This window comes from Plectropomus leopardus, chromosome 6, assembly GCF_008729295.1.
Source record: "Plectropomus leopardus isolate mb chromosome 6, YSFRI_Pleo_2.0, whole genome shotgun sequence".
Lineage (NCBI taxonomy): Eukaryota > Metazoa > Chordata > Actinopteri > Perciformes > Serranidae > Plectropomus > Plectropomus leopardus.
In genome coordinates, this window is record NC_056468.1 from 427,734 (window position 1) to 554,403 (window position 126,670).

Genomic DNA, 126,670 nt, shown 5'->3' on the forward strand with positions numbered 1-126,670 from the left:
TATATAAGGCCAAACATGACAAAAAAAAACAAACAAAAGGTTTATTGATGTGATTACCAGAGAAGAAACTTGAGTGTGGGAAAGAAGCCTGTTTTCTGTCAGGGGAAGGGCCTGATTCCTTGATGCAGAGCCCTTTCTGAGCCCTCCACGGACTCGGGCTGGGTGACCACCGCCCCAGCCCCCCGCTACATCCTGCCCCTTTATGGGGCGATGTTACAGGGCACTACCTTTTATTATATTTTTGTGGACACAACACTTTTCTGTTAATTTAGTTTGTCCGGTCGTGATTACGATATGATTACCTGATAAGTTGTATGTATATTTGTGTGTGTGTGTGTGTGTGTGTATGTATGTATGTATGTGTGTATAGAGAGGTAGATATACCATTATCTAATTATCACATAAATATTAAAACCGACAGCACCGCTGTCGTTATATACCGTCGATTAGCTGCTGTTGCTAATAAGCTAAGCTACTACGAGAGGTAGCTTGTGAACAAGCGCTGTTCACTTCGAACATTCGGGTTATTTGTGTGAGCAAGCCAGTGAGTCGGAGTTGGTGGTCAGGTACATTTGGTGGCGTTAGGCTGTCGTTAATCACTACTATGCATGCTCTGTGGGCCAGTAGTTCCGAAGTATTTTACATTGATCTATTATAAATTTGGATACAGCCATGGGGGCGGGGCCTGGTTCATTCCTGTGAGAGCTGCTCAGTGGCACATGAAGCATGGATCTATTATAAATCTGGATACAGCCATGGGGGAGGGGCCTGATTAATTCCTATGAGAGCTGCTCAATAGCACACGAAGCAAAGAAAACTCTTTTTCCGGGTTTAGAAAAGTGTAAAATACCCGGATCTACAAGCCCATAGAGCATGCGTAGAAGTGATTGATTGGTCCTTGTGGCCCCTTTAGGTGGACAGGGCCCTTAATTGGCCCCTGTGGCCAATGAAAGTTGCCAGTTAGAAATTAATGGTCCACTTGGGGGGCCACAAGTAGGCCACTGAACACTGATTATTTTAATCTTTTCAGTTGACATCAACTTCTTCCTATGACACACTTGCAGTTCAACTTGTAGCTTCTTCACTTTAAAGCAGTTCGGGTTTCATGTCTGCCAGTTTTTCAGATATTTCCGTCAATTTGTAATACATCGCTTCATTTTCAGCAATAAATGTATGCATTTTAAGCAATAAATTTATGCATTTTCAAACATGCTCTCAAACTAATTTCAGCTATTAGCATACACACGCATGTTCCGCAGGAAATGCATTTTCTAGTTGCAGTCAGTAAGTCAGTATAAATACAAAGATAAATAAAATACACATTTGTATATATAAGCAATAAACAGCAACCTGCTCCTTTACCATGGTGAGTCTAAAATATGTCAGCATAACTATATATGTCATATCCACATCACTCATATTTATACTATGTAATTATACATTTTACATACAAAAGTACTATACACATACAGTATATATATGTGTGTGTGTGTGTGTGTGTGTATAGATTTTATATATTTTGCATTTTAAAATATATTTTATTTTTTGTATTTGAATCATATTTAACCCTTATTTAGCACTCAGTCGCTTTTTTCTATTGCCTCTGACTCTTGAGCTGCTGAAATGTGTGAATCTCCTGAGTGTGAGATTAATCAATCTAATCTAACCCTGGCTGATTAATCCAACATTAATCTTGCATGTTTTACTTTGAAAAACAATATAATAATGAAACTACATACGATATGCTCCGTGTATATTGTAAATCAATGCAGTTATTGACTACTATTTAGCAAAAATTGGAGTTTTGTCTCTCCATATAATGTATTCAAATGGCCCGCTGGACAATTCCTGGAACAATTCAAAGCCACCATGAGTCACATGAAGCCTGAGCATTTTGAACTTCCGTTGTCATTACTCTGACTTCCGTTGTCATTACTTTGATCATTACTTGCCACTTTAAATATAAACTGAATGTTATGACCACTGAATGTACTGTGTCAAAGCTGTTGATAAAAAGTTCTGAAAGTGTGTGGCGTCTAAAGTGAGGATGGCACTCGAAACAGTGTGTGATGCGGTTTGATGCCGCGGCCGGAGGGTGGCAGCAATGCAACTTTTCGGATGGTGGCTGCCGTCAAACTCCACAGAAGAAGAGAAAAGGATGCTGCGTATGTCTTCCTTTCTCTACTTCCTGTAAAACATCAGTGGTCTCCATGTGAGAAATACTCACTCCAAGATAACTCCGTTTTACCAGCTGAAGAACATCATGGTAAGTCTGACAATGATTTAGAAAGAATCGCGAGCGTGAGGTCTTTCAGCAGCTCGCCGTGAAAATGTCCGCCTGCGCACTGACGTTACTAAGCGTCATTAGCAGCCGAGCTAACGATGAATGTAGCCAAACCCATGTGGGTCATTCCATACCAACCCACGCCAAATCCACAATTTTTCCCACTTCATGTCACGGATTATCTTGAAAAAATGTTGAAACTTCTTTTAAAATTCACGAGACTTTGCAAAATCATATAGCAGTACTCTAAATACTACTTAAGTTATGAATTTGTCAAGTTTGGCCAACTGAGCTAAATTTCTGCATTTCTGTGATAATTTGTATATGTATTCTAAAGTGAAAACCTCGCTCTTTTTTCACTGCATTGGGTTGAAATTAGTTGTGAACATCCAAGAGACCCTAAAGAAAAAGGAGGTCGGGTTTTTGCTGATTTTTTTTTTTTTTTTTTTTGTACCAGAACAAAAAATATCCCCACTAGTTTTCACTTTCTTGCAACCAAATGTCTATGTGTAGTAGACACATATTTCTGTTACATATAGAAATTATGTCATCCAGCATTAAAAAACTGAGTGCTACAGATTTTGCTAAATATAGCCACAGAGCCAAACCCCCACTTTTTATGATACTTTAACTTTAGATTTTCACAGGAAGGATTATTCCTGTTTCTTCGAAACATGCTCAGGGTAAAGAATTGTTAATCATTGCAGATATATATTTATAAAAAAATCTAGGATGTAATCTTATTCCTTCATCGTTAATTGATTTTTTGAAAACAGCAAATTTTGCATTCCATTCAGTGGTGTGTAATATCACATTCAGTGGTTTATTCAATCTGTGGGTATTTGTATTGTGTTGACTGTAAGGTTTTCTATCTGTCTGATACCTAGTGAAGAAGCCCATGTATTGTGTCGTGTGATACACCAACTGCTAACTCTATCAGCCAGCCGTAAGTGGCTTTCTTTAAAGAGACAGGCAGAAGTGCATTTATGAGTCAGGCACATACCTTCCAATTAATCATTGTTTTTAATCCTTTTTTAACAAAAGTGATTAATCAGGATGTTTCATCCATCACCAAAAGCCTGCCTTAGGCATTGATCTCAATTTGCCAAGCTGCACTTAGTTAAAAGAGGAGTCATCCTGTCAAAACTTGCCTTTTATTAATCTGAGCAAATAGAAGTTTAACAAAAAAAAAAGAAGAAAAGGAAAAAATATAAAAAATACAGAAATGACCTGGAGAAAGTAAAGTAAGAGTAAAAATCATAATAAATGTCTAGCATAATTTTAGATATGTAATTATGATAATTACAGTTTCCCCCAGTTATTTCTTTTTTTTCCCAAGACATTTTTCCTTGACTTAAAAAAATGTTCTAAATCAACAAATTTTTCACAGTTTGTGAAACATTTTTTACAGAGTTGCTTATTGGCAACAGGCCCACACAAATGTTAGTTTGCCAGTCCTTATGGCTGGCTGTCCTCAGTCCACCTGTTTAATTCAAGTAAATCAGGGGCTAGAAATACTCATTTTCTGCAAACCCAAAACTCAGCAAGAAGAAAATGTCTGATTGTCTTATTGCTTCTTCTCTCTGGGAATGTCCAACCCAATCCGGGTCCCGATTTTAATAGTTTTAACTGTTTGAAAAACCCCTGTTGATTTTAAAGGTAGGTCTGGTCTTGGTTTTATTCACCTTAATGTCAGAAGTCTGCTTCCCATATTGGATTTATTGAAAATCTGGGTAAAATCTTCTGATGCTGATATTCTTGTTCTGTTTGAAACATGGCTGAACAAATCTATCACAAATAAAGACATTGCAATACAGGTTTACAATATCTTTCATTGTGACCATCCCAGAGAAGGCGGGGGCATTGCTATTTACAGTTGCACTCAAAATTATTCAATCCCCATTGCAAATCAGGTATATTGGCAAAATTTACAAACTTTCAGCTGTTTGCAAAAAAAAAAATCAAACAAGAACAATTCAAATAGCTCAACACAACTAATATTATGAGGGGTTTCTCCAGATTCCACACAAAATTCCACTTTTAATGACTACTGCAGTCTCAAAATTATTCAACCGCTTTATGGCAAGTGTACTTTGCATCCTTTTGCTGTTATGACCTGCTGCAAATGTGATGCATAGCCAGACACCAGCTTCTGGCAGCGTTCCTGAGAAATCTTAGCCCATTCCTGTTGGGCAAGGGCCTCCAGTTCACTAATATTCTGGGATTTGCGTGCTGCAACTGCCTTCTTCAAATCCCACCATATATTTTCTATGGGATTCAAATCAAGTGCCTTTGACGGCCACTTTAGAATTTTCCAGGACTATTTCTGAGACCAAGCCTTGGTGGACTTTAAGGAATGCTCGGGATCACTGTCCTTTTGGGATGTCCAATGCCGCCAAAGCTTCAACCTTCTCACAAACAGCAGGACATTTTTCCTGAAACTTGATTGAATCCGTCTTCTTCCATCCACACACTGCAGATCTCTAGTGCCAGAGTAAGCAAAGCAGCCCCTGAGCATCACCAAGCCACTGCCATGCTTCACTGTAGGCAGGGTGTTCTTTTCAGTGTATGCTTCATTCTTCCTGCTCCAGAGATACCGCTGATCCATAGGCCCAAAAAAGTTTCCCTTTTGTTTTATCACTTATGAGGCTTATTTATATGGTTTTGAGCATAATGGAGCTGACTTTTCTTGTGCTTCTGGGTCAACCATAGTGTACGTCTTGGTGTTTGGGCATTGAGACCTTCATTGTTTAGTATGTACCTTACTATGCATACTGAAATGTCAGTGCCTGCTACCACCAAGTCTTGCTGCAGGTCTTTTGCATTCACTGGAGGGTTTTTGACCACCTGCCCCCTCAAGAATCTGGTGGCTATGGTTTATAACCTCCGCTTTCTGCCTTGTGCCGGTAGTGTAGCCAGTGTTCCTTTAACTTTAAACTTCCAAACTATGCCTCCAACAGTATCTGTATGAACATTCAGTGCCTTTGCTATTTTTTGTACCCTTTTCCTTGTTTGTGCAAGGCAGTAATCTCGACTTTTTGGACAATTCTCTTGACATAGCCATATTTCTGACATGCAATCAAATGTCACCATCAACAAACCCTAGCCTGTCAAGGTATTTGATGTATTCTAACTCAAGCACACCTAATGCAACTATTGAAGCCCTTCATTAGTTGCATCGAGTGTGCTTGAGACAACACCTGATTTGCAAATGTGTGCTCTTATGAGAGACTATTCAGGGGGTTGAATCATTTTGAGACTGCAGTAGTCATTAAAAGTGGCTTTTTGTTTGGAATTTGAAGAAACCACTTAAAATATTAATTGTGTTGAGCTATTTAAATTGTTCTTGTTTAATCTGAATATTGCAAACTGCTGAAAGTTTGTAAGTTTTGCCAATAAACCTAATTTGCAATGAGGGGTGAATAATGTTTAGAGCAACTATATATAAAAAATAAAATTTCATGCTTCCACCCTTTTATCAGTGTCTCTCAGCAGGCAATTTGAACTTCTTTTCCTTAAACTAGTACTTAATAAAGACCATTTTATTACAGTCATAGGGTGTTATAGACCCCCCTCAGCAAGCAGTGCGGCCCTATCATCTTTAAGTAATCATTTATTAACTTCAGACTTTAATGCGATTCTCCTTGCTGGAGATTTTAACTTGGATTGGTTGTCCCCTGTCTCTGACAAATTTAAATCTCTCTGTGACTCTTTTAATCTCACACAATTAATTAATAGCACCACTCGTCCAAATATTAAATATCCAGAGAAGTCCTCTCTTCTTGATTTATTTCTGACAAATGCTGCCCACAAATTCTCAGACATTGAATTTTAATGATTTGAGTGATCACTGTGGTATAGCTACGGTCAGATGAAGTATGCTCCCAAAAAACAAAATCACAAATAATTTTTAAACTAAATTTTAAGCATTTCTAGCAAGAAAGCAAGCGTTCTTCTGTGATTTGTGGAACTTCGACTGGAACAAAATCTGTCTTATTAATGAAGTGGAATTAGCCTAGAAATACTTTCATAATGCCCTTACTGGTATTATAAATAAACATGCCCCATTTTGAAAATTTACAGTTAAAGGTCGGGACAATACCTGGTTTTCCACTGAGCTGTCCAATTTGTCCAAGAAAGGGATGTTGCATGTGCTAAGGCCAGGCAATCAAAAACTCAGGCTGACTGGATGATCTTTAGAGAGCTACGTAATTGTTAAAAAGGCGAACTCAGAGTTTTATCTCTCTAAAACTACCACAAATTTAAATTATGGAAAACAATAAAAACCTCTTTTGGAAATGTGGTTACTAATGAGTTGCCAGCCTGCACTGTAAAAGACTTGCATGCTATAATTGATAAATCTGCTATTCTTAATTGTTTTAATGAACATTTTGTTTCGTCTGGCTCCCTGTTTGAGTCCTCCCATAGGGATGTAACTCTAATTGAGCAGAGGCCTCCTTCTCCACCACCCCATACTACTACCATGGTTCAAGGGTTTAATTTTACTCCGTTTCATGTATCGGAGGTTTATAGAGTTCTGAAACAACTGGACTCAAACAAATCTGCAGGTCCTGATGGGCTTGATCCCTGCTATTTAAAGTTGGCTGTTGACTTTATTGCAGAACCTCTGACTCATATTTATAATCTTTCCATTTCTCAAAACATGATTCCTGAAGTGTGAAAATCTGCATATGTTCTACCTTTGTTGAAGGTAGGGGATCCCACCGTCATTAATAACTACAGGCCAATCTCTGAGTTGTGTGTTTTAGTAAAAGTACTTGAGAAGCTTGTTAATGAACAACTGAAAGATTTTAAAGACACAAATAATATTCTGTCACTGTGGTGTCACTCTAATATCCAACGTTTTTGCGGGTCCGTGAATGCAGCACAGCAGGCGGAGTTCTTTTTATCTCCTTTGCAGCTGAATGGCACTCCTGAGGTGGATAATTGATCTGTTGATACATTCACAGCTGATCAGATCGATAGATGAGAGGATGTATTTGCAGATTTTTGTAAGTGAAAGACAGTTTTAGGCCTGGCAGAATGTTCAGAAACAGTTCAGTTTCACTTTTAATGCATCTGACATTCTGCTGCGCGTCTCTGCCGCTACTGCGCTACAAATAAATCAACAGTGTTTTAATACGGCTCTTAATTAACAGTCCAGCTCCATTGAGACTATGGTGGGACAAATTAGACTATGGCAGCCCGCCATAGTCTTTGTAATTAATGGGAAACACTGGTGGGGCTGTATTGTGGACGGTCTGTGTGTGCTGTAAAATTACATAGATGGTTGGAAAAAACAGTGGAATTGGAATTTTATCTTCCTGTGCTACTCTTTTGCTTGACCTGTCAAAATCTTTTGGCTCAGTCGATTATGTCATCCTGGTGGATCAGCTCTGTAATATCAGGCTATCTGGTCATGCTGTAAGTTGGTTCACAAATTATTGATAGAGCACAGTGTGTCCAGTTTGCTGGGTCTTCCTCTGGTTTCCCTGTATCAAAAGGTGTGCCCCAGGGCTCCTTATTAGGTCCAGTGTTGTTCACCATATATATGGATAATCTTTGAGTAAATTTATCAAATGCTGGTTTCATTTTATGCAGATGACACCGTTGTCTCCCTCAGCAGCCCAAAGTTTAACATTTCTGCAGTCTGCCTTTGATGTTCAGTTCTATCTGACTCAACTCAAGCTTGTTTAAAATTCAGACAAATCTGAAGTCATGTTCTTTTCAAGTGGGGAAAAAAGCTCCATCTTCTCTTCCCAAGATCCTAACTAAATAAGGAATTGAAATTGAAATGGTAAACACCTATAAGTATCTTGGTATTATTATTGACCAAACTTTGTCATTCAAACCTCACATTGATAACCTTGTTTCTAAGCTGAAGCTCAAATAAGTTTCTTTTTTAGGAATAATTCCTGTTTCTTGCTTCAGTCAAGGAAACACTTGATTTTGGCAACATTTTTACCTTTATTGGATTATGCTGATCTGCTTTTTATGAACGCACCTGATCATTGCCTAAAGAAATTGGACACTGTTGACAACTGTGCTTTACATTTCATTACTGGCTGTGGATACCGCGTACACCACTGTACATTGTACGCTGCTGCTAATTGGCCTTCTCTGTCTGTCCGCAGACCCTCACACTGGTCGATTTTTATATATAAGAGACTACTTGGGCTTGTTCTCTCTTATTTATGTACATATATGTGTAAAAAACAGAACAATACGGCCTGCGCTATCACAGTTTTCTCTTGATGTCGGTCCCGAGGTTCTCACAAAACTTGGCAAAAAACTTTTGCCGCCTCTTCAACTTACAGAATACTTACCTGAAACTGTCTGAGCTGATCACTATGGGGGAATTTAAGTCACTTTTAAAAGGTAGAGAAAATAACACTATTGGTCAATGTGACTGCTACTCCAATGAAAACTGAAATTTGATGATTAAACTTTTCGCATTTTTAATTTCTAAAGAAATCACATCAATTTGCTCAGGGTTCTAAGGTTGAAATACTTGTGAAAGGCATCTGAGAATAACAGAGGGAAAGTGATTTCACTCCAGGTTCCAAAGGTCATATAAAGTGTGACCTGTGAGAATGCTCACTGCCACTAACTAATGTTCTTTTTTTAACATTGTAAAATGAATAAAAACATCAAAACATTTGTTTTGAATGTTTCCTGGCTGGTTTTGAACAGAGCTGACATTTTCCTGTAGAAATGACTTTAGTGTGTTAAGAGCCTGCAAGTCTTTGCTGGAGATCAGCTGCTGTAATGTGGTTCTAGCTCCGTCGAGAGGTGAGGCTGAGGCGAGAGTACCTGTACAGGAAGGCCCAAGAGGACCGGCTCCAAACTATTGAAGAGACCAAAAAAAAGCTGAGGGGCGCACTTGATGGTAGGAAGGCATGATTGTTAACTTCCATTTTTCCTTCTGCATTCTTAATGACGATGATCAGTGGTGTAAATGATGCTAACACAAATCCTCTGCAGAAAATCGTCTTCTTCCAACTGAGGTACGCAAAGAAGCCTTGCAGCTACAGAAACTCCTCGAGTATGACGACGAAGGGGCAGAAGGCGAGTGTTGTTTTCATTCTGATCAACTTCATCCATCAGACTGCACCAATTTATCATTGTTTGGTCATCAGTATTTTCATATCAATAGATTTATTTGGGTGTTGTCTGTGCAGGTGTCGGCTCACACATGGATGATGAGTATAAGTGGGCCGGAGTTGAAGATCCTAAAGTCATGGTCACTACATCCAGAGACCCTAGCTCCAGACTCAAAATGTTTTCTAAGGTCAGCTCACTTTCTCTGAATGACGGCAGATGGGACCTGTAGGTCGGACTGTAACACATTGGCCCCTTTTACACTGTCTGTTTAAAGCAAGAATGTCGTGCTGTTATGCTGTCCCCTTGCTTTGTGTATAACATGCAATCACCGAATGGGGGGTCAGAGCAGTCTCACCATTAAACCATCACAGGAGGTAGTAGCATCGCAGAAATAGTCTTTGTATAAATACGACAGCTGGGAAGGTGGGACCATGGGCAGGACAGGTGTGGTATTTTGACAGCGTGTTATGTTGTCAATGACCACGAAAGATTTAAAAGCAGCTGTTAGCAGTTAGCGGCTAATTCAAAGAGGATGAACAGCAGTCACAAATGTTGGCCAACTGAAGACAGTAAGATGCAGCAGCTCCTTACCCTTCGAGTAGAGGACCAATCAGCTGTCACATAACTGGGACACTAAATGATTATTATTGACATGTGATGTCTTTGTTATTGTTCAGAAAGAATGTCACATAGAAGCCAGCACCTGTGTGGTAAACATCAAGAGGCCCATCAGTGTGTTGTCCAGGGCCAAAGTTGGTCCGTGTGATGCAGCGTCCCGGCCAGTCCACCTGGGGGCCACGTTCCACAGAGTTGCAAACGCTGTGTGAACATTATTAGACATCGCTGTAAATGTACGCAGAAATTTCCTGCCTCTTAAGTTCTAGATTTGAGGGCATCAAGAAGTTATGTATAATACCCACAATCCCGTACTGAAATTTAGGCCCTGGACCAACTGAGAAAGTTGGTGGTGCCAGTACTACTAGTGGAAATGTATCACTCTCTTATCCCATTATCTAATCTCATATCCCTGTTTCCCTCACTCAAGTCTCTTCCTTGCGTCTTAGCTCCTTTGTAAGACATGAGGGACAGATGTGAGGATGAGAAGAAAGGAGGAAATATGTCTCTAGACCTCCTTCTCTCTGGAGCGTTGCGTAAAGCGATGTGTGTCTCTGATGCAGCAACTGATCGCAGCTGGATAAGCTGTCAGTGTGTTTTATTCACAACTATATTGTCTGCACACACATAATGTAATGCAGACTATATATGATAAAGACAATTATAAGTGGCAGAGCAGAAGAGTTTTCTCTGTTTAACAAACATCTGCACATCAACAACCTGTGTGTTCTGTAGTTTTATTGTACTGTGACATGTTCAGAGTCACAGTGGATTTCTCTGATTTATTCATTATCTTCATTTGTCTCTTTTGATATTCTGATTGTAAACTCTATTAATAGTTATTAAAGAACCCAGAAGATGATCAAGGTGTCTTATAAACACTGGACATTATTTATTAGGCTAAATATTTCAGGGAAAAAAATTAATTTTGTTAGTCATCAAAGCTGACACTGTGATCAGCCTCACATGTGACTGAATGAAAATGATGATCAGTGATGTAAAAAGTGTTACTTGCTGACAAACAGACTCTCTCTGGCTCTACCTGTCTCCATAATAAAAGTTAATGAGGGAAATGACAGATCATGAGAAGAAAATCTTTCTAATAAATGAAGTTGTTGCTTCTACTCAGCCTAGATGGGGACAACAAATAACATGAGTGATACAGTTTAATCTCTGATGTGTTTTCCCTCTGGAATGAAACTCCACTAATGCTGTGATGGATCAGATCAGCCTGATCAGCTGCAGGACTGGGCTTTCCGATCAATAAACGATAACCATTCGCAAGGGTGTGCCCCTCCTCTCTCCTCTTGAGTGCATTGAAGCAGTTGGAACATCCTTCAGTCCTTCAGTCTCAATCGATTTCCAGGTCAAGTGATTAAGGATTGAGGATAGAGGAATCGAGGAGGGATATTGGGATGAACCCCATGACAGCACTGACAGATAATCCTACATTCACATTCAGGGCCAGTTTAAGACTGCTTGTAGCTGCGCAGCTACAGTGCAGCTCCAGGGCTTAGCCACAAGAAGCTACTTCTGCTTATTAAATGCAGATTTTAAAAAAGAACATACTAAACAACAGACATCTGGGTTACATGTCAGAGAAAAAAACCTTCTTGGTTAGCTGTCATTTTTTTTATTACCAAACTGACAGTGGGAGGAATGGGGGCAAGCGCTACACTTTTTTCATTTCCCTGAGTTACTCTGACTGTTAAGACTACACCAACCAGATTTTTATTTTTTTTATTTTACTTCTGTCGGCTAATTACCCATACCATTTAAACATAATTATGTATGACATATTTATTTGAATGGAAGAAGTTTGATTTTTTTAACTGAGCCAACCCTTTCAACTGGAGGGGGGTCTAACTGAGCATGTGTAGTATGAGTGTCATCACTCTAGCATGTTTCTGATTGAAGGAATAATGATAAGAACTGTTGCAACTGTCCCCAGTCTCCCCCAAGAAAAAAAACAGAGAATAAACTGCCATATATGTAATTTGTTCCAGGAGATGAAGCTAATGTTCCCTGGAGCCCAGCGCATGAACAGAGGAGGCCATGAGATCAGCGCACTGGTGAGAGCCTGCAAAGCCAACAATGTTACTGACCTCGTCATCGTGCACGAAACAAGAGGACAGCCAGGTACACCCGTTCACCTTAGTCTTTTTCTTTATTTTTCATATTTGTGACATGCGAATCATCGTTATAGCTGAGAGCAGGTAGTCTACAGAAGGGGTGTCCAGACTTTTTTTAATGGGGGCCAGATAAGGTCATATGAAAATAAAAAATCCGTCTGTTGGCCACAATTGGCCCCTGGGCCAGACTTTGGAGATTACTGTCCTACAGGAACCACATGAAACTCTAAAACTCTAAAAACTCTAAAAACTAATATAAAAGCAGGTTTGGGTTATGTAGTGTGTTCATGTTGGGAAAAGTATATTCAGAAGTATATTGAAAAAGGAAAAGCTGCTTACATCTGCAAATCATTGCAGCTGTAGCAGTGAATAGTGAATGATAAAGTAAACAGCTTCATCTTGGAAAAACATTCAGCATAAAGAAGTATTTCACTGCTGGAAAAATGGTCTTCATAAAACTAGTCTGTCTCTGCTGTAGAAAGACACATACTTTTGAAAATGGTGCAACATAACCAGAGTAAACAGAAAAAAGGTCAGTTTTACTCAAAGCCTACAACTACCAGAATGCACTGCACTGGACCAAAAAACACTCCCACTGGTGGATGACATAACAGTAACTCATCCTTTTGATACGATGGTGGCTGACTGGTAACAATCGACTGATTACAGTTAAACAGTGACCTAGAATATGTTTCTGAAAACATTTTTGTTGAGGAAGTAGGCAATGCAATAACAGAGACCCGTTTTACACAGCCTGTTGAAGGCGGGAATGTTGTGCCCTTATGCCGCCTTGCCATTCTGTATAAAAAGTACAAGGATAATGGGGATAAAGAATTGTCTGGCCTTTTAAGTCCCCCTTCAGCCAGTTGCACTTCCTGGTTAACATTCTGTCTTGGGCTGTACCCAACTCAGAATTATGTCAGTTGAATCAGATTTGGCTGTTCAATACGAATATTCAACGATTTGTTTTGTTTTTCATTCAGTATTAAAGTTTGAATGTGGTCAGTGTGACAGCTGCATTCACATAATATAGTAAACAAGCTAACAGTGCTTAGAACGGATCGCAAATGTGAAACATTTTTTGCAGACACTTGGTATCAAACTCTGATCCTGTCTTCTCTGTGCTGCTTCCTGCAGCTCTGTGTATCAAAGAGTAGTATTTAAGTCAAGAGCACTCACTCCACAGCAAAGTCCGGGGACCAAAACGCTCTCAGAAGCACACTACACAGCACACTGACTGGCAAAAAAGGCTTAACAAAAAACAAAGGGGAAAAAAAAACGGGTGCTTGACTTGAAGCTGCCTCAGTTGATTGAGGGATCTCTGACAAATTTTTTGAATCTCCGACTTTCAACGGGCAGCCCTACACAGAATGGAGGTGTGTTTAGTAATCGAATGTAACTTTTACCCCTCCCCTTTTTCGGGGATGGTCCCTGTTTTTGTTGGCCTGTCTCTCTGGCTGGAGTTGTCCCCAGAAATGTCCCTGTTTTTAACTGCAATCCAGCCAACTCTCGCTCATTGACTGTGAGACTCATTCAACTTTTCACAATGCTTTCCACATGTTGCACTCCACATGTCCATCCTCTTGTGCACAGGAAAACAAATATGTGCTGGTGCTGGTGTGATAGCGTATCAAACAGCTGATCAGCACCATAGGCACACAGCACCAAAGTGTCTGAATTAACAAACATTCAATGGTAGAAAGTGACTTCCTTAGACTTCTACAGACTACCTTGTTTTAGTTTAAGGAATTATTTATGAACACCAGAGCACACAGCAAAAGTTTAAGTCAGAGTTGTGCAGTGAAAGAGGTTTGACTTTTATCAGCACAATGTACTTACATTTACCTGAAGTTTGTTAAGACAGAGCTTTCAATCCCTAAATAAAGCTGGATAGTTTGATATATAATATATCATATTTTAATTGTTAAATTCTGTGAGTAAAGATCTTAATCTGCATCATAACCATTAACATTTATCTGTCAGCTAAATAAAGGGGCATACTTGTTTTCCTCTGAAGTAGAGTATTTAGTAGCTTTTTTTTTTTTAAAGGGAACTTTTGGGGCCTTTTTGATGTTGTTTTGGGGTACAATGAGTTAGTATTGTAATTTGTCAAACAACATATTTTCATGTCTTGCTAACTAATAAAGACTGGTGAAAGTTGTGTATAAATGCAGAAAAAATGTTTAAATTACATTATTTCTATACTTTATTGTACTAAGACTGGTTAAACCTGGGTTACATGAACTTGTAGAGTCTAAAGATTGTTTAAAATTATATTGAGATTTTTGTAAAAATTTGTCTTATTCAGACAGCAGATAAAAGACTTTTTTTCCTTTTTCCGCTATAGAGAGCAGCAAAGACCTTGTCTAAATAGAAAACTACTGCACATAGACACACCAGTGTGACTGACTGTGATTTGTTGGCAATCAATCCAACAATTATTCCCATGTAAAAGTAAAAGTAGTAGTTGTAAGAAGACAATTGGAAAATAGGATTAATTGTGAACTTAGTAATAGTTGTTACAAGTCCTCAGAAAGCTCTCCAGAAAGACTTGATGAACTGTTGCTTAAATTACACTTTGGCAGGATTTTTAATGGACTGAATCAAGAGGGAGAGAGGGGGGAGAGAGAGGGAAAGTGACGGAACAATGGAGCTTGTGGAGAACTGGAAGAGAGAGAGCGCACTTGAGAGAGGGACGAAAAGGAGAGAAAGGAGGGCTGCAAAGTGGTAGTGTTTGCTTCTACCTCCCAGCAGTGGGACAGATGTGCATAACATGCAGCAGAGGGCTGTAATCATCAGCTTCCCGCTGCGTCGCTATGGATCACCGTGAGTACTAGATTCACCAAGGAGCACAGCCCGTTCTGCTGAACCTGTCATGCACGAGATGGCAGACTGACAGAAGAACCATAAGAAGTGATGTGAGGATACATGCCAGCCCTTAGCTTGTAATACATGTTTTAATATTATAACTATGTATCTCCTATATAAAATGTAATATAATATAGGCCTATTTTTACAGTACAAATTTAGGTTTTTTATCAGGCTTGGGCCCAAAACTTGAACATAACAGAACACAATATGAATTAAAATTGTAATTTCTATTGACAAGCAATATGTATGCACATTCATTATTTACAAGCAATACGAGCAGTAAGAGGCAGCTGTAGATTTTGTTAGTACATACAACAGGATTGGAGCTACTAACATACTGATGAGTGCTGGAATACACTTAAATTTCCTTTTGTGAACAGTTTACACACAAACTCGTTCTGCTCATATTTCATGAATGGGACCCGCTGAGTGGACAGTAAAACTACTCTGCTCTGAATATCACCTGATGTTGGCTTCTCTAGAACTAGAACTAGAATCAGTTCAGACAGAGACCCTGTACATGGACTATCTTATGTATGTTTTATACCTGTATATTCACAGATGGCCTGGTGGTGTGCCACTTGCCATTTGGACCCACTGCATATTTCACACTGTACAATGTGGTAATGAGGCACGATGTTCCAGACATCGGCACCATGTCTGAGGCCTACCCCCACCTCATTTTTCACAACTTCAACTCACGACTTGGCAATAGGGTGAGTGAAGCTGGACCATGCATTGTATACATGCTGTTGATATTTGCTTTGACCACTTGCTTTTGGGTACCACTAAATAATTCTGCTCATGCAGGTATCAAATATCCTCAAGTATCTGTTTCCTGTGCCAAAAGAGGACAGCAGGCGTGTAATCACATTTGCCAACCAAGACGACTTCATCTCTTTCAGGTCAGTGCGAAGGGACTCCCTGAGAGTAAATGCCATACAAACATTGCCTTATGTGACAGAAAGAGTATTAAGAGAATGTTTTGTTGTTACAGGCATCACACCTACAAGAAAACAGACCACAAGAACATTGAGCTGACAGAAGTTGGACCCAGGTTTGAAATGAAATGTAAGTACAGATGATCAAACTTTTTTATACCTTTTTTTTTTATAACTTTCCAAACTTTCACCGGGGTATATGGTATATGACGGGTTGGTGTGATGCATTTTCAGTCCTGTAACATTATAACCGTCACTCGCAGTCACCATGTCTTTCACCTCAGCTACCTGTTCCACCAGTAGAGACTGGCCTCCTGTGGTGCTTGGTGTCCACCACACATCCATCCAGCCTTTCTGTCTGAGTTCAATAGATAGATGAGTGTTGTTATTTTTGACAGTATTGAAAATCATATCATCTGGATTTCTAAGTACCCTGGCATACAAGTCCATTCTCATTCCAAACTTTTAAAATATCACAACTTTGGCAGTCCTTTTCGCAACACTAAAAGGCACATTGAGCCTTTGCATGAAACGCAGCAGCACGGCATCAGGTGAGAACATGGCCGGTAACGATGTAATACATGGAGCACGAGGGCGTCTAAAGGGCAGGTGGGTCCAACAAACCCTGGACTTTCAAGCAGGAGTGTGGTGTCCACTTCCTGTCTAAATGTGATGTTTTTTTTCCCACACCTTACCTTGTGCCTCCTTCCTCTAATCCTAACCATCAGTGCCTACAAGTTTGTTTGTTGACATCCCAGAGTTGGTTACCATGTGTTTGTGTTGTCTAAACATAACCATGTGCTGTGTAATCCCACCATGTTGACATCAAAGTAGCGGCATCCAGCAATGTAAACAGCAGACACAGAAGGAAATCTAAAATGTAATAAACATATAAGGAAATGGGATGAGCATGTGTTGGACATACCATAACACCATGATACTGTGCAAGCCTAATGGACTGATAAAAACAATAAATAAAATCACCTTCCAGTTTCATGCAGTCCGGAAGTAGGTCCAGGAGCTGGTCACCTTGCCTAGCACTAAGAGTGAAAGTAGAAATTGTAACTAACCAAAATGCAACATGTAAATATCACAGCACTGAGTGGTTACAAGCAGTATTTTTGCCACTGTAGCTTGAACCAGGGAAGATCACTCTGGGCTCTCAGTCTGTGAGACTAGCACCAGGAAGGGGGAGATAAGAGAATGACTGCATGTTTGTTACAACCTGACCAATTAAATTAGCAAGGCCGATATATATGATATGAGTGTATGTGAATTGCAGTACAGAAATGACAAAGATATGCTATTTAGAAACAGTTAGAATATTACACAGTATGGTTTTCCTATCATAGAGCACTGCAAAGTGTCAAATATCCCACCAAGTGCCAAATATTCAAATGATCTCTCTACAGTTTAATGAAGTCTTTGTGTTGTGTTCATGTAAAAAAATAATTTTGGCACAAATATCATATTAGACTTTATCCAGTATACGCCAGGGTATTATTTTTTTGTAGTGCTAATGTCAGTCTGAACACAGCCTTGGTTTAAAGCCAGACTAGACGGTCCATCCTTTTAACTTTCATGAAAGCCCTGTGAATGTTTTTTGTAAAACATTTCAGTATTAACATCTCTTCAACAAGAGCAGAAAATAAAATTATAATAGTGATTGGGTAATATTTTGGGAGTAAGTGGGACATGCAAGGGAATTTCTGAAGAAATTGCTGGATGTTGAAAGCAAAGTGGATTGCTGTTTTAACTTTGTTTGAAAAAGCAGCTAAGGGTGTGTAGAGAGTGGGAAAAGCATGGAACTTTAACGGGGCTTTGTCTCACTACACAAATTAGCTCATCTCTGCACTTATGGTAAGTCACTCTGGATGCCTGGCCCAGAGAGGTAATTTAATAGAGATTAAGCAAAGGTGCATCTCTCATACTCCTGTTTACAGCTTGAACTCTTAACACCTAAATTTTATATGCTGAGAAAGAAGAGCACACTTAACGCACTGGTAAATTTGTGTGTGTAATGTCACAATTAGAGCAGGAAGCAGGAAACTCTTTTCCTGCTTCCCTTCTGAATATTCTGGCCTCAGTAGATTGACCAATGTCTTCCAGCATTGGCACCAATGAACAAGTGTTGAAAAAGGGTTTCTGTATTCAGGAAATGTGGGATCATTTTTCTATAAAACTTTGACATGAAATCCTCTGTGCCACTTTTCTTTTGTGATATTTAAAACATGTACATCTGTTCTTTTGTTTAGTGTACATGATCAAACTGGGCACCCTGGAGAATGAGAGTACTGCGGATGTTGAGTGGCGCCACCATGCATATACACACACTGCCAAGAAAAGGAGGTTCCTCAGTGTGCAATAGGAACTACTAAATCCTTGCCAAGTTATCGTCTTTTGGACTGTGTTTTAAAAATTCTAAAAATGTGTAGTTTATATAATGAAACATGAGTTGTTTTTGTTATAAATTTTGTATTGAATATCTAAAGTGCCACAATGTTTTTTTTTGCCACTTGCCACATGCAGCAACATTCTCTTAAATTTCTCTTATTTTTTCCCTCACCAGAAAATTAAGAGAAAATATAAAAGAAGTCAACTCCAGATGCATCAAACACTCTTAACAATTCAAATCTGCTCTGGCCAGGAGTGCTCAATGTGTATCCTTTTAGCATAGATAATGCCTCCTATAAGGGCAGGTTTTGTGCTGGGTGCAAAGACTCTGACCTGTGAACAAGATTAGAGACATGACACCAAAAAAAGGATGTAAGAAGAAAAATAACTTCTGCAGTATTGATACTGACGTTCTGTTAAACCTAAACAGAGTAAATGTGATCTCAGGAAAATGCATATAAGTATTAAAAATATAGGGACACATGCAAAAAGGTTAAAATAAATGTAACAAATCAAAAGAATTAAAAGGAAAAAGTAGCAATTCTTCATACATACAGTATAGCGTAAACCTTCTTTTTGCATGAAAAATTACTTATGCAAAAGAAATAGTTAGCAATTAATTTTCTAATTAATTAAATTGTTTCAGCTGTGCTTGTCATATTTTTGGTTTGTGTGCTAATCTTAATATTTAAAGTAGTTCTCTAATAATAGTAGTGGAGTAAAAATTACAATATTTCCCTGTGAAATGTAGTGGAGTAGAAATAGAAGATGGCATGAGATTAATGCAAGTAATCTAAAAGTAACTTCAGATTTGTACTTGATCACAATACTTGTGATTATTACAGTTCAGCTCTGGTCAGCAGAGGGACACAGTAACTGAAATTACAGTAATCAGGATCAATGGGTCAAGTATAGCAGTATTTCTCTAGCCCTTAAGTCCAGTCAATATAACTACTCTGAAATGTCATCTGAATTTGATTAAATGATATTCATGCATTTTTTAAAATCTCCCTCAAATATAAAACCTTTTTTCCTTGTGTTGGACAACAATTTGTGGACTGTGGGTTGTTTTTCTCTTATCTTGGTACGAGTGCTCAGGACCACTTGTAAAATTTTCTTTTACTCAAGAGAAGAGCAAAGATTAGAAACATTGATGGATCCCAAAAAGCAATGGTTACTAACAAAATAAGAACAAATCCTGGATATTAGCAAAAAGAGGAGAAAATTTGTCTGATCCTATTCTGGCTTATAAGATAATTAATTCACAGTCAGAATATTAATACAGACAGATGCAAATAATTTAGAAATCATAAATGCGTGACTCCGAACAGGACCTTCAGGAACGTTCTCTGGAGGTCCTCTCGAGGTTTTTTACAAACCTGTAGGGAACCTTTACAGAACATTCAGAGAATGACGGTGACGGAAGAACATTTCCAAAGAAGAACCAGACGTGTGTTGTTCATTACATAGGTATGCTGCAGAATGGGAAGAAGTTCGTGGCTAAACAGCTTTCCTCTAATCTGTTCTCTCATACCCTTTAAGTTGAACTAATAGAATGGCAAAGTTGAATGGTCGAACAGTAAATTAACTCAAGTTCTGAGCAGTAGAACCAGTGTGCAAAATGATTTTCCTCATGTTTAAATTACTAACAATTAAGAACAAACAGACTTACATTTATTCACCTCTGACTCTAAGAATGCATTTACCTTACATCTTGTTTATTTATTTATTTTTTTATATTTTCCCATTATCCCTCCTTGACTCCTCTGTCCTCTGTCCTCGTTCATTCTTGACCCGGAAATGGATCGAGACCAGTAATCTTAAAGGACGTTCAGAAGTGCGCTCTTTGGCCCCATGGAAGCTTATGGTATGACACTTGCAATGAAGCTGCAGCAGCGATGTTGGAGGGTTACAGTAATAAAGGGACGGTGTCCGCTCAGGTGCTCTTTGGGTGTGCTATTTTAGCCTTCTTAGTTGTGCTCGCCTGGGCAAATCTTTTAGGAACGTAGGGAGAAAGTATTTGTCTTTTATTACAGACCTTTTTGTTCTATATGTGATGCTATGACTTCTCTTTGAAATGAGCTCCAAGGAATCGAGGAAATTGGAGACTTGTTTTTTTTTGTTTTGTTTGTTTTTAAGTTATTCCATAGCTTATCCTATTCTGGCTCATTAAATAATGAATTCACACACATATTAATACAGACATGCAAATAATGAAGAAATCATAAACACATTCTGTAACTCTGAACAGCACCCTCAGGAACGTTTTCTAAAGGTCCTCCAGGGTTTTTCTTTTTTTCAAAACTTCTACAATACCATTTTCTCAAAAGAAATTACCCCCAGGGAACCCCCAGGGAACATTCCCTGAAGGTTGCATGTTTGCTGGGTACATGACTCGGAGACAAAGTGGTGACACCCAGGGAGGTAGCTACAGTGGAGAGGTGCAAAGGAGCAGATGTGTCTAATTATTTTGTGTCGTTTGGCAAATTTTCGCGACGAATTGAACGATAAAATGCATCGGACGTACAAACGGACGTATCTATTCTCTTACGCAAAGGCAGTATAACTAAGCCTAACAGGTTTAGCTTAGGTGGTGGGGGTGACACACATCGACAGGAAAACAGTTTTCTACACAACACAGGACACTATTCCAGTGCGCAGGCTCCAGGGCGGGATTTCCGGGTACGACATGTCATATAAATAGGCTGGTCTCCTGCTCGGCCGTCTGCAGAAATTATACAAAACCAATGATTCCCATATGTCCAGTAGTGTCCTTCACCTATGGTGAGTATCGTAAAAGACGTGGATATTATAATACAAGCTTAAGATATTTGGGTAACTTCATAAGCATAGAGGTAATGTTAAGACAGTGCCGTTAATGTATAGACCTTGGAGCGCTCGTTCTTGTCTGCTGCTAGCTGTTAGCTTAGCCTTCTCCTGTATGTCTGTCCTCCGCAGTGCCCAGCCGGCTTGGTGAAGATGCCAAAATGGCTACCGGCAATTACTTTGGATTTACCCATGGCGCTGCCGCCCAGTACAGGTAACGTCAAGGAGATCCTAAAGAATTTGCGTTTCGGTCGCCACATGCCGCATAATGTTATTTTTAGCTCCAAAGTTTGTGAGTGTGTAGTGCAGACATGTTCAAGCTGTGTGTTCACTGCCATTGTTGAGGCTGGGGGAGGGGGCGCTTATCCTGCTGCAGTTGGATGCAAACTGAACATTGCACTGCCTTACCAAACGCAAGAGACACCATGATGCCCATCGCGAGGATAGCATATTTTGCAGGAAGCGCTGTGTCAGTTTAAAGGGCTAAATGACGCCAGACATACAACAAAGCGCTTCAACAGTTTCAGAGGAATTTACAACTCTGGTAACCTGTGGAAGTTTGGCCATTATAAAGTAATCCACCACCAGGAATGTGACCACTGATATTTGCTTGGCCAACGGGTTGTGTTGTCACATAACATTGTGTCAAAAGGTGAGCCAAGTAAAAGGTGAATGCCAGAAGAGCCCAGTTTTCTGAAATTGAACAAGGTGGCTGCATCTTTAGAGTTACTGCAGGTTTGAGCCCTGGCCTCACACTGTTGGCTAACATTATCTGTGTGTTCTGACTGAAAGAGTTAAATACGTTGAAATTTAAAGGCCATTTCATTCTCTTAAAGAAACACATGGTGTATAGGTCAACCACTGGCTCTATCCATTCATGGTGTGATGATGATTTTGAGTTTGACCATCTAACCAGCAGTTTTGATGATACACTTTGGCAGCTTGAGGGTTGGGTCACACTCGAAAGCAACAATTGGTGTGATGTCATGTCCATCTATGTTGGAATGCAAGTAGATTAGGATTGTGATGTCAGCTGTAGCAAGTGGCGCAAAGCATTTTAAAGACCAGGTACCATACCATAGCAGTTGGTGGTGGTAATGCACCAAAACATTTTGTGTCATCTGCTTATAAGCCTCAGAGAAGACGACGGTGATGCAGTTGAGTTTATCCAGTCATTCACATTATCCAATTTGAAACACTCAGGGATGGTAAATGTTTGCTGCAATATCAACTTAATAACCGCTCTCAAGACAGGTGTGGGGAAACAGATCGCTAACCCAAGATGGTACTGGTAGTAATTTTTTGTGGTGGTTGTAATTTTTGTGGTAATTTTTTGATTGGTCATTTTCATAACATTTCAAATTCATGCCAATTATTCCCAGTTTCAAATACTTCAGGCTAATCAGTTAAGGTTTATAACAACTCACAGATGGTAAAATGTGTATTTATCTAAGTTGTTTTTTGCTATAGAAAAAAGAAAAGGTAATAAAAATTTAGCTTTTAAACATCACTAAAATGTGGCACCATTACAGAGTAGTTGCATTAAAATTAATTTTTATGAATACAGTTCACATTCAGAGGCAGAACATTTCAGCCTCCTGTTCTTCTTCATTCCCTCCTTGTTGTTTCAGAGTCAGGTGAATTTTTCCAGCCATTCTTGGTCAAAACAACTGGCTCTGTGTTTATTAGATCTCTCGATTATTTTTACGATGAATCGGATTTTTAAAAATTAAAATAGAAGTAACAATAAAATAAGCATTTTTCTCTCCCATCACTTTGTTTAAAAAACAGATTATCATTGACAACAGTGCAACAGTTGCTTAAACATCCCTAAGTTGTCGAAATAATACAAATTATAAATAATAAATAACGGATGCATCGCTCAGTGTCTCATCCAGCCGCTCGTGCTGAGCTCTCATATTACCAGGGGCAGATATAGTGAGTTGTGGGCCTGGGGATACAGTCACTAGGGCTGGGCGATTAATTGGAGTTTAATTCCGATTATGATTTTGGTGTCCCTTGATTTTCAAAACAAGATAATCAAGGGTTGGGGTTAGAGAGAGAGAGAGAGAGAGAGAGAGAAAACAAACACGAGCGGGGAGAGCAAACGTGTATGTTTATGTGATGATGACAGTGAGTGGAGCAGAGAGGATGATGTGAAACCAGCCAGCTGCTGATTTAAGTGGCAGAAGTTAGCCCTGAAGTTAGCAAGCTGAGTTAGCCTCCCACTGGTAAAACTGACCAGGCTCCCTTAAGGTGGACTGTTAAGGCGGACCAGCTTTTCTCATTGTAGTGACACTCTCAGCTGCCTCTACACAGGTAATGGAGAAGTCTGTCTGCTGAGTCTCTCCTGAGTTAGTGAAACAATCCTTGATCCCAATTCAAAATGTATTTTGCTGTTATTGATACAGTAACTGTTAAAGGACATCTAGTGTTAAAAATAAACACCAGAGTTACTGTTCAACGACGTTCTAATGGCCAATCAGTAATCATGTTAAATAATTGTCAAATAATTGTGATTTCAATATCAATCAAAATAATCATGATTATTTTTTCCATAATCAAGCAGCCCTAACAGGCACATTGCCTTATTTTCAACCTTTCTGTAACTGGGAATTTTGGCAAGCTGTTGGCACCTATAGGAGAAGTAGGCCTACTCAAAACTGTTTTTCTTAAGTAAAATGATCAATAGCACAGAGCCGAAGTTTAAGTCTGTGTCGTGCAGTCAGGAGAGGCTGGCCTGTTATCAACACAATGTGCTTAAATTTACCTGAAGTTTGACGGAGCTTTCCATTCATATATTATTCTGGATAGTTTAATAAATAATAATTAATCATATGTTTATTACAGTGCAAAATATAATACAATACAATCACATTGTAACTCAATACAACCTCCGTCAGCTGTTAATTTGCAGCCAATGGCTACTTGCTAATTAGCTCTCCCCCTGCAAACTTCAGAAAGGATTTGACTTTTTTTTCATTTTCTTTTTCTTCATATACACTCCTCAGTAGTGTAGTGGCAGTCGATATAAGGTGGGAGTTCTACGAGGTAGATTGTAGGTTACAGAGTAGAAAGTATGTATACTCCTAATATCTAGCCTATTACAATGGCTTTTTGACTGATAGGTTGTTAGACTCTGTTAAGGGACATCAGACTCAATTGAACTTTTTTTCTGGGTGCAATTTTGGCACCCCCCTTGGGATGGCACCCTACACTTAAAAAAAAAAAAAAAAAAAAATTAAATGTCGACTTTAAATTTATTTTGTCAACCCGTTCCACATGATTGTATTAGGTTGGTTAAAAGTAAATATGTTAAGTTGATCTAATTAATAAACTTGTATTACAATAACACAGCGACTTTGAATTGAACCAACTAAAAAATAAACTTTGAAAAACCTGAAATTCTCAATCTTAATATTTTTAATACATAATTTAATTTAAAAATGTAATACATAATAAATAGTAAACTGAATATCCTTAGGCTGTGGATTTTGTTGGGAAATGTCAGGAAATGGTCAGAAATGTCAATCAGTCTCCCGAAGCCAAACTGACTAACATAGATTAACAGATACTGAAAACATTTTTTAGTTGCAGTCCTACATAAAATACACTATACCTCAAAATGGTGCAAAATGGTCTCACTAATAGTTGTTAACTGCCTTGATGCAGCATAAAACATCCAACAATGGAAAAGTACAAAACATCATTGGTCTGTATTATGGTCCAACAATACAATAGGCATGTAGTTTTCAATGTTTTTTTTTTTTTTTTAATCTAAGTATTGTTTTAACCATCTAACAACACACTTGCTGCTGTCAATGTGTATTTTAGCTTGCATGTGAATAACATGTAATGTAATATAAATGTAATATAAGCAACATGGCCTGACAATCCCATCCAATCTCCCTGCAGTTGCTTTTGGTGCAGTGATGTCACAAAAAAAATCTTCCTGGTGGGGATGGTTTTAGTTTTCCAAAAAAATGGCAAGTCATATTTATGAGTGTATTTTTTTTGTTTTGTTTTGTTTTGGCCAAAAATGTAATTTTGCCTATTTCACACAACATCAAATCAGTGGTTGGCTCATGTATACATGAAATCCAGTTGAAGGAAGAGCTTCTAAAGTACTTCAAAGGCTTTTAGTTCCTGAGGATAACTGAGGGTCAGTGTGTATATTACACCTATTAAGAGTGCACATGCAGAGGTGATCTCTCCCAACTCACGCAGAACTTCAGCACCCTTGATCACTATTCCAGCATCCACTGGAGGAGTGGTGGCATCACCTGGCTGATGCTGTTAGATGCCAAGGATGAGATGTTCAAGCTCCCTCTGAGCAACTGCAATATAAGCATCCTTTTCAAAGAAGAGGAAGAAAGGACAAACCATGAAATCACAGACAGATATTGTAGAATTCAATTGAGTAACATTTACATTTCAGTTTTCCCTTTAATGAAAATAGCATGATACTTCAAACAGTGCTATGTGATTAAAAATAAGGTGTATTGCTGGGTGACTGTAGTTAATTCTTTAGAGATAAATTTGATACGTAGTACACTCAAAAAGCACTTGCCATAATTTTTTGTTACTTTTAATAAAAATGGACATTTCCCATTTTCTTTACATTGTGTCAGCAAGTTTCCTAATATTTTCATGTATATTGATGTGGTTGATACAATATTAGAAAAAAACTTTTCAATATAATGCACTCCTGTGCACAACCACCAGCTACCACCTCGTTAATAAATGTTAAGTAGAATTTAGACTTGAGTAGATTTCTGGTTTTGAAAGTCTGGTCTGATATACATGCTTCAACCATTTGATTTTTTTTGAGAGAAATGCAGAGTGGCTCGTAAACAGGAACCCCGGGATAGCCCATTTGCTCAACACATAATGTTCCTCTTGGAAGTGGCTGAGTCACGTTTGACACCTAGTGGGGAAATTTGGTGTTTCCGGTCTGGTAGATTGCATGGATTTGGTTTAATACAGGTAGAAACCTAACTATTAAAATGACCTACCAGGTATTCTTTAAACAGGATGTCTGGGTCTTTCTTCAGGTTGATACAAAGGGCCCGGGGATGCATTCCCTCCTTTTTTCAGCTGTTTCATTCTAAAAGAAAAGAACGGTTATACTATAAGACTGCACATGGATTACACACATAATATGCTTCACATTTGTATTGACCTGTACAAAATGACCAACTATTCCTCACATGCACATAAATGGTTATGTCGGCAAACACAATAACCACTACATTCGGCAAGGAAAAAGAGTCAAGCATTTTCCTTTTTTGTTTTCTTTCACATCCCAATAGTGAACTTTTTAACCCAAGCATTTCACAACCCTCACTACTGAATAAATCTAAAAGGTGGGACCTCAAGTTTTAGTGAGGCTCAGGGAAATGTCATCGTTTATGTAAGCAAAGCAAGATGTCTTTTGCTCATTCCAAATTGGGGATGTTAATGATTAATCATTCAATAACCATGAAGAATTTAACCAATTGAAAATCTTTAAATCGACGATCAGAAATGGGCACAGATGTATCAAAAATACCTAACAATTTCAGTTTACAGATGCTTTTAAAATATGTCAAAATAAAATATAAAATACTGGTATGAGATAAAGTACTTAAAGTACATGTAGTTTGTAATTAGAAAAAAAACAAAGACATTATATACAAAAAGGAATTTATATAAATCTTTTTGTCTGATTTAGGTTATCATTTGAGTAACTTGTTCATCTATTATTTTAACTCCTAATGTAGCCTACTCTGAGCATTGAGCATATATCAAGTCAGTGGATCAAACAATTTTGTAATGGTCCAACATATTTGACTTATTAGTTATGATTAAATGATAATCTATTGATAAGGCAGCCAACTACTGATTAAACAGCCATCCATCCATCCATTTTTTAGCTGCTTATCCAAGGCCAGGTCACGGGGGCAAGAGGCTAAGCAGAGCACTCCAAATGTCAATAATGCGATCCCTTAACACATCTTCAGTCACTGATGAGTGTTTGAATTGCAAGGCATTTATTTGAAAGAAGCACAGGAACTATTATTTTTTAGCAACAATCACCTCACAATTCTATACTTATTGGGCGTGTTCACAGGTGTGATTGTTGGTTTCTTACTGTTAATTATTCCCTATTCCTGACAATACAGACTAGTTTACATCGACTTATTCAAATTCCATAATGTCTTCAAAACATACCTCTGCGTTTGGGGCCAATAGCAGCCAAATTTTCTCCCTGCAGAGCCTCCCTTCTTCTTGAACACCTTGATGACTTGGTCACTGTGTTGGTCAAGTTGTGCAAGGAACTTTGAGAACAGACTACAGCAGTAGTAATCCCTACAAATTCTGCTTCCACATAAAAAAAATTACGTCCACAAACAGTGGTATTAGTGGTACCTTTTAAAACATCCAAACTTAGATTAAGGGTTTCCCATTTTCTGCCATTTTTCTTATTTAGGTACAATCCTGTAACTGCCTGAGGTACTGAGAGACTTCAGTAGAGATGTTCTCAAAAGATTGTATGTAAAGCAGAATATGCTCTAAACAACTCAAGTGTTTTCAGTACCATGACCACACTTAACACAAAATGTTGCATATAAAAATGTAGTCATTTCCATAAGATACTTGAATCCTGCAATCAAACTTTTTCACTCTTTGCAATTTACAATTAAAACATTATGTAGCACATGACAAAAGATATTGATTATAGCCAATTTGAGATGCATTTCATACCTCTGCCACAGTGAACAGTCCTGGCCATCTTTTCTTGAACTCTACGATCATTGGCTTGTCTCTGATGGCCTCTTGCCCCCTGTATTCAAAGGCCACCTTCTCTTTGACAACTTTATCATTATGTCTCCTTGTGACTTCAGATAACAATGCCAGTCTTTCACCTTCAAGACTATCCTGTATCTCTCCAGCAGGATAGGGAGTACAAAAATTTACCTCTGCTTTTCTGGGTTTTTTGACATCGTAGGCAAGCTGACATCTTTCTGCTGGTTTGTGCTTAAGGGAATTAATGCTCAGTTCTAGGCAACCCAAGTTTCTAAGCTCTGTCCTATAGTTTGCCATGTTGTACTCTAAGCTTATCTTCCATCTGTAGAAACCACTGGCAGATCCCTGTTCTCTTAAACATGGATGGTGCTTAATTAAGGCTTCTGCAACAGATTCTATTTCCAAGTGTGAAGGATATGCCTTGAACTTGCTCAGCCAGACTTTCCAAAATGTCTGATTTAAGTTTGCGACTAGGGTTCAGAAGAGCATTTGATCTGAAGGTCTAGTTTGCACTATGAAGCTGCAGATCAATGAAGTAGGGAGCAGATAAAGACTATCACAACCAGGATCTGAGTTTCAAAATTTTAACACAAGCCGTGCTTTTGAACAACAAGATGTGCCTATTTTACCTAAACAGTTTAAAGTGCCTTTAATGATACACTGACTTGTAATAGGTTTCAATGGTTTCTCTGTCTCAGCCACTAGGGCCTCCCAATGCTTGTATAAAATGTTAATTTTGGGAGCAGGTCATATTGTAGATCAAGGATCTTCAAATAAATACGCTATTCAGTAGCAAGAGAGAGTAATTAAGGTGCAAGTTTTGATCATTCCTGTTGAGTGCAGCACTTTGGCCAGACAGGAGGGAGTACGAATCATCAACGCACCATCATTCAACACTTGAAACATTGCAACACTCATTCATTCATTTCCGCCCGCTTATCCTAGGCCGGGTCAAGGGGGCAACAAGCTAATCAGAGCACTCCAGATGCCCCTCTCCCCAGCAGCCCTTTCCAATTCCTCCTGGGGGACCCCAAGGCGTTCTCAGGCCAGATAAGATATGTAATACCTCTAGCGTGTTCTGGGTCTGCCCCGGGGCCTCCCACCAGTAGGACATGTCAGAACAACTCCAACAGGAGGCACCCAGGAGGCATTCTGATCGGATGCCCGAACCACCTCAGCTTTAACACAAAGGAGCACCGGCTGTACTTCAAGCTCCTAACCCTATCTCTAAAGCTGAGTCCGGCCACCCTCTTGAGGAAGCTCATTTTGACTGCTTCTATCCGCAATCTTATTCTTTCTGTCACTACCCAGAGCTCATGACCATAGTAGAGGACTGGAACATAGATGGTAGGGCTGCTCAATTATGGCAAAAATAATAATCCTGATTATTTTGATTGATATTGAAATCACGATTATTTAACAATTATTTAACATGATTACTCATTGGCCTTTAGAATGTCATGCAATTATTGAATAATAACTCTGGGGTTTATTTTTAACGCTGGATGTTCTTTAAATACAAGGCCCGGACGGAACCTGCATTGTTCCTCCTAAAATCAAGGTTCGACAATCGGTCGGAGCCTCCTTTCCGGTACCCTGGAGTAGACTTTCCCTGGGAGGCTGAGTAATGTGATACCCTGATTTTGAAGCACACCCTCTGGCCCCCTTTTTTTTGAAAATGGTAACCACAACCCCATACGGCCACTCCACAGGCACCGTACCCAACCTCCACGTGACATTGAACAGGCCTGTCAGCAAAGACAGCCCTACAATGTCCATAGACTTCAGCATTGCAGGGTGAATCTCATCCACACTTGGCGCCTTGCCACTGAGATGCTTTGAGCTTCAGCGACCTCTGCCCAGGAATATGGATGAAGGTTCCCCCGAGTCTTCAGACTCTGCCTCCTTCATGGAGGATGTAAAGGCAGGGTTCAGGAGTTCCTTGGTGTTCCTTCCACCGTGCGACAGTATCCCCATCCGGGTCAGCAGTTCTCCCCTACTGAGGACAGCCTGAGACAAGCCCTGCTTCCCCTTCCGGAGACGTCTCACGCTTTGCCAGAACTTCCTGGAGGCCGATCAAAAGTCCTCCTCTATGGCCTCCCTGAACTCCTCCCACACCCAAATTTTTGCTTTGGAGACACTTCTGCTGCAGCCCTTCTGGCCAACCGGTACCTGTCGGCTGTTTCTGGAGACCCCCCGGCCAACAAAGCCCAGAAAGCCTCCTTTTTCAGCCTGAAGGCCGCCTTCACCACTCCTCCTTGCCACCACGACAGGCACCAATGACCCTCTGACCACATCTTCTAGAAGCCGCCTCTACAATGGAGGTTTGAACAAGGACCACTCGGATTCCATGTCCCCATCCTCCCCCAGGATGCACGAAAAGTTCCTCCAGAGGTGCGAGCTGAAGATCTTGTGGACAGGGGCCTCTGCCAGACATTCCCAGTTCACCCTCACGCCTCCACCATATGTTAACAAAAAAGAGAGTCTGGTCATTCATTTGGAACTGGTTTTGCGCCGTCGGATCGCCAACAAACCACAGTCCGCTGCCAAGTTTATTTAAGGCTGTTGCAATTAAAGGCAGCAGCACGACCGCTTTATTTCATCATCTCATAACGAGGCAGCAGCTGAGGAGAAAAATGTGTCTCACTCTGAGATGCACAAGCAGCCGGTAAAAAGCAGCCTACACTAGTGTAAGCATTTTCCCGCTGTGTCCTGTATGACAGGACAGCGACCTGTTGCGAATCTGCAGTGTTTCCCTACAATGTTAACGAGACTAGAGGACCCCTGCCAGGCCTGAACATTAGTGAGGTTTGCGTAGGATGGCAAAGTACACTGTATCTTAATCCTTAGGAGGTACAAGCATAGTTGCCAACCCTCCCGATTTTCCCATGTCACCTTGGTCCATGTCCTCCCAGCGTCCCATCTCTTCCGTATTTCTCCCAATTTAGAGCCCACCGACCACGTGCCTAATCTCCACGGTGGAACGGGGGTCACGTTGGTCCCAATATACAAAAGAGGGAAATTTGAAGGAATATCCAACAGCAGCTGGTTTAGAAAGTAAATGCTGAAAATGCACAAAAGTAGTTATTGTTTTGTTTTTGTGAAACGTGCTTAAAAAGACTGTGCGCCTTGTGTGTGTACGCATATTGATACTAGCTTTTGCCACACATTCCTGTCCGAACCAAAGTAATTGAGCCCAAGTGATTCATTTTACTATTTTCAAAAAGTGGGCCTAATAAAAACAAACATCACACCTGGCTGGTCACACAGCTGATCGATAGATCCATCAGAGCAGGGTGAGAGCAGCGCAGTGACAGACCTATTATCTAGCTGCTCTGTGCTGTTATTGTTGTTATCAGGGGCAGATTTAGTGATTTGGGGGCCTGGTGTCCCATCGCAATTGCCTTGCTTTACTTACTTTACTTTACCCCATTCTCTAACTTGGAGTGTTGTTGGGCTATTGGCAGCTCTAGAAGAATGCTGCTGTTCTCTAAACCCTCAATGTAACTAATATAAACTAGTGCAGGTGATGTAGAAACACACTAAACGCTGTTACTGATACTGTTGTGCTGCATATTGCTAAAGATATGATACAAATGAATTTATGTAAATGTGTTTTGTGAAATTATTGCAGCCTTCAGTGTTAAAGACAAGGTTGCAGCTCGCTAATTAACCCCCAAAAGGAAATTAAGTTTACTATATTAACAGAAGGAATATTGAGTTTGCCTTTAATTTTTAATGCCTAAATCAAAAGCAAAAATAGTTTTGAGTAATTTCTTTGTCATTTGTAGTTTGTTTTAAGGAAGGAAAATAAATCTGTTAAAATCGTAATAGGCTTTAGTGTGAAAAAATTGGAGATTTTATTTTTAGGCCATATTGCGCTGCCCTACCCTCAATATATGCTTGGTTTACCAGGTCTGTCCACCAGCCTTCCCCGCCACCTGATTCAACTCACCACCAGGTGGTGATCAGTTGACAGGTCTGCTCCTCTCTTCACCCGAGTTTCCAAGACATACAGCTGTAGATCGGATGATACGACTACAAAATCGATCAGCGATCTTTGGCCTAGGGAGCTCTGGTACCAAGTGCACTTATGAACATCCCTTTGCTCTAACATGGTGCTCGTTATGGACAATCCATGACTGGCAAAGAAGTCCAATAACAAAACACCACTTGGGTTCAGATGGCTGGCCGTTCCTCCCAATCACACCCCTCCAGGTTTCTCCGTCATTGCCCACGTTAGCGTTGAAGTCCCCTAGAAGAACTATGGAGTCCCAAGTCGGCACCCTTTCCAGGGCACAGCCGAGAAACTCCAAAAGGAACAGGTACTCTCAACGGACGTTTGGAGCACACACACACACACACACACACACACACACACACACACACACACACACACACACACACACACAGTGACTGACACACACACACACACACAGTCAGCGACCTCCTCTCCGCGACACATAGTCGCATCGAGGCGACCCTCTTGTTCCCTGGGGTAAACTCCAACACAGCCCCTCTCCAGGGGTATGGATGCAGAACCAGTGTGTGGGGTTGAGTCCAACTTTATCTAGTTGGTACAGCTTCACCTCCCACACCAGCTGTGGCTCCTTCCCCACCAGAGAGGTAACATTCCACGTCCCTAGAACTATTATGCAAGTTGAGGACAGACAAGCCTGGGGTCCCGCCTCTGTCTGCCACCCAGCACACAAGGCACCCTACCATGCTTCCTTTCCCTGCGAGTGGTGGGCCCACAGGGTGGCGTGGCATCTATTTTCTTAAGGCTGAGCCCAACCGGGCCCCATGGGGCCCTAAGGGCCTGGCCACCAGACGCTCGGGGAGGTACCCATATCCTGAGAACGTCCTTTCATCATGGTCTTCTCTGAACTGCTCTTAGTCTGACCCTTCCCCCATGACCACCATCGGAGAGTGGTGTTATTGAGTTATGTTATTGGTCTGCTAACCTAATAACAGCAAATATATTGTTTTTTTAAAACTCAGTTTCTACTTGCATGCAAACACGTAGTTATTCCTGTACCTGCTTCACTTTTATTGTGAACCAGCTTAATCGCTGTTGGAAAGCTTTTATTATGAAGCCGCAGCATGAAATGATTTGGTTTGTATCACTGCAGTAACTTAAACTGCTGTGAGACGACTGAGAGGGATTAGTCACCAGTAAAATAAGCATATCTGAAAGTACAGACAGAAACGATAGGATAACACTTGACTCGGTTACAAAGCAGCATATTTAGAGCTTAATACTGACAAGTAAGCTAACAGTAAAAACATAACAGAGTATAACGTTATATATATATATTTACCAACTTCGGTATGGTATTCCAAATTAACAAATGTTTACAGTTTGGTGTGGCTCGGCGGGGGAAAAAAGAAGGAAAAAAATGACTTGGTTCATGTTAAAGTTAGCTAACAATGCTTTGTGATTAAAAACATCAATATTATGTAAAGATAGAAATAGACATAATTACGTAGACTTTATTAAAAAAAAATTTAACTTAACAAACGTATTTTATGTAAAGTGAAAAAAAAAGACAACCCACCTAATTTACATTTTTGAGTGTAGACAGTCGCCTATGTTGCCCGTAGACTACATATAAAGATTGACGACATGACAGCTCCCCCCAGTGAACTTTTCAATCTGGCTCACCCCCTGGTGTCTGTCTGCAGTAAAGCCTGCCCCTCCACGTTAGTGAATGGGACATAGGCCAAACTATGGGACACAGGCCAAACTGGACTGCGGGACCGCAGGCCGTATTGATTCTAGTTTTTACACATATAGTATGTACATAAATAAGAGAGAACAAGCCCAAGTAGTCTCTTATATATAAAAATCGACCAGTGTGACGGTCTGCAGACAGACAGAGAACGCCAGTTGGCAGCAGCGTACAATGTACAGTGGTGTACACGGTATCCACAGCCAGTAATGAAATGTGAAGCACAGTGGTAAACAGTGTCCAATTTCTTAAGGCACTGATCAGGTGCATTCATAAAGAGCAGATCAGCATAATCCAACAAAGGTAAAAATATTGCCGAAATCAAGTGTTTCCTTGACTGAAGTGAGAAACAGGAATTATTCCTAAAAAAGAAACTTATTTGATCTTCAGCTTAGAAACAAAGTTATCAATGTGAGGTTTGAATGACAAAGTTTGGTCAATAATAATACCAAGATATTTATAGGTGTTTACCATTTCAATTTCAACTCCTTGCACAGTTAGGATCTTAGGAAGAGAAGATGGAGCTTTTTTTCACTTAAAAAGAGCATGACTTTAGATTTGTCTGAATTTTAAACAAGCTTGAGTTTAGTCAAATGGGACTGAACAACATCAAAGGCAGACTGCAGAAACATTGAGTTTGGACTGCGGAGGGGGATGAGCAGGAGATAACGGTGTCATCTGCCTAAAAATGAAAAGCAGCATTTGATAAATTGTCACAAAGATTATTCACATATATGGTGAACAACACTGGACTTAATATGGAGCCCTGGGCATGCCTTTTAATACAGGGAAGAAGGCAGAAGAAGACCTCAGCAAACTGGACACACTGTGTTCTATCAGACAAGTAATTTGTGAACCAACTTACAGCATGACCAGATAGCCCGATATTACAGAGCCTATCCACCAGGATGACATGATTGTCTAAGTCAAAAGCTTTTGAAAGGTCAAGAAAGAGAGCAGCACAATATTTTTTGCAGTCAAATGCATCAATAAAGTCAACAGCAGCATATCCATAGCCCAAAGATCAAACATAAGTGCTACAAATGCATTAGAACATAAAATGTGATAAAGTTTTATTTTCTTCCATGGTTAGAAAAAGGTCCAACAATGTCTGTTTCACCGCAAAGAAGAACGTTTGTGCCAATCCTTGCAGCTGTATTTATACCCTACTAGGGCTGTACCATATTTTGTCCGATATCCAAAAGTTTTCCACACTGCTGATTAGGGCTGCAACTAACGATTATTCTGGTATCAATTAATTGGTCAATTCATTTTTTCGATTAATCGATTACTCGGATTTTAAAAAAATAAAAATAGAAATAATACTAAAATTAGCATTTTTTTTCTCCCATCACTTTATTCAAAAACAGATTATCATTGACAACAGTACAAAAAGTGCAGTGCATAAACAGGTGGTTGCTTAAATATCCCTGAGCTGTCAAAATAATATTAAATTATAAATAACTACAGAATCAAATATGGAACATTTAAAAAACTAAATGTTGACAGCTTTTACAGCATACTGTTACCTTTCCTTACTTTTAAACTGAACATATGTGGTTTTTTGTCAAGACTTACCTTCCCTGAAGGTCTCCTCCTCCTCACTTTCACTTTAGATGCTGCATCATAACTGTCATGCTCTTGTGCTGTGCTGTGTCACTTTTGTATATTTTGTAGCTAACGCACTTCCTCGTTTTGCGTGACGTGAAGTGCTCCCCAACTATCGAAGTTTTCGGATGAAACGTTCTCTCTGCCTCCACCATACCTCTTCATAACACCGGCTTCTCCGGCATGCATGTGACGTAAAAATCGCGCGACACAACAAATCGATAATTTTATTTGTTGCCAACACATTTAATAATCGATTATAATCGATTTTAACGATTCGTTGTTGCAGCCCTACTGCTTGATGGATATCAATGGATCATTACACCACTTCCTACACTTAGGGCTCTAGCCTGCAACCAAAAAGGTTGAATATGAAACCATTCTTTTGAGTGTGTGAATTAAAAAAAAATGTAAATGGTTGCTTTATGCAAGTTCATGATGCAGCCCAGAGTGACAGCAATCTCTTATGAATGGATCAAATGTGGGTTACACATGCATATATGTAGGGCTGGGCGATATGGAAAATAGTCTTATCACGATCATTTTTTTCATATCAGTCGATATTAATATATATTACGATATACATCTAATCACTCTTTCTGTCGAGCTTCAAGGTTCCCCTGTACTCCTAGGTTAATTTTGGTCTAAATGTTTATTTTCTGTCAGACACTGAACACAAAATGTACTGTAGAACATGCATCACCAACTGGCAGACCTATTCAACTAAAATTCAAAGAGGTCCAGTTACTAAAATTTCCTCCCAGCAAAGGTCCGAACCTCATACCTTAAATCAATATCACCGTTAATCAAGCATTCTACTTTGCCCTCATAGTTCACTGGACACAGTTTCATCAGTTTCAACATATGATTGATTATTATTTTTTAAACTTCCCAGCATTATATAAAAATGAAAAGCTCCATCTTAAGCAAACTTCAGGTAAATTTAAGCCCATTGTGCTGATAATAAGCCAACCTCTCCTGACTGCAGGACTCTGACTTCAACTGCTGTGACATGTCTTTGCTATTAATCATTTTACTCAGGGAAAAAACAACAACTTTTGAGTACGCCTACTTCTACTATAGCTGTCAACAGCTTGCCAACATTCCCAGTTAGAGAAAGGGTGAAAATAAGATAATGTTTCTAAATAATTCCATCCAAAGTCCGATTTAAACCTGAAACGAACAAGTAGTCTTTAGATGTCTAAAGAAGGCACTTTCCAACTGATATGAGGAGAAGCTCCGCTCTGTTCTGTTTCTATCTCACTGCACTGCTGACGGACCATCAGCTCTTTGATCCGCAATAATGAAACCCTGTGGAAGCACATACGACTTGGTTGTCAAACACTCTGTATTCTAGAATCAAAGTCGTTCACTGCATTTGGTTCGTTGTGGCTCTATTCTCATTGGCTGTCCGTGTTGTCTGTCAAAACACGGCTAGAATGCATTCTATCGATGTTCTATCTACGTCTTATATTTCAATAAAGGAAAAGTTATTTTGCGTTTGATATCGTTATCATTTTATCGCCCAGCCCTACATGTATGTCTGGTATATGAAATGTTTGTATCCTCACTGAGATGTATTTTTTTTATAAACTATGGTCATATGACCATATATTTCGCAACGTCCAGGCGTTGTCACACTCCCTCTTCTCCTTTCAGATCTCATATTCTTAGAACTGAAACTGCTATTGGCAGAATGTTACCAGCAGAAGCACCAGGTGTTTTTGCCTTAACAACTTCAGTAATATCTGCTGTGTGTGTATCTGCTGCTGATTTAGTGAGGTAAATAAACTCTGTACTTATGTTGAACACCAGTTAAAGTGTCGAGATATCTGATAGTGCAGCTGCCTGTCAGCTGTCACCTTGCCGTTTACACAAGAAGCGTATTCCTTCACACCGGTGAGCAAGTCTTTCTTCTCCCCTACTGTTTTTAAATCAAATAGAGCACTCTGCTCTGTTTAAACATAGCTGACAAATATGTGGAAACATGGGACACATTTTTTTTTCATTTATCATCAGCAGATCATTTATATCATATCTAACATAGATTCTGTATTGTTCAATATAGATTATTGGTGAATCTGTAAGGTTTGCTCACGTAAAAATAAAACAGCCACTACAACTATTGGCGCAGATTGAGAACTGCCACAGACCTTGAGGCCGTGGCTCGTCCAGTGGGAACGGCCTTATTTCTCAACTTCACACAGAAAGGAAATGGGCAGCACTGCACTGAAAATCAGCAAGCTTTGCAGCACTAGTGCATTCAGTGTAATGCTGCATATGAGAGCGAGACCTACTATAGTGTTCAACACAGTAGCCTCCCAAGACTGTGTGCTCAGCCCCCTCGTGTTCACACTGTACACCCATGACTGCACTCACAGACATCAGGAGAACTCTATTGTGATGTATGCAGACTACGCCACCATCATTAGCTGTATTATAAACAACAATGGGAGTTCATACTGGGAGGAAATCTTGCAGAGTGGTGCACAGAGAACAACATACTGCTCAACGTCAGTAAAACCAAGGAGCTGATTGTTGATTTAAGAAAGAAGGAGGCAAAGACACACACCCCTGTCTACATCAGTGAACAGCTGTAGGTTCCGTGGAATAACTATCACTGAGAACCTATCTTGATCGTCACACATCACCACCCAGGTTAAAAAAGCACAAAAAAGGCTCTACTTCCTACGGAAACTTAAGAAGGCTAAATTCCAGATCCTGGATAACTTCTACAGAGGAGCAATAGAAAGCATACTGACTGGAAGCATCACCAACTGGCATGGTTCGTGCACAGCCCAAGACAGGAAGGCTCTACTGCGAGTGATTAAAACTGCCCAGAACATCACTGGTTCCCATCTCCAGGGCATCAGTGACCTCGGTGAAGTGAGATGTCTGCATAGAGCCCAAAGGATACTGAAAGACAGCAGCCACCCCAGCCGCAGCCTGTTCACCCTGCTGCCATCTGGAAAAAGATAAGAAGTATCTGCTGCCGAACAAACCAGACTACAGAGCAGCTTCTTTCCCCAGGCTGTGAGACTCCTCAACTCCTCCTTCGACGCCAAAAAGATGTAGCAGGATTTAGAGACAACTTCAATTTAATTTCTTCTCAAACCACGTTTAAGAAAAAGGACAACAAAAAAGAGCAAAAACTGTGTTGCCTTCTGACTTTTCAGCTCTACCAAGAAAGCTGCTGCCTCCCTTCTGATGGACCAAAACTGCTCCAGAACCCTGCTTTTGCTGAGCCATCTCACATTGTTGTGCAGCAAAAGATCATCAGCATTTGCTTCAACATCTCTGAAGAATTCCCTGAGCATGCGATGCTGATAGGAAGAGGATGCCCTGAGAAAATTCCACTGACAGGTGTATTTTAATGCTCATCTGACAGGGTGGAGCAGAGGACAGACTGGTGATTTATGCAGTGGTATGCAATGAGCTCAGGATTGTCTTCTTTCAGTCTTGCTACAGCTCCTCTCTCTCTCCTTATAAAGGCAGGGGCTCCATCTGTGGTGAAAGAAACCACTTGTTTTGGCTCTATTCCTCGCTCTCCTTAATGGCCAGGTAGATGTCCTCTCCTCTTGTACTTGTCTGAAGGGGAGTAACATCTAGCAGGTCCTTACAGAACACTTTCTGGTCTTTGTTGAAGAACCTGACATAAACTAACAACTGAGCATTGTCAGACACATCAGTGAACTCATCTACAGCCAAGCCTACACATGGTGCCTCATGGATGGCTTCATGCAGCTGGGCTAGTACATCCTGTGTTAATATCTCACTTTTCTTTGGGGCTGATGATGCTGACATACGTATTTGCTTTATTTTGTTACATAGTGCTTGTTTCCCCCCCAGTAAATGTTTTTTTGTCTTGAACATTCATGAGCACGTTGTTGGGCAGTGAATGAGTGGGTGAAGATCCTGGTGGACTGATCATACTGGGCTCTGAGTCTGCTTATTTTCTGTGACTTCAGCTCAGACGTAAGCGGGTATGCTCAATCGAAATCTTTGTGTTTTGTGTCATAGTGGCGCTTCACATTGCCACTTTTAATGAGCGCTACAGTCTCTGAGCATATCAGACACAGTGGTTTTGTGCTGTGGGAGGGAAGAATGAACAGAAATGAGTCCGTCCATTCTGGATTGAAAGCTCTATTTTCACTATCAACTTTTCTTTTCTTAGATAGTGCCATTTGTGTTTTTTTGTTGTTGTCTCCAACTCACTGGTCTTATCGTCTTTGTTTCCCTCTCTGCTTCCGTTCTTCTGTTTCCCTCCCTGCTTCCGACTCACTCACATGATCGTCTTGTTTCTCTCCCTGCTTCCGCTCGTCTTGTTTCTTTCCCTGCTTCTGATCGTCTGTTTCTCTCCCCGCCTCCAAATCACTCGATTACTCGTCTGATCGTCTTTCTCTCTCTCTCTATTACTTTCTTTATCATTCTTTCTGTCTTTCTGTCATCCTTTCATCTGTCATTTGCCTCTTAACTTTTGACTGTGCCGCTATGTTTACTGCCTGGAATGCAGAGACTTGATTGGCTGAGTAGCATCATGTGGGATGGTTGAACTCGTATGCGATTGGTCAGTTCATTTCCTGATCTTAACCGGCGCAGCTTTTCTAGTGTTTGCTGTGAACACTAGAAAAGCTGCACCGGTCAAAATTGAAGTATCCCGTCAAATTCATCTAATAATTAATGGATTATAGATCCGGGTCCGTACACGATTGTTTCTGGGTCCGGACTTGGACCGTGGTCCACCAGGTAGTGAACTATGATGCATGATATACCTCTCTCTAGTGGAGACGTGATGATATCATCGTCTGAAATTATCACCACACCCTCAATAGGAGGGATGCCACTAAGCTGCAATTGGCCAGCTAACCTTTGTCATTTGTCTTTTGTGTCACCTTACCAGTCAGCAGCCAGCTGCAGGGGTAGCATACACACATCCCACCACAGTGGCCAGTTACACAGTTCATCAAGCACCTGTGGCGGCACACACTGTGGCGGCAGCCTATGCTCCCACTGCAGCCACAGTTGCTGTAGCGCGGCCTGCGCCTGTTGCAGTAGCAGCTGCCACTGCAGCAGCTTATGGAGGATACCAGCCAACCCACACTGCAACTGACTACGGCTACCCTCAGCGCCAGCCTGAAGTCCCTCCACCACCACCACCAGTCACCTCACAAAACTACCAGGTATTCCATAAGGTTTTTTTCCTTTCAAGTCATCTTAAAAGATTACAGATACTGTTAACACCTATTTTTTGTCATTTTTGATATCTGCACTGAATTCACGTGTTATTCACGTGGGGGTTATTCAGGGTGGGGGATGGGACCAGATGTTCTGCCTTCATAATCTGGAATTTTGAAATGGAACATGTTTTTATGCATTTGGATATGTATTTCAACCCTGTACACGTCATGAAAAGATATGGAAATGGGGGGCACTGCAAATTTAACCCCTGAATGCAGTGGCAGCCGTTGTTCAAAATGACTCTAAATATGAGTGAATGTTGCAGAAAACTGATTTATGACTCTTCATTATTGCCAAAATGTGTTCATGCTAATTTTGTTTTCACATTATTCTCAGGCAAAACGCTTTTAAAATGCATCCTTAAAAAATTTATGAGGGAAAACAAATCAGGTCTGGTCTTCTGACTTCTGATCATCTACAACCACCAATTCCAAAAAAGGTGGGACACTGGGTACAATGTAAATAAAAACAAAATGCACTAATTTGCAAATCCTCTTTTACATTAACAAATACAGTTCCTGTTTAAAATGTCTGCTTGGAACAGACTGAATGCTTTTTCCTGCCTGCAGTTATCTCCAACAACTTGACACTCGACACTGCGCCTCAAAAGTGCTAAAGATAAATTATGATCTTTAGAAATAAAAAATATGAAATCATAAACTGCCTATTCTATCTTGCTGTACCCCAAAATAATTCTTAAAAAGATCTGAAAGCACTTGCATCTCAACAGTATGCAACTTACCTACTGTGTATTTCTACTTCTACTTCAGAGGAAAACATTTTACTATTTAGATTTTTACCACTTTTACCTGACGGTAAGATGTGACTGGTTAGGTTTCAGATTCCAATTTTACTCACAAGTTCTAACATTCAAAATATGACACAGTAAAATATGATGCATTATTATTCACTAAACTTTCCATTAGGACTGGATCAGAATAAACAACTATTTGTTAACTAGGTAGGTATTCAGTTGTCAGTTTAGGGATTTAAGGGATTTTTCCAGACAGCAAATGTGATTGCAGCGTTGTTGGGGGAAAAAAAATCCATCTTAATCTTTTAGATTTGTTAGATTTAGTTTGCTGTGATTGTGTTTGTTTTTGTCCATGATAATAAAAATGCATCAGAATGCAAACACTTGAGCCTCCCAGCAGCTCACCTCAAGTCGAGCCCTTCCCTGCAGTGCAGAGAAGTCAAATTTGAATATCTTACACAGTAAGGTGGACACTTTTTATTTTAGACTATTCCGAATTCCGAACACAGATTTTTGTATTGTGTAACTGTTGTTTACCTGTCAGTAAAACTATTGGGGGTCAGGATCCTGGGCTTTCCTTTAGGCCCGTTTCACACAGCATGCGTCAGCAGTGCAGCTCATGCATTGTTGACAACACAGTCCTGCCGTGTTGTTGACAATGCAATGTTTTCAAACAAAATTTATTGTGTCAGCAACTTATGAGATTCTGTCCACAGAGATTCTGTCAGAGGGCTTTTATTTTTTATAGGGAAGCAGGGAAGTTGGAGTGAAACAGACAGCTTTGTATTTCATCATCTTTGTGATAGAGAGACTTTTAAACTGCGGTAAAAAGTAGTGTAGAGTCAATATAATCACCAAAACACCAATTTTACTGCCTCTATCAGCTGACCAACCCACGCTGCATACGTTAAAAAATTGTTGAGCTAGATGTGCTGCAGCTGAGACACACCTGTCAAGCACTGCTCAGTTGGGCAGTGTAAATGCTCTAACTTGTGAACATGTTAGCTCTAACTTGTTAACATGTTAAAAACAACAGGTTAGGCACTGCTCATGCATTGCTGATGCGTGCTGTGTGAAACAGACCTTAGCTGACGGTGAAGCCATGTACATTACAGTCTTTTTTAAATTAACAGAGATTGCCACCAACGAACTGCCAAAGCTTCAGTTATTTGCTGTTGATCAATGCTGATGCTCTGGAGCCTGTAAAATGGTATCTGGGTTAGCTCCAGTATTAGAGTAGAACTGAGAGCTTCACCTTTAAACAGATGTTAAGTAAATGCTGATAATGCCTGTTGTTTACTTAATTGTTGACACAATTTAAATCTGGTAACTTACTTACATGGTATTTATAGTCTTACTATTAACAGTTAATACTTTAATTCAGGAAAAAAATATTTTGAATACTTCTTCCAAAATTGCAAATAGCCTTCCAACATTCTCAGTTGGAGGGTGGCTGTAAAGTAAAGCAAGATGGTGTTTGGCCAAAATCACTAAATCTGCCCGTTAAAACACACCAAAGTCATGGCTACTCGCAGTCAGACTGTCCGCTGAAATACACTAAGTAGGTAAACATTAATTATCAAATAAGTGTATCAGTCGCTTGCTTTAATTATCACAATTACAAAGTAATGCATGGATTTAATTAAGGTAGGTATTTTGCTGGCAGTTAAGTTATTAGTTTTATCTGTTGGTATGGCATACTCACACAGTGTAGAGTTGCAATGGCATAGAGATGCATATTCTGTAGGCTCTCTGCTTATGCTTGTTGACTCCAGGGGTCTGAAGAAGAGTTCAGTTATAACATTAGTATATCCAGCATGAAGTGCAGTCACTGAGCTGCAGTGGGACACTAGTGAAACAGTCTTTGACACAACTCTGCTGAGTGGAGCAGCATATTATCAACAGTTGGCCAGAGTTCTGCAGTTCTTTGGGTCTGGGAGCAGAAGCATTAATTAGGAAAGTTACATCACTGAAGTTTGAAATGTTGAGTTTACTACAGTGTACATTAGTCGGTGTCTCTTTCCTAATTTGTTGTTGAATGTAATGTTACTGTGCAGAATCCATGCTTACTTAGATGAGGATATGCTCAACTCTGCAGAGTCTCAAGCCCTGCCCCCACCCCTGCACACAGCTACAGAGCCAGTTCACTTGTTTTTTTCGGAAATAAATAATGAATGCATCGCATGGCCAAATCGCACCAAATTTGACACGGCACGTACTTGGGTCTCTCAAGATATGGGGAGGACACACTAACACAAACACGCACACAAAGTGATTCCTTGCTTTATTGTTAGATAAACATATTCCATTGAGTACAGGAACTGATAAACTTTATTTATTTTGTAAAATATTTTCTCCTTTTGAATTTGCCTGCAACAAGTTCCAAAACAGTTTGGACGGGAGGCAACGAAAGACTGGGAAAGTTGTGGAATGTTCAAAATCACCTGGAACATTCCACAGGTAAACAGATTAGTGTTAACAAATTAAAGTATCATAACTGAGTGTTCAGAGGGGCATCTTCAAAGAGCTCAGTTCTTCACAAGCAAGGATTGTCAGTTTATGAAAAACTGTGGGCAAACAATCCAACAGTTTCAGAACAATGTTTCTCAACATGCAATTGCAAAGGATTTAGAGACTTCATCATCTACAATCCATAATATTATCAAAAGATTCAGAAAATCTGGAGAAATCACAAGACAGGCAAGGTTGAAAAAAATTGTCTCTGACCTCTGCATGACACATGATACATGATACATGACTTTATCAAGGATATAACTACATGGGCTGTGAAAAAAATAAAGTTTTTCAGTTTGATCATAAAATATCATGTCTTTTTACTGTACATAACTAATTATAGATCAAAAAAGATTTGTAAATCATTGCATTCTGTTTTTATTTACATTTTACAGTGTCCCAACTTTTTGGAATTGGGGTTGTATATCTTTGCATAACATACAAATTAAAATCTTCGCAAAAATGTGTTGCTTTTATCGCTTTATCTCACAATTGCCGTATGTGACATTTAAGATCTTGAACGGGTTTAAAAGTTGAAACTTTGCAGTAGTCTTCAGCAGAACCCCCTAAAGCATTTTAAAATGCTGTTTTTGTGATTGCATCTGATCATTAATTACATAAATAGTATTTAAACATAACTCATTTGGATTTGATGAAATAGACCTTGAGAGTTGCACTACAAACAATCACATCATAGGCAACCTGACAAACTGAAAATTTAACATCAGGAATGTCAACGGTTAACTGATATAACTGTATAGTTATCTGCCGTAGAAATGTCTGCCTTCACTCCAGCATAACAGAACTAGATGGTACTCAGCTTGTGTTGCTAAAAGTGCTAAAAAAGACATTCAACAAACTTAACAGCAATGTCTCTCTCTAGAAATCATGACCTGGTTACTCAAGACAATCCATGAACCTTGTTGTGATTAATTTTATATAGGAACTTCTTTCTTTCTAACGAAATACACCTGTCAGTGGAATCACCACACAGAGGGAAGTGTGTACTGAACTAGCTAACCTTATAGCTCAGCTGAGGAGGACGCCATAGATGTTTAATTCTCACGCTATCACGAGCACGGGCCTCTAGACCATGAGCATGCCTCCTACTGTGCAGTGATACAGTTGCTGGGTGCAGATTGGTAGAAAGAAAACAGTTCCTACATGAAACTGCTCACAACAAGGTCTGCTAGATTATCTTGAGTCACCGGGTCATGATTTCTTAATTTGCTGTTGAGTTTTTCAAATATATAAAATATTTTTGGAGCTTTGAGCACAAGCGGAGTGTTCACTAGAATCTTAATGAAGTAGTTAAATGTCACTGCACGTGTGGTTGGGGCTCTCAATAAATGTAACTTCCCTGCAAACAATTGGTTGGATGGTTTGGAAACTACCCTCACTCTAAAGTTCACATGATAAATGTACATTTTCACAGCACAGAACCTGTCAGTGCAACACAATCACATTAAGCGGCAACTTTTTGGTTTGAGCAGAAATTCTGTTTTTATTCACTAGCTCTAAGTGGTAAATGGACTGAATTTAGTATCCCACCTTTAATCAAAGCGCTTTACAATTTGCCTCACATTCATCCATCCACGCACACACGCAACACCAATGGTAGCAATTTGGGGTTCAGTGTCTTTCCAAAGAACTCTTGGACATTTGGATAGGGAGAGCCAAGAATTGAGCTGCCATTTCTTCAGTTTTGTTTTATTTTTTCTTTTGCAGGACTCCTACTCCTATGTCCGGTCTACAGCTCCTGCTGTGGCTTACGACAATAAGCAGTACTACCAGCAGCCCACTGCTACAGCGGCAGTTGCTGCTGCACAGCCACAACCCAGTGTGGCAGATTCCTACTACCAGACAGGTATGCTATTTACACGCTCAATTCATTGTGATTCACTGATACTCCTTTGAAACAACAGTTATACAGTGGGTACGGAAAGTATTCAGACCCCCTTAAATTTTTCACTCTTTGTTATATTGCAGCCATTTGCTAAAATCATTTAAGTTCATTTTTATTTATTTATTTTTATTTTACTCATTAATGTACACACAGCACCCCATATTGACAGAAAAACACAGAATTGTTGACATTTTTGAAGATTTATTAAAAAAGAAAAACTGAAATATCACATGGTCATAAGTATTCAGACCCTTTGCTCAGTATTTAGTAGAAGCACCCTTTTGAGATAATACAGCCATGAGTCTTTTTGGGAATGATGCAACAAGTTTTTCACACCTGGATTTGGGGATCCTCTGCCATTCCTCCTTGCAGATCCTCTCCAGTTCTGTCAGGTTGCATGGTGAACGTTGGTGGACAGCCATTTTCAGGTCTCTCCAGAGATGCTCAATTGGGTTTAAGTCAGGGCTCTGGCTGGGCCATTCAAGAACAGTCACAGAGTTGTTGTGAAGCCACTCCTTCGGTATTTTAGCTGTGTGCTTAGGGTCATTGTCTTGTTGGAAGGTGAACCTTCGGCCCAGTCTGAGGTCCTGAGCACTCTGGAGAAGGTTTTTGTCCAGGATATCCCTGTACTTGGCCGCATTCATCTTTCCTTCGATTGCAACCAGTCGTCCTGTCCCTGCAGCTGAAAAACACCCCCACAGCATGATGCTGCCACCACCATGCTTCACTGTTGGGACTGTATTGGACAGGTGATGAGCAGTGCCTGGTGTTCTCCACACATACTGCTTAGAATTAAGGCCAAAAAGTTCTATCTTGGTCTCATCAGACCAGATAATCTTATTTCTCACCATCTTGGAGTCCTTCAGGTGCATATTTTTTGAAATGGTCCAAAATCCAGTGGTCAGATCCTGTAGGCTTTTTTGACGAGGGAACCAGGGCGACGTTGGCCTCCCAGTGGCTTACAGAAAAACGTCATCCTTGGGGCACTGTATTGCAGTGCCTATATGTACAAGGATGGATTGTGCCCGGGCTCCTGATGCTCAGTCCCCAAATACTCCCCAAACCTGCCAGCACGTGGAGGTGGGCATCTCAAACACAGCTTTGTTTACAAAAAGTAAAGGCGTCTGAAAATACTTGCTTCACTGTTCGACTATAGTATCAGAAAAATGACAAACTTCATAACAGTATGTTATGAATAACACATGCCTTATTGTGCATGGAGTGCCTATAAGCTGTATATCACCACCACAGCCTAAAGCTATGGCAAAAACATAAAATACAGTGTTAGGTGACAGAAATACTCAGTGATCATCTGCTGGCCGTGGCCGCTTTTGCCAGTTTATGTTAGTGATCCTGAAGAAGCTCTCCAGTGAGTTTCCAATCGCTGAAATGATATTCAAACACTTCATTCAAACTCGACAGAAACAAAAAACTTACTTAAACAGTCATGGCTTCTCAGTCCACTGTTCCAAAAATTGAGTATGATGCGAAATGCTCTATACTCTGTATTTCCCCTGACTGTCAGCTGATGGTGGAGCAGCGAATCTAAGTCGTTTTTTGGAGACAGAATCAAAATAAAATAACCAAAAAAGCAGATGTACTCAGCCCCAACATCAAGCATGGTTACAAACACACAGTTTCTCAGGTTTGTAGTTAGGTTAGAGTAAAAAAAAACCCAAGATGCTGTGTGTTCCCAGTGCATGGGGTTTTGAGATAAAACAGACAGAGCATACTGAGCATTTTCTTCACCAAAGAGCTGGTTTAAATTGTTCACTGCTGCAGCATGTGCTGGTTAGCTAGTCGTGTTTGTTCATATTACTGCTGCTCCACTCCGCTAACGTTAGTCTCAGGGTGATGATGTAGAAAGTATGAACAGTATAACTCACGTTTGCTTCCTAAATGTAATTATTAAAACATAAAATTAAAATAAGCTTGCAGCGATTGCATTTTGTGAAGATGAATTACAGGTTTACTGCCTGGGTGCTGCACTGCTCTTGTTGTTGCGTTCTGCCTCTTTTGTTCTGTCAACATCACTTCATCCTATTTCTGAATTGATGACGAATTGTCTGGGTCCGTATCTAGATTAATCTAAAAAATTTCTCTCCCATCCCTAATTTCAAATGTCAAAATCTTATGCTTCTTAATGATATTTATATTTGTATTCAACTTTTTTTTTTCCTTTTTTTTGCTTTTGATTTACAAGGCATTTCTTCTTTCAGTGTTTTCCATTAATTCATTTCAACACTTAAGATTCCAAAATTATTTTCAGCTTGTAGGTTCTTTAGGTATTGCAGTTCAGCTTTCAGCTCTGCAAGTTTTACTTTTGAACTTCCAGTTGTTTCAGCAGTCCAGTATATTGCACTTTAAGAATCCCTTATAATGAGAAATGTGCTGCAAATTATTTTAACTCTCAAGATTCACAGGCATTTTCCGCATTGGTGTCTGCTGCTTAAAAAAGATTTTTTAACAATGTATTTCAGCTTTTAGTTTGTGGATGCAGTTCAACTTCCAACTCTGCAAATCTCCTTTTCAACATAAAGATTTTTTTGGCAGTGCAATGCAATTGCCCCTCAAGATTCTCTGAATTCCAGCAATGCTTTGTGATTTATTTTATGTTGCTTTCAGCATTCACACACATTGGGCCTCATGCAGCAACATTCTCTAAAATTTGTCTTAATTTTCTGGTAGGAGAAAAAATGAGAGCAGTCCAGATGCACCAAACATTCTGAACCACCCAAATCTGCTCTGACCAGGTGTGCTCAGTGATGAATCCCACTTGATCCTAAGTCACCTGTTATAGCACAGGTGATGCCTGCTAAACACTATATAAGGGCAGGTTTTGTGTCATGTGCAAAGACTCTGACACATGAACAAGACTGGAGTTATGACACCAAAAAAAACTGTATGAAAAAGAACTTATGCAGTAGTGAAACTACTAAAAAATAAACTTAAACAGAGTAGCCTCAGAGGGCTTTACAGCATACGACATCCCTCTGTCCTTAGACCCTCACATTGTCTAAGGAAAAACTCCCAGCAAAAAACCCTGTATTGGGGTTAAAAAATGAAAGAAACCTCAGGAAGAGCAGCTGAGGAGTGATCCAGGATGGACAGACGTGCAATAGATGTCGTAAATAACAATTGAATTACAATAATGATAAAAAAGAAAGAGAAAGAGAGAGGGAGAGAGGGGAAGAGATGCACAGTAATGGAAACAATATCATATCATATAACAATAGTGATAGGTGTAAAATTACTAAATGCACTCTATGATAGCACGTGCTGCTACATGCAAATATTGTAGGTGTTAAGAGTTCCATGTGTATATTAATAGTGGAGGCATGACGCATAATAATGGCAGTAGAAGGTCATGTCAAGCAGGATCACGGCATCGGCGCAACCAGGACCCACAACACAGGCGTAGCTTCAGACAGGACCACAGCAATGGCAAAACCGAGGCCACGATCAGGGCGAGCTGGAGGTACAGTATCAGTGCAGCCACAGCACGAGCATGACCAAAGGCATGGTCACAGCACCAGCACAGCTATCACCATGATCAGGTGCAGCCAAGATTGCAGACAAGGGAATGCTCCTGAGAGGCAACGAGGTTAGCGTAATGCAGTAAACAGACATGAGCGTTTGTAGATTGAGGGAGTAAGAGAAGGAAAAAGGAGCTCCGTGTATCCTAGAAAGTGCCTTGGCAGATTAAACCTATGTCAGCCTAACTAGGGGCTGGTCCAGGCAACCTGAGCTAGACCTAATTATAAGCTTTATCTTAAGTCTACCCGTAAAAGTGGAGACAGTGTCTGCCTCCCTTACCGAAACTAGAAGATGGTTCCATAAAAGAGGAGTGTGGTGGCTGAAGGCTCTTGCTCCTGTCCTACTTTTGGAGACTTTGGGAATCACGAGTAATCCCGTGTTTTCAGAGTGCAGTGATCTTTAGGGTTGGTAAGGAACTATGAGCTGTGACAGATAGGATGGAGCCTGACCATTTAGAGCTTTGTAAGTAAGGAGGAGGATTTTAAATTCAATCCTGGATTTTACAGGGAGCCAGTGCAAAGAAGCTAAAACACAAAGGTTTAAATACATTTAATCAATCAAAATAATTCAAATGATTCAAAGAAAAAGCAATTCCTCATACATGCACTATACATGAAAGGTGGAACCATGAAATGTTGAAAGTGACTTACCTAAAAGAAATAATTAATTTTGTAACTGTTTTAGTTGCACTTGTTTATTTTCATATTTTTGGTTTGTGTGAAAAAACATACATTTGTAAAGCTGTTATCTAATATAGTTGTGGAGTAAAAAGTAAAGTATTTCCCTCTGAAGTGTAGTGGAGTAGAAGTGGAAAGTGGCATGAGATTACGGTAATCAAGTAATGTAACAGTAACCTCTGATTTGTACTTAAGTACAGTATTTACATAAATCAAAATTTAATTAAATGATATTAATGCATTTTTTTGAAACATCTTTGAAACAAGATGCTTTTCTCTTATCTTGGTATGAGTTCTCTGGACCACTTGATAAGAAAAAAATGGTGACTAACAAAATAACAACAAATTGTGGGTATTAGCAAAAATAGGAGAAAATGTGTTTGTATATTGTTTGTTGCATGAGGCCCATTCTTTGAATGAAAGGCCTTTTTGTTTTTTAATTGTTCCCTGTGAAAATTCTAAATCATGTCATAAGAAGATAATACAGAGAATGACCATTTGATATTACACTGCTGAAAATGGCTATTTTTGTTAAACAGTCTAAGTTAATGGTGGCGACAACTGCACTGCGGTTATGGTGGCTGCTTCACAATTAAACACATTTTAATGTGAAGCAGCAGATGGAAAATATTCCCTTTTTGCATTCATTGTAACTCAGTGTTTCTGTGCTGTGCTTTAAAGACAACCACACTGTTACTGATCAAAACAGTCAGTTGGAATGTGAGTTGTTGTCTTATTCCTGCTCACCTTGTTGCCACAAAGGAATAAACAGTATGGATAACACTGTGTTATTCAGAGGTGGCTCCAGAGCGGAGCCAATGCCCTTGTAAGGGAGGCACGTCCATGAGGCCATTTTTCTTTAGGCCAAGATATGTCAAGAAACTCCAACACATGCCTCCAGTGGCATGAGTGATGGAGCCAATCAGATTCTGAGGTACGGTCCAGGGCACCATTGTTGGTGTCAGGAATGAAATCAACACTGACTCGCTGGTGGATTTAATTTGGAGATGAACAAGGAAAATTGTACTATGAGTACAATAAGTACAGTGTTAAAATTCCACAACCAAAAACCATGTGGACACATGGACAATTATTAAGCAATAGCCCACAATGTAAGAAGAGGCAAAAAAAATTCAATTACACAGCACAAGTTGAAGGAGCTGTCACGGGACATTTCACTGAAATTGTACCTTGTATGATTTCATGTAACAAATAAACAATTAATTAAGATAGAATTGATAGAATCATAAATAGTGTAAATAAGTTTGATTTTATGAAAATCTTTACATAAAATTGAAAGCTCGTCCACTTCAGTTTGCTCATTTGTTTTTGCCATATTAGCAAGAAAATCCAATCCAGGCTAATCCAGTGGTTTAGTTGACAGACAGATCAAGTAGAACTCTCCAACTGTGCCAGGATGTAGATGGTGTTGGCATGTTAATTTAACAGTATGTGATCATGAATTTGCTGTACATTAACAAAAATGAGTTAAAGAGGTTTGTGTTCCACTTTTGTGTTTTCTAGCCCCCAAAACAGGATACAGTCAGGGGGTAACTTCATACACCCAGAGCCAGCAGACTCGACAGGTGACTGTGATAAAGCCAGCTGCTCCCAGTCCAGCCTCATCCACTTTCTCAATCTACCCAGTGACCTCTACTGTCCAGCCTGTGGCCGCTGCTGCATCTGTGGTCCCCTCTTACTCCCAAAGCCCAACCTACAGCACAAATGCTGTCACCTACTCTGGTAAGCTTTGTTACTTCAAATGAATGCTGCTTGAAAATTGGACAAAAAATTGTTCTGGGTAATCATGTAACCATGTTTTTTGTCCTAATCCCGATTGACATATTTGGTGGACGGTCTTGCAGTTTTTTTCCAAGTCAAGGGGAGGGTTCAAAGAAAATACTATTAATGCTTGGGGGACAGCTAGTACTTTTAATCCCACTCCTGCTTAAATAATGTTTGCACTGTTCCTTGTGAAAAATTTGCTTAAGTCATGATGACATTCCTGTCATCCTTATCTGCACGTGGTGTTTAGTTTAATTCAAAAATGTTAACAATTGTTAAGGATGAGTGTTTTATCAACTGTTAGCATAGCCTGCAAATGTGCTAAACTAAGATGGTGAACACTCTTAACATACCCACATACCTTTGCTTTTTAATTTATGCTCTTCAAAAGGCTATGAAATGAGCGGGCAGTGAGTTAGTTATATAAGTAAGCCTGGTTGATATTTTTCTAGGAACCTCATACTCAGGCTATGAGGCAGCAGTTTATTCTGCAGCCTCCAGCTACTATCAGCAGCAGCAGCAGCAGAAGCAGGCAGTGGCAGCTGTAGCAGCAACAGCAGCATGGACGGGGAACACTTTCACCAAGAAACCCCCTTTTCAGAGTAAGCAGCTGCGGCCCAAGCAACCACCTAAACCTCCTCAGATCCACTATTGTGATGTCTGTAAGATCAGCTGTGCTGGCCCACAGGTGAGTTCAATATATTCCACAATTGCACCATTTTGAGTATATACATCCTAAAGCCAGATTCATTACTGGACATCGAAGCGAGTATGAGCGTTGCTGAACCTGTTGTTTTTTTGGGGTTTTTTCGGTGCCCGTGTTAACAAGTTAGAACAAAGCAAGTTTAATTGAAATAAACAGACACATGGGTACCTTTCATTTCCTCAGCACTTGAGAAGGGAAGAGGCGAAAGCCTTGGATGAACGTAGATTAATTGATATTTTTAGGTTTGTTGTTTAAAATTTACATGTAGCAACAAAATCATTAGTGTTCCAAGCAATTGCAGGACAACCAGTTTGATTAATGGCTCTGTCTTTCTCCAAACATTATATGCTTTAGACTTACAAGGAGCATCTGGAAGGCCAGAAGCACAAGAAGAAGGAAGCAGCACTGAAGGTTTCCCAGAACAGCACTAGCAGCGGCAGTGGTGGAGGGGTACTGGCCCGCAATGCTCAAAACCAGCTCCGCTGTGAACTTTGCGATGTTTCCTGCACTGGCGCAGATGCCTATGCTGCCCATATCCGTGGAGCCAAGCACCAGAAGGTATGAATATGAGTGGAACATGAAACATCAACCTTAAATCAGTTTGAAGGCTAAAAGTGGTATTAATCCTTGTTAAACAGTAGTTAACAGACAAGACAGCCCTCTGGCGCAGCTCCATCTCTTTGGACTTGGGATTGAGGAGAACATTGTGATATATTGTATCCTAAGTACCTCTGAGTTCAAGTAAATCGTATCCATTTTTGTCCCTGCTCATGATACTAAAAACTCTTTTAGAATTTTTTATAATTCCCTGTATTTGTTGTCAAAATGTCTTGATTGTAGATATGAATTCCCATAAAATAAATCCATTTATCCATTATCTATACCTTCTTACCCTGTGTTGATGAGGGGGCTGGACCTTATATCTTCTCACATTGGATGCATACCTGCCAACACTCCTGATCTTTGCGGGAGTCTCTCTATTTTTAACCCTTTCTCCTGCCCTGCCCCTGATGTGTAATTTTGCATCACACAGCTGATTGACAGATCGCAGCAGACTGAAGGCACAGCACAGTGACAGAGGCAGACACACAGTTCTTCCTTGCATCACAGTGCCACAGCATCTGAACAGCGGTGGGAAGTCAAGTGAATTCTTCAGACTTCTATAGAAGACATTGTTTCAGTCTCAGTTTTAGTCAGACTTTTGATGGAATTCTTAATCAATCCATCATGCTAGTTCATGCTACAACTGTCCTGTCAAATGAAGGCAACCACCCTCCCCAGCCTTGCCCACAAAACAAAACAAAAAAATCTTAGCATGTCTAGTCCTTGGTAGGAAGCAGAAAGGCACATTAAGATCAAACAAACTTCACAGAGAGGGAGGACAACAAACAGACAAGAAAATGAAGTGTACAAACCACCTTCTCAGTAAAGTAATAAACAAAATGTTATATTTAACGACAACTATCATTAAAAAGTCCCAAAAAAGAATTTGAGGGAAACTCACTAGTCCACTGTGTTGTTGGTCTGTTGATTAAAAACCTAACACCTGCTGAAAATGCTCTGTATTCTCTTCTCCAGGTTGTGAAGCTTCATACCAAACTTGGTAAACCAATTCCCTCTACTGAGCCCAGTATGGTGCCTCAGACGTTGTCGTCAACCACAGCTGCTCCCAGTAAAACCACCACAGCTACCCTGAGCAGTTCCAGCACCACCAGCTCTCAGTGTGTGGCCTCCTCCTCCCCTGCCACTGGCTCCACAACCCCCTACCTGAAACATGTCAACATAGTCAGCAGTAGTATGGCAGGTGTCAAGAACCCATTAGCCAACAATCTTTCTGCTGCCAACTCTGCCTCAGCTGGGAAGAAAGTCAACACCCCCAAGATCAATTTTCTTGGTTAGTAAGCACACACTGAGGGTACTTGGCTTGAATACATAGAATTCAAATGTGTAGGTTGAGATAAGTTGCTGCTTTTATTGCTGTCATCTATGAGTAACTTGACATCACATTCATTTCAAGAAAAAAAAAGCAGAGACAAGAGAGCAGAAAATGGTGAACAGTCAGAGGAGACAGACCCTAAGCTGCTTAAATAGCACGTTGACAGATCGCTGACCGATCAGCAAACTTTCTGTTGCTGCTGTTGCATAGACAAGACCCAACCTGCTGTGAACCCTGGTGTGGGGTTTCACTGGCTGGATTTTATACAGCCACGACTCCACAGCCTCCACATGTAGTCTTCTTGAGGTGGGAAGTGAGGCGGATGGGAAAACAATAAGTGGCATTCAATGCTGATATTGCAATGGCCGCCAAGAATGAATCAGTGTACGGAAAATACTGCAAGAACAGCTAGATATAGCAGTTTAAGTTTACTTAAAAAAAGATTCATTGTACTGTACATGTAGAATTTGGAAGTAAGTAAAGTTTATTTGATATACAGTAGCACCTTTCAAGGGGCTACTGTATGTACTGTGCAAAGAGCTTCACTGAAGTAAAACTGTAATAAGTTCATAAAAGATTAAACATCATTAGTTTAATTACTGTAGTTCTACATGGTATGTGATGCTGCTTAAGTAAAAGTCAGGAATACTGAGTTACATGTTATGTGCATGGTCTAGTGTGAAAGAAAAAGCACTAAATTGTAATATTGAATAGCATGACAAATTGATATCTTATAAGAAATCGGCACATACAGTAAGTATCATGATAATATAGAATTGAGTGATAAGCACATTATCTCAACCCTACTATTGTGTCAGCAGGTCAGATTTACATACCATTCGAGGAGCATACATGCTCAAAGAAACAGTCAAGGGTGAGCTGTTAGATGGAGAGCTGCAGGTGATTGGCTCTCACTGCGCTTTGTGTAAATCAGAGCTCCTCCAACACATCATGGAGGTTAACATTTCTGCTGTGCAGTGCCATACTGGTTTTTTTTTGGCTGTGATAGTGTTTTGGTTGAGTGCCAGATGTGTCAAAGGAAACCTGAAAGCCATAATAAGTAGCATAGTCATCTTCCAATGTACTAGTTACTCTAGTTATTATGGCTAATGTTACAAAGACCTGCCTGCTAACAAAGTGGCTAATTTTCAATTTATTTTTGGAGCATCAACTGAAAATCAATTGTAAGTTCCTCAGATCTTATCAACCCCCTACCCCAGACGAAGCTTTGATTAACCACGGATATTTCTCACTAAAGCTTTGATGCCCTAAAACAATCCTAATCAGTTATTTTTTTGGGTGATAGAATCAGCTATGTGATGTGATGGGATGCTCCCTGTGCTAAAAGTTGTCTAAATGTGTTGGTAGGAGTTGTTAATTTGATACATTTACAAGTTTACAGATGTGCTCATTGATCTGAATGGCACATTTTGACAATTTGAGAATTAATACTCTGTTGTATGATGCTGTACTAGAATGTAACATTTTAAAACTATGTGTTTACAGTATTCTAAATGGCATATAAAGGCTCTTTTTTCCAGTTATTATTCTTTTTAAGAAAATCTTTTTTTTAAGCCACTTGATTATTCCTAAAAATCTTAAAATTATTAGTTGTTAGTCATAGAACTATCTGCGCTGGTTATCATGCTCATTCTGTCAGCCAATATTATCTGTTGTGATTACCACAGAAAGAAGTCACTCTTTATCAGAATTCCTCCTCACAGAGCCTTATCACCAACCTTGTCACATTGTCTTTTTATGTGGAATTATTTAGGTTGAACTGTTCTTTGGTTAACCAACATGCTAATTTCTCATATGCAGGTGGAAATAAATTACAGACCACAGGGAAGATGGAGGAGGCCAAAGTGGAGACTTCTAAGCCTGCAACATCCTCTTCAGCTACTCATGACCCCAAGACTGAAGTTTCAGATGCTCTATCCACATCGGCCCTGGCTGCACTGCAGAGTGACGTCCAGCCTGTTGGTCATGACTATGTTGAGGAAGTAAGTTGATATACTAATGCATGGGCCAGAGTCAGCCTGCACTCGCTATGCAGATATGTATTGAGATCTTGAGTGTAATAAATAGGACTTCTTTTTTCTAGGTCCGTAATGATGAAGGCAAAGTCATCCGCTTTCACTGCAAGCTGTGTGAATGTAGTTTCAACGATCCAAATGCGAAGGAAATGCATCTAAAAGGTCGTAGGCATCGTTTGCAATACAAGGTTTGTAGCTGATATGTCTCGCATTGCTCCACAAGATTTAAATACTCACTGGTATATTCATCAGGTCTCTCCGAGCTGAAAATTAAAGGAATACTTGCATACATGAGTCCTTACATGAGATTTGATTGGAGCCTCCACTCACATCCACACTGATAAAAGCTAAGGTTTGCATGAATATGACCATACACCCACTTGTTTGTCGTATGATCATTTTGTAAGTGAGGGCTATTAGTATTGTCATGAGGAACATAAGATCTGACCAATGGCCTTTCTGAAGTGAGAAAATCTGAAAAAGTAGTATTAGGCCTAAATTTTAAGTCTTCAGGATGAGCATGATGCTCAAATGTGCCAGGTCCAGAAGAGCAGACCTCTCTCTGTCATGACTTAGACCAGGCACAGACACATCTGATCCAAAGGCATTTTGGCTGATTAAAAAATAATAAGAAAAGGTAACAGACATGCTAAGGGTGCTGATTCAGTGCAAGATCAAAGACATCTAGCCAGCTGTAATTTTATGGCTATACGGTAAAACTTCCATTTTTTTTTTTTAACTTTTATTTATTTTGCTGAGAGCAAGTGTAAGAAGATCCATGAATTAACTCCCAACTGTTCTACTTTCAGTGCTTGCAATATAATTATACCATCACTTTTCCTTTGATTAACGATTACCCTTGTGATATCTGTTGGCAGTTTGACATATATCTGAATTGAGTTTTTTTATTTCTTAATGAGACACCTGTGAAATATTTTTTTAAATGTTTTGTTTTGTAGAAAAAGGTGAACCCAGATCTGCAGGTGGAGGTCAAGCCAAGCATCCGAGCAAGAAAGATTCAGGAAGAGAAGATGAGAAAGCAGATGCAGAAAGAGGAGTACTGGAGAAGGAGAGAGGAGGAGGAGCGCTGGAGAATGGAGATGCGGTATGGTCACAGTTCTTTCCTATTTATGGTTTTGGCTGTTGAAAAATACTAAGTACACTATGTAAGTTGTACACTGTTGAGCTGAAAACTTTTGGGGCCTTTTGTTTGTTACTTTCCTGTATAAACTAGAATAGCAATAGGATGCAATATTTTTTCCTTATATAAACATCAAAATAAATCTACAAGAGTTTGGGCCCAAGTCTGTTGCTCACGACCCAAGGAAGAGCAATCATAACTGTAAATTTGTTTGTGCGACTGGTTCTTGAGAAAACCACAGGCCCAGCAATCGGTCTGTTCCGAACAGGCATGTTTGGAAAGGGCCCTGCACTGGTCCATATACAATGGGCAAAAACAGCACATCTGGGATTTGGACATGTTTGTAAAGTGGAGAACCCATTTTCATTTAGATAGGTTGAGGTTAGAGTTCAGGAAACCTGTGAAAATGACCATGCCAGTTTTTTCCTGGCATGGTCAATTTAGCCTAACTTTGTTATTTAACCCTTTCAAAAGAAACAAGACAACATGACAGGTAGGGCTGGGTATTGTCTAAAATATTATGATACCAGTACTGATACCGGTACCTTTAAAGTGACACTGATACCAATAGAGTACTTTATTCGATACCCAAAAACTGAATGAAGTGGCCAGTACTGTTAAATTTAATGAATTGCCTGGGGAGAGTTCTGGCACGTTTTATAGAACCCGAAGATAATGGCACCCAGTATAGCAATACAACACCTCTCTTTATCCCCTTAAAAACAACCAAGCCGCCACCAATGTTGTTAGACATTGATATTTAGTTGAATTTAGATTTTGACATCTGGTGACCTGAGAAACTGAAGCTGCCGCCGCTGGTGAGTGTGAGCTTCACATCAGGGAAAATTGTGAGTCCACACACACACACACACACACACACACACACACTGACCGGGCAAAATGTTAGCATCACATTGCTGTTAATCATCAGGTTTAACAACAAAGTCGAGCCGTTTTGGTGTCGGTGCAAGTTTGTCAGAACTGTTTAACAGCATGGTGTTGGATGTTACCTGCTGCTGCAGCTGTGTAGCTCGTGCTCACCAGGCAGGTGTTGTTTGCCAGGAGGATAGTGGCCCTGTAACAGAGAGTCAGCTGGTCTGAAGGAGACAGGACAGTCCGCAATTAGAATTGAATGCAGATATCATGTGACTGGAATGTTTCAATGCCACTTGGAACCGAGTTAGTACTGATGGATTTCTTAGGTCCTCTGCTTTCATATGATACCAGTACCTTCACCTCAGCTTCTGTAGCCTGCTACAGCCTCAGAAAGACAGTAATGTCAGCGGCAATCTTAGTCAGTCCCATTGGGCTCTTGATTAGAGATCAAAAAGGTTTTCCCGTGGAATTTTAGGTTTCAGTAATAGTAACACCTCTTCTTTCAAGTTTGTATCATAAATCTCTTGGGGCAGGAATCCCTCAACAAACATGGCACAAAGTCCAGATTTCCTTATTATTCAAGAAAAATACATATTACTTTAGTTCCTATTGTAAAATGTGAATGTGAGCATTTCTCCTGTATATTTTGACTGACTCAATCAAAAATGCATTTTAAGTTCCATGGAAGGAGAACAAGCTTTTGATAGAGTGGAGTGGAGATTTTTATTTGATATTCATTAAAGATTTGGCTTTGGAAGTACATTTATTTTTGGATCAGGGTTAGACAATCCAGCAATGCATGAATTATACTTTCTAATTAAACAAATTGATGTGGGCTTGCAAACGGTTTACACTGTCCTGACATGAGCATAAATAAAACTGACTTGACTTGAGTTACAGATGTGTTTGGTCACTTCCTAGAAGGTCCTTCCAAACACTAAAACAAACACACCTCCCTATTGTCAGAGGAAGAACAAAAGTGTCAGCGTGCCTCGCTCTGTTTACTGAGGCTGTCCGCTTTATGACCTGTAGTCTATGCACCATTTGATAGGGTGAGATTGTTAAGATGAGAATTTATGCCAAGGAGCACTCAAGCTGTTCTCCATGTTAATGGTAAAACAACATATTACCAAGACACTGTTGTTTTCTCTTTTAATGTGCCAGCCATTTGTACAGTAGACATTTAAGAGTTTGAACAGTTTTAAACTGGGAGGGATACCAGCTGAGGTTTTCTGTTTTCAGCCGATATGAAGAAGACATGTACTGGAGACGTATGGAGGAGGAGCAGCACCACTGGGATGACCGGCGCCGTATACCAGATGGAGGGTATCCCCAGGGGCCTCCAGGCCCTCCTGGTCTACTTGGGGTCCGGCCTGGCATGCCTGGCCTGCAGTCTCAGGGCCCTGTGGTAAGGCTTTAAGATTGTTCTTATGCAGTGTTGCTCAATGAAATACTAAGGACCATAAGTTAGTCACACGTGCATTTCATGTTAGGAAATGGTTTGGAGTTTATATAGTTGCTTCTTGGTGACACTACAAACTAATAAATGGTAAATAGACCTGCGGTTGTATGTCTTTTCTAGTCATTGGACCACCCAAAGCGCTCACAGTACGAGTCACATTCACACACATATTCACACAATTGTGATTGAGGCCTCTGTACAGGGTGTCTCCTGCTACTCAGTTTTCAATCATTCGTATACACACGCATTGATGGAACAGCAATTGGGAGCAATGCAGGGTTCAGTAACTTACTTCAACATATTGGCTGGAGGAGCGGTGGACAACCATCAACCTTGTGATTAGACGACAACCAGCTCTACCTCCTGGGCGACAGCCTGCCCCAGCTTACTTACTACCTTACCTAGAAGAAGAACTTTTGACTTTTAGAAGAGCTGCAGACCCATTTTTACATTTTATGTAAGGATTCCTTTTTTGAGATCTACTATATAAAAATAGATCCAGTAGTTACATCACAGAAACTTGCTATGCGTTATGGTGTGTTTTGTTTTATGTTGAGAACAACAATCCTGTTTCTGTGTCTGTACTTCCCATCACAAACAAGTAGGCCTAGCTAATGCGCAAGTTGAGAAACACAGGGGGCGTTTGTATTTCCCTAAAAAGTCTCAACATTTCTTTAATTCAATTTTAAAAATACTAGGCCTTAAAAGTCATCAAATGTGAATTTGTGTATGTTTTTGCACATGCATATTTTTTAATATCCATACAACTGGTTATTTCTTCTATTAGCTCTGTTATTGCCGTGGATGTGGACCTGTTTGCTCTGAATCTGCACGGACTGTCAATCAACAATTTGTCCTTCTCTATGAAGTTGTCTAACCTGTCAGCATAAAACTGACGGAGTATTGGTTAGCACTGTCACCTCACAGCAAGAGGGTTTCAAGTTTGAACTGGCTGGCTGGTTGGGGCCCTACTGTGTGGAGTTTGCATGTTCTCCCTGTGTCAGAGTGGGTTTTCCCTGGGTTCTCCACATTTCAAAGACATGCAGGTTAAGGTTAATTGGAGAATCTAAATTGCCTCTTCGTGTCAGCCCTGTGATAGGCCTGTCCTTGGCTAATCATTGCTAATCATTGCTCCCCAATAATGAATAAATGAGGAAAACTGATATAGAGCGTGGTTTAGCTAAATTTTTGTGAGTGCTATTTAATAAAATCAATAGCTAGATCATTCATGGTACACATTGTCAATAATGTCACTGTCAATACAGATAAAATTACTATTTGAATCAGTCATGCTGTTTTGAACATTGCTTTCTTTCAGCCTCCACGTCGACCTGATTCTTCGGATGACCGCTATGTTATGACCAAGCATGCAGCTATCTACCCCTCAGAGGATGAGCTCCAGTCTATCCAGAAGATCGTGTCAATCACAGAACGTGCCCTCAAACTGGTCTCAGACATAATTACAGACCAGGACAAGGCCAAGGAAGAGGACAAAGAGGAGAAGGAACCCTCTAAAGACAGGTATGATATTTGATAAAATATGATAAGACTTAATCTACATCTGGCTGTCTATACATTTCAGACTGTCCACTGAGTGCAATAATGTAGGATGAATGGTTAGCCTTCATTTGAATGGAGTTACATTTACGAAGAAAAGCTGTGCTGCACACCCTTACCTGCATTGTGTAGACTATATCATAAAGTAATTCAGATAAATGGATTGAAGGTTGCTCAGTTAATTTATCTTTCCTCCAAATGCACCAGTGTAAGTGCTTTTCTAATGAAAGGGATACTGCTGATTTCAGTCAGCTTCATAATATTACAATGTGGACAGTGAGTCTAGATGAGCTGTGGTAAACATCCTTCCATCTAACTGGTGCCAATATCTCCCTGCTGCCCTCCTAGCAAAACTGCTGGGTGACGCTTTGTGTTATCCAGTAGATATTTTCTGGCTCTCAGTTATGGCTGCCCCATGAATCGGGGATTCAAATCATCAGTCGGAGACGCTCAGTTGACTGAAACTTTTTCAAGTATAGCTGTCGATTTTTATCTGTGCAGTGGCCTTCTAGGGGTGTACAGAGAGCTGTGGAAATGCACGCAGTGGCACTTCTGATTAGAAGTGGGCAAATTAAAGCTCAAGGCAACTTAATAGTCTCTGGCCTTTGTTTGATATTTTGTGTCTGCAAAAAATGTTGTTGTTTGCTGCGGTCACCCTTAATGTCCCTCTGAGTCTGCTCAAACTCTAAAACTTTGTATGGAAAACAAATGAATTGTCAAATATACATGTTGAACGATCAAATCCAATTTGACTGGCACAATTCTGAGTTGGGTACCGCCCTACTTTTGGGGCTGTCGCTGAAACTACAAGCTGTACTTCTGCCTTTTTGTATAGCTTGCCACCCATGCAACCCTGCGGACACAAAAAGTATAGAGCAGGATCAAGAGAGAGACCCGCCCATCTTTCTCCTGCTCTCACAGACTAGGATCAAACAGTAAAACTAGTAGCAGTGCTGAATGAATATGCACCACTATAATGTTACTGCACTACCTATTTCTCCCCTGAAATGTTTCAGAAACATGTTTTAATGCCCTGTTTAGCTATAACAGCAAGATTTCCTCCAAAGATGGAGATTAAACAATGCGCTGATCAAATATAAACCAAGATTCTGTCACTGCGTTGCCTGTTTCTCACCTCAAATGTTTTCGGTGGCATAATTTAGCTTAAATATAATATTATATATAAATTGTAATATACATTGTTAATGTAAACAAAATTCTGTATTTTCCTCTGATACTGACATTTAATTTTTGCATGTGTTGCTTCTTGTGTACCCTATCCAGAGCCCTGAAAGGAGTGATGAGGGTTGGAGTACTGGCCAAAGGCTTGCTGCTTCGTGGGGACAAGAATGTCAACCTGGTCCTACTCTGCAGTGAGAAGCCCACCAAAGGCCTCCTCACCCGCATCGTGGAGCACCTTCCCAAACAACTAACAGTACTATCTTTACAAATATCAATCCACATTCAATTTCTTCTTTGGCCACTTCTGTAGGTACCTGCCTTGTGCTTTCTGTGGCACATGTTTGCCTCTGGTTATATAATTTAATTTCTAAACACTTTTGTGTGGAATAACTAGAACACTACTGTCACAGTGACTTACAGTGGCTGATTATAAGAAATGGAAAGTAATTTTGGTGGAGTAGAATATTCACAGTTACCCTGGCCCACATCATACACCTAAATCACACACACACACACACACACACACACACACACACACACACAAACTCACACAAAAGATGTTACTTCGCATGACAGATAAGGCCATGTAAAGGCAGGAAACCAAAAATGCATATTCACTTAGTGTGTTGTGGATGATCGACCCTCTGAGCTGTTTTTGAAATGTATAATGTTCAAATTAAATGTATTTATTATTATAAAGTAACAGGTAAAATATCATGTGTTGTAGGTAAAGTAACAATTCCATCACAGAGCATATGCATGATACATTAGGAAGATAGATTGAGTTCATAATGAGCTTATAATAGAAGTAAAACTAAATACTAATAGAAGAAAATACCAAAGGTTTAGAATTTCTAAAGCAATATCTGCACAGAAGTTTATTTTTTCACAGAGGAATGACTGCTGTTTTCTGACATTGCCCAATTAATTCCTGACAGTGGTTCAGTGAAAAAAGTAACAGACATGATGTCAGTGACTAGCAGTTATGACAGATGCATTAGGAACAATGTTTTTTTACCCATTTGTTGAAATATGGCCCATATTCAGAGTGGTAAACACCTTTTTATGAGAAGACAGGATGTTGAATTAAATTTCAATTCCGTTTTTGTTTACATAACCGATATCACAGATCCTCTGTTCTTGGACCCTCACTGCAGATTAGGGAGGGTACTGTGGCAGTCCCAGAACCTCATACATGTGTCTGCTCTCTACAGTGATTGTGTGTGTGTGATTGTGTGTGTGTGATTGTGTGTGTGTGTGTGTGTGTGTTTGTGTGTGTGGAAGAGAGAGAGTGAGAGTGAAATGGCCGAGAGCGTAGTGTGTCGCTGGTTGCCAAACACGTTCAGTGCTAAATGAGTAACTGTAAACTTTAGTCATCATGCATATTGAACTAAATAATAGGATACATGCTGAAGCCCACAACGCCATGTACGTTCTTCCAATGCCAATCCTCAGAGGAGAGCTGTGTGCAGGAGCTCATCAGCCCACGGGCCCTCCCCCTGCTCAGACATATGCATCATCATGTTTCAAAAACAAACTGGAACTTTTCAATATCTAGAAAAATGCAAATGCCAAGTTCTTTTAGGTTATCTGCCTCAAGTCTAAGTCAAGAAAACAAAGTCAAGTCTTTCATCCATGCTAGTCATACAAGTCTCAAGTCCTCAAATATGCAACTTGAGTTAAGTCGTGACTCGAGTGCCGTAACTATGCCAAATATGCCCTGGTAAAGATGAGTGATTATGGCTAATAAAAGCCCAGGCTATTAGTATCAGTAATTAATTTACAATAAATATACAAAAAAATCTATGTTAAAGATAAATTAGACTGATGTTATTATTATCATAATGATTATTTTAGATGACATAAATCTATGGAAAATATCTATTGTTAATTAAATAACATTGTTATGGTTAATTATGTTGCCATGATAATGGGATTGTGAAAATCTGATATGCCAGCCCTAGTGAGAAAAAAGTTTCTAGAACTTTGCTCATTGAAAAGCAAATGCCTTAACACAACTAAAAATAGGAAACAAATTACAAGATAACCTGTTTGCACCCCTTCCACATTACATAGTTGCATAAACTATACAATGTGCCAATGAATTTCAACAGTAATTGAATGTCATGATTCCTGCAAGCATCCGTGTATGTTCCAAAGACCTGGGAGTCTGCATTCACTGACAACTGGACCTATGAAAGTGGCCGCTGACATTACCTACGTATCCTCCCTAGCTGTTATGTCAACATGTTGTATGCACAGTGGACTTCACAATAATGTTATATGCATCTACGCCATTTCTTCCAGATGGTAACACCAGAAAAATATGAGGTCAGTGGATCTGTCCAGGAAGCAGCCATCATTCTGACGTCCTGCACCGAGCCAAAGATGCAAGTGACAATCACGCTGACTTCACCTGTCATCAGAGAGGAAAATGGCCGGGATGGAGGTTGGGAAACCCATCAAAGCCTTTCCCATTGCTCCTCCTTTCTTGTCTTTCTGCTATCTCTCTATGAAATCAGTTTCAGTATGTTTGTTGACAACCTAAAGAGCGCTGTCCTGCTGGCACTGGATTTAAATCAGACCTGCTTTCTTTTGGATTTCTGAAATCCAAAGTGATGGGACAGTCGAAACAATGTGAAAGATGTGATCTCTTTACTTCAGGGTTTGTTGTACATGGCCAGCAGAAAAAATATTTTAATACCATCATTGTTTAACAGTCTGAAATTATTACAATTGATCTTTTTTCAAGTAAGCAATTATAGTTAGTTCATTTGCTTTGACTGGCCTAAATTGGGAAATCACAAGAGAGCCCCAAATGAGTTCCTTTTTGCAATTGATGCTTTTCCTCAGTATGTGGGGCAGATCACTTCTAGTATAAAACAAAAACAAGATGAAAAGGCAAGTGCCAGCAGTGTTGCTCTTAGGCTTTTTGCTCTTACCTCTCAAATGCTATCTTTATCCTTTAAACAAAGCATGACCAGTGTTTGCATTGTGTTAAGTCTAGTTAATCCCAGCTGAGAATCTATTTTGTTTCCTGTGTTCCAGGGGACTCATTTTATTGTTAGCTATAATCAGTGGGAGACATGCAATACAGTATCTTTTCTCCAAATTTTCTCTGAGATGAAGAGTTAAAAAGACAATTCCTGCAGAACATGACGGAATAGACAACAGGAGGCACTTCTGTTCCTCAATTTTAATTTGCAATTAATCATGCAAAGGTGTTTGAATTGTTAAACCCTTTCTCAAATCAAGATTTGGCCAAGGAAATTGGCTGCTATTTTCTCACAGGAAACAAATCTTCCTTTTGTGTACTGGTGAAACACAGTTCACCATGCTGAGGTCCCCTGTTCTGAGGTGCTCCCCTGAGTTGATTGACATCTTTTAATTTACACACACACAGAACTCAAAAATGAAAGCCTTTGACAAGTTTTTGTCGTAATGATTGTGCTGACAATTGAAATATTAGGACAAATAATTTGAAGATAAGCCATTTTCTCTTTTGAATTGACAATTGAAAGATCAAGAAACCATGAACTATATTGTTTAAAATCAAATAATTTCAAATGATTCTTAGGGGAGTATTGTTAAAAGTTCAGGTCCAGAAGGCTGTGACAGATGAATCTTTGGTTGGACCAGAGTACAGCCTTTGGTATGCAATGATTGTTGGGGTCTTATTCCAACTTGCTGATGTTAGGTATGCATGCAGTGATATCCTAACCCCCTTTGTTTGCTGGTAGTTCTCATGTTTTTTCCTCTTCTTTAGCACCCATTGCTTCCTCTTTTTTATATTCAAAGGAATATTTTCAAGTCCAGTACAAAGACCCCTAGATTCCCTTAAACAATTATTTTTTTTAAAAAATTACATTGTCTCATTAGAGGTTTAATAGGGCCCAATAGCTTCGGAAGGATTTTTGACCAAGGTTTATTACATCCCAAAAACTTTGCCACACCTACTATTGCCATGCCACTTTTTTATCAGGTCACTCCATATCAGCCATTTGCCCTTTCTTTCTCTATGCACCAAGTTAATGCTAAGAATCATTAGCTGTCTGTCCTAGTGAGGAAAATCTACTACAATAAAAAAAATCCCTATGGTACTTACCAAGGTAATGGTAAGCTTTTCAACACAATTACCTGATAAAATGGTACCGGCTTCATTCAGCTAGAGTGGTGCTTTCCAAATACATCTATTTGACGTCAATGTTGAGTCAGTAAATTCATACTCCCTTTGACAGATTATAATGATTTAACATGTTTTACACTGTCAAGCTGCATCCATCCACTTCCTTTGGCAATGTGTGGGTCTGTGTAGTCGGATTTTTAAACCTTTTTTCAGAATTACACAAAAAGCAACCGATTGTAGGTTGTCATGTAAAGAGACACTGGTATGTGTGGCAATGTGTTTGTTCTCTGCCAGCCTCGCTGACCTGGTCAAACACCCATTCCTCATCACCATTTTGACACTTCAAATCCATTTTTAGATGTAACCTCGGGTATGGTGAAAGACCCAGCGGACGTCTTGGACAGGCAAAAATGCCTTGACGCTCTGGCTGCTCTGCGCCACGCTAAGTGGTTCCAGGTTCGGAACATCATTTTACTTTCTTATTGTAGCCTTATGAGATGCATTATTTATTTGTTTATTCGTTTATTTGTGTTTTACACATTTAGTTTTCATTTTATAGTAATGAGAAAAATGTATTTAATACAAAGACATATTCAAGGATGCCACATATTATATCAAAGATCTGGTTCGTGTCCTTATATTGATTATAAATCTAAGCTCATTTGAAGCTCTTATATGAAAAAATACTGTTAGCAAATAACTGGCATCCTTGTATTCCCTTTTCAATTTCCCAAGTACTGCATTATAGTAACATGTGATTCCATAAGGCTGCACAATAACTTGCACAAAGTTTTGCAATCAATAAGTGCTTTCATGTTCAACGTTTGTATTGTTTTTATTATGTATATTTTTGTAGAATAGGGATTGAGGGAAAAGGAATATCTGAGTAGTTTCCTGTGATTCTGCTATCTGAGCAAAAGCACAGGCAAAGTAAAGCAGATTTCCTCTGCTCTTTCAGTCCCTATACTCTCCTCTCAGGTGGACTCTTGTACTTTCAAGTACCCCTTTGTGAGATACCTGGAAAAAACCTGGGGTCAGGGTTTAGAAGATGCCAAGTTCTCATTTCTTGTGCATCTTGCAAACTCTGAACTCCCTTACTAACTGTGAGGTACAAGACTACTGGGAATGGCAGCTGATTGCAAGCTCTTACATACACACCTCAAACTGTACTCAAGCTTCCATTATGCACAGTAGTGTTTGGACCTCTTTGAAAGAACTGATTCACTTGTTTGGTCCATTTCTTTTCACTCTTGTCACTCTGTAAACCTAACTTTATTACATCACAAGGCTAGAGCCAATGGACTTCAGTCCTGTGTGATCATCATCCGAATCCTGCGAGACCTCTGTCAGCGAGTTCCTACATGGTCACCCTTCCCAGGATGGGTAAGTGTGTTATTGAAACATGCTAATGAAACATCTCTAATGTCTCTAAGAGCTGTGTTACTTTGTGCTGTCTGCTGAAGTTCAATCATGGGTCACAGATTAAGCCTGCGTGAAACTTATTACCAGATTAACTTCATTTATTTATTTAATGTTAATTGAAAAGGGATATCGCATATTAATGAACATCAGTATAAAATTCAAATGTAAATATGCAGGAGTCAGCAGGACTGCTAATTTACATCTGTAGTTATATGGATATAAAAGAAATACTACTTTTGGTTGTCATTGACAACATGAACCTGCACAGGAACGTTTTTAAAGACATCAAACATGAAAGGTGCAGAAAGATGAGCCCCTCACTTCAGTTATTGACTGAAAAGGCATTTTGACACTGAGTACATTAACATGCAAAAACTAGTCCAGATTTTGCCCTTTTTCCGAAAAGGACAATATTCCTACTAAGTTGTTTCCATGCCTGATGAAAATGAATAGTTCACAAACACTCCTGTTTACACGCAGCCGTGCATACTCTGATTAAGATGTCCTAACGTGTACTTTACCACTTCACAATATGAAGAAGTACAACAGCTGGAGCAGCTTGTCATTTTGCTTCTTTGCATCAAAATAGGATTTTTTTTTTCAGTTTCTAGCTGGTGGTGGACTTGTTGGATTCTCTCTTTCCTTCCTTCAGCTTCTCTAGTAGCTAGCTAGCTTCAAAAACCTGTTGATATGCAAGACTCTCATAAAGTTTAAAAGCAGGTGTGTTTCTCCTTCCATCCAGACTTGGGATTTCTTTGCATGCATCTCTACCCCACAGTTTTGCAAACTGGTGGCAAGTTGGTTTGTTTACAGTGTATACATGGCAACACACAGAACCAACTGTAAACAGATAAGGGGCTGTGTGTTGCAAACTGCATTAAAAACTCCAGCTGAGATGAATATTTCAGATTGGCTGTATGCATGCCCATTTAATGCTCCTAAAAATCTGAGTAATATAAGCATATCCCATGTCTTAATCAGTAAATGCTTATTTTGAAAATGTTCTGATTCTGAATATTTAAATGGAATATGCTGTGTATATGACCATATCAATTTCAGAACATTGTCATATTTTGAATAATAGGGGAGTACTGATGTGCATGTAACTGTAGCTGCTGCTTTGAGTTCGGCTGGTAGAAATGCAGCAGTACCTGCAGCTGTACAGTACAGTACAGATATGACTTCTTCCTCTACCTGGCACTGATGTTACTGAAGTAACTATAGTTCACATTGTAAGTATCTACTCCACAGACTACAAACAGACCCTGGCAGGGTGGAGCTTGGATTAAAGACAACAGTTAAATTACCTCTCAGTGATGGTCATGTATATTTCATTTTTTATGTAGTAACTACCAAGACCAGGGTCTTGGGGGTAAGGGTACTGCTGGAAATTATCCGACCAAGTCTGAAGCTTGTGCCATCTTTGACATGCTGCACTGATGTCTGTTTGCCTATCTGAGAACTGCAGCTACAGATCTGAGAGCAATTTGTTGCTGAGACGTTTTCACACCCATGTACATATTATGGATGTTTTGTGCGAAAAGGCATTAAAATATGACTGAGTTTACCTTTAAACAATTACTGTGATTATATTTTAATCCAGCCTTAAAAAGTGACTGTTGTAATACCAGCAGAGACTGTGTGCATTTGCCAGGCATTTAAGCCATGTTCACTGTTGACTGTGCTCAGGCCATGGAGCTGCTGGTTGAGAAGGCCATCAGCAGCGCCTCTGCTCCCCTCAGTCCAGGTGATGCACTGAGACGTGTCTTTGAATGTATCTCTTCTGGGATTTTACTCCCTGGTAAGATATTGTTTCTTCATTTTCCTTCACAGTGATTCTTGTTAAAAGTCTTGAGTTTTTTAGTGTCCTTTAAACAACATAAATCTGGTGTTTTGCTGACTGTTTACAACTGGCAGTGTATCTCCACATGCATCTCGAGTAACTACATGTGATAAGATCTCACTTCCTTTGAGTTCTACGGCTTTCGCAGCCCCACCTTGCCCCACTACCTCTCTCTCTCTGTATTTCTCTCTGTCTCTCTCTCTTTCTCTCTCTCTCTCTCATCTCTCTCTCTCTGTGTCATCCAGTCTGTCTCTTCCTTCGTCCCTGGAAGTCGCCATCGCTTCCCAACCGAGCGCTTGTGACGATGAAAAGACACACAGGGAGAGACACAGAGAGAGGCAACGCGCGGTGGGACGCCGCTGCTCTACTCTTTTCCTTAATCTTTCTTTAATTTCAAATCCTTAATCTTTTCTTTGGTGGGGGGGTTTAGAGTGGCCAGTGTTCTTGTTTGTTTTAGTGGGTCCAAACTGTGTTTCGCGGGCTCTTGTTTTCCTTTTGTTTTTTCGGTGCGGTGGTGGCAATGGCCACTCCGGCTGAGGAGGCCGAAGGTGTAGGTGACTTTACACTCCGGACCGGCATCAGGTGTGTACCCGACGCCGATGCCTCCGTGGAGGATGTGCTGCTTGCTGTCGGGGAACAGGTAGGCTGTCAGAATCTGGGGTTTGCTTCATGGATGAACAAGGCGGTGGTTGTGTTTTTGAGGCAGGAGAGTTTGATGAATCAGCTGTTGGCCAGCAGCCTGGTGGTGAAGGGGAAGCAGCAGGCTGTCTCTCTGGCGGTGTCCAATGTTCCTCCGTTTATTAAGGATGAGGCCTTAGCGAAGGAGCTGGCTCGCCTCGGGAAGTTTGCGAGCGGGTTTAAGCTGATCTCTTTGAGGTGTAGAAGCCCCGATCTGAAGCATGTGTTATATTTGAGGAGACAGGTGCTAATGTATCTGAAATCTAACGAGCAGACGCTTAATGTCAGCTTCTGTGTTGAACATGGTGAAAGTGCTTATGCTGTGTAAGCTACGACCAAGAACCTGCAGTGTTTTCAGTGTGGGGAGGTCGTCACAAGCGGATGGTCTGCCTCAGGAGGGAGAAAGAGGTGACGGTGACTGAGGACAGTAATGCTGCTGGTCAGCCCTCTGATGGAGGTCGAGAGGCTCACGGGCCTGTAGCGGGGGAAGGAGTGGGGAGTGGGCAGTCTGCTGTCGGAGATCAGCTGTGTGAGGAGGATCAGGGGTACCTAATCAGGGGAGAAGCAGAGGCTATGCAGGAGGTTGGCTGGACTGAGGTTGAGGGAGGGGGGGAGAAAGATGAGGAGTGCAGTGGGCCTTGTGGTGCCTCCTGCACTAGGGAGGAGGTATGCAGAGGCCCAGAGAAGGCACACTGGTGGTCAGCAGGAAGTCAGCAGGCAGGCTGAGGAGTCTGAAGGAGAGTGGGATGAGGTGGAGATGTCTCAGGGAGATGGAGGAGAAGCTGAGCTGTCAGCCAGTCAGGCGGGTGACAGGGAAGGAGATGTTTATTCATTTATGGAAATTAATCATTTTCTGACTAGGGCCAAGAACATGAAGAACATTGACTTGGCTGAATACTTTCCAGACTCTCTCAGAAGGTTCTCAGATCTGTGGGACATGTGCTTGGTAGCAGGAGGGTGTCCTCAGGTATTGGTGTGACTCCAAGAAAGAGGTTTAGGTTAAAGAAATGGGCAACAACTGTGACAAGAAACCTTAGTTCATTGAACATATGATTAGTGTGTGAGGTGTGTCACAGGGGACTTTTGGACTGGTGGGTCTCTCTCTCTCTTTCTCTCTCTCTCTCTCTCTCTCTCTCTCTCTCTCTCTCTCTCTCTCTCTCTCTCTCTCTGTTTCTCCCCTCCTCTTAAGTGGTGGGCTCACTTAATGTAAATGGAGCCAGGGACCAGTGGAAAAGGGGAGTGTTGCTGGATTATGTGAGAGACAAGCATGTTAATGTGATTTATCTACAAGAAACACACACTGATGTTGATAATGAGGTGGCCTGGGGCCTCTGGTGGAGGGGGTCTTACCTGGTGGACATGTGGAGGGTTAAGCACCCAGACAAGAGGGGCTTCACATGGGTGAAAGCAGGGCCTGACAGAAGTAATGCAGCTCGGTTGGACAGGTTGGTGGTGAGGGCACAATTGTCCCCTGCTGTGTTCTCAGACCACAGTATGGTCCATTGTCACCTGAACATTTCCTTGGGTAGAGGGCATTCTGTGTACTGGAAATTCAATTTGAGACTCTTGCAAGATGCCCAGTTTTGCTCTAGCTTTAAAGAATTTTAGGGGGTGGAGGGACAGGAAGGAGGAGTTTGAGTCACTCAGGTTATGGTGGGACGTGGGAAGGTGCCAAATTCGACATTTCTGTCAAATGTATTCAGCATCTGTCTGACTTATGGAGCAGAACACTGCAGAGCAGAAGCAAAACCTGGCAGAACTGTTCAATTTGAGACTCTTGCAAGATGCCCAGTTTTGCTCTAGCTTTAAAGAATTTTAGGGGGTGGAGGGACAGGAAGGAGGAGTTTGAGTCACTCAGGTTATAATGTATTTAGGAGGCATCTGTACTTTTAAGGGCTAGGTTTTCCATGTTAAATGAGATGGATGCACCTACATCTTTTTCTTTGGGTTGGAAAATCGACAGGGGGAGGACAGACACATGCATTGCCTGCGTCTGCCTGATGAGCGGATTACATGTGATCAGTTTGAAATGCGGAAAGGGACTGTGGATTTCTACCACAGACTGTATGCAGCGGAGAAGTGTGATCCAGCCTGTGTCGAGGAGCTACTGGAAGGTTTGCCGCAGTGCTCCTCAGCCCAAAAGGGGGCCCTGGACAACCCATTTACCTTCCAGGAGTTGAGTGAGGCAGTGGCACAGACGGCATCTGGACGCTCCCCAGGCGTGGATTGTCTGCCATTTTATAAGGGATTCTGGTCAGTGCTGGGCCCGAACTGGTATGACGCGGTGCAGGAGTGCCTATGTGTGGGTGAGCTACCACTCAGTTGTCACAGAGTAGTCCCGACTCTGCTACCTAAGAAAGGGAATCTAAGTGACTTGAAGAACTGGCGCCCGGCGGCTCTGCTCTGTGTGGATTTTAAAATCTTTTCCAAGAGCTTAGCGAACCGGTTAAAGGGGTACTTGGAGGCACTGATACACCCTAACCAGACTTACTGCGTCCCAGGATGTTCAATTCATGATAATCTGCATCTCCTGTGTGATATGATGGACTTGGCAAGACTCACGCCTTACATGCTTTCGCAGTTGGGGAGAGGTTTATTGCTGGAATGAAGTTGCTGTATGTTGGGGCCTCGTGTCTAGTAAAGGTAGCAGGGGGGTTGTGTAGACCAGTGCCGCTAGGCAGGGGCAGTGCTGCAAAGGGCTAGCGGCCCTGGGCTGGACCATCAGTTCTCCCTGTTGAGGCCAGGGGGTGTGGACATCATGAGACTGCTGCTGTTCTACGGTACAGTCCTAAAGTACTGGTGGACACTTAGACACTCTCGAGATGGGGGAGTGGGGCTAGGACCGTGGGTGTGGGAAGAACCCATCTTCCATCTTCTTCGTCTTGTTTATCATTAAAAATTCTGCCAGGAGAATCCTGCTGCAGGAGTGTGAGCTCTGTGCGAGGGACAGCTGTTGGGACGAACCATTCTGGGCATGTTCTATCATCACTTCACATCCACTAAGTGTCCTTGTTTTTCCACTGACAGGCTCAGATTATTAGTGTCTGACAGCATTATTCCAGTTGTTGTCTCTTGCCTCTGCCAGCTTTGAATGGAGTGTGTTTTACAATGATAAACTTAGGTACTAGTTATTTAAAAAGTTTGTTGGGTTTAGCTTTAGCAACTTTGGGGCTGTTTTTTGTTTAAACAAAAAGGATCTTACGCAGCTTACACTTAAGCTGCGTCTTTATCAAAAACTTGCATAATAGCACAGTTGGAACCAAAAGTAACATTTACGAACATGTACCTAATCCCTGGGGCGGCATGGTGGCTCAGTAGTTAGCACGGTTGCTTCACAGCAAGAAGGTACTGGGCTCTAGTCTCAGCCAACCCAGGGCCTTTCTGTGTAGAGTGTGCATGTTGCTGCACGCGGCTCCGCAGAGGATGGATAAAATGCATAATTTAACTGTACAATATACAAGTGACAATAAAGAACTCTGCTTTTTCTAGATCTGTATAGTGTTTCCACTGCAGACAGTACTCTTACATGTGGGCCAAGATGTTTTCACTTGCTGCTCCATCCAGCAGCACTCGCTGTATTTCACTGATGATACAGAATGAAGTCTGCACTCCGTTTATTGACCACAGAACAGAACTGCACAACACCATTTTTAGAACAAAAAAGAACAGGCTGCAGTGAGAGTCTCACTTTATGGGATATTGAGAAATGGCGGGTTTGTGAATTGACTCCTTGTCCGACAGCAGCAGGGGTTTAGTGCTGCCGCAGCACACAGCAACAACGTTAGACTTTACTAATGTATGAAAAACCTGTCACGGTATGAACAGTGGTTAAAGCAGCCACAGCTGTGTTGATTCTCTACTAACCAATCAACAGACTGCAGTGTTTCAAGCTCCACTTCTAATACTTGATCATTGTGCCACGTACCCCAAGAGGAAGGGTGACAAAAAACGTGAATAGTAAGAAATGCTTTCATTGGTGCCGTCCTCAATTTTTGGAAATGCAAAAAAAAGTTATGTACCGAACTGAACTGAAGAAACCCTACTGGTGGAAACATGGCTTTATAATTATTTGAGCCTGCCTCTGAAAAAAACCTCACTTTAAATGAATGGACGTTGCTAACATGCCCCAAGTGGTTCCATTGCAGCCTGTTGGACCACTGCCTGCTGTCTCCTTCAATACTGGACCAGTTTAAAAAAAAATGTTGTCTCTGGTAGAAAATGACTGAAGTTACCCTTGAGAATCTGGAATTGAGGATACAGTGACTAAATGTTTGAATGTAATATGTACTGTACAATTAACATGTCCTTACTCGACAAATGTGTGATCCAACATTATAAAAATATCAGGAAAACCTGCTGTTGACCAAAATAACATGATTTATTTGTTTTATCTGCACATATAAAATGTTGATGAATATTCAAGCTTTCCACTGCATGCATTGTCATCAAGCTCTGTTAGATTGACACTGAACAACATGATGAAATGAAAATCACTGGATGCTTTTTGATATCTATGAACAGGGGGACCAGGTTTGGTAGATCCTTGTGAAAAGAAGCCTGTTGATACTCTGACATCAATGGAAGAGCAACAGAGAGAAGACATCACCTCCAGTGCTCAGGTACAAGCTCGACTATCAAGCTGATCAACACTTAAACAAAGTAGACAGTCAAAAAAAGTCAACTTGTCATGTGCTGATGGATGCACTGAATTTGCAGGTACATGAAAGAAGTGCGCAGGCTTTCTGGAGTTCAGATTTTAATAATGAATGACCTCGTCCAGTTAGAGAACGACATCATCAGTTACTGTCCTCGTGTTAGCGGCTGTTCCTCAGTAACAGCTGTTCACCAGGAGATGTGAGGCCAAATTCAGTTCCAAATAATAAAAGAAATCAAAATCCTCCCCAAAAAAGTAAAAATGATTTTCAAAGGAAAGGCACCAATTAGTGTCCTTATAAGATTCACCAGTCTTTCGGCTAACGCCGTTAACGCTGCTCAGTAGCGATTCTGCTCTGCTCCAATCACATGCAGAGCTCTGTCTGTCTGCTTGAGTGTGTTAGCATGCATGTGTGTCCACTCATCCCTCTCTGTTTAGACACAAGTGTCAAATATGTGGAAGCATGGGATGCATATTTTATCATAATCAGATTTTGATGTATTCGATATTTATGGCATCCATAGTAGAGTAGGTTTTCCTGCCAGATTCGCTTGCGAAAACAAGCATAAACAGTTGCAGAAAATATTGCTGCAGAATGCAAGCCAGCCATGGAGCTCGCGGCTGCGGCACTTCCTGTGCAGTGCTCCACAGACAATGGCCGCACTACTTGCACTTCTAAATCCAGTGTGAACCCTCCATAAATCCAATGTTAGCTCATCTGTGGCAACACTTGACACTGAAAGAGATCGGTCAAACAAAAGCTTTTTACCCAGGGGACAGCAGTCCATGTCCTGTCTAAAACGAAAAGCTCATGTTGTTGAACGCAATGTACTGAGCAGCCATGATATCACTTGTAATGTGTTTACATCATTAACCCAAAAAAGTATTCTTTTTTTTTTTTTTTTAAACCTTACCATGTAGTTTTACCTAAACTTACCTGGAACTGTTTCACAACATTGACCACGTGCTCCAGTGTGCTTCAGCTGTGCATCACAGCGATTAATCGAACAAGCATTCATAATCTCTAACTGCAAAATCTTGCCCACGTCGGTTAACATTTTTTAAAATTCTGTTAATCCTTTCCCCACCGGGGTTGCCAACTCCCCAGCATGAGTTTCACGCTTTTGGGCTCTGTCTGACGCTCTCACGACACCGTGGAAAATCTCATGGCGGAACACCGTGACAACAGAAGTGTTGATCATGTAATGCAGAGAACGACTTTGACTCTAGAGCCCAGCTGAGTATTTGACAACTGAGTGGTATGTGCTTCCACAGCGTTGCATGATCCCAGATCAAACAGCTGATGGTCCGACAGCAGCACAGTGATAGACAGTAAAACAGAGCGGAACTTCTCCTCACAACACCAAAGTGTCTGAATGAACAAATATTCAGCGTTGGAAAGTGACTTATTCAGACTTCTACAGACTACTTTGTTTTAGTTTCAGGTTAAGTCAGACTAGTTTAGCTTTTTAAACTTTTTTTTAAAAATGACTAATAAATCTACCTTCTACCTTATTCTCTAGCTTCTACTTTGAATTATTTAGAAACACCAGGACACATCACTCTGTGTCTCATCCAGCCGCTCGTGCTGAGCTCTCATTATTATTACCAGGGGCAGATGTAGTCATTTGGGGTCCTGGGGCCACAGGCACATTGCTTCATTTTCAACCTTTCTCTAACTGGGAATGTTGGCAGGCCTTTGGTAGCTATAGAAGAAGTAGGCGTACTCAAAACTTTTTCTCGTCAGTAAAACAATTAATAGCACACAGCAAAAGTTTAAGTCCGAGTCCTGCAGTCAGGAGAGGTTGGCCAGCACAATGTACCTAAATTTACATAAAGTTTATTTAAGATGGAGTTTTTAATTCTTATATCATGCACTATAGTTTAATTAAATCTCTATTATCTCTTGGCTAATAACATTGTTTTTTTTTGTCTTGGCATCAATATATCATTAAATTATCCAAACAACCAAAAAAGCAAAATAAATAATAATTGTTCATTAACCAAGGTAAAATGTTCATCACATTGTGATATTGTTATTGATATCCAGCTCTAGTGTCATAGATTCGCCAAAGGTGTGTTACAATAAGAGGCTGAGGGGCATGACAAAGTGTGTGTGATGACGTGGGTATGTGGTGGGGTTGGGGCTGCTTTTACTGAGAAGTCCATGCTTGAAATGTTGTCTCTGTGTTTTTCTGCAGTTTGCTCTGAGGCTCCTGGCATTCCGTCAGATCCATAAAGTTTTGGGTATGGACCCTCTGCCGCAGATAAACCCTCGTTTCAACGTTCGCAACAGCCGCAAGCGTCGCCGTGACAACAGTGATGGGACGGACAGCTTTGAGGGCGAAGGCAAAAAGGACAAAAAAGATTATGATAGTTTCTAAGCTTCTAAGTCTCCATATAGAAATGTACTAACATGTTGTAAACGCCGTCTCCTGTGTACTGTCATTTTGTTTTCCCTCTTTAAGCTCCACATGTACCAATGTGACTGCAGCCTCACTGTGCTCTCTATTACACAAACAAAAAAGGCCATTTGTGTTTTAGTTGTAGATTTCTTAAAATTGTCTCCAGTCCTCTCTGTACTAGAAAACTTAGTTTTGACCTGATTTGCTTCTGAACTAGAAGTGTTAATGACAGTGGCTCTGTCATCTCGAGTTGCTGCTTCCTCTCAACTGTGTGTGTTAAATTTCAAGTTGTGGGCAAAGTGGAGATCTTAGAATCCAAAAGACTTTTTTATGTTGTGAATCAGCACTGCTCAGTGTATGCCTTCATTTATCTGTATAGTTGCATTCAGAGATGGACTGTGTTGTTGTTAATATTGCAAAGCATTCATTTGGCCAAAATAAGTTTCAAAGGTTTTCTTGGATATGATTTCCAGTGCTTAATGCAAGTGATGTTTGATGCTGTGCTCTTGTCATGTCTCAGTGGTAGGATACACTTCAGATAAAAGATCTCTGGGGCATTGCACAAAGAGAAGAACTCTAACTGTTGATAGGTCTTTGTAACAAAGTTGTCAGCTCGCAGTGTGGTTTTACGTCTTTTCATTTTCATATATATGGAAGTATTTGTATATTTAAATAGATAAAAGGCTTTGGTTTGTGGAGAACATGTTGATGTTGCATAATGTTTTGGCTTTTAATATGTAGTTTTTCTTGTTAACAAGGAAATTTATTGGCTTGCTTGCCTTTTAACTTGGTTAGGTGCTAAATTAAGTTCAGTGCTGAAAATGATATTGAAAATCCTGCCTGAGAGTGAGAGGGACAGTCATATAATTGCCCTTCAGTGTAGGTCCTGCTGTGAGTGAGTGATTGCTGTGCTCTGTATTCTGCTTTACAGTGTCAGTAGCAGAATAAATACTTTTCCTGATGAAAGAAGTGTGCTGTGTTTTTTTTAGCAACACATCTACTCTACAATCGGTTCTTCTTTTTGCTAACTACAGGTACTGTTTTGCCATCAACTCTTTTGACCGCACCGAGCCAAACTGTGCCACCCCCATTTACATTTCCACTCAGAGTTTAGAAGCGCTGTGTCAAGCCAAACTGCACTCGAGATAAACAGGGGTGGGTCCAAAAGTACCCAACCTTCAAGCAGGTAGCGGTAACGTCTCACCAACAGCAGCCAACCCCCGGCCGGCCCCCTTTTCCCCCCTGAAACAAGCGTGTGTGATGTCACCGTCTGTGCAGGAGAGCAGAGAGGAAGGTGTTTTCTAAAGTCTCTGTGGGGTCAGCTCTCAGTCTCTCTGTAGCTTCTGACTCAATCTCTGTGGTTTGGAGTTCAGTTCCTCTCCTGTGTCCTGTTTGGACTTTAGAGCTCTGCTTTTTTTCACTGTTTTATGTTAGCTTGTGTCTGCCAAAAACACATTTCCTTATTTTGCTGCTTCACAATGTAATTTTACATAACAAAATCATGGGGGACTTTTATTTTGAAGAATAAAGAGGAAATGATATGTTAATCTCTGAAATGGCAGAACTTTCACAGCTTTTCTTCAATCAAAACAGGTCTACTGATGCGGCAAGTAAAAGCAGAAGAAGCCACACTGAGATGCTGATAACGAGCTGCGGACAGCAGGCTCTTACTGCACCGAACAGCTCACCTCCAACAAGGAAACCTCTTTGACCTGCCTGCTGTGTGATCACTCTAGACCAGCTGTCATCACTGACACACCTTCAAGCAGGCAGCTCTGTTGGCATGGAGACACAGGTCTCTGCAGAGCTGGGCTGACGGGCCAAACCTTGCCAAGCCATGCCACACCAGCTGATGACTGCGCAGCACAGGTTTTGGTTGTTCTGTTTATTGTCCGTTTTATTGTATTGAGTAGTGAAATGTAGCCAGCCTGTATGTGGACATGACTGATTGTAGTCCAGATTCCCGTTCGAACTGCAAAGTTTTGGGAAAGCACAGCACATCATTTTTAACCACCATCTACAAAAAGAATGGATCAGTTATGTGGTGTGATGCATGTGCAGTGTAGCAGCTGCAATGCTGAAAAGTGACAGCAGATGGCATTATAACCAAAGGTAGGATGTCTGCTCAGGTGCTCTTTAAATGTGCTCTTTATATCCTCCTCAGTTGCACTTGGCCAGATAGAACTTTTAGGTAAATTCACATTGACGGTGCCTGATATACAATAGAAGGTTTGCATTCAGAAAGTGTTCATGCTCTTCTGTTAAACACCGTATTGCTCTCTGATGGTGCACCAACTATTCGGCAACTGCAGATCAGGTTTCACTGCACATGTTGATATCTCGAGATACGGCGCTGTGACTTCTCTTCTGAACCTCCCTGTCATGTTCAGGAGGTTGCTTCAGTGAAGACTGTGAATATGTTAACTTGGAGTTCACGGAAACCAAGATGACTTGAGCTTTAGGCTGGGGAAGACAGCAGCTCCCGCTGTAACATCATCCTGCTCCCAGTTCCTGACTTCCTGTGTATCTTCCTCTGCGCTGAGCCTCAAAGACTTGTTTGATAGGTCATGTACATTTCACAATAAGATTCTGCCAGAGTTCAGGTTCATGCCAGGAGACATCAAAGTCTTGTTTGGATTTTTAGGTTAATTTACCTGATGTCGTACTTTTACCACTTTGTGCAGTTATTTATCTCATTTTGTACATTTGAAACAGTTCCCTGCAAAATATGCTGCAATAGTTTGAGAACTATTATTCTGCAATTTGTGATGTTCACAGATTCAGCAGTTCATTAATGTCATTGATTACGGAAATACATCTATTTGCAAATCGTGCATCAGCCCGTCAGGTCACCACACACAAAGTTCCCCTCTAAGCGGACATAAAACAGACTGCATGCGCTCAATGCATGCATTCCACCTGAGAGTAAGCTGGTTGCTGCTAAACAGGCTTATCCAGGAGTACAGCTGCTAACTACAGACACCTGAAACTAAACATCCAGGACACTTTGTAAAGATGGCAGCAGACATCACCATTTGTAGTAGTCACCTAAAGCTTCTGCACTAGAGCCACAACAGCATGAGATAAAATATTCTGACTCAGAAGGTCTTATTAAAGTTTCAGTAAAGAAACTAGAGCAGAGCAGATAACAAAACTGAGTGCTGAATACAACTCTTGACAAAGTTAATTTCACATCTCAAAGACAAATGTTCTGTAGCTGCAGAAAACCCCAGAGCTCCAGGCCTCCAGGCTGAAACAATGAGAGTCTATATCAAACACAGCTGCCATTAAGGATGAAACTGGCCTACAGACCCAAAGTTCATTGATAATGGTAATGGTAATTTCACCTCCTTAACTAGCAAGATGCAATGATGTGTCGTCACTAATTACTGCCCATGTCCTCCAAAGCAGCTCTAAAACATTGTTTCAAATACATCTGCACCGAGTTTGAAAGGGGGACTTAATAAGTAAGGGATCAACAAAGAGAAGAAACCACTGAAAAGTTTCAAAGACCTCTGATGCTGCTGCTTCCCTCTATGGAGCCTGTCTGTGACGCCGCTCAGACACACCAACAAGACAGCACCCACACACCCACACACACACAAACACACAGGCCAGCTGACAGAAAGGCAGACTCGCTCTCCAGCGATGAGTTCAGTGGCACTGGGAATATAGCCAATGGCTTATATTTACCCGTGTGCACTTGCTAGTTTTGGTGGAAAAGCAGTATAGCTGGTCCATTAATACTTGATGCTTTTTATTTGTCAATTGCAAATGGGGCTTTTTCAAAAGGATCAAACAATATCTCTTAGCCTATCTCTCTACTTCTAAAAAACAAAACATCGTTTGGCATGTTGTAATTTTTGTTCTGATTTCCTTGATGTCTGGGGACCTTAAAATTTCCACTTTCGTTTTGTCTATTGTGTTGTTTGTTTTAGTTTTGTGGTTTGTTTGTTTTTATTTGGTTTTGAGGGGAAGATCTGCAGTTTGGCTCAGGGAAATGGTCAGTGGGAAAGAAAATCAAGAACAAATAATGGCAGACCTCAAAGTAACCTCGCTTAATGTTAATGGATTAAATAATAAAAAATAGAATACTACTAAAAACTACCTTTAAAATTTAAAAGGGAGGAAGGTTATGTAGCATTTCTTCAAGAAACCCACAGGAGGAACATTTCAAACTAGAACAACTTGCTGCTGGACAAGTATTTTTTTCATCCTTCAGCTCCACAAAACGAGGAGTTGCAATATTGTGTAGTAGACGATGGGGACAACTTTTGACAAGATATTCAAATGCCTACCCAAAACTGAAATTTCTTTTGGAGATTCCTTAGACGACCCTCTCAGTATCTCAGTGCTGCAGCCCTGGAAACAGCCTGTGCTGCATGTGTTCTAAACGACGATTTAGAACCGGAGGACTTTGTACGAGAGAGACTGTGAGACAAAGAGAGACTTCAAATGAAATGAAGACTGATAAGCTGTCATCGTGATCTCATCTCAGCCACATTAGGTGTCAGAGGATGACCCAGCTGTTCATGGAGACAGAGAGAGATGGAGGAATCACACTTGGCTGGCATCGAGACTTCTGAGGAAGGTGAAACGATCTTTTCTGTGCTGTTATGGGGTTGATGCTCTTAAATGATAGGGACACATAGGAAGTGTTAGACCTAAGTTAGGGTCTCCCATTAATGCAATTATGGGTTATTCTCTGATCAGGCCTCTTCTTTATCTTTTCCTTCAGTGTTTTATGGGATAGGTTGCCTCTTTGATCAATGCTTGACATTAACTTTTCTTTAATCTTAACTTTTCATCTGCTTGATCATCTTGCACTATTTAAGTGCACCTGATCAGGTCCAGATGTCACATCTAATTCAGTTCCTCACTGGTTTTCATCCCCTCATTTTATTGTTTCTTCATTTATGAGTTTGTTGTTTATTTAGTCATTTTATTCACTTTGTGTCTTTGCTGCATTCCCTGTTTCATCATTTATCCATACTTATTCTTAAACTCATTCATTTGTAGTCTTTTAGGAGTAGTTTTGCTGTGTACCGAGTAGTTTAATAAACCTTTCATTTATAAAGACACATAAAGATCTTGTGATGTGTGTGTGTATAATGTCAGGTCCCTGTACACCTGAAAAAAGAACTGTGTAGCAAACTTCAAATTATGAGACTAGATTAATTTATAAGGCAAAATGGGCTATCAAGCTTTCTATTTTAATGGGTGGTGCTCCAAGGTTTTTTTAATGTAAACTTATTGTTCCTGACAGCCAAAGTTGAGTCCCATTTCTCCACTTCATCTTTATACCAATTCATGTTTCTGAGTCATAATTTTGCATTATGAGTTATAGTTACGTATTTTGGTATTGATTTATTAATTAACTGATCATTTTAATGAATTGCTAATTAATTAATCAATCCTCTATTTAAACTGCTACATATTGATATGAGAAAACATCCCATTCCATGTTGCAAAAATCCTTGCACATAAGGAAGGGAGATATATTTTTAGTCTAAGTTAACTTAAAAAGAATGAAATTACATTGTTATGTTTACAAAAACATTTGATGAATAATCAGCAATCACATTCATGAAGACAGCAAATTAATAATAAATAAGTGGCATCTAATCGAAAATAAATTCCAGTGAAACTCAGTGTTAGGCCTAAAAAAACAGCAAACGACAGCTGAAATAAAATCTTCAAAAATGTTTTTGTCACCATTTTAATTCATGGAAAAATAACTCTGCAGCCAAAGGTTAGTCCACACAGAAAATCTGAGTTAATGACCCTAACTGGCATCTGCTATTAAGCATGAATACATGTGTGAAATCACAGTTTTACATTACACAGCCAAATAAATGTTAGCTTCAAAATAATACGACTAACAAAATGAACACTCACATTGATTAGACAATGTATAATGTTGACTAAATGATATCACATTATTGAAAACAACAGAAACATAATTCAGTTCACAATGTTAGTGAAAAGTGTAACACTGAGGTGAGTACATGTTAGTTGGATCTCCAAGTTAAAATCTCTAATTGTAAAATGAACATGGTAATATTAAGACCTGCTGATAGTTGCAAAGAAAGAACATGTTCTGGTAATTTCTTTTTAAATCAAAGTAAACAAATTCTATAAAGAAAAAATAAATGCAACCATGACATACTGACTGGTTCTGACTGTAGTGTCCTTTCTAAATCTGATGGAGCATTTCACAAATTCACCATAATTCTCCTTAGATTTTGTTGCATATTGCTGGTTAAGATAATCACAACACCTGCAGTTGAAATATGTGTTGCATAACACAATGCAATCTGGACATTCACATTTTTCATGAAATATAAAATTAAAAATATTTACAATATAAAACTATTAATATTCCTCATGTACGAATTTCAGTTCAAATGCAAATTATGGCTTTTTTAGAGTAAAAGTAAAAGTAAAATAAATCTAATGAGGGCCCATTAGATTGTGTTTTCTCTTTGAAACAAAGTTCACATACAAACTGGTAAAAGGCAATTTTACAAAGAATGAGCATAAATAAGTATGTCAGACCTGTGAAAAGTTTGCAGAAGATCCGAGGTCTTTTAAAGCCACATTGTGTAGAATTTATATGTTTTTCAAATGATCATGATAGCATAGGTTTTTGTTTGTAGAAAAATAGAAGATGCTGGTGAAAATAGTTGTGAGCCACAGTGTCCCCCGGTGTAAAGGAGCACAGAAGTGATTAACTGCATTTCTGGATTGCAGACAGAGTGGGTTTAAAACAAAAATATGTAACTTAAGCACAGCGGCCACTGTGGTCACAAGTTGTAACAGTAAAAAGATATTGCCATTTGTCATCTATAGCCACTTCTTCCCTGCAGGGCCATGAGGGACGAGGAGCCTCGCTCACACTGAGAGCAACTTACAGGAGAAATGCTAAAGGTAATAGCAGTGGCACAAGCAGAGGAATGATGAAAACAGTGTGCACACTCAATAATGTGAGCTACACAACAACATCTACCATCACCCAACATGACTCACCATACTGCTTCTACCGACCAAAACTCTGAGGGATCTGATACAAAAAGGGTGTTTACGTTCATTAATTGACATTTCAAAACCAATCGTCACCTTTAAATCATGACTAAAACTATACAATAGTTTGTTTACACTGTAAGCCTGCACACTACAAAAGCATACATCCAGACATCAGGTATCAACACCAATACTTACATTATTATGTAAGTCAATCATCAGAACATCCTAAAACCTGCTGAGGCGCTTAGATGTGCGAGTTGGTGTTACCTCTGTAGTTTTTCTCTTCCGAGCTGACGAAGAGTTCTTTTCTTCATCACTCAAAGACTCTTCTGCTTTTCGAACTTTAGCACTGCGGCGTCTGGGTGTGATTGTTACTGAAGGAACTGACCTCCCTCTTAAAACTCTCTTTCCAATCACTATAGGTTCCTCCTCATCCTCTGACATATTCTGCTCTTTGTCCTCATCCTTTTGACGTGTTTCTTCCACTGCTGCCACAGATGCATCTTCAGCCTCTTCTTCATTAACAGCAGTGTCAGATTCCACTTCTACAGCAGTTACACATTCTTCTGTGACTGCGGTTTCCTCTTCCTCAGCTGATGAAATCTGGACTGTGTCAGCATTAATCTCATCAGCAGCTTCTACTCTGTTGTCCTCCTCTTCAAGCACTGCTGCTTCCTCTGTCGAGGCATCCTCCACCTGCTCTGCATCTCCTACTGCAGATTCTCCTCCAGCTGCACTCTCAACTTTTTCCTCTTCCACATTGTTTTTCTGTTTTTCCACACTCCTTTCTTCTGCCTCTATCTCCTCTCCTTTCTCCTCAGGCAATTTCTGTGATGCCTCTTCTTCCTCTCCTCCAGTCTCTTCAGCAGGACTAGTTTCTTTTTCTAACTCTTCCTCCACATTCACCTCAGTTGAGGGTATAACATCCTCCGCGGTCTTGTCAGACTTTAGAATTCTACCTTCCTTCACAACAGTCAGTTCCTCAGTTGATATCTTTTCTTCTGTTTTATCAACACTCTCCTCTTGTACCTCCTTGTGGTGTTCATCAATCTTTGTGTCTGTTGGTTGTTGATCTGCACTCTCTTCACTCGCAGATCCTCCTGTTCCCTGATCGGCTTCATCTGTGGGCTCCACCTCCTGTTTCTCATGTTTTTTGCTTTGTTTTGTGGGCTTACATTTAGGTGGTCTGCCTCTCAAAGCTCTCTTCTGTACAGCAGGGGGCTCCTGTATCTCATCAGGAGAGGCATCTCGTTTATCCTGTGTCACTGATGTTTCTACCTTCCTTCCCTTTTGTTCTCTCTCAGATTCATCTGTTACTTTTTCATCCTCATTTTCTTTTGTGAGTTCAGTCTCTGCTTTATCTGGAAGCTCTATGAAACTTGCCTTCACCATAGTGTCTTCCACCCCAGGCTCTTCATTCACCAGCTGTTCATCTTCAAGCTGTTGCTTTTCCTTGCTTAATTCTTCCACAGTAACTACATCCTCTTTCACAGTGGTCATTTCCTCCTTTTCTCCCTCGGTTAAAGCTAACCCCTCCACTTCTTCAGCAGACTGTTCCTCCTCGACTATCTCTGGCTCTGTGGGTGATTCCTCTGCCACAGCTTCTGCCACAGCTTCTGCCACAGCTTCAGTCTCTTCAGCAGGACTGGTTTCTTTTGCTCCCTCTTCCTTTGTCTGACACTGTGTGCGAGATCTTTTGGATTTACGTCTATCTGTTGCAGCAGCTGACTTCCTTCCCTTCCTCAGAACTCTTGTTTCTACCACCAGCTCATCTTTTTCTGCGCTTTTCTCACCAGTCACCTCTTCTTGCTCACAATTTCTTCTTTTTGTGGTCACTGTCTTTTCACCACTGGTCAGAACTCCTGTCTCAACAGTTGGTGTTTCTTCCTCATCAGTAACTAATCCCTTGTCTGCATTAGGTGTCTCTTCAGCACTTTCCTCAACAGGGGCCACTTCCTTTCCATCTGCACATGACTTTGAAACAGCAGACTGTTCCTCTTTGACTATCTCTGGCTCTGTGGGTGATTCCTCTGCCACAGCTTCTGCCACAGCTTCAGTCTCTTCAGCAGGACTAGTTTCTTTTGCTCCCTCTTCCTTTGTCTGACACTGTGTGCGAGCTCTTTTGGATTTACGTCTATCTGTTGCAGCAGCTGACCTCCTTCCCTTCTCATCATCTTTTTCTGCACTTTTCTCACCAGTCACCTCTTCTTGCTCATCATTTTTTCTTTTTGTGGTTTTGCTTCCTGTGGCTCTCACTGTCTTTTCACCACTGGTCAGAACTCCTGTCTCAACAGTTGGTGTTTCTTCCTCATCAGTAATTGATCCCTTGTCTGCATTAGGTGTCTCTTCAGCACTTTCCTCAACAGAAGCCACTCCCTTTCCATCTGCACATGTCTTTGAAACAGCAGACTGTTCCTCTTTGACTTTCTCTGGCTCTGTGGGTGATTCCTCTGCCACAGCTTCAACTTTTTCCATCTCAGCTTCTGGCTCTGTATTTTCTTTCTCCTGAGCTGATGGAGAGGTCTTTTCTTCATCACTCAAAGACTCCTCTGCTTTTCGAACTTTAGCACTGCGGCGTCTGGGTGTGATTGTTACTGAAGGAACTGACCTCCCTCTTAAAACTCTCTTTCCAATCACTATAGGTTCCTCCTCATCCTCTGACATATTCTGCTCTTTGTCCTCATCCTTTTGACGTGTTTCTTCCACTGCTGCCACAGATGCATCTTCAGCCTCTTCTTCATTAACAGCAGTGTCAGATTCCACTTCTACAGCAGTTACACATTCTTCTGTGACTGCGGTTTCCTCTTCCTCAGCTGATGAAATCTGGACTGTGTCAGCATTAATCTCATCAGCAGCTTCTACTCTGTTGTCCTCCTCTTCAAGCACTGCTGCTTCCTCTGTCGAGGCATCCTCCACCTGCTCTGCATCTCCTACTGCAGATTCTCCTCCAGCTGCACTCTCAACTTTTTCCTCTTCCACATTGTTTTTCTGTTTTTCCACACTCCTTTCTTCTGCCTCTATCTCCTCTCCTTTCTCCTCAGGCAATTTCTGTGATGCCTCTTCTTCCTCTCCTCCAGTCTCTTCAGCAGGACTAGTTTCTTTTTCTAACTCTTCCTCCACATTCACCTCAGTTGAGGGTATAACATCCTCCGCGGTCTTGTCAGACTTTAGAATTCTACCTTCCTTCACAACAGTCAGTTCCTCAGTTGATATCTTTTCTTCTGTTTTATCAACACTCTCCTCTTGTACCTCCTTGTGGTGTTCATCAATCTTTGTGTCTGTTGGTTGTTGATCTGCACTCTCTTCACTCGCAGATCCTCCTGTTCCCTGATCGGCTTCATCTGTGGGCTCCACCTCCTGTTTCTCATGTTTTTTGCTTTGTTTTGTGGGCTTACATTTAGGTGGTCTGCCTCTCAAAGCTCTCTTCTGTACAGCAGGGGGCTCCTGTATCTCATCAGGAGAGGCATCTCGTTTATCCTGTGTCACTGATGTTTCTACCTTCCTTCCCTTTTGTTCTCTCTCAGATTCATCTGTTACTTTTTCATCCTCATTTTCTTTTGTGAGTTCAGTCTCTGCTTTATCTGGAAGCTCTATGAAACTTGCCTTCACCATAGTGTCTTCCACCCCAGGCTCTTCATTCACCAGCTGTTCATCTTCAAGCTGTTGCTTTTCCTTGCTTAATTCTTCCACAGTAACTACATCCTCTTTCACAGTGGTCATTTCCTCCTTTTCTCCCTCGGTTAAAGCTAACCCCTCCACTTCTTCAGCTGTAGGAACTTTGTTCTCCTCTTCCTCCTCATCAACCTCGTTCTCTACTTCTTTACTTAATTTCTGGCTGTGTTGGGTATATTTGCGTTTTGGTGTGTACCTAACAGTTCTTCCTCTCAAAACTATCCTTCCATCGTTAGCTGGAGATTTCTCCGCCACCCCCTCCTGTAGGTTGGGCTGCCTCTTAGATCTCCATCTAGGGGCTTTACTCTTGACAGTTTTTATGGCCTTTAGAGCTTCCTTATCCTCTGACGATGCATGTGTTGACAGGCTTACCTCTTGTTGTGTAACCTTTTCTTCATCAGTGTTCTCAATTTGAGTTCCCTCTCCCACATTGTCTAGAGTCTCTGCTTCCTTGTGTCTCTCTAAAACTTCTTCAGAAACTACCAGCACTGTAGTGTCTTCCCTCTGATCCTCTTCCTCTGGTCCCTCTATTTCTGATGCCACATTCTCAACTGTTATCGGGGGTTCACCGTAAATACTCGTCAGATCCTGTGGTACCTTATCTTCTACTTGTGGCTCCTCAGTTATGGATGCTGATGTAACATGGATTTCTTCTAGATCTTGTTCAGTTGTAGTATCAACTGTATCCTCTCCTCTTTCTTCAGGGGCCACACTGATCATACCCTAAAAATTAACATAGTAATTCAAAAATAAGTTGTTGTGCTGGTTGTGTACAGATGTATGCATAAAGAGCTTTCCTTACACAAACCTCAGTCTGCACCAACTCAGAGACACGATGCAGATCTGTCTCCTTTTGTGCAGAAACATTCTCCTCTCCGGGGGTTTCTGCTTCAATATCCTCAATTCTAAAAGACAGTTAGACATCACTTGTTGATTTCAAGCATTAATTAGTGTAAGGATTTTATGATGTGACAACGCAGAGCATACTTTTGTTACCACTTTTCAACCTTCTTGCCAAAACAGTCATGACAGAAAATAAACTTTTTTGCTTTCAGGAATGAATTTGCTGCTGTCCTCTGAATTCTATATGAGAATCTACTCTTCATGATTCAGCTGTAGTGAAGTGCCAGTTCAACGAATGGATCTACTCTACAACAATACTATCTCCTGTTACTGGAGATGAGTATATCTACTATACTTATCTCCAGTAACAAAAATTATTTGTCTTCACTTAAGCTGTGTAAACAAAAGCAGGAAAGCTTCACTTTCTTAAAGTCTGTCATAAACAACACTAACTTGCCCACATGTACACTGTTCACTGTAATACATTTTCAAGATCCTACTATGTGTCCATTGAAAAAGTCACAGTTGTGTGCAGAAATGATTCCCTTCTCCTTTACTGTGTTATGGTGGAGGGACAGCTACAAAAAGAGGTAATCTAACTAACTGACTTAAAAAAAAGGGAATCTCTATATGTGTGTGTGCATGTCTCTGTGCCCTTGACATATCTTGGGAACCAATCATTCAATCTATTTCACATTTGTTGGTGTATTTCTGGAGACCCAGAAACCTAGGGATGTACATTGTCGACTTTGGTGCAATTTGGGCACGAGACATGTCCAATATTAATAAACTTGAAACAGCAACTTGTAACCAAAAAAAATGTGGCGTATACAGGTGTATTTTTAATGTTTATAGCCTTCTGAATTAAAGGCCTTTTATGCTTTGCAAACCATCCTGAGTGCCTGGATCTGGATCTTTTACACCACAGTTTGTTGGTTACAAGGTCCTGCTCTTTTTTTTTAAACCAACATTCTTGTTCCCAGAGCCAAGGAAGCACTGTTTCGAGTCTGAAGTGGTTTAAACTTGGTTGCTTTCTTTATCCTGCTTTTGTGCACACAGAGACACAGGATAGAGAGAGAGAGGCTGTGCTGCTGCAAGAAGAGCTGGGCAACAAGTCGCAAAAAAGGTCTAAATTCAAGTCACTACGTCGATTGAAAAAATGTGTGTGTGTGTGCGCGCACACGCTATACTCATTTAAAATATCCACTTTTGAAATCCATGCTCTAAAACTTTACCACAAGCAAAATATCTCTGTAGATTATGCTCTGAAAAAGTTGAAGCAAGTGATCAATATGCCAATTTGAGAATTACAAACATTGAAGAAGGTCGAATTACTAATGTAGAAGGTCAACTTAACCTTCCACTCTCTAGTTGATAAAAAACAGCAGCTAATTAAAACATTAAAACATTCTAGTGTATGGTATGCATTAATCACTTATGACGTGGCATATATTCTTGTAAATGCATGGAAATTATGACACTTTACTTAACACCTACAATGAAACATTATGATGAAGCATAAATTATTTTTAATGCATCAATACATACCTCACTTAACACATACAATGATAACTTATGATATAGCATAGACTGCCATATCATTGTAGGAGTCCTTACTACAGTTGATTGTTGATGTGTGAATAATTGAGTATAAATATTTATAATGCATTATAAGCCCCAGCAATCAAACTCTAATTTATAACAGGTCAAGAGCATCCATAAGACCCTTGCCACTTATAAATGATTGCAAGTCAAATCTAGAATGTTTTATGAATGCTGATATAGCGCATCAGTAAGCATTATGTGTGTTTATGAGTGTATTCATAAAGCATTATGAATGCATTATAATTTACTATGAATGCCTTCATAATGTATTATAGATGTGGTCTTTACAGAAAGTGTTACCCACAATTCAATATTACTAATATAGTTCTAATATAGCTATATTATTAATATAATATGCTGCCTGTTTATTAGGGCATTTCCCTTTGCTAATTGCCTGGCACATAGATCCAGTTTAAGATCATATTCATTTCATTGTATCACTAAGATGAGTAAGAATACCATGTGGGATTTGTTTGTGCAAAATTATGAGTAAAAAGTAAGACCTCCAATGTTCATATGGGTGCCTGACTATTGTTCTCAGACAGACCTGAAAAATTATGAACCTGTCCTTGACCTTAAAGTCCTCCATCATCCTCATTCTGTGGTCTTCCTCGATGGATGTAGCAGGCTCAGTTGTTAGTGAAAAATCTCAGTTGACACAGCAATTGTCAATATAAAATTCTCCTGTCTCTGGTTCAAAGATGGTCTCTGGTGTCAGATCTCTCTCCTGATGTCTGCTGATTCCTGCTGAACTTTGACCTCTTCCAGTGGATACTGGAAGAGGTCAAAGTTGTGGTTTGATCCCCAGCTCGTCCAGTCCACATATCTAAGTATCCTTGGGTAAGAAACCAAAATTGTGATTGTGTATGAATTTTTAAAAACTGAGTAGCAGATGGCACCTCAGTCACCAGTGTGTAAATGAGTGCATGAATGGGTGAATGTGACTCGTAGCCTGGAAGCGCTTGGAATGGTCCAATAAGAGAAGCAAGTGCAGGTCCATTAACTGTCTTGCAGGAGTGAGTGGACGGCAGGAGAGAGATATAGAGGCACTTTCACTTGACACCAGAAAACCATTCCATCTTTGAGAAGAGACATACACAGGTGCTACATGACCCACACATGATGAAAACCATAAGATGCAATTGAAAGCTTTTAGGTAGACCTAGAGTTACACTTACTTTTCAAAACATAATATACATTGGTATTTTAAAATATAAAACATTTACAGTATATTGTTTTCAAAGTCAAAAATGATCTTCCACTTTTAACAGATTAGTTTTGATAAGCAAGAACAAAAAATATATTCTTACAGACCTGAGGACTTTTTCTGACTTGTCCTCTGCAATCTTCTCTCCCGTTTTTCTTCGTTTTGAGCCACTACTCCTGGTAATTGCCTCTATCACCACACCCTTTTCAGCCATTTCAGTGATCATCAGTGATTCCTCTGTAAAGGTAAGACTCTTGGAAACTGCTGAGAAACAGAGATACACAGGCAGTATTTGAAGGCTTTGAAAAGTACACTCAAAGAAAATTTTGCAGACATTTGTTAGACAATTTCAAGATGACTGAAAATACAATCTCTATGGTGTCAAATCTTTTGATGCATGGGGGACGTAACCCTTTGAAACCTGGGCAAATTGGCTTTATTCCTTTCAAAAGAAAGAAATTATTAACTAAAAAAGAAATGATGCAGAAATTAGAAAAAAAAAGAAATTATCTGAAAAAAAACAGCTTAAAAATTCAAATCATTCTTGGAAACATTTTTCTATATACACATATACTGGCTTTATTGATAATTTTCTAAATCTACTAATTTCTTACAATTTGTGGTACATTTCTTGACAAGCTGCTCATTGCCTTTTTCCCATGTTTTTGAGAGAAACCGCACCAATATGCTCAAGGTTCAAAGGTGTAATTACTTGTGAAAGGTGTCTGAATGCAGCACAAGAAAAGTGATGTTGATATAGGTTTCAAAGGGTTAATGGTCCAGCTATACAGTGCAGTTTCTGTCCATTCTTACCACACTGCTCCATTGCCTGGATCTTACTGGCAATATTGGTCCTCTGTTTGGGCCCACCTATGCCCTCCACCTCCCACAGCAGGTCCTTGTCTTCTGGGTACTGACACAGGTACTTCTCACACACTAGGAACAAGGAGGAGTGTGTTGACAGTAATGCACTAATCATGCTTCTATCAGAGATTCATGCTGTACACGTCAATACGGTGGACTCATGTACCTTTATACATGGATGTTGTGAGGGGGTACCTAAACCCCAGACTGTCCTCTTCGAAACTGAGCACAAAGTCCTCCAGCATCTGGAGGCCAAAACCTTTACCACGCTGACACTTTCTCACAAATATAGAGTCCATGACAGGGAGCTGATAGCTTCTGGTTGAAAAAGAATTATAAACACTGCCTACAAGAGAAACACAAAGCATACTCATGAGGATAGACAGGAATGAGCTAATATCAGTCATAGCAAATGGACTAAAAAAACTTTTGTATGAATGCAAACAAACACTTTGCTCTGAATATCACACAGTGGTTGAAACAACAGAGCATTAGGCAGCAGTAAGTACAGAGAAGATGGTGGTTTTCAAACTTTTTAAACTATGTACCACCTCATACAATATTTGGCTCTCCAAATACCACCATTATGGGAGAAATTAAAATTGAACCTATTTCTACACACATTTCACACAGGAGGCAAGTGTATTTCTGAAGTGAATATGATTTATTATTGAATGTTATATTGGTATATACTGTAGTAGCCCACAACAGTAATGAAACAGTTTTTTTTAACTGTATAGTTGTCAGGCCAGTAGGAAGGTTCAACAGCTTGAGTTTCTAGTCAGCTACAAACTTTTTTAAACATTCCATCTATGTCTCCTGATAGACACTGACATTGGCCCAAAATCAAATCATTAATCAATAAGCGCAGAACATTAAGCACGACAACTTTATACCAACAAATGTTTATAAAAAAAAAACAAATAATGTTCCATATTGGCCAGCATGTTGGTGACTATTGACTTACATATTACCTAATGAGAAGGGTGTTGCTGCCTCTGCGAACACAGTCCTGTGATGTCTGGGTTTTGCATCGTTTCCTGATGACGTAAATCACCTTGAAGGGGCCCTATTATGCTTTTTGGGTTTTCCCTTATTGGTTTGTGTAGCATTTTCGTGCTTGTTAAAATTCTCCTAAGTAAGAAAGTCCAAGCAGAAGGGAGCTCTCTCTGCTCCTAAGCTGCCTGAAGCAGCCTGTTTGAGTTTCAGTGTTTACTTCCGCAACAATGTGACATCACAATGTAACAAATAGACCTTGGCAACATGACGTCATCATGCAGTGCATGTCAAGTCAAGTCAATTTTATTTATAAAGCCCATTATCACAAAACACAGTTTGCCTCAGAGGGCTTTACAGTGTACAACATCCCTCTGCCCTTAGACCCTCACATCACCTAAGGAAAAACTCCCAAAAAAGAACCCATGTAATGGGGGGAAAAAAGAGGAAGAAACCTCAGGAAGAGAGGCAGAGGATGATGAGGGATCCCTCTTCCAGGACAGAGAGACGTGCAATAGATGTTGTATATAACAAATAAAATACAATCATGGCAAAAAGGAAAGAGAAAGAGAGAGGGGAAGTCTGTTGCCCCGCCGGCGAGAGTTAACCGCTTGGCCACACTCGGCCGCGCTCGGCAGCATTTGGCTGCCGTTAATCTCTACTACGTATGCTCTATGGGCCAGTAGATATGGGTATTTTACACATTTTCTAAACCCGGAAAAAGAGCTATCTCTGCATCATGCGCCACTGAGCAGCTCTCATAGGAATGAATGAGGCCCCGCCCCAAAGGCTGTATCCAGATTTATGATAGATCCATGGTTGGAATGGTTGGAACTGCCATATTTTGTGGCCACCCAGCAAATGAATAGCTAACAGGTGATAGGTAACAGCGGTATTGGTTATGATAGGCTAATTTTTCACTCAGTGTGCTGAAAAGTAGTTCAAAAGACAGTGGATTATACAGGAAAAAACTTTTACCCGACACAAAAAAATGTTACATGGAAAAGATCCCTATGAAGTACCAAAAGAAGACTGGCTTTGTGACCTGGATGCCTCCCCTTACGTCCCCGATATTTTTAGTTATCTTGTGTGTGGTGTTAGTGCCTACACTGTGTCCCAGTTTCCAAATGTTAAATCTTAAGAAGCCCACGTTCAGTTTACCAATGGCTGGGTAGATGACCTGGACATTTATAGGAGTCCAAATTGTGATTCACAGTTAGTCGTGCAGTGACATTACAACCACTGACACAACAAGTCCTTCCTCCCAGGCTATTTCCACCGGTTGCATGTGCGTTGTGTTACGCCTCTGCTGCAGTTTTGCTCTGTGCTCTCTCATCCATCAACTTCCGCTGGTGACAGTTTGAGTTCGGCACAGTGCAGCACTGCAGGATCAGCTGGAGTGGCGAGACCAAGGAATTCCCATGGTTATTAGAATCACGTGCAATATATCAGTACAGAAGAAGAAGTAATAACTCCATTCACTCCCATAACTCCCTATAAGTTGTTCCACGCCATTTCCTCTCTGTGGTTGTCCGGCTGATCCAGCAGTGGTGCACTGTGATGGACTCAAACCGCCAGTGGTGTGAGCTGACGGTTTAGGGAGCATGGAGCAAAACCACACTTTGATTATGTTAATCTTCTCAAAGTAACATTTTTTTGCATTGGGTAAAAGTTTTTCCCTGTACAATCCACTGTGTTTTGAACTACTTTTCAGCACACTGAGTGAAAAATTTGCATAAAATAACCGATACCGCTACCTGTTACCTATTGTTAGACATTTGTTTGCTGGGTGGCCACATAATATGGCAGTTCCAACCCAAACAACATACACAATGCACTGCATGATGACATCAGTTGCCCAGCTCAATGGAAAAGAATGTGCATAGAGAGAGCCAGCTGACCAATTAGAGCAGACTGGGATTCTGGAAGGTTGGACATAAGCTGTTTCAGACAGAGGTGTTGCAGCAGAGGGCAGCATGAGACACATGATGTGTTTTTTGAACATTAAAGCACATAAACCTATTCTATAGTAGACCCCAAAATACAAAGATGATCCCCAAAATGGGCACAATAGGGCCATTCCATAAGTTTTTATAGTCTCTCTTGGATAACATACTCTTTTAGTGATAGGTGGATCTTTGAGGATCAAAAAAAAAAAAGTCAGATTCCTCGCTTGGGAGAAAAAACCTGTCGGAGCGTCATTTTAATGTACTGCGGCAGAACTAAACCCCTGCTATTGTCAGACAAGGGCTCAATGCACAAAGTGACTATTTTTAAATATCCCATGGAGAGAGACTCTTTTTTGTTCTGAAAATGTTTGCATGCATCTCCGTTCTGTGCATGATAAACAGGATGCAGACTTCACTCTGTATCACTGTGAACAAAGAAATACAGCAAGTGCTGCTGGACTGAGCAGCAACTCCGCCCACATGTAAGAGTACTGTCTGCAGTGGAAACGCTACATGTAGGGTCTAGGTACATGTTTGTAGGAGTTACTTTAGGTTCCGAAGGTAATGTATTGACAGGTATCTGAAAATATAGGTATATGAAAATCGGGGCTATAGATCCAATTAAAAAGGAAACCACAGACCAAAGAACAAGATAACAGTTGGGGTATATCTGTGGAGATAGATTACCTGTGGGTTTGACTGAATAGAAGCCAACAGCCTGTCCGTTATTCCAGAGGATTTTTGCATGGTCTTTTTCTCCATGGCAGAGGAAAGGAAGCTCCTCAGAGCTCATTTCTTTGGCTCTATAGATGACACGATTAAGGATGTATAAAACTATTCTCTCCCCTACTGTCTTGACCTAAGGGACACAGAGAAAAACATGTTATACTTAATATAATGGCACCCTGCCATGTATGATTTTGTTGTATTAAAAACAAAACTTGATGCAACATTTGTAAATTCGGAGTGCTGTTGGAATGTACTGTTAGGTTATCCAGAGCACCGCAATCCCAGAGTGCACTCTGCCACTCCATCTAGGGAGACGGAGGTTCAGAGCGCTCAATGGAGTGAATGTGTGATTAACACCGTTCGTTAATTCATGTAGAATTAGATGCTCTGCTTCTTCAAACAACAGCTCTCTTATTTTAATGTAGATCAGATTAGATTAACAAATGCAACATAAAGCTGCATTTCCACTGAGCAGTCCAGTTCAGTTTCGCACATATTTTTTGCATTTCCATTAAAAAGATATGTGGATGGTACCAGTGGAACAGTTTCTTATCGTCCCCATTTGTTACTGTGTTGTCTATTTCTCTCCTCAAATGTTGTTAGAGACATGTTTTATCCATTGAATATGTGATCGTTGTTATCAGTTGGCCACCATTTCATCAAATGGATGAGTTCACATTACATCACCTACTAGTGGGACATTCTGGTAGATGTGCGTTTTCTACCTCAATAATATTTGTAACTCTCTTTTGAATACACAGCTTAGTTTTATTAAAAGTCCATCTTTCCAGCAGTGACATACTTCTGTAATGGATAGATTAAGATTCTTATTTTATATTTTTCTTCCTGCATTAAAAGTATCATTAAACATGATTGTGATAGGATAAGAAAATTCATCATCCTCCTTCAAGTCATCAAAATTGGTAAGAGTTTGGCTGAGGAGTGCTACCTCACATGTGTAGGTTTAAAAAAAAAAGGTGCTCTTTTGATTCAAGGACAAAAAAGACCAAAAAAGGAGGGAGAGGTTAGACTTGTTCTTTCTTTTGTCAGTAGGTCAAAAACAAAAAATTCGAAGGTACACTATTTTGCAAAAGTTAAAAAGCCTTTAATAAACAGGCTTTCAACTAACAGACTTCATCAGGGCGATAAAAACAAGTGGCAGCTCACAGATTTTTTCCTTTTGCATTTGTTTTCATATATGCAGTGTGTTTCTGTATATAAAACTGTTTTTTGTATATGCAGCGCGTTTCTCTATATGCAACTCATTTCTCTATACGCAGCACGTTTGCTCTTGTCAGCCACCGAACCTTACACTCCCAAGTCATCTCTCTTCTCATTACAGGTGATCAGCTGTGGTAAAGCATGGAAACCTATACTGAGGATTCATGTTTCCTGTACAAATTTTGTATATTTTTATTGATGCTTTTGTATGTAAAAATGTGAGCTGTATCTGATGTTGCTGGTCTTGAGGACACTGGTGCTTTGTTGGAGTTGACCTGAGTGTGTGCACACTCACTTGTAACTATGAGGGGCTGTGTGGGACATTATTCAGAATTACCTCCCACAGTAACACTTTACAATAAGGTACACAAAAAATTAGTTGTTACTGAGTAACTTACATTCAGATACCAGACAGTGGCTAATCATTAGTTAATGATGAGTTCATTAAGAAATGAGTGATGTAACTAATAAGGGATGAATGAGGAGCTAACTATTAGTTAATGATCAGTTCTTTGGTAACTCCTAAAATTAGTTGATTAGTAAAATGAGTGACGGAACAAAAGAAAAAAAACCTAATAACCAATCAATCAATCTTTATTGACCAGATGTAATCACAGTGAAATGTAATCCTGCCAGCTCCTGCCTACTGTGTAACAAAGAAGCCCAATAAGTAACACTTAAGTAAATAATTAACAAATTAGCAACAATACATGCATGGTTGGAAGGGTGAGCAGTGATCCTAGAAGCTACTCCTGAGCCCCTCAGCACCAGCCAGGCGCATGGCAGAGAAAGGCATTTGGAATCCCAAGAAGATCCAGAAGCACAGCCAGAGTTTAGTCCTTCTGTGTCCACATCAGCATTTCCCCAGATGCAGAGATGGTCTTGTCCATTCATGTGGTCTGGATCAAAGATGGTGTTAATCCTCTTTTACCTAGCTGTTTGCACTGATGTTACAGTTTGACAAACCTCAAATGTTCCACAGAAAACTAAAAAGTTTTCCCTGTGGGCATCTGCAAACACGTTCTGCTTTCAAGGATCTTCAGAGTCATGTGTTACGTTATAAATTGCCTTTAGGTCTCCTAACATGTATTTGAAATTACTGTGATGAGACTGTAGTTGTGATGAGATACGTGAATTTACACACAACGGGTTAGATCGCGTAATTCATCATAAAGTACAGAGAAATTAATGTCTCCTAAATTACATTAGAAACTAATGCCAGATGTGCGATCGCTCGGCGTGAAAGTTCGCTAACCCCGCCTTCCATCTGCACCCCAAATGCAAAGATAAAAACTCAGTGAGCTCTCAGCTCAGCGCTTCTTCTGCTTCTTCAGTACTTCTAGCGCTGCTTCTTGTGCTTCTTTCGCTTTCTTTCGCTTCTAATCCCTTTTTACCGCGGTGCTTCTCGTGCATCCGCGCTTGCAGCTTTTTCTTTTCTTCAATTTTATAAGCGGAGCCGCAACAGCTCACCAGAGCTTTGCTGAACTTTAACTTTTGAAGCCATTTTCTTTTTCAATCTCTTTGACGCTTTTTTTTAGACCAGTTTTTGGTCAGTAAAGACACTTTTGCAATTCGTTTTAAGTAAACTCAAATTAATAATTTAAAGTGACTCCCTCAGACCAATGGGACTACTTTTGATTATTTCTGCGAGTTTTAATTGAGAAGGACACTCCACGATTCGCCATCAACTCTGCCACGGATCTAGAAGCAACACCTGCTGCACAAACTATCAGCATCCGTTGCCCGCCCTTAAGGACTTTGTTTAAAGACTTTTACCGGTTCACTGAGGCAAACACCGAGGCCAGTTAAAGACCGCAGCACACCGACTCCACCTGCTCGGCCGCCGCCGCCTTTCAGCGGGTCACCTCGTCTGGAAGACGCGCCGCAGCTCTCCCCTGGAGTGAAGTGACGACCTGGACCTCCCTCGAGAAGTCTAATCAAGTCGGCAAAAGTAGGCGGAATAACATTTTTTAGTGATCAGAGTTGATGTCGTATAGTGAAGCTTTAATGCCACATTTCTAAATTCTAATTAACCGTTCAGTGCGCATCCATGCTTAAGACGGTCACGTATTTTTACCCACTGTCATCCATAATTAATCATTTACATCACCTGAACATACATCACTTAGGTTCCCTCTCATTTGTTCACTGTCCCTTATATGTCATACTACTCCCTCTATTTACTCATCATTTTATTAGCCTAAATAAAATATTCTCATTTATCGCCAAGTCATTGTCTGTAGATATTATTTCTTGAGAGAAACAAGATCAATGTATACAGGATAAACGGTACAGACTATGAGATTGATTAAAGTGATGACATGTTTTGAAACTGTCATAATTCAAAATTTAATTCTTTCCTAAACGGAGAGTGGTGCCCCTTTTACTTTAATGAGTGCAAAATCCAAATTCTAATGTAGTTATTAATAACTGCTACATAACTAATGGTTAGTTCCTCATTCATTCCTCAGTAACTACTCATTTTTTGTGTACCTTTTTTGTTAAGTGTTACCCCTTTCACATTCACATATGAAACCAATATCATTCACACACACAACTAAAAACCATTCACACACACAACTGAAAACATTACACTCACACACACACACAACTAAAAACCATACATGCACACAACTGAAAACCATTCACACACAAAAATACATGCATGCTCTTCACAAAGGCCCTGTACTGTTTGCTGGTGACGCAAATAGCTGTTAAGTGTAACAAATTCTGAGGGGCTATTTTCCTCTAGTATGGCATGGCAATATCAATGATTTTGGATCGTGGATTTCCGACATCAGGAGAAAAAGTTAATAAATAGTGAGAGTTTGAAATCATTGATATTGCTGTGCCATACCCATTTCCCATGCAAAAAAAACCAAAACAAAAATAGGATACATAACTGAAAACATTGCGGTGAAACAAGGTTATTGGCAGCACACTGATGAGACAGGTCAGCAAGTTCGAAATATCCACACAATTATTGTACAGTGTTTTTTTTCTCTGTCATGCTGTGATTTAAGTCAGCGTCTGAGATCATTTTAAAGACTGCCCCAGAATACAGCCCTCAGACTGTTAAGTGCCGAACTGTGTGGGCAAACAGCATTGGGTCCATGCTAAATGGCTCCTACAGGAATGGAGAATGCTGACTGATCATGTGCAGTGGATCTCTGTGAGCAGAATAAATGAATATGAATAGTGAGAGAGCGGATTTCCTCGCTAGAAAAACATCTTGTCATACCTCCAAAGCTCCATCTCGAGCAGGGTCTGCCGTCTTGAGAATGTCGTCCACTGGCCACCACTGGTCCAGCAGGTACAGAGCCACAGCAGTAAATGGGTCCGTGGGGGAAAAGAGGGCCAGGATTTTCTGTTTATCACTGGATCCATACAGAGGGACAAAGCCCACACTGGAGATGTCTATGGTGACCTGAGGACAGACGGACAGATATCTCAGGACACAAAATCATAGACATTAACCACACCTCACTCCGCACTGAAAAAAACCTCTGCTGAGTGTGATCTACTGACAGCATGGTCCTGACAGGAACAAGCCCAAAGTTCCTCTGTTGTGCCTGCAGACTGATGTTGCAGAGACTAAGTGACTTAAGTTAACTAACAGGACTTTTTCCCAGCACCTCTCTCTCCTGTTTGCTACCCTAATAAAATTTTTTTGTAATTCACATTTTATTGAATTTTAATTTTTTTACAACAACAAATACAATAAAACAGAACAAATTGGCAGGTTCCAGCAGGCAATGTCTATCACCAATTATCTAAAATAAAAACTGAGAGGTTCAACAATAAGGTTTGAATAATGGGTGTTCAGTAGGTGTGGTATAAGGTAGTTGCAGGTTCTCAAAGTACTAATTAATTATTGGCTTGCCAAGCCCCAAGGCATCAAAAATCTTAAATTTTACTCTTCGAGACCTGGAACCACCCTGAATACTATCATATCAAGTCACATTGACAGATAAATATTTACTTTTCAGTTTCCTGTACATACAAAATTTCTAAACCTTTCCCATTGTTCATTAGCAGATTCATTCCCACCGTTCAGTCTCATCAACATTTCTTCACATGCAGCCGTTTCCATCATTTGAACTTTCCACATTTCCATAGTTGGGGTTTGGGGTTCTTTCCAACACCTCAAAATCAGACGAGCACAAGTTAATAGAGCAGATTTTAATATTCGATATTTAAATTTGTTTAAATTTGGTACTTTTGTTCTGTCCCCAAGGAGACAGAGCCTTGGTGAGATTGGAAGAATACATCCTAGCCAATTCCCTATTACCTTCAAAACGTTTTCCCACAATGGGAAAACTTGAGTACATTCCCACATTGCGTGTAGATATGTACCACGTTGTGTTTTACATTTCCAGCATAAGTCATCATTTATTAATTTCATTTTATTCAGTCTAGTAGGGGGTATAGTAATATCTATGTATTATTTTATATTGAATATATTTGCTCCTTGCTTCTCTGACATATTTTTCAGTGTCGGAAAGAATCCCCTTCCACACTCCTTCATCCAAAAGACAATCCAAATCTTTCTCCCATAGCTTCCTTAAATAATCACACCCTTTGCTGGTCTTCCAGGGACATATCTCGTACCACTTGGAGGCTGTTTGAAGTCTTGATGGTAATTTTAAGAACTGATCAATAATATTAGCATCATCATGTAGAAGTATCTTATCTTTAATGCAGTGTCTGAGTTGTAAATATTTCCAAAAATGGGCTCTTCCTTTAAGTTTAAATTTTTCTAATAATGTTTGATAGGACACAAAATTACCCTCCTCAAAAATATCATCTAATGTTCTAATGCCATTTTTCAACCATTGGGCCCAGTAAATGGTTTGTTTACCTATTTTTATTTTAGCATTGTGCCAAATAGATGCATATTTTTGGGTGTTATGAGAGATTTTACAATTTTTATGCATGTCCCGCCAAGTTTTCCTTGAATGAGTTAAAATTGGGTTCATCATATTGTCATCCTTTTGCTTAATTGTTTGTGAGAGATTCTCTGTGGGTTTGAAAGGGAACGTGAGCTCCTGCTCAATCAAGATCCAGTCTAGGTCTGCATTTTTTACATTCCAGTGTTTTGCAAGTTTTGCCATTTCAAAAGAATAGCTATAATAGGATATATTTGGTAGGGATAGCCCCCCATCTTTCTTTGGCTGGTATAATTTATCTAAATTGATTCTGGGTTTCTTCGTACCCCAAAGGAAGCATTTTATCATGTTGTTATATTTGAGTAATAGCTGTGGGGGAATACATAGAGGAAGCATACCTGTAAGATAGTTAATTTGGGGAGCAATGACCATTTTAATAGTATTTACTTTCCCCCATAGTGTTAAATTCAACCTATCCCATTTCTCCAGATTAGTCTTAATTTTGTTTAATAGTTTTTCTAAATTGGTTGTAATAATTTCTTTTATATCTGAATTTAGTTTTATTCCTAAGTACTCCATGTCTTTTGGGAGCCATTTGAAATTAAATGAATTAAGTAGGGTAGGGGAGCATACCAGGGAAACTGGCATGGCCTCTGACTTATGCCAATTAATACAGTACCCTGAAATTTTAGAATATGTTTTAATAGTTTCTAGTAATTGTGCGACAGAACTAGCTGGATCCCGACACAGTGCCAGAATATCATCCGCGTAGAGAAAAAGTTTGTGTTCCCTGCCCCCCGCAGTAACTCCTCGAATTCTTGGTTCCTCTCTTATCATTACAGCTAAAGGTTCGAGAAATATTGTAAACAATAATGGACTAAGACTACACCCCTGGCGTGTTGATCTAGATATTTTAAAGAACTGAGATATCATGCCATTTGTAAAAACAGCAGCTTTCGGATTTGAATATAGGATCCGCACCCATCGGCAGAAATTAAAGCCAAACCCAAATCTTGATAGTGTTTCAAAAAGAAAGGCCCACTCCACCCGATCAAAAGCTTTCTGGGCATCAAGGGATAAGGCAACAACAGGTTGCAGGTTAGATTTATTCAACCAAAGTAGGTGCAAGAGTCTTCTCATGTTATCAGTTGATGTTCTATTTTTTATGAAGCCTACTTGATCCTTATGTATTATTTTTGGTAAAACTTTGTCTAATCTCAGAGCTAATACTTTTGATAATATTTTGCAATCAACATTAATTAAGCTTATAGGTCTATAATTTGCAGGGTCTGTTAAATCTTTATCTTTTTTTGGTAGTAGGGTTATAATAGCTTCATTAAAGCTGTCGGGTAATGATCCACACTCAAATGCTTCCTGCAGAACCTTTGTAAGAAATGGGCATAGCACATCCAGATATTTCTTATAAAATTCAGCTGGGAAGCCATCCACACCTGGTGACTTCCCAGATTTCATAGCCATAATAGCAGTTTTTACCTCTGTGTTTGATATGGGGGTTTCTAAATGATCTCTTTCCATCTGAGGAACCTGTGGCAGCGTGATGTTTTCAAAAAAAGTGGCCAAATCATCCTCCTTTGTTATATTTGAAGATGTATATAATTCCTCATAAAAACTCTTAAAGATCTTGTTAATGCCAGTTGTGGATGTGATTAGTTCATTATTTTCTCTAATTGTCATAATTGTGTTATTTGCGTCCTGTGACTTTAACTGTCTCGCTAATAATCGTCCAGTCTTCTCTCCGTTTTCATAAAAATTAGTTTTAAGCCTAAACAATGCGTATTGTTTTTTTATTATAAATTTCATGTAAATCATATTTCAATTGACAGATTTTATGAAATTTTTCCTCTTCGAACCGTTCCGCTAACAGTTTTTCTAAATCAATTATTTCCTTTTCTAATGATTGTAACTTATTACGACTTTCCTTTTTCTTGAAGGAACTCTGAGAAATAAATTTTCCTCTTACGAATGCTTTGAGAGCGTCCCATACTGTAGCTAGTCTCGCTGTTGAACCAATATTTAACTCTAGAAATTTACAGATATCGTCCCCAAGTTTTTTAGCAAATTCTTCATCCTGTAATAAACTTGTGTTCATTCTCCATCTTCCAACTTTGATTTTATCAACATTTAGATCTAAATGTAGCTCCACCAGAGCATGATCCGTTATTGCTATAACTCCTATATTACAGTCTATAACCTTATCTATGAGAGTGTGAAATTAGAAAAAAATCTATTCGTGAATAAGTTTTGTGGGAATGAGAGTAAAAAGAATACTCCCTCTCCCGCGGGTTAACAAGCCTCCAGATATCAATTAAACTCAGATCTTCCTGTAGACTGTGTATGGCATTTCTTTCTTTCGAGTATAGGGAAGGTCTAATTTTACTGCGATCTAAATGGTCATCTATTACTTGATTAAAATCTCCCCCTAATATAAGTGGACCATCCAGGCCTCCCAACATCTTAGAGACTTTAGAAATAAAATTTGGGCTCTCCTTATTGGGAGCGTAAATATTACATAATATAACCATTACTCCATTAATTTTAGCTTCTACACACAGGATACGTCCATCAGAGTCCTTAAATTCTTTCGAAAATATGAAATTAAGCTTTTTGTTTACCAAAATGGCAACTCCGCAGCTTTTACTAGATACAGAATTGTGAAATACTTTCCCCACCCAATCACGTTTCATTTTCAGAGCTTCTTCTCCTTTTTTAAAATGAGTTTCTTGTATAAGAGCAATATCTGTGTTTTTCGATTTTAGATATGTAAGTATCTTTTTCCTTTTGGTAGGAGTGCTGCAACCATTAATGTTCCATGAAACAATGTTGATATACTGACTACCCATAAAGTTTATAAAAACAATATTTTCCTCTCTTCAAAAGTAAAACCATACTATTCCAAATTTCAGTGTAATAGATCCATGCCTTGCCTTTGCAATAACAAACATTTAGACTTTAACCATAATCCAAGTCCTGCCACATCAGCAAAAACAGTAAACAAAAAGAAAAAACGTTTTCAACTCAAAAAACACTGTCTCAAAACAGAACCTGACAGTGTAAGCATCTTCTCTGCTGATTCCGGTCCGTGTTGATCCTCTGGGTGGCACCGTCATTCTCCTCCTCGCCCCCTGGTCATGACAGCTCCCAGCTGGTCCCCGTCCCCGACGCCTCCTTCAGAATAAAGTTCAACTCTCCGTGCTGCGTATATCACTTAGTCCTCTTGTTCCACGGTAGTAATGTTATCCCGTATAAAGCATTCAGCTTTCTCCGGGTCAGTGAAGCTCCATCTCTTCCCCTTCCACGTAAATCTCAAGGTTGCTGGGTGTGCGAGCGTGTGTTTAACCTGGTGCTGCCACAGGATCTTCATGATGGGAGAGAGAACAGCCCTCGCCGGTCAGAGCGCTCCTTGGTCAAATCCTCAAACATCGAGATGGTGCATCCCTCCCATTTCAGCCCTTTTATTTTCTTAGCAGCAGCAAGAGCTTTCTCTCGGGCCGTATACCGTAAAAACTTCACCAGTATGATACGTGGGGCTGCATTATCATCCGGCCGTGGTCCTCCGTTTCTATGGCTCCTTTCGATTTCAAATTCTTCTCCATCCAGTTTAAAACCATCTCGTAGTATCTTCCTGACATAATCATTCATATTACTTCCAGCCTCCTTGCCTTCCTTCAGTCCAACCAGCCTGACATTATTTCGTCTGCTTTGGTTCTCATAGTTCTCAATTCTCTGCCAAAGTTTATCCACTCGCTCTGTTAGCCGCATGTTATCATTGGCCATGTTAGCTGCGCTATCCTCCACATTGGAAATGCGGGTTTCAGCTTCATCCATTCTTGTTTGGAGCGCACATACCGAGTTCTTGAGTTCGGTGGTGTCTGCCCGTATTACGGTCACATCAGTCGCCACTTGATTTAAAGTTTCCCCGAGCTTCGTGATCTCCGAGAAAAGATCTTCCATGCTATTTTTCGGGTTAGTTCCGGGGCTAGCCGAGCTAGCATCCACGGGGACAGTAGTTTTCGACGAGTCTGCACACTTCGTTTGGGTTGATTCATCTCAAAATCCAGAACTTCTGCGTAAGTAGATAAAGCCACAACTTACCTAGCGTGGTTAGAATTAGTTGCGGAGAGTTGTCATGGTTTAATTGCCTTTAATTATGGTCAGGGACCGGGAGCGGATCTAGAGCGCTGCCATTTCCCAGGTATCCCCACGTGACCCCTCAAACTACTTTATTAATCCCACTAGGGGCAATTAGAAAAGAGCAGCATGTTTAAACTACAAATACACACACAAAAACACAAATAGCAGCATTCACAATATACAACCAGGCAAGTGCACCAGGAGCCAAGGAACCTGGATAAGAATAAAGTGCATATACAATATATACAATATAAACCACACCATTTACAGGGAACTGAGAAGTCTGACTGCCTTTTCACAAGTGTTTAAACCTTTGACCCTGAGCACTTTGGTTTAAATTCTTTTGAAAACATGGGGGGAAAACAATAAACAACTGAGCAAGAAATGTCTTGCAAATTGAAAGAAATTAGTATATTTATAATTTTATTGAAAATAAGACAACTACGTTTATAATTAGGGTAAATTATATATTGAAAATTATTCTTCAATTACCTTTACTACAGTGCAGCTAGAGAATGATGGGAAAGGGGGTGAGAGAATGAGGATGACACGCAGCCAAGACCCACAGGTTAGAATCAACCCCCCGCTGCAAAGGACTCAGACTGCATGAGGCAGACGCTCTGCTCTACTACTACTGAGCAAGAGGCCACCCCCAAGTATTATCACTATGTTTAAGCAGCTTTTTCTAGTCATTTACACTTTACGTTTTGTTTTTTTTTACCATGCATCCATCTATCCATCCATCTAATCATCCAACCATCCATTGCTGTCTGCTTATCCAGGGTCACAAGGACAGCAGGCTGAGCAAAGTACTCCAGATGTCCCTCTCCCCATCAAAGCTTTCCAGCTCCTCCTATTTGGACCCTGAAGTGTTCTCAGGCCAGATGAGATATATAATTCCTCCAGCTGCTCTGGGTCTCCCCTGGGACAAACTACCAGTTGGGCAGAAAACCTCTAACAACGTGAAAAGGAGGATCCTGATCGGAGTACACCACCTCAACAGGGAGGAGTGGCAGCTCTACTCTGAGCTCCCTCCACATGTTGAAGCTCCTCACCTTATCTCTAAGGCTGAGCCTAGACACCCTACAGAGGAAACTCATTTCGGCCGCTTGTATCCGTGATCTCTTTCTTTGGGTCACTTCCTAGAGCTCATGACCATATATGAGGGTGGGGACGTAGACGGACCAGTAAAACGTAAAATTTTCCTTCTGGCTCAGCTCCCTCTTCACCACAATGGTCCAGCACAACACCCCCATCATTGCTGATGCTACACCAAACCATCCATGTCACATTCCATTCTACTCTCACTTGAGAACAAGACACCAAGATAATTTTTTATTTTCCTCTAGTATGGCATGGCAATATCAATGATTTCGGATCGTGGATTTCCGACATCAGGAGAAAAAGTTAATAAATAGTGAGAGTTTGAAATCATTGATATTGCTGTGCCATACCCATTTCCCATGCAAAAAAAAACAAAAAAAATAGGATACATAACTGAAAACATTGCGGTGAAACAAGGTTATTGGCAGCACACTGACGAGACAGGTCAGCAAGTTCGAAATATCCACACAATTATTGTACAGTGTTTTTTTTCTCTGTCATGCTGTGATTTAAGTCAGCGTCTTTTCTTCTCCCTTCTCTCCTCTCTCGCTGTGCATGTAAGCATACTCAGTGAGTTTACTATGGTAACGGGACACTTTTCCGTCTTGCTCTGACCGATCTTGCTTGTATCCGTGATCTCTTTCTTTGGGTCACTTCCTAGAGCTCATGACCATATATGAGGGTGGGGACGTAGACGGACCAGTAAAACGTAAAATTTTCCTTCTGGCTCAGCTCCCTCTTCACCACAATGGTCCAGCACAACATCCCCATCATTGCTGATGCTACACCAAACCATCCATGTCACATTCCATTCTAGTCTCACTTGAGAACAAGACACCAAGATAATTAAACTCCCTCGCTTAGGATGGTAACTGCCTCCAAACCCCTGAGGAGGCATTCAACCATTTTCTGGCAGAGAGTTTTTTACTTTCCTTTTTTGTTTTTATATGCGCTAAATTTCTGGTAATTTTCCTGTATTTTTCCCTAAATTCTTGTTAAATTCTGGGTCATTTCTTCGCAAGTTGCTCATTGACTTCATACCATGTATTTTAAAGAAGTAATTGATAAATGGTAAATGGACTGTACTTGTAAAGTGTTTTTCTAGTCTTACTGACCACTTTTAGCGCTTTCACACTGCATTGTCACATTCACCCATTCACACACTGGTGGCCGAGGCTACCATACAAGGTGCCACCTACTACTCAGTAATCAATCACATGCACTCACACTCCAATGACGCGGCATCAGGAGCAATTTGGGGTTCAGTATTTTGCCCAAGGATACTTTGACATGTTGCCCAGAGAAATCGGGGATCGAACCACTGACCTTCCAATTAGAGGACGACCCACTCCACCTCTGAGCCACAGCCGCCCCAAAGTCATGACATTTTGCTCAGGTTTTAAAGGGTTAGCCTTTATAACTGAATGCCTTGACTGAATTGTCTAAATACTACAAACACAGTTTTTGCAATCAAGTTTCTAGGGGAAAGAGGTGAGCTGATGCCTTTGATCCCATCTGCTGACAGCACAGTATCTCATTGTCTATGTCTGTCAAGAACAGCTCCTCAGTCACTTCAGTTTTCCAGATCTCGTAAATGAAAATGGCTTGGTTTTGGTGCTGCTCTATAGTGTCAGCCCTAACAGCATATTGATTGATAATGAGTAAGTCTAATTTACCATCTGTTTAATTTCATGATATATATTTATCAAATACAATATAAAGCAAGATGTCCTCTTTGTTGTAATATTTGTAGGACTGTGAGTCCTAGCTGAGCCTACTCTGTGACTCCTGAATTCTGACATGCTTCGTTTGATCAGAGCCCTGCCCTAAGATTTTGAGACACTACTTTTAGCTAAACTAAATGCTGCTCTTGCTGACTTTTTTGCACAGTAGGAGGAAGTACTCTGCTCTCTTACTTTTCAGTTACAAGTGAGAGTAACATAAATATCACAATCAACAGATATGTAAAGTACCAAATATGAAAGTTCTCATTATGCAGAATGATCCATCAGAGAATAACACATAATATATCATTGGACTATCATTATTGATGCATTAATGTGCACATCTCTTAAATGCTGCAGCTGGTGGTGCTCATTTTAGTGACTTTAGAAGTCACTAGTTGATTAATACTTTCTATTAAAGTCAAATTCTGCAAAGCCATAACAACTAAGTAATGTTGTAACATATAATGTAGTTCTGTAAAAGATAGTACAATATTGGCTTCCAAAATGTTGTGGGGTAGAAGTATAAAGCACCGTAAAACAGAATTACTCCAGAAAAGTACAAGTAGGTCAAAATGTACTTAAAGAGAAACACACCCACTTTGACTTGAGTGCCTCCACTCTGGACTGCGAAAAATGTATCAATGGTGATGGGGCGGTGACGGGGCAGTGACGGGGAGGGGGGGCTTGTTGATGAAAGCAGCCTCCTGCTACCAGATCAGCCAGTAACAAAATTCAACTGTAATAGCAGGTTTCAACCTTTAGGTGGCAGTCACTATGTATATTCATACACAATAGTAGAATTTTAACACTTCACTCAAATGTCAAGAGCTGGACCTGAATCAATCCACAACTACTGTAATCTAGTACCGTAGCACTATAATACTGCAATCCACTACTATATTGCTTGCTTTTCAACTGATAAAAGAGGTGTGGGGGTTTAGTTACTCTTTAAATGAGTACATGACTAAACCACTACTTTTATTGCCCTCATTGACCTGACATGTGAACGACAGACGGCACACAGACGTTTACCTGGGTGGAGTCAGAGAGGGTGAGGTGTTCAGGAAAATCTGGGTTGCTGTAGAGGAGGTTGTTCATGTAGTTGTGGGCAAACCGTTCCAGCTCCATCTGGCTAACATCAGCCAGGAGATCCACAGGGAACTTCATCCCTACAGAACACACACAGGACAGCAGTGAGAGGGAGCCATGTTTCTACTCTCAGTCAGACATTACTGTCATCACAGACAGGACAACAACTAAGATACTTGTTAGAAGACTCCAGTACATGGAAATTGTTGTCAGGAAGCCAGATAAAAAAATATTGTCCGCCATATTCTTCTGACTACTTTTACAACCACCACGTTAAAATTTCCACATTCATTATGAAGCTGATGGCTTCCTGTTGCAGTAGGAATTCATGTTCAGTGGGGAAAAACTGATTGGGTTCTTGGGAGAGGCTCCAAAACCTTCAATTATATGAAAATCCTAAATAGGGTTAAAGATGCTAATGCACAACAAAAGTAATCCTGGAAAAACTGCAGGATCGCCTGGTGATAAAACACAGTAGCTCAGTTGTGACCGGTGATTTTGTTTTTCTCCAGCTGTATAGTTTAAATGTAAAGCTCCCGTTGAATCACAAGTGATTTTGTAACAAATTATGTGGTCAACAGTTCAGTGCTGTGAGCTGCTGAGCTGATAGCTGCTGCTGTCGACACACAGACACACACACACACACACACACACACACACACACACACACACACACACACACACACACACAACTTTACATGCACAACTTTATTCATAGATAGATAGATAGATAGATAGATAGATATACTTTATTGAGCTCAAAACTGAGAAATTGGGGCCAAAACTGAGAAATTTAGCTGCTCTTTACGTGTAGTTAAGGCATTGTTACATACCATCACTATAACTGCCATGCAGCTTCAAAGCTGCCTGCAGCACAGCAGCATTTACACTGTCTGACTACTGGAACTTAGAAATGCCAAAGTGCTCTTGCTGAATTGTAACAGTTTGGTCTGGAAGTGGAAGCACATTAATTTTGTTACTAATTATTATACATCTTGTAGCTTGGTGTGGTCTACAAGAGATGAGCTGAGATGAGCATGTGTGAGCTCTGTTATTCAATGTTATTGTAAATTAAGGAGTTTTATACCATTAACACTGAACACTATTACACATTTTTTTGATTAATTATTACATACAAATAGAGGCAAGCTCTTTTATAACTGTTAACTTGAAATGTGGAATGTCCTGAGTCTGTCCACAGGGTCTATATCAGAACTGATCGTGTTAAATCAACTACTGAACTTTGAGAACAGTGTAGAAATAGGAACTGTGTGTGTTTCTAGAGTGCTGACCTGTTAGGATCACACAACACCATCTACACAAGCAAGATGCAAGTAGATTGTGGAATTGGAATTGTGGGGAAGTAAAAAACTGCAATGGTTGAAATGGCTGCAGTGGTAAGATTCCATAATCTTATATATTTTAAAACTTGTGGAGTTGTCTTTGGCCACACCCAAAGGTACAGAACCGTGTAATAATTTATTATAATAATGACAAAATAATTTTCATTGTCATCATCAGTGTAAAATCAGTGTCACCATAAAATCAGACCAAATATGCAAGCTTGAAAAGTGTGTTTTCAAAGTATTTGAAAATGGAAAGGGTGTCAATATTCTGAATGTCTTGTGGGAGAGAGTTCCAGAGCAGAGCGGGCAGAGCAGCTGAAGGCTCTGAGCCCATGGTAGTCATGGTGATGTGAGTAGTATTGCAGAGGAGGATCTGAAAGTACAGGCAGGTATGTTGATATGAAGGAGTTCAGAGAGATAGCCGGGCTTGGTTAAAAAGGGCCTTTAAGGTAAGAAGCAGAATCCTGAAATTCATTTGATAGTTAACAGGAAGCTACTGAAGTTGCTGAAGTTCAAAAGTGGTATGATGTATGAAGGGAGATGATATGGGCAGATGAGTTGTGGACCAGTTGGTCTCCTTATTTCCAGCAACTTCTGATTGTCCTCAGGAATAATACTGTTGTCCATCAGTGTCACTGCAGCAATGTGTTTGGTAAATGGACCTGCATTTGTAAAGCATTTTTCTAGTCATTTTTGACCACTCAAAGCGTTTTCACACTACGATCAATCATTCACACACACACACACACACACACACACACACACACACATTTATACACTGGTGGCTGAGGCTACCATACAAGGTGTAATGTGCTACTCATTCACACACACATTTACACACTGATGCAACAGCCACCAGGAGCAATTTGGAGTTAAGTATCTTATCCAAGGAAACACACCACATGTTGCATAAAGGAGTCGAACTGCCGACCTTTGATTAAAGCACGACCTGCTCTACTTCTGAGTTACAGACCCCTGCATAAATGGTCAACAGATCTCTAAGCAGTCCTGACTCCCTCACCTAATATAGCTAATAGGATTGGTTACACTGTTTCTTACTAATTTGTGAGGGGCTGTAGCTACATCTGGGCAGACTCATCCTTTGAGTGTGTGTTGCTGCATGTTTCCCACTGAGAAGCTGAGGAAAGCAGCTGTGAGCAGTACTTTATTCGAGGTGGTGAGGTTAATATTTGTGTGGACAATAAGCCACACAGTGGAGAGATGTTTGCCTATTCAGAAGATTTTTCAGTTAGCCTCTGTTTTGCAGCTCGAATGGAGAGCAATACAAAGCTGGTTTAACTGTCTCATCCAGAGGGGGTCCCACATTTCTGTCACATGATTCTAAAAAAACTGGCATCTTGAAAACAAACTCGCATTTAATGGGTTAAAATCCTGAAAATGATGATAGAAATGGTTTTTATGATTCCAGACTGAAGCTGGAAAAAAATAAAAATAAAAACCTGAAACAATAAATCCATATGGTATTCATATTTATGTGAACTACACAAAAGTGTTTGAGACTATTAAAACGAATAATTTCTGAAGATGTGACAAGTGTTTTAATGTGCAGAAAGTTTTGAACATGAACAGAGATCTTGCTGAAACACGTGAGCTATATATATGTGTGTGTGTGTGTGTGTGTGTGTGTGTGTGTACTAAACAAAAGACACAGATGGGGACTGAATAAATGTGTACAGTTTAGCTGACTAAGCAGGGATAACACATGAGAAAAGGTAAACTACAGTGTCCATCTTTATTCTCATAAAGATGGAGCTTTGATGTGATATGTATCTTACTTTTAGCAAAACAAAATACTTTTGCAAAATTGATTGCCGAAATATATTAGAAAATCATCACTCAGATTAATCTAATCAAACCTAAACCAGAGAACAACATGGCTCTCCCAATCCCAGCACATGCCTCTAAACCAAAAAGTTTCCCTCTTGAGAGTCTCTGTGGAACAGACCTGAAGTTACCATGTGGCAATGGTAACCTGATCCACTCCACCTGCCACTACAAATCTAAGTTAATCCTCAGTGATCTCTTGTTAAACCAATACACTGTGAAAGTTACTTTCTAAAGTTAGCTGTAGCTAAGTTAAGAAGCCAACTTTAGTTTCTTACCATTTCTTCCAATTATGTATCCAGGTAGAGCTGTTTTGATTTATTAAGATTCAGTGACAATAAATAAGCAGCTATAGGGCTGCTCGATTATTGCATATCAATCACAATTATTTTGACTGATACTGAACTCTAGATTATTTAACATGATTACTCATTGGCCTTCAGAACATCATGCAGTTATTGAACATTAACTCTGGTGTTTCTTTTTAACACTGGATGTCCTTTAACTTTAAATACAAGTAAAATGAAAACCAATAAAAGCTTAGCGGTGCAGCCATGACTGTGTAACACATCTTGCACATTACTGTAGTTTGTTCACATTCACATAATAATAAAACCTAACCCAACTAATATAATTTAACAATTACAGTCACTGTATCAATAACAGCAAAATAAAATTTGAGTAAGGATCAATAATTGTTTCACTAACTCAGGACAGATTCAGCAGATAGAAATTTCTCCATGATCTGTTTAGAAGCAGCTGGGAGTGTCACTACAATGAGAAAAGCTGGTCCACTTTAACAGTCCACCTTAAGGCAGCCTGGTCAGTTTCCCATGGGAAGTTAACTGAGCTTGCTAACTTCAGGGCTAACTTCTGTCACTTTAATCAGCAGCTGGCGAGCTAGACATGGAATCGTGTCTCGGGTCTTTAAGAGTTGTAGGATTTATTCTCTCACACAAACAGCCTCAGCTGTTGACACATCACACAGCCGCGTTTCACTGCTCCTCTCACTGCAGCCTCATTGTCACCATCACCGGCACATACACATCTGCTCTACCTGCTTCTACTTGTTGTCACTTGTGCTCTCTCTCTCGATGCGCATACTGTCTGGAATCAAAATGAGATAGCGAAGTTTCAAAACAACAAGAGAGGCAGTGTGTCGTGACTTTCAACCCATGCTGAAACCTCTGTTTGGACTTTGGGCGGACGGGCAGAGCTCTAGGAAAGGGTGTGCTTGATTTTCAAAATGTTGAGTTTGAGTCAATGAAAAACAAGTCTGACTATGACTTTTACAACCACATTTGGTTATATTGGAATTGGTTTCAAATGACCAGCAAGAATATCTTGTGAAGGGCTCATTGCATTGAGTAAGGTATATTCTCAATCAAAAAGTACTTAAATGCAAGTCTCCCTAAAAACTGATCCAAGACACACTGTCGGGTTTGTGCAAACACAAGAAATGCAAAACCGTACCCCTGAAGTATCCAAACAGCACCTGTCTGTGACCACCACACAACTGTCCTGCCTCGATGTCCTCTTGAACAGCAAAAACATATCCTTTCCACTAAAGGTAGCTCATATAGAATAGAGTCATTTCTACATCATACTGTTTTGTAATTACCACATGACTAAATAAAAGTCTTTATAAAACAAAACTTACTAGGATCAGTTCTATGAACATAGGAATCAGTGAACATACACACTGTAACACAGTCACACTGTGCCTGAAGAGGCTCACACTCAGTATGTTTCCATACACAGTTATGTCAAGCTATGCTTATAGCTCAATTAGGCAATTTAATTGGACTCCTGTACATGTCCCAGTGTACAAGCACCAGGGGAGAACTGATTTATTAATGGAAGTATGATCAGTAAGTTGATATTGGACCTTCTTCCAATTGACAAAATCCTGTGAGCCATCATCATGTCATTCATCTGCCGCCATGACCTCATGTTGCAGCATGATAATACACGGCTCCATGTTGCAATGATTTCAACACAATCCCTGGAAGTGGAAAACATCCCAGTTCTTACATGACCTGCACACTCACCAAACATGTCACCCACTGAGCATGTTTGGGGTGCTCTGGATCAGTGTGTGCAACAGTGTGTTCCACCTCCTGCCAACATCCAGCAACTTCACACAACCAATAAAGAGGAGTGGACTAACAATCAACAACCTGATCAACTCACTTCCTGTTCAAAGTGGGAATACCACACCAACGTGTGATTTGCAGAAAGCAGGAACAGAGTTGTCTCAACTCTGAACTGTAGTAACACCACCGTAACAATGTCTGTGCAAAACATAAAGCCAAAAAGATATGAACATGGGTGGCACTGGTGTGAAGTTGTGACAACATGCATCCCACCGCAAGAGATTTAAAAAGCTCTATGCACTGAGTCAGCAGGCACCCTGGGACGTGTGTTTTTAATTTTAGGTGAGGGACACACCACTTAAAAAGGTAGTATTTTACATTTTTTTAAATACAAAAGTCACACCCCAGCTATCCACCACTACTGATAAATTAAGTAAAGTCCCACAACACTGGCACCGGAGCTAAGCGATGTCCTCCTGTGGACGGGGCTGCAGGAAAACATAAGTTAGCCACCTAAAAAGAAAACAGTATAAGTGTAAGTGTTTTGAATGACATTATTTGAATGTCTCCTCATTACCAACATAAAAGCTGATGGAGGCAGCGGTGGAACAGCAGGTCAGTGTTCAGTGGAGGAAAATGAGCTCTCAGTGGAGTCTAGTGTTTTAGGTATAACTGCTTCAAATCCCTGTCAGTAAGAGCTGTCTGACAGCAAGGTAAAGCAGTAAATATTCTAAATATAGCGTACACTTAAACTGATTTTTTTAGGTGGCTTCACACTAATCAATGAAGGCAGAGTTTGCTTAGCCTCGACTGATTACATGGACTTGACGGGTGGATTTCTACTGCAAAGGTATTGCAAATAAACAGTTATGCTGGGTCTACATGGGGTCTATATCATAGACTGTATAAATAATATAGATTTATAACAACTAGCTAAGAGGGGGCATATCTCCACCTGCTGTGGAGGAGTCAGACATACTTCATTAATAAATGGATTCTCCCCTGGTGCTTGTGTCTGGGGCAAGGACAGGAGTCACATTAAATGGCCTAATAGAGCTATAACTATAGCTCAACGAAACTGTGCATGTAAACATACTGCTGTCACAAGCATCACCCGCTCCAGTTATTATGTGTGTTTGTTTGTCAGAGCTAACCACTCCCTTTGGGCAGGGAGTTTGAATGCCACTTCTGTATCATTAAACTGCTGTAATACAAACAACTGTTTGTTAAAATGCAATTAAATGCACCCTGATGTGATATAAGCAGTCTGTATTTTCAGCTGCTTGCGGGGTAGACTGTAAGCAAGACCTGAGCAGCAGATATTTATTCACATGCATGCTCACAGCAGTCTCGTATTTAAGGGGTATACTGTGTTGTGTGATTATAAATGCTTTGAATCAAGACAGGACCTTGAAGGGATACTTTGTAGTTGTAGGCTTTCTACCTCTTGAGCAAAAGCACCCTTTTCTCTGGTTTCTCTGCTCATGTAGCCCCAAATTCAAAAGTTTTTGCTTCTTTCTACTGTAGGGATGGACTAGTTTTATGTGAAGGCCTTCTTTATATCAGTGAACTACTTCTTTAATCAGGCTACTCTTCCTGACAGAGCTCAAACTCTACCAAAATAAGAGCACGACCTTCAGTGGTTTTCTATACAGCGCATTAGTAGTCTCTGAACAGATTACAGTTTAATACTGTGATGTAAACTGTACTGTTCATTTAAATTTTCAGGTAGTTCACTAATGCAGCTGTTCTATGTTGGGAACTTTGTTTAGGCTCATAACTATAGTCTTGTGCAGAAAGAGCAGAAAGATCCAAACAGCTGCAGGTCCTGAAACAGTCATTTTACAGATGTGGGTGACTGAATTCATTATTATGGCCTTGCAGTTGTATGCCTCAGCCACACACACACACACACACACACACACACACACACACACACACACACACACACACACACACACACAGTTACCAGCCATGCATGGCAGACAAAGAAAGAAAACAAACCTGGATACTGACTGTGTGTAGATGCATCATAGCTCTGCTGAAAGTAGGCCCAGTGCTCCCTCAGGCCAGGGAGTAGAGAATTCCACAAACACACACATAAACCACACACTTCACTCCTGCTTTCTCTTAAACAGCTCTACATTGGGCTCCTTACCCAACCACTTCAATACCTGATGGGAAAAGCTGTCCCAGTAATATTTGTTCTTAAACTGTATCAAACAAAGGAGCATACCACTGGCAGCAGCATCTCAGTAAAATCTAATATGAACACTTGCATTATTTTTACAAAGGAACTCTTCACCATTTTAATCATGTCTACAGTACAAACTGCTCAATAAGGCCTTATTTCCATCTGTGACTTGTGAATACAAGGTCATCTTGGGATAATGTTTGAATGAGGTTTCCCTGTTCTTCCCATTCTGCCAACAGGACCCGAATGCTTCATTAGCCACAAATCTCCAATTTTTGATTTCAAAATACATAACAATAAATGAGACTGCAGCTGATGAAGGAACCAGTCAGTACATTTCCAAGCACAGATAAGTGGAGCTACAGTTAAAGTTGCATTAGGCCATTTAATTGTATCCTTGTCTAGTATACAAGCACAGGGCGAGAATCCATTTATTGATGTATTGTTGATGTAGTTAAGTGAAATACAATCTGACATTAGGGGTTAGCATCCCTTGCATATGGCGGATGATCGCGTCTTCTGTTCAGAGGGTAAAGTGCTTTCAAAACTCATTGTTTTCCCACTTTGTAGACATTTACAGTTGCTGTTCTTCTTTTTTGAATTAGCCACTAACCAAAAACGGCTATTGTTTAAATTTCCCGCTGTGGGTCACATGTGCAACAAGTCATCCAAATGTCACATATTGTCGCACCACACAGTCATGTGTTTCCAGTTTTAAATTTATACAGACCTTGTTATGACACTGCTACTACTTTTGTTACTGGCTCAAATGCCAGACAACTCTGCCCCCATTTCCATAATATGTTATATATAAAACGGTGAGGCATTATAGCAGTGCATTATTCCCACCTTTAACAGGCAGGCAAATGCGGCTGATGTTTGATTTGCCCATTCTACTGAAGAACAACATCGCAGACTCTATGGAAGAGGAAGTCGCTCTGTATGCAGAAATAAAGAGCTCAATGTGAGTTAAGTATCATCCCTTTCCTTCCAAAATTAGCGTTTGCATGCAGGTTTTTCAATCATGGGTAAACCTGCTAAATGTGGGCAGCACTGTATTCCCATTGCCAGTGAAGACACCACAGCAGCAGACTAGTCTGCATTTCTGTCAGCTTTTGTGTGTGTATGTAGGTTGGGTTGTTGGTGTGTCCATGTGACATCACAGATAGGCAGGAGAACAGGTAAACAGTAGACAGCAGCAGGAACAGAGGTCTATGGAAACTCAACGATCGATGGATGGATCGAAGCTTTAGCTGCTGCTGCTGAGGAGACAGGGTAATTAGTGAGGGCATGTCATTGCATCTTGTTGGTTGAGGAGGTGAAATTTCCACATTCTCCCTAATGTTACGCTCCCATCAATGCCGATCAGAGCTGAAGGTGATAAAAACCTGTGTCTATTGCAGTCATTGACCCAGGTGTGAATGCTGATCATATGCATTCTCATTGCATTAAAAAGCCAGATGTTAGTGGGTTTTTTGTGCAGTGGGAATGAGGCTTAAAACACAATGACTTCCAGGTTATTATATACTAATGAAACATATTTATGAATATTATTACCATTTCTGCCAATTGGTGCCCATAAATCCTCTACAGTGGGCCGTAGACGATTTTATGTATCTGTGCATCTGCCATTTCCACTGTTTTCCAGAAAATTCCATAATGGAACAGACCAGTTTGACCTTTGATCCTCTGAAACCTGAGGCAACATCACTTTCCACGTGCTGCTTTTGGACACCTTTCACAAGTATATAAACCTTTGAACCCTGGTGAAAATTTAAATTTCAAAAACATGGAAAAGAGGCAATGAGCAGCTTGGTAAGAAATGTCCTGCAAAATGAGTAGATTCGTATAAAAAAAAAAGGTAGGGAAAAATGTCTAGGGAAAAAAAGAAAAAAAATCTCGGAAAAAAATGTATTTATAATTATCATAGTTACATATTTCAAATTATGCTACAGAAATATTAGAAATTTTCAAGCACCACTTTTTCTTTTTCATCTTGTTTTTATTTCAGCTGTTTCTCTTGTACTTGGTCTTAACATTCTGATTGCAATTTGCAGCTGACATTTTCTTTCACAACTATTTTGTGTAAGTTGCTTTCATAAGATAAAGATGGACAAATTGGAAGGTTCTGAGGAGTCATTTTAACACAGATAAAAGGACAAAACCACACAGATACTTTTAGTACATCTTGTTCTAGTGTGAGGGTAGGCCATGCTGTATGGCTGCTTCATCCTTCAGTTATTGGGCACACTGGAAACTCGTTTAAAACGGACTTTTGATTAAGTGCATGAAAAGAGGATGTTAAACCAGAACACACAACATTTAAGAACGCGAATGTAGACAAATGCTGCTGCACAGAACATTGAGTGTGCACTTTTTATTTCATTCACACAAACGAGACAGCGAGAACACAGCCAGGGTAGGATGTCTGAAAGCGCGCAAAAATAAAAGGGAACAAAGAGTTCCCAATTCAGTAGTAGCGAGTGGGACGTGTGTGTGTGTGTGTGTGTGTGTGTGTCGGGGAAGGGGTGTGCTCTGTGGCAAGCACGCTGTGAGTGAAAGTGTTCTAATGGCAGCGGCAAACAGCTCAGCAAACACAACCTCGCAACATATTTCTCACATGCAAACTCATCCCTGACCATTTGGCTCTTTAAGTCTCTTCCATATTACATAGGTGGAAAAAAATCAAATGAAATTTCGGTAATGATTTTAAAAAACTTCAAAGTCGTAGTGTGTGTGTCCAAAACCACAGAAAACATAAGCAATAAAACAAAAACTGAGCCTGAACATAACTAAAAGTATCAGAGAAACAAAGACTTAGTGTAAACAAAGAGCGCTGACAGCGCGGGTGCGCTCACGGGGGAACTGTGGGAAGATATCAAGCAGCAACTGCCTATTCGGATGAGTCTGAACATTTTGTTCCCGATAAAAACTAGAGAATATTTTTATGGTTAGTGGCCTCCCGCCGGCCCGGTGCAGCAGCGGGGACTCCCGGTGTTGTGTGTGCTACCGGTGGGGCTGCCACACCGCGCGCACATGCCATAGTCATTTCATTCTGCCTGCCTGCTTTCCACACCAGCAGATTCCGCGGCCGTCCTCGTTGTGCATCCTAATTCCACAAGAGAACAAACCGAGTACTAATACACGCATACATCCACACACACTCACACACACACACACACACACACAGCCGTGCCGAGACGCGGAAAGCTGTGTGAAGATACACACATAAAAGCACAACTCACCTGTACTCTGCACATGAAGCTTTTCCCTTCTTTAAAACTCTCACTGTTTAACTTAAATTCCGTAAACACGCTTATAGTTCCTTCTGTTGTTAGCAGCGACACTGCGCATGCTCGGCTCAAGACACCAATCCCGTGCAGTTGCCTTATATAACTGAACCATAATCCAATCCAACCCCAATCCTAAAATCACCCAGAGCAGTTTTTGTAATAATCCAACAGCGGCTTTATCACATAGCATCTTCGAAGTTTTAAGGTTGTGATTGTAGGTTGATTTGGTGATAATCATATTTAAACCCGTGTTGTATTTTTAAACCCACATAAATCTGTTTTAGCCCATTTGGGCAATCTCACAGTTTACGAAGTTACCAGATATTACAGGTTGAATGTTTAGTAGTTGAAAATGATGTGCAAAATATCTAGGATATTTCCATTTGATGGATTGGTGCAGCCATAAATAGAATTGAGTTGAAGTAGAGTGGATTTGTTTATTAAAATAAAGCTAACAGAGAGTTAAAGTGCTAAATCAAGAATTACACATTAAGGTATAGATGACAACAATATTACGGAGCATATACATTGTAATTTTTCTACATTCTTTTTCTCCTCACTATTTTTTTTTCTATGGCAGGGACACTCAACTTGCTTTGCTGTGGGGGGGTGCAGGAGGCGAGCGGTATTAACTCAATAGAACACACAGCTAAAGAAAATTTTATTATTTATAGAATGAAACAGGAAAAAAAGTACTGAACATGGCAACTAACATGTATTTACCTTTGATGGAGGAGCTTGTGTTGCACTGCCAGCTGCAATATATGAAGTGTCCAAGTGTTCAGATGGGATTTCAGTTCATTCTTTCACATGAATGGTCTTTAGATCTGAAAGATTCTGTTGGTTCCGCAGGTGAATCTTAATCTTCGGTTCCTTCCATAAATGTTCCATTAGGTTTAAGCGTAATTCTTCATCTGGGCGCAACCGAAAGTCTTCTCTGCATTTTGATTTGTTTCATTGTCCTTCCTGCTGTAAGGTCCACCTTTGTTTCATCCTCATCATCCTGGTGGATGGCAAGATTCTTTTTAAAGAATTTCTTGTAACATGGCTATTTCCTTTAATAATTTGATTCTGCTGGTTCTCTTGGAAGATAAACAGCCCGATAATATGATGCTTCCGCATCTGAACTTCACTGTAGCATTGATTTTTTTTAGGTTCAAATGCAGAGCCATTTCCACTCCAAACATGGCACATTGTATTGTTGCTGAAAAGTTTGTTTGAATTTTGCTGTACAACATTTGGAGAAGCTTACTGGGAGAATGTAACGTGGTTAGACAAGACTATGCGATGCACCATGTTTGGAGGAGACATGGCTCTGCATACAATATATGTGCTGTATACAAACACACAGTGAAGTGTTTTTGTTTGGTTTGTGTTTGATTATGTTGAAGTCAAATGACTCCACAATCTGGACATTTTTCCAGAGTAAATGATATGGCTTTCATATCACTACTTCTGCCAACGCCAAAGACTGTGTCTTTTGTCATGAATGTAGTTCAACATGTATACATTTACATGTATATGAAACTCTGTTTCAAGGTGCCCGTGTTTTAAAATTAATCATGTGAGATCCTTAATCATTTTTCAAAAATTTTAATTTCTTCCTTTTAGACTTTTTGGGGTGATCTTCATTGGCATTTAATTCAATATCACCTAATTCAACATCCAACAGAGTTAATGGGGCACAGATGATATTTACATTAAGTATAGAAAAATAAGCTAAATCATGATTTCAGTTATTTAAACAATCATTTATTAAATTGGATTACGGAAAACATATTTCAGGATTTAGTATATAAGTAAGTTTTCTGATGAAAATGCTAAATCACTGAAATTACCATGTTAGCCATGTTATTGTAAAAACAAAAGACAACAACAAACAAAACTGAAAGTTTTTTTAAAATTTGGTAGTTTTGTACCTTTAGAAGATTACGGTGTTACATGCTTTACCTTCCCCGCTCTTTGTGTATGTTTTCATGTATACATACTAGACTATTGTTGTGATCACATCTAACCTCTGGGGACTATGAATGTGTGTGCCAAATGTTATGACAATCTATCCAATAGGCATCGAGGCATTTGTGAACAGCTGGGAAAATGTGAAAAACATAAAAATATCGAGGATTAGAAAGTATTTAGAAATCATCCTCTGGAAATCATGACTGTCTGTATAAATTGTGATGATAATACATTTAATAATTGTTGAGAAACTCTGTTCACTGTCTTCACTGCTCTCTGACTCGGTCAGGGAGGCAGACACCGTTTCAACTTTTAAGGGTAGACGTAAGACCTTCCACTTTGATAAAGCTTATAATTAGGGCTGGCTCAGCCAATGAGCCTATGATACGCTGAGCTCCTTTTCCTTCTCTCATGCATGTCTATTAACTGCATTGCCGTTTGCAAGTTTAGCTTAGCCTCAGTAGTTCAGCTTAGCCTTACATCTGTGATAGCCATGTGCTACTGTCACTACCTGGGGCTCGCGATTACGGAGCCTGGGTCTGTTGAATTGCACTACGCTAATCCTGTTGCCTCTCCGGAGCATTCCTGCTCCTTTTTTCCTAGTTTTCCCGGATCCTGGCTGTAACCTTGGCTGTGCCTGACCGTGGTGATAGCTGTGCTGATGCTGTGACCCTGCCTTTGGTTGTGCTCGTGCTGTGGCTGTACTGATACTGTACCCCCCGCTTGCCCTGATCGAGATCTGGTCCTGGTTGCGCCGATGCTGTGATCTTGACTTTGGACACCTCCCTATCATCATATGCATGAGACTCTTATCATCATCCTCAACATCATCATAGAGTGCAAATAATAATTTCACACCTGTTGTTATTGTAATATGACATGCATCTGTTTCTATTATTGCTGTGCCTCTCTCCCCCTCTCTCCCCCTCTTCTCTCCTCTCTCTTTCTCTTTCCTTTTTTCCATGATTGTATTTCATTTGTTATTTACGACATCTATTGCACGTCTGTCCGTCCTGGAAGAGGGATCCCTCATCATCCTCTACCGCTCTTCCTGAGGTTTCTTCCTTTTTTTTCCCCCCGTTACAGGGGTTCTTTTTCGGGAGTTTTCCCTTGGGTGATGTGAGGGTCAAAGGGCAGAGGGATGTCGTACGCTGTAAAGCCCTCTGAGGCAAAACATGTTTTGTGATAATGGGCTCTATAAATAAAATTGACTTGACTTGACTTGAATAGACTTTTCTATTACTGCTATATGGCCTTTATATTTCAGCCATAATTGCTGATCATTGACCCTAGGTTCTTCATTGAGTGCTTATCCTTTTCTGGAGCACAATTTCTTGTGTTTTAGTTGAGTAGTATTGTTTTTTTTTAATATATTCTTTATTTTCGTGAACAACAGGGGACACAATACATAAAACATAACATTAGCAAGAACAATAATAGTCGCAGTACATCACAACCACCAACAACAACACCACATACAGCAAAAAAACAAAACAAAACAAAAAAAAAACAATCAATAAACAAACAACAGCAACAACATCAACAAAATGATAATGATTAATGCTTGATGTGGACTTTTTGTTTTTTGTTTTCATTCAACTGCTCCCAATGGCTGAAACTCACAAAATAACCAATAATCTCTAGCTGAACCCATCAGTAGACTTCACAAAAACTCTGAATTCATCTAATCAAACATGTTAATTTGCCGAACAGAGGCCATCAGAACTTTATCATTCATATCATTCATATTATTGGCTCTAACCATCAGAAAGAATTTCATTATTGGAACAGTAAACAACAACAAAGATTCATCATGCATCCCAGGGGGAGGGGAGGTGCAGTTAACTGTACATCCTTTAAAAAACAGGTTTACAACAAAATATGTCAGAAATACTGGCATGCAAAATTCCTACGTGGATCTAAATCGGTGTAGGGTATATCAGTAAGGGCCTCTATAGATGTGTCTGTAAACGGTGTTTAACACCAGTATGGGCCATATAATTTCCATCATAGAATCAACAGCATACACCATGTATGCTAATTTCATCTACAAGTGTACTTGAACAGAAAGACAAGACAACAACAAAAATGACATCAATGGATAAAGAAAGCGAAACAGGGACTCAGTCTCCATTGGTTTTTATTAACATTATTAGCGTGTATCCTTATGCTGGTTAAGACTCAAAGCAGTCATAATTAAGCTAAGAGAGTCTGTGTGGTTACTGCTCAGATCTTGAAGAACAGATGCTGTTTGTTCCATAAAAGCCAAATGTAAATAATCATTAAGCCAGAAGTCTAAATTGAGACAGTTTGCTTTTTTCTCACCTTCCAATCAATAAGAATTGTATGTTTTACTGAGAAAACGCTTGGCCAATCAAGTGTTGTAATTTTTTTACGTGACTCCATCTTCTTTCCCAGTAATCCTGCTAATGGACTTAATTGGGAGTTTACATTCATAGTTTTATGCAAAAAATCTTTCTTCTATCCACAATCTTCTAACCTCTGGGCAGTACCAAAGCTGATGCATTAGTGGGCCGGTCAAGTCTGAGATATTACAGTTCATTGTCTTCAGTTTGTGTGGGGTAATATATGACCTAAGTAAAATCTTTAATTGTATAACTTTATGTCTCACACATTTGGAAAGATAGTTCTTTGAGTATAGCTTCCCACTGCTCTGTTGTGAGTATTGCACCCAGATCTCTCTCCCACTGTTCTTTCATTGATACACTGCGGTCGAAAAAATTATGACATAGTAATCTGTATAGTTTTCAGACGGTTCCTCTGCTGTTGGCCAAATCTCATAACTGACTTGTCAGTAGATTCATTGCTGCCAAGAAATATGTTTTGGAGGTTATCATTGCACAGAATAGATTTTAACTGTAAGTATTGGAAGAAGTTTGAGTCATTTGAGTCAAAATTTGTCTCAAAAGCATGAAAACTCATTAATTCTCTGTCCTTCAGTAAGTAACCCAACTCATTGATATTTTTACTTTGCCATGTCATTTGAAAGTCATTTTACCCCAGCGGTGAAAAGTGGGTTCTTCCAAATGGTACAAGAAGGCATGGATAAGCCATTGATTTTAAGAGATTTATGTAATGCTTTGGCCACTTCACTTGAAAACAGAATTAAAGG

The 126,670-nt window shown here is 40.2% G+C and overlaps 3 protein-coding genes across 6 annotated transcripts; 2 read left to right on the plus strand and 1 right to left on the minus strand.

Annotated features, from left to right (window-relative positions):
• The first annotated feature begins 2,162 nt into the window (after positions 1-2,162).
• imp4 (IMP U3 small nucleolar ribonucleoprotein 4) lies at positions 2,163-18,432 on the plus strand. The gene is made up of 9 exons (XM_042488035.1): positions 2,163-2,266; positions 9,065-9,173; positions 9,269-9,352; positions 9,466-9,575; positions 12,010-12,142; positions 15,568-15,722; positions 15,817-15,911; positions 16,004-16,077; positions 18,203-18,432. The coding sequence occupies exons 1-9, from the start codon at positions 2,264-2,266 to the stop codon at positions 18,313-18,315; spliced, it is 876 nt and encodes a 291-aa protein (XP_042343969.1). The 5' UTR covers positions 2,163-2,263; the 3' UTR covers positions 18,316-18,432.
• Positions 18,433-21,026: 2,594 nt separating this feature from the next.
• Positions 21,027-78,697, plus strand: zfr (zinc finger RNA binding protein). 2 transcript variants are annotated; one of them, XM_042488369.1, is made up of 20 exons: positions 21,027-21,125; positions 21,300-21,381; positions 40,197-40,476; positions 45,531-45,669; positions 51,447-51,665; positions 52,160-52,395; positions 52,768-52,971; positions 53,992-54,307; positions 56,171-56,352; positions 56,454-56,573; positions 57,345-57,490; positions 59,645-59,810; positions 61,183-61,385; positions 62,706-62,856; positions 64,911-65,052; positions 67,088-67,185; positions 68,017-68,112; positions 69,841-69,952; positions 75,194-75,291; positions 77,528-78,697. In XM_042488369.1, exons 1-20 carry the CDS (start codon positions 21,089-21,091, stop codon positions 77,708-77,710), a joined length of 3,210 nt encoding a protein of 1,069 aa, XP_042344303.1. In that variant the 5' UTR covers positions 21,027-21,088; the 3' UTR covers positions 77,711-78,697. The 2 variants fall into 2 exon arrangements, with proteins under 2 accessions (XP_042344303.1, XP_042344304.1); XM_042488370.1 differs by lacking the exons at positions 67,088-67,185; positions 69,841-69,952; positions 75,194-75,291; positions 77,528-78,697 and having other exon boundaries at positions 68,017-68,091.
• Positions 78,698-83,434: 4,737 nt separating this feature from the next.
• Positions 83,435-121,622, minus strand: LOC121943972 (titin-like). Of its 3 annotated transcripts, none has more exons than XM_042487592.1 (9): positions 121,531-121,622; positions 110,748-110,884; positions 101,085-101,270; positions 96,581-96,752; positions 93,115-93,294; positions 92,898-93,020; positions 92,192-92,345; positions 89,232-89,334; positions 83,435-89,152 (listed from the first exon to the last, which is right to left on the minus strand). In XM_042487592.1, exons 2-9 carry the CDS (start codon positions 110,880-110,882, stop codon positions 84,983-84,985), a joined length of 5,223 nt encoding a protein of 1,740 aa, XP_042343526.1. In that variant the 5' UTR covers positions 110,883-110,884; positions 121,531-121,622; the 3' UTR covers positions 83,435-84,982. The 3 variants fall into 3 exon arrangements, with proteins under 3 accessions (XP_042343526.1, XP_042343527.1, XP_042343525.1); XM_042487593.1 differs by having other exon boundaries at positions 89,238-89,334; positions 92,192-92,348; XM_042487591.1 differs by having other exon boundaries at positions 92,192-92,348.
• Between the last annotated feature and the right edge of the window lie 5,048 nt (positions 121,623-126,670).

What these genes read in the sequence shown, in the direction of transcription:
- LOC121943972 (XM_042487591.1), bottom strand. Translation starts at nt 110,882, where the DNA reads ATGAAGTTCCCTGTGGATCTCCTGGCTGATGTTAGCCAGATGGAGCTG. An exon ending in CCCTCTCTGACTCCACCCAG is followed by an intron (nt 101,271 to 110,747) that starts GTAAACGTCTGT and finishes GTCTGTCCTCAG; the next exon opens with GTCACCATAGACATCTCCAG. An exon ending in TGGTGCAGACTGAGGTTTGT is followed by an intron (nt 89,153 to 89,231) that starts GTAAGGAAAGCT and finishes GTTAATTTTTAG; the next exon opens with GGTATGATCAGTGTGGCCCC.
- zfr (XM_042488369.1), top strand. Translation starts at nt 21,089, where the DNA reads ATGATTCCCATATGTCCAGTAGTGTCCTTCACCTATG. An exon ending in GGCATCGTTTGCAATACAAG is followed by an intron (nt 56,574 to 57,344) that starts GTTTGTAGCTGA and finishes TTTGTTTTGTAG; the next exon opens with AAAAAGGTGAACCCAGATCT. An exon ending in CGCTGGAGAATGGAGATGCG is followed by an intron (nt 57,491 to 59,644) that starts GTATGGTCACAG and finishes TTCTGTTTTCAG; the next exon opens with CCGATATGAAGAAGACATGT.
- imp4 (XM_042488035.1), top strand. An exon ending in ACTCACGACTTGGCAATAGG is followed by an intron (nt 15,723 to 15,816) that starts GTGAGTGAAGCT and finishes CTGCTCATGCAG; the next exon opens with GTATCAAATATCCTCAAGTA. An exon ending in GACGACTTCATCTCTTTCAG is followed by an intron (nt 15,912 to 16,003) that starts GTCAGTGCGAAG and finishes TTGTTGTTACAG; the next exon opens with GCATCACACCTACAAGAAAA.